The 144,179-nt window shown below is 44.3% G+C and overlaps 1 protein-coding gene and 1 pseudogene across 4 annotated transcripts; one reads left to right on the top strand and one right to left on the bottom strand.

The window, feature by feature from the left end:
* Nucleotides 1-29,853: 29,853 nt before the first annotated feature.
* On the bottom strand, nt 29,854-124,178 carry LOC147451133 (casein kinase II subunit beta-1-like). 4 transcript variants are annotated; one of them, XM_086520098.1, is made up of 7 exons: nt 124,038-124,138; nt 123,901-123,933; nt 123,485-123,777; nt 31,804-32,025; nt 30,660-30,769; nt 30,384-30,549; nt 29,854-30,294 (listed from the first exon to the last, which is right to left on the bottom strand). In XM_086520098.1, exons 3-7 carry the CDS (start codon nt 123,699-123,701, stop codon nt 30,158-30,160), a joined length of 852 nt encoding a protein of 283 aa, XP_086376224.1. In that variant the 5' UTR covers nt 123,702-123,777; nt 123,901-123,933; nt 124,038-124,138; the 3' UTR covers nt 29,854-30,157. The 4 variants fall into 4 exon arrangements, with proteins under 4 accessions (XP_086376224.1, XP_086376223.1, XP_086376225.1 ...); XM_086520097.1 differs by having other exon boundaries at nt 123,901-123,963; nt 124,038-124,129; XM_086520099.1 differs by having other exon boundaries at nt 123,870-123,963; nt 124,038-124,058.
* Nucleotides 115,192-120,048, top strand: LOC147451134 (uncharacterized; annotated as a pseudogene).
* Nucleotides 124,179-144,179: the final 20,001 nt, after the last annotated feature.

Below are 144,179 nucleotides of genomic sequence, written 5' to 3'. Positions count from 1 at the left end.
TCTCGACCGCTCATTGTATTGGTCTTGTCACCACCATTGAAAACAATTCGAACTGCATTCCAATTTGCTTGAGCTTCATCCGCCATGAAGCCAAAGAAATTAGCTTTGTCACACCCACACGATATCATTACATCAAACAAACATTGCTTTTCCATGTCTTCCTGTTTCATTTCACAAGTTGCAATAGTCAAAAGGTCCTGCATGCTGCAAACAAATCGTTTTAGAGAGAGTCAAAGGCAACCCACAAAGCTGTTAAGGTGCGCCATGTACCTTGGATCATAGACATGACAGGCCATATTCACCCATTCCTTAACACGTTTGGTGTGATCAAACTGGATCCATGCACGTTGAAGATCACCATCCTGATCTTGTCTCATTCGGTTCACTAGGTCCACACCGGATGCTGGACCAATTGTGGACATTTTGAAGACATAACATTTCTCCCCCTCCGTACCTTGACCAAGAAATCGGCTTCCATGGAAAAAGTCATATGTGCAGTCTCGCTTCAGCTTTAGGAGTGCATCAATGTCGAAAGATTCTTTGTCAACCCCTCTACGTAAAATAGATACTGACCTTCAAAGCCTAACAATTTTCAAAGTGTTTAAATAAAAAATAATTTAGCATAGAGTTTTGCATCAAAATAAGAATCTAGGAAATGCTCATACCAATTATCTTGCACCAATGGCCCCAACTCCTCAACGATTGCAAATAGCTGTTGCTCGCCTAAAATTCCTTCGTTGGTGTTGTTGCAAAGAAGTGTTGTACTTATAATTTCTTTTGCCAAACACATTTGAACCTTCGTGGCTCCTGCATGTGGGTCAACAGTCAACATCCTTTGCACCATCACCTTGGTGTTGTCCGTTAGTGTTTTGGATGTGCCGCTATGCACATTGTGTCAATGTGTGCCACGATGAATCATGACTCTAGTGGCAATCTCATCGGATGGCATGACATAGTATACTAAACAATCACATGTTGCAATACAGAAAGCAATTGCCTTACAAAAGTGGCATGTAAGGCTCTTATCTCCAATCTTACAATATTGTTCGGGTGCAATTGCCTTTTGTATGTACCCATTGAAATGACTTGTATTGGGAATATGATAATTAACCAAGCGAACACATTGTTCATTCATGCACGTGAGAGATCCTATTCAATGACTAAGACGCACTACACCTGGAAAAACGATATTGGACGTTTGTGGCTTCGACCACAAATGAGGATCATACTTAAGCTCCACTGCATCCATATGGTGCAACTTTCCCATGGTAGGTGGAAATTCTAGAACAAGATCACCAGTGTAAGACCTTGGAATCTCTGTAACTTGTTCCACTTGTTGTGTTTGCATTAAAAGCTTTGTCAATGTGCCCTTCTTTTCGGCATGTAAGAGTTTTTGTCTTGTACTCCTTTTGAAGCTATTTGAGAGCAAAACTCGAGGGGGGGTGCATAGATCTATTAACTCCTTTTAACCGAACTACACCGGTGCGGACTATCTACAATGGCAATGGGAGTCGTGCTAGGTGAGCCTGCATATTGTGTTTGATGGGATACATTGACTTTGTATTTATGTGAAAGCTGTTCATCCAGTACATAGATGAATTCACCCAAATTGTTGGGCGTCCTCTCAAGAGGCAAATTCATTTCAATATCACCAACTTCGATGATTGCATCTAAAGTTGTAAATTGCATTGGAGAAATTAATTCTAAAAGAAATGATTCAGATATTATAAATTTACCATTGTAAAAAGAATACGAAAACTCTTTACCCAGGAAAAATAAAGAGCAAGCCATAATAATATGCTAAACAAATAATTAAGCACAAATTGTTTATATACTCACGTCTAATAATATAGCCATTATAAATTTAAAATTAATATTATTTTATTATTTTAATAAATTAATGTAAAAAATACAAAATATTTAATTTAAAAAATATTTGTTTGTGACTATGTGACTGTGCGATTAGGTGAATTTAATTATTTATTTATTTTTTCAATGTTTATGTGTAAGGGAGATGTGTGAGTAGTCGGGTGTGCTAACGAGAGGGGGACAAGAAGCTATAAGTCGAAGGGTTGGGGAGGCAGGTAACAGGGACGTGCAAGCGATAGTACACACCACCCCCTCACCGCCATGCGGGCGGCGAGGAAGGGGGGATGTGTGAGTTAGCGCTACTGGGGGCGGAGGCGGGGTAAGGGGGGGGCGGGGCGGGGTGGGGTTTGCGGGCAAGGGCGCTATCGGGGGCGGAGGTGGGGACGGGGCCAAGGGCGCTATCGGGGCAGGGGCTCTACCGGTTTGCGGGCAGGGGCGCTACCAGGGCGGGGCGGGGCGAGGTTTTCCAGCGTTGGCCATGGGCGGCCACGCGCCCCAATGCGGGGGTGAGGGTCCGCCCCTGGCCAACGTGTGGCCAGCGACGACAGTCCACACACACACACTCGCATGCCAACGCGTGTGTGTGTGTGTGTGGGCACGCACACGTGGCAGTCCACGTGGACATGTAGGGCCACGCAGGCCTCCGCGTGGCCACGTGGACTTACCACGTGTATTGTCGTTAGCCGACGATACACATGGCGTGCCACGTAGCCTAGTGCACTGCCACATAGGCAGCGTGGCCTGCCATGTGTACTGCCGATGGTCGACAGTACACGTGGCATGCCACATACTAGCGGTAGTACACGTGGCAGGCCACATGGCGTGCGCGCTGCCTATGTGGCAGTACGCTTGGCCATGTGCCACGCCACGTGTACCGGCGGCTGTCGACGATACACGCGGCAAGTCCACGTGGCAGGAGGTGGCCTGCATGGCCGCTGCATGGCCATGTGGACTGCCACACGTGTGCGCTGCCTATGTGGCAGTATGCTTGGCCATGTGGCATGCCACGTGTATCGTCGGTTGTCGATGATACACGCGGCAAGTCCACGTGGCACGAGGCGTCCTGCATGGCCATGGCATGTGCACTACCTATGTGGCAGTACGCTTGGCCATGTGGCACGCCACGTGTACCGTCGGTTGTAGGCGATACTCGCGGCAAGTCCACGTGGCACGAGGCGGCCTGCATGGCCGCTGCATGGCCATGTGGACTACCACGCGTGTGTGTCCACACACACACACGTTGCAAGTCAACATCTGTGTGTGTGTGAACACACACGCAGACACGTGTGTGTGCACACACACATAAACACACACACGCACACGTTGGCTTGTGTGTGTACACATACACACACGCGTGCGTGCAACGTGTGTGTGTGTGCACACACACACGCCAGCGCGTATGTGCGTGTGTGTGCACACACATGCGTACACCCACGAATACGCACACACATGCGCGGATACGCACACACAGGCCAACACACACACACATGCACGGATACGCACACACAGACCAACACACACACGCACACCTTGACCCACCTCTCACACACACATGCGTGGACAAATTAATTAAATTAAAAAATTAAAATTAGTAAATAAAATTGAAAGCTTTATAAAGAGCATTGACACACTCTTTTCACTTCCTCATCTATTTTCTTCTATTGCACAGATCTTTCTCTGTCAAGTCTTCTTTTGGTCACTTGTCTTTCTCAAACTCTTACCTACAATTTCTCATAAATCATACTTATATCTATCTTCTTTAATTCTTTAGCGTAAGTATGAGAACAAGAAATCAATCCAAAAATATTGGTGTTGTGGATGAGGTTGATGTTACTACGTCGCAAGAAGTCCCTCCACGATGCACTCAAGATACCGAACAATCTCAAGCCTTGAGTTCTTTAGATCGCACTATGTCCATCGTAACTGGAGTGGATGGAACAACACAATCAAGTGGCGGACCCAGTCATCGTGTGGAAACAGCTACCGCAATTGAAGACGTAAGAGATGAAGCGTTTGGAAATGTGGTCGACGAGCACATTTCATTGGGCTGGGTGGATTCTCATAGAGCTCCATATGATGGAAAACTTTCACGCTTGCCTCTATGTCGACTTCTTTCAAACCCCGCCATCCGCACGCATGATGACCATGTTTGCAACTCTCCATTGCAAAAAAAAGCTACCAACCAACCATTGTTAGTCAAATGATTCTTGGGGAGGATCACAAGCAATTTTCTCATCGTGGTCACCCTTTGAGGGATCTTGCAATGTCATATGATTTGGATGAGGAGCTTCGTCAAATCCCCAAGCTTAGTCACATCGTCGAGAGGTACTTTGTGGTTTGGGATGGTAATCACAGATTGGAGGCATGGATGTGGTGGATGAACGAGAATGACATCCCAATTGAGAAGGCACCAAAGGTGGAGTGCGTTCTAGTTGATTTTCAATCCCATGAGACAGCGGAGTTTCTATTGGTTTTGGGAATGAAAAGGTAAGCCCAACTTTTTTTTTGTGAATGTAAATTCATCTTATTTTTTTGACAATGTAAATTACAATCGAGTGTTAAACAGGGCCATGAGGGTTTCAGTGCCTCACACAAATGCTCATGATATTTTCATGATGAAAAAGCTAGGGTTGGCGGACCCTACTTCACTTTTGCAAAAATTTCCCAAAAGAGCACATTTGGCAGCAGAAAGGACTTTGAATTTTAGGGGTCCAAACAAGTCAAAGTGGCTAAAATTGCCAATGTCTGTCCTTGCGCAACTCATTTGGAAGGTATGTTTTAAACCAATGCTAAATGAGAATATGTTTTGATTGCGAAATCTTATTATGTGTATTTTGATTGAGTCCTTGGCAAATGATAGGAAGAATTCGATGCTATGTATAGTAGTAAAACGGATGGGCTGCCATCAAAAGGGAGTTTTGACTACGAGTTGGCACCTGACGCATACGAGGAATGCATCAATCTAGCGCTATCTCAAACGGAGCAATATTTTACGCGCAAAGGGCTTGAGATAGCCACCATTGCAAATCCAAAGAATGGCAATGATTTTTTCCATATCATTTATAGGTTGGGGCAAGAAGACCACGAAAATGACACCCTCGAGAGTGGTAGAGGTTGTGGGTGCACGTATTAGCCCGAAAGAGTAAGTAAATGTCATTTAAATCATTCGATATATTTCTCTTTTTATTATGTAGCAATGAAAAATAAGTCTCGCTTTTCCTTTGCTAGGAAGTGCCGCTTGCTTGATTTGCTCCAAGGTGGTGATGCATCCTTAAAGGAGAATGGCATAGGGTTGACGGAGAAGGCCTGGATCCAGTGGCTTCAATATCACATGTATCGGTGGCAATTGGAAAGGTTAGATTTATTGATTATGTGCACCAGCTAGCAATTTGTTGATAATCTAACTTGTGACTTATTATTTGTTGCAGGAGAGTGCTTGAGATGGCCGAGAAAATGGAGGCCGAGAATCATAATGTTGCTATCCAACACGAGAAGGTTGAAGGTGATAGGAAATAAGACGTAGCTAAATAGATAATTGAGTAGATTACTTAATGGAGAGAGACAGATTTATATACACGAGATTATAGAGTAGAGAGAGAGAGAGAGAGAGAGAGTACACACGATATACGTGGTTCACCCAATGTGGGCTACGTCCACGGGAAAGCAGCCACTCAATGGCTTTAGCACTTCAAAACAAGAAGTAGTTTACAAAGGGATTATACCCTTAATGGAGCTCCCGCCTTGCTTCACTCTCACCACCTCACACTCACCTTGTTGCATCAACTTCACACTATGAAATGTGTGTAGAAATGGCCTCCTTTTATAGGCCAAAAGGGCTGCCCTCTCTTATGAGAGAAAGCCATGTGTAGCCGCCCTTGTGCGAATAAGTCCAAATCGGACCCTCCAATCTGCCCATGTGTGGCCGCCCTTGAGAAGACAAGTCCGCTTTTGAATTCGGCCACTGGCCATTGAATTCGGCCACCGGCCACCGGCCATTGACTTCCGACCACCGGCCAACCGACCGGTTGTTTTCCGACCACTTTCCGGCCGCCAGCCGGCCATAATATTCCGGCGAAAAAAGTCTCGGGGGCCTCGGGGGCGCCCCCGAGGCCTTTAGAGTTGCCCCTGATTCTTGTCTGTGAAAATTTTGGTTTCCGGTGAGTGATTTTCCTTCACGCACGATGGCTTCTCCTCATAATGGGGGCCTTACAAATGTGCGCTTTTACCACAGAAAATTACAAGGGTAAATCAGGCTCCATACTTAACAATCTCCCACTTGGAGACTGATCTCCAAACCAAGCCTGTGACTGCTTTCCATTTTGGCTTCTTATCCTTGAATGCCGATTGAAGATGAGCAAAAGCTCAACTTCTCCTTGTTGACCACCTTTGTAAACATGTCTGCAGGATTTTCACTTGTATGCACCTTTCCTAGATTTAGTTGTCCCTCTTCCAAAAGAGTGCGTATGAAGTGATATCTCACCTCAATGTGCTTTGTCCTTGAATGAAAATCTGAGTTCTTTGCAAGATGGATAGCGCTTTGGCTATCACTGTACAAGACACAATTGTCTTGTTTGAATCCAAGCTCTTCTAAGAATCTGTGAAGCCAAAGAATTTCTTTGCTTGCCTCCGTCATTGCTACATACTCTGCTTCCGTGGTAGAAAGTGAAACCACTTTCTGCAGCTTTGAAGCCCAGCTTACTGCTGTGCCTCCAACCGTGAACACATAGCCAGTAGTGCTCCTTCGAGTATCTTTGTCACCTGCCATATCTGCATCAGCATACCCTTCTAGAAAAATATCAGTTCCTCCAAAATACAAAGCATTTGTTGTTGTCCCTTTTAGATACCTAAGTATCCACTTCACAGCTTGCCAATGCTCTTTACCTGGGTTGTCCATGAACCTACTCACAACTCCCACTGCATGTGCAATGTTTGGCCTTGTCCAGACCATAGCATACATTAGAGAACATACCGCTGCAGCATATGGAACTTTAGACATATAGGCTATCTCCTCTTGTGTCTTTGGACACATATCCTTCGTTAGTTTAAAATGACCATCCAAAGGTGTAGAAACTGGTTTTGTATTTTGCATTGCAAACCTTTCTAGTACCTTCTTGATGTAATCTTCTTGAGATAGCTTTATTGTCTTCTTCGTCCTGTCCCTTGATATTTTCATACCAAGTATCCTCTTTGCAGCACCTAAATCTTTCATTGAAAAATATTTGGACAGCTCCTCTTTTAGGTCTTTGATGTCCTGCATGTTAGCACTTGCAATCAACATGTCATCAACATACAACATTAGGATGATGAATTTCCCATCGCCCAAATTCTCCGTGTAGACGCAGTGATCCGAGTTGCATCTTGTAAATCCATGATCCAACATCCATCGATCAAACTTCAAGTACCATTGTCTTGATGCTTGCTTTAAACCATACAAGCTCTTCTTTAATCTGCAAACCATTTTCTCCTTACCTTTTACTTCATACCCCTTTGGTTGAAGCATGTAGATTTCCTCCTCTAAGTCACCGTGAGGGAATGCCGTATTTACATCCATTTGCTCGAGATTTAGATCATGAGCAGCCACAAGGCTTAAGACACGCCTAATTGAGTTCATTTTTACAACAGGAGAAAATATTTCATTGAAGTCAATACCTTTCTTTTGAGAAAAACCTTTTACCACAAGCTTAGACTTGTACCTTTTCTTCCCACCTTCTTCTTCCTTTAGCTTGTACACCCATTTGTTTTGAAGTGCCCGCTTACCTTTAGGCAACTCAACCAGCTCCCATGTTTGGTTGCGATGTAGTGAGTCCATCTCCACTTGCATGCTCTTCGTCCATTGTTCTTTGGATTCATGTTGCATAGCTTCTTCGTATGATTCCGGCTCTCCAGAATCTGAGATCAAGAGATAGTTGAAGGAAGGAACAAACCTTTCTGGAGGTCTACTTGCTCTTGTAGATCTTCGGGGAATAGGTTGAGGCTCCTCATTTGGTTGACGTCGTTGCACATTGTCACCGTTTGCAGTCCTTGAGTCTTCACCGTCCTCAAGCTCCATGTACTCATCACCTGTTTCTTTTGTTTGTTTTCTTTCCAAGTAATCTTTGTACATATTTTGTTCGTTAGAAATTACATCCCTACTCCTTAAGATTTTACCATCTTCAGGATTCCATAGGCGATACCCAAAGTCTCCTTCTCCATAGCCAATGAAGAAACACTTTTTGGACTTTGCATCTAGCTTTGATCTTAGGCTTCTATGTATGTGCATGAAAGACTCACACCCAAACACTTTGAGAAATGCATAATTCACCGGTTTACCTGTCCATGCCTCTTCTAGAACTCCCCCATCCAATGCCGTTGAGGGTGACCGATTGATTAAGTACACAGACGTACTTATAGCTTCCGCCCAAAGCTCAAGCGGTAGGCGTGCATGTAGCCGCATGCTTCGTGCTCGTTCCATGATTGTCCTGTTCATCCTTTCCGAAATCCCATTTTGTTGAGGTGTCCTTGGGGTTGTCCTTTGCCTCCGAATGCCATTGCTAGCACAAAAGCTTTCAAAAGCTTGGCTGCAATATTCGCCTCCATTGTCGGATCTGAGGCATTTAACCTTGGTACCTGTTTCATTCTCCACAAAGGCTTTCCACCTTTGAAATATGGAAAATACATCGGATTTATTCTTCATGACATAAACCCATGTTTTTCTAGTTGCATCGTCTATGAATGTTACATAGTACAATGAGCCACCAAGTGATGGTGTACTTGCAGAACCCCAAACATCAGAATGAACCAACTCAAGTTTTTTATTTTTTCTTTCATTTCTTGATTTTTGAAATTTTACCCCCTTTTGTTTACCATAAACACAATCTTCACAGAACTCTAAGTCCACTTCTTTCAAACCTGCTAGAAGCTTCTTTGTTTGAAGGATTTGCATTCCTTTGGCACTCATATGCCCAAGTCGGTAGTGCCACACCGTACTGTCAACTTCTGTAGTTGCTGCACAAGCTGAAGGTTGCGTGCTAACAGTACACAAGTAAAGTGTACCGACTTTTTCACCCTTGGCAACCACCAAAGATCCCTTTGAGATCTTCCACCGTTTGTTTCCGAATGCGATGTTGTGACCTTTATCGTCCAATTGTCCTGTAGAGATCAAATTTTTGCGAAGAGAAGGAACATGCCTAACATCTTTAAGCTTCCATTCATTTCCGTTAGCAGTTTTGACAGAAACTGTACCTTTGCCGACAATCTCACAAGCTTCATCATCTCCCAAGTAAACATACCCAAAATTACCTTTGGTGTAGTCTTGGAAATGTTGCTTGTGTGGTGTCGCATGGAATGAAGCCCCAGAATCTACTATCCAGGAATTAGACACATTGTCTAATAAGAGAATTAGAGCATCTTGCTCTACTTTACCTGCCACATTGGCCATCGATGATGGCTTGTTGTCTTGAGACTCTGTCTCCTTCTTCTTCTTGGACCAACAATCCTTCTTGACGTGGCCCTTCTTGCCGCAGTTCCAACATTCAAGAACTGACTTTGTGCGTGACTTGCTCCGCCTTGAGCGATCACGACCCTTTTGGTTTTTGAACCTCTCCTTAGGCCTTCCTCTTGTTTCCACTGATAGTGCAGCACTTGATGATTCTCCTGTGCTTCTCCTTCGCATTTTCTCGCTTAGGAGAACACCCACAACATCATCAAACTTAAGAGTATTTGTGCCAGAGATAGAATTACTTACAGCCATCACAAGGCTATCCCAACTATCCGGTAGAGATGATAATATAAGGAGAGCTCGCACTTCGTCATCGAAATTGATTTTCACTGATCGAAGTTGACTTATGTTTGTGTTAAAGTCATTTAGGTGTTCTACAACTGAACCATTCTCTGTTATCTTTAGATTGAACAAGCGCTTCATAAGAAATACCTTATTGGATGCCGATGGTTTCTCGTAGAAGTCGTCAAGTGACTTCATCAAGTCCTCCGTGGTCTTCATCTCCGAAACATTGAAGGCCACCGTTGACGCCAAGCTTAACCGGATTGTTCCCAGTGCCTTTCGATCAAGGACAATCCATGCTTCATCTGCCATTGTTGCGGGCTTCTTCGCAAGACCGCCTAGTGGCAAATAGAGGTCCTTCTGGTAGAGATAGTCTTCAATCTGCATCTTCCAATGTTGGTAGTTTTTGCCGTTGAACTTCTCAATCTTGAGCTTCCCTTCCTCCGCCATAACTCCCACTCAATTCAAGGAATCCTTTCCTTGATATAATTTAGCTACGAGCAAACCTTGCTCTGATACCAGTTGTTAGGAAATAAGACGTAGCTAAATAGATAATTGAGTAGATTACTTAATGGAGAGAGACAGATTTATATACACGAGATTATAGAGTAGGGAGAGAGAGAGAGAGAGTACACACGATATACGTGGTACACCCAATGTGGGCTACGTCCACAGGAAAGCAGCCACTCAATGGCTTTAGTACTTCAAAACAAGAAGTAGTTTAAAAAGGGATTATACCCTTAATGGAGCTCCCGCCTTGCTTCACTCTCACCACCTCATACTCACCTTGTTGCATCAACTTCACACTATGAAATGTGTGTAGAAATGGCCTCCTTTTATAGGCCAAAAGGGATGCCCTCTCTTATGAGAGACAGCCATGTGTAGCCGCCCTTGTGCGAATAAGTCCAAATCGGACCCTCCAATCCGCCCATGTGTGGCCACCCTTGAGAAGACAAGTCTGCTTTTGAATTCGGCCACTGGCCATTGAATTCGGCCATCGGCCACCGGCCATTGACTTCCGACCACCGGCCACCGGCCATTGACTTCCGACTACCGGCCACCGGCCAACCGACCGGTTGTTTTCCGACCACTTTCCGACCGCCGTCCGGCCATAATATTCCGGCGAAAAATAATATTCTAGCGAAAAAAGTATCAGGGGCCTCCGTCCCCGAGGCCTTTAAAGTTGCCCCTGATTCTTGTCCGTGAAAATTTTGGTTTCCGGTGAGTGATTTTCCTTCACGCACGATGGCTTCTCCTCATAATGGGGGCCTTACAAATGTGCGCTTTTACCACAGAAAATTACAAGGGTAAATCAGGCTCCATACTTAACAGAAGGTAGGCATGGTTGCACGCTTGCTCACACATTACTGACATACATATGCAAGCACTTTGACAAGGCCTTCAAGAAGTGGAGTGCTCGGATCAAGTCCACACAGGATCCCAAGGAGCAACCCCACTTTGCTTGCGCGGCACGACGCTTGTTGTACAGGTTTGACATCTTTAATTGACAAATTAAGAATGTAGTAGGATACACTAATCTTGTTCTCGGTGGCTCAAAAAATTGTGGTATGTCTTGTAGATGGTGGAGAGATGCTCTTGTATTTTCCATTCCTGAGAACCCCAGTGATGCATGGTGCATGTCGGAGAGAGAGGAGACAGGCTTATATCGTGACGAGTGGATAGACGACTTGCAGCCAAAGGGAGCGTGGCTTAAGTGTCCTTGGTGGTTGGACTACCCGGACAAGAAGTACCCACCCAAAGAGGAAGTGCTATACATAGGTATCATTCTAAATAGTTCATGCAGCAATACAACATGGGCTTAATAACTGTTCTTTTTTAATTAATAGCGGAGCATACTGCGTCACGGAAGAAAGCGGTTGTGATAGAGGATGCTCTATCTCCAAACACATCAAAGAAACCGGACAAAAAGAAACATGCCTCAAAGAAAGACTCGCAAGCACCGTTGGCTGACCGGCAACGTGGGAAGAGAAAGAAGAGGGCTGTTGTTTCTAGTGATAATGAGAGCGAGCATGTGGTTGAGGAGTATTCTGTAGAAGTCAGTGATAGTGCTCATAGCCTTGGTACTATGAGCCACAGTGTACCGACACTATCCTTCTCTCCAAGACCAGTAGGGGGCATCCAGGAGTCCCCTCCATGTTCACCATCACATGGCAGGGCTACAGAGGACCTATCAGACATGGCCAGAGTTGTGGGAGATAACCATCCAAGTACGTGAAAATGGTTAATGTTGTGTTGTTCTCTTTAGCATTGCTTGAAAGATATATTTGATCTTATGTTGCTACATAAAGATATGCATGTAGAGTCACGCCACCTTGTAGTGCATGCTAGTGTCAAGGAGTTGGCAAAATCTATTCCAGACATGTTGTGCAATGACAGGTAAGCCAAGCTAATTTACAATCAAAGTTATGTCCACAATTTTAGTGCTAATAAAGATTGCATGCAGTTCTATGCAGTCACTACGTAGATTCTTGGGCTCTCTATGAGGAACAGGGCAGATGAGCCCCAGCTTGAGATTGGGTGGCGTACGTTTGATGTACATGGCCTTTCCCTTACACATTAGGCCACATGCAGCTAGCATGGGTGGGGTTCCGTTATGGAACCAATGGAATAGTGAGCTTGTGGATGCTACATTCCTTCTGGCAACCGAGTTTCTTTTGGTTGATGGCATACGGTTGTGGCAACATGTCGTGCAGAAAATCTGTCCATTGTCACTTTGAAGGCAGAGGGAGCTTGTTTCCAATTGTTGAGGATATTGTACATACAGCTGCCAGAGTCTAGTTGCACGACTGTTCAGGACTATTTAGAGGGGGTATGTTATTTTTTGTTTTGATATTGAATAGTAACTTCGATGTTTGCATTTCAAAATAATAATGTTTTATTGTTATTCATAGGTTGGTACTTTGTTGCTGGTCATTTTTTCACCCCCTAGAACTAGTGGGTGTCGGCTTCCGAGGTATGATCGAGCGGATAGAGAGATTGCAACAAATGTATGTGGCTTCTCTGCAGATGACCACATGTTGTGGGAGAAGCTACCAGGTTCAGATTTCACACAATGGATGCTTGATCGTATGGGCACGCCTTATCGTAGAGGTGTTGAGAGGAGTCCAGCGTTTGCCAAGTGGTAGAAACTTTTTGGAAGTTTTTCTTCATGTTCCTATAAAATAATAGGTATAACAAATCTAAAGATTACTTTTTTTTTGTAGATGGCTACTAGGTACCTTCACAGACATGGGAGATGCTGTGTTGGATTTTTTTGCAGGAGTGGGGACATTGGCAGCACAATGTTTACTACTACTACGCAAGCATTGCATCAGTTGTGAGAAGGATTGGGCAATTTTCAGTGCTTGTCTAGAGACATCTCAATGCCTACCTTCCGATTTAGTCTCGACATTGATGTTTCATAGGAGTGGCAGAGCTCAGGTAACTGAGCAACCGAAGCAGGTGACAAAGCAGCTTCATTCGCTGGAGCCACCATTCCCGACACCACTCAGCAGTCAGGGCAGGACAGTAGCAGCACCGTATCCCACTTGCACGGCCCCAGTTTTGGCATGTAGTGCAATTGGACCGTCTCCCAGTGCATTCATTGCCTCCACATCTGAGGCCCCGCCTGGAGTTGATCCATTGCCTCTTTCACTACCTACAGCACCCCCCCCCCCCCCCCCCCCCCACACACACACACACACACACACACATAGTTCGTACCCTCTGCCATTTGCAGGAGTTCCCCCACCATTTGGTGCACTGCCCCAGTTGGCACAACCTTTGTTTCCTCCCAGAGCATATGGCCCCCCACCGCCCTTCTTTCATCCACCTCACCCATGATGTATCCCACCCCATATGTATTTACTTTTGATGCAATGGAACACATAGATTTGGGGTTTGCGATATGAAATAGACCATAATTGTGTGTAAGGAACTTCTGTTTTTCTTATTAATAGTGTAGTGAATGCATCCATGGTGTTTTTGTTTGAATGTAAGTTGGCTGTGAAACAACAATCAAATTTTATTTAAAAAGAGAGAGAGAGAGAGAGAGAGAGAGAGAGAGAGAGATAGTGGAAACAAAAGAGAGAGGGAGAGAGAGAAAGAGAAAGAGAGAGAGAGAGAGAGATGGGTAGATTATCCCTTTTTTTGGGAATCCGCTCGTCCGATTCTTAAAAAACGCTCGCCAGAAATTGCTCGCCTAAAAATTGCACCCAAAAAAAAACTTTATCTTAGCATGCTTACATGTTATCCCGATCATTTGTATTAGAGTACTTGTGAGGTCCCCACCCCGCCATATCAAACAGCGGATCTGATGGTGAACCTGGTGGCCACTAGATCTATAGCGGAATCAAACAAAGTGGTTTAGGGTTCAGCTAGCGGACGATCTCTCATCACAAAGTAAGTCGAGCTCGAGCCTACTAGTAATGAGATCTAGCTCCACCTCACAGGGGAAGCGTACTTAAACCATCTAGCGATCCTAAGACCCACCTTCCAAGAGAAGAGAAACCTCGAGTGCCTTTTTCCCCATGTTTCAGAGGCACGTACACTTGAGACTTCGCCGCTCTAGGGGCAATGAGTAATATTATCGTCGATTTTTAACACTATGGGGACGGAGAGTTCCCGACCAATCGGGACCACCCTTCTCATAGGCATTGGCAACCTGAGCCAAGCCCCCACTTTCCACCCCTACACTCACACTTCCTTGTGTGTCCTAATTACTACCACAATGATTGTTCAACATAAACATTCCTTGATTACATTTTGAATCACAATGTTCGTTAAGACAGCCCTTCAATCAGTATTGCAAAGCGGCACCAAGACAGAGTTCTATTAAAAATTCTACTCAAACTTATTCATTAAAATTCCAATGTTCTGGAGGTACAACATCCCCCCTCCAGCGAGAGTTTACTCCTCCCTTTGTCGCCTAGCTACCCATACAACTAGGTATGTCCACCGCATAGAAAGCACGACATGGACATTCCCACCGCTTAACCAGCAGACGTGGGTTCCCACCGCTTAACCAGCAGTCGTGGGTATCCACCGCTTAACCAACAGTCGTGGATTCAAGAGCCCTTAACCAGGAACTCTGCCCCTTGTGATCAGGAGGGGGTTCATGACTAATTCAACATTGGAAATAGAATGAACATGCCGAGCTAAGTTTTCCCTAGCAGACATTCTTTCCTATTGCAAACAGTATATCCGTCAATCATTTCTTTCCTACTTTAGACTTTAATATACAAATGAATTCAATTGCCAAGGTTTCCGTCGGATTTCTCCAACATGTTTGGGGATATGTTCATTCCTAGCTAAATGTATACAATGTTAAATTAAACAACTTGAATGAAATTTTGACCTACCTCTTCCAATTCTTCGTCGATGGCCCGTGAGATGGCCAGTATTTGATCGTCCATGGGAGCTTTTCCCTTTCCATTGACATTGCTTGTTCCTACCTCGCGGTCGTGGGCTCCACCAAAGCGAGTCCTCTTAACCGGGGCCATTTTAAACTCACTACTTTAAATGATTAGCTTGGAGAAAAGAGCTAATGTCCGTGAGCGTCATAACAACCAGTTGATAGATTAGCAACATTAAATAATCCCTCCTATATGAGAGATTTAGATTATGGATGATATTTAATCCTATGGGAACCGGCCCTAAAGATAATCAGTCGGCTTAGATGATCAAGAATAATAGGATTTCACTAATGGAATTACCAGAGAGATGAATTAAGCACGATTAATCTCTTTCCTAGCAATTAGAGGGTGCAGAATCACCGCATGCATAGGTGTGCGAAAAACCACCTCTTAGAGACTTAATGACAGATTAATCTTATCTTAATTATATCTTAATGTATAAGAGAAATGAATCTAATTCAGCTACAATATTAATGAGTGATAAAAGAGAGTGATTCTCGTCAGTCTACACAATTACTGGCTTACTGTTTAATTACTATGCTACCTAGAGAGAGAAATTATATTAATCATGCACTAATCATTAATTAAAGATCATGGATGGCTGATAATTCAGCTATGGTGTGATGATTACATAATAGAATATGGTTAAGGAGAAATTAGAGAGTAATTATAGAGAATTACGACTAGGAATAAGCATAATAAACGAGGAATTTAGATGGTAATGAAAAGAATTTACAGAAGGCATTAATTAAATCGTGGTTACCGCGATTAAGGGCTGATAATCTTCTGGATTCTCTGATCTAATCGAGCTTCTTGAGGCGAGAATTCTACAGCACCTCCCTCCTTGCTTCTCCTTCAAAAGGTGTGTGTACCGGCAGCACCTCCCCAAGGTGTGTGTAGGTGTGTGTAGGTGTGTGTGTGTGTGTGTGTGTGTGTGTGTGTGTGTGTGCACTGGGTATGTGTGTGAGCATGTGTGTGTGTGTGTGTGTGTGTGTGTGTGTGTGTGTGTGTGTGTGTGTGTGTGTGTGTGTGTGTGTGTGTGTGTGTGTGTGTGTGTGTGTGTGTGTGCATGCCTTTAAATAGGCCTCCTCAAGCTGAAAATCGATCTGGGTTGCTATTTGCATCTGAAGGAGCACTCAGTCTCTGCATTGGCAAGTCCAGTTCCCCTACCCACCAAGTGTCAGGTTGGCTTGGTTAACTGACTCTGAGACTTAGTTACTGGCTTGGCAGCTTTCCCAGGACTCCCACAAGGACAAAGGGCACCCCCTAGCTGCTAAAGCTAGTCTGGAGTGGCCTGGAACCTGTTCCCACACAGCCCCCGGGCCCCCGGTGCCTCCTCGGACAATTTTATGAAAAATTGGTTTTAGGCTAAAACGGGTCATACGAGTCGGATTTTGATGCCGTAAATTGCTATAAGGAGCTCTAACTAAGACGTACTGGACCGAGTACCTACCATATTTAGCAGCCCTCCTTGGGGTTCGAAAATGCATTTTTTTCAAATTCGGGGTACGGATGCAGATTTTCGAGACGGTCAAAACTAGACGGGTCGGGTGACCAAAAACTTACTATATTTGGAAAATTTTCACAAAAACTATTTTAATTCACATTTCGAAGCTTTATAACATTCTAAACATCATGGCACGGACAGAATTCGGAAAACTGTTAAAAATAGTAACTTTTTTCCATTATGATCATTTCATGGTACAAGGGTGCTTTTTTTGGTTGGGGTCAGAGACCTTACAGTACTCTTTAGCCCTATCTCTCCATTCAGGGGTATATTTTCATAGCATTGAGTGATGTCTGCAATAAAGAGATGGAATATTTGTTTAGGGAAGTTGAGAGTGATCTCAATAAAGTTTTTAACTATCCAAAAGGGGTTATAGTGTATCTTGAGAAAGTTTGAACATATTTTTTGTTTAGTTGCGCATACGGATTCAAACTCTGAAAGTACAAGGTCAAGGCAAAGTGTGATATCTTTAGTAATGTCAGTAAATATCCCATTCCAAGCATCAGATATCCATCTGAATTTATGCTGATGATGTTTATAAGTGGAAAAAAGCACAAAAATCTTGATTGTCTTAAGAGAATACCCAAGACTAATACGATGCTTAGACATCCTATCAATAACCATACTAGGAGAATGGTTTAGCAATGTGAATTCCCTCCCAGATAGTTGAGACAAAATCTTTACAAAAAGTTCTATATTTATCACAAGCACATTCTGGGATAGTGTTGTGACGTAAAAAATCATTACTGTAGACAAGACTCTTGATAGGTTGCTGATACTTCCAGTCAATAAGCACATTATCAAGTATTTCATGATTTCCAAAAAGTACGTCAAAGCACTCACAGAATATTGTTTTGGGGTGAACCCAATCCAAAAGTCTAGTTTGGAAAAGACGATGTAAATAGATACTCCCTAGTAGAAGTCTTCTTTGTAAGATGCATCCTTCCACAAGGGCCAAAAGCAACCTGCATAGTATAGATGATTATAAGTAAATGAGGTGCCAGATGGTTCCTCTTCCCCTAATAAAGCTACGAGACTTTCCCATGTTATAATTGGAGGAAGTACTTGGGGTTACAAAAAGATGTGAAAGAGTTATTGGGGGTGGCTAAAGAGTGAGGTCTATTTAGTGAGGGGGAATCATCATCTTCAATATAATACTTGAGTAGACTAGTGATTATTTTGACACCTTTATAGTTGGCATACGTGGTCAAAAATAATTCCTTGGTTCATCAAATTTGAGCTCTTTAAAGATATCCAGCATTAGTCCATGAAAAATATTAAAAGCAATTTGAGCAACCACTAGTTTTTTAGCTTGTCCTCCCAACCAAGAACAGATGAGGGATAAATGAAAGTCCACTAGTTTCTCGTGGAAGAGTTGGTCAAGGTGGTTGAGGATATACAAGATAGCATGGTCAAACCACATGATGCTTGATTTGTATGAGGCTTTGGGGTCAAGAAATTTGCAGGCATGTTTTAGATAAGGCCAAAACACATTCCATATCGATTCAGTGTAGAAGTCAGGATTTCTTTTAGCAAACTCCATGTTCCCTTTTGTACGAATGTATAATCCTGCATTAGAGGAGCACTTAGAGTGGTCAATAAAGTTAAGGTTGAAGGGGGCTTTGATGAGTTCCCCTTTGTCTAGGAACTGTCCTCCTTTCAAGATTCTGAGTCTGCAATCAATTGTGGATGCTGGAAGATTAGCCAAATAAACCCAAGTTTCGTCAAGGATAGGTGCCAAAAAGACTTTGTTAGGTAGATCCCAGAACTAATGGTCCACACCAAAGGACTCAACTTCAATTTGTCTAGCTGGTAAAAAAGGAAAAACCTTGGATACTTTGGGTACCATTTTTAAAAGGTTAGAGTCATTGAGGGAGCACAGGCTTCTAGAGCAACACCATCTCTGCAGAAGATGCCACCTGTTTGAGGGATAGTTGGAGTAGCGGGGGTACTTATAAAAGTTGGGTTGAGGCCACATAATTTTTTGAGAAAGTTGGATAGCTTTGCTCCAAATGAAGAGAGCTGGGCTAACTCCTGTTGGTATTGTAAAGAAAGTATGGATAGCAGGGCTATATATTGGGTAATCATAGCTACCCCATCTTTGAATTCCTTTTTATCCGTAAGCTAAGGCCAAATCATAAATAAGTTGAGAACCATCCAAGCTGCTAATACATCTGAGGACAATGGAGGTTTCCACAAAGAGAGGTTCATAAGTTAATTCTAGGCCTGAGAAAGAGCAAGGGTTTTCAATAGATAGAACGGTCGGTTAACAAGAGATTACTTAGGTAACAATGCTTTTGGCATGTCGAGCCAGAAAAGGTCTAGTTCTAACGGACATGGCTATTACTGGAGGATGGTCCTTTAGGTAAAACCTAATTTGTTATAAAATCCTTGTATGCTTCTCCGAGTTGCAGATAACTCCCATGCAAGCAGTCAGTTTATAATGTTTGTGATCCTAAAAGTTAATAGAAAATTAACATTAGTAATGTAGGATGGACTTGCAACCCTTAAACCGGCAAAGCCAAAAAGACTATAATAGCCATGAGCAAGTATCCATAATTATAGTCTAAGAGGGACCACCTAACACCAGCCACCCTAAACAGGAATTATAGACAATGGGTCCAACTTAGCAATATAATTCGAGCAAATTCCTAAAGCCAGCGTCTTAGTTTTCCCAAAGAATTGGGAAAGCCTTATGTATAGGACATGTGTGCTACTACTTTACTTATATAATAAAACATAAATGAACTTTTTAGTTCAAAAGACAGCTAGCTTTAGACAAGTGACAGCAATGACTAATAAAAAAACAACTCAATCATAGAATTATTTTTGTACATTGCTATAAGAATGAGGTCTCATTCTAGTGTAGAAGTACAATAGCTGATCTAAAGTGTATGTTCCAAGAAGTGGTAAGCGCCTGGAATGCACCTGGAATGTCAAGGACAGACATTTGCTTCAAGCCAAAAAAAATTCCAAGAAAGGATAGAGTCCTCACTTGCATCCATTCAAACAAGACAACAAATACGTTAGCCTTGAATGCGTTTTACAGGTGTCTATGGACTATATCAATTGTTATACATGCCCAACTTATAGCTTTTTTAATTTAAGACAAATGTCTAAAGTGCTCATGTAATTCAAAGTTTTTTTATTCACTTTAATGTTTGTAAAAAAGTATTTTATCTTTGATTTATGGAAATAGTTATATATGGTTTCTATATAGCCCCAATTAATAAATATTATCATACATGTTATTTTGATCAGACGACAACCACCCCTTCTAATCCAAGTGTCTTAATACTCATATTGGCTCAAAAAAGTCAACCCTTCAATTACTTTGCAAAAATTGTCAAGTTATTTCCTTAATCAATCAACGAAATTCAAATCTTTTAAGTGAGGTAAAGACCTTTTATTGCTTTTATTTATAAAGTCATTTTAAAGTGACCTAATCTTTGGCATCAGATACCCATAAAAAATACTTTTGCATGGTCTAGTAATCAGACTTAGACTAAGTAAATCAAGCAAAATTTGAACTTTTTACAGCCCCCAATTGGGTCAGATTGGGTCAGAGGTGTCCCATGATACTTTGGATTGTATCAATAATTGTCATACCTAAAACGAAGAGATTTTACTTCATCCAATCTACTTAGCCATAAAACTTGGAGTGAAATCCCGACCTCCGGTGAGCCAAAAAAAGTGGCATCCTTATTTCGCAAGCAGCCCGACAATTAATTCAATAACAGATGGCATCAAAAGTGCGTAATCAACAGAGCGACATAAGCCATCAACCCCAAATCAAAGACCAAATATCTGACATCCCTTTGGGGCAAGGAGCACCATCACTCTTTACAAGTTTGTTGTCCCTGCAAATGCCAAGGGCATACAATACCAACCCTTGACCTCACTCCCCTTTTCACAGTATTAAACATAATACAAAAAAACAAAACGATCCAAGTTTTATATGCTAGTCTACTTGTTCATGGTAAAAATACCATTAATCCAAAACCTCCTATCAAAATTTTATGTCACCGATCAATATATCATACCAAGGAGTATTAAATATCAACACCTAGCAAACTTTAGGAGGTGCAGAATAATGTAAACAATGCAGTAGAAGAAACAAAAATCTATTATGACTTAGTACCAACCTGCAACGCCTCCTTATGTCCAACCATGTCCATAGCCACACAGTAAGCAGATGTTCAAGCCCTCAATAAAACTCTCTTTCTCATCATACACACACAAAATGCAAGAGCCAAGGCTAAGTGAGGGGCATAGAGCAACCCTCACCTAGTTTCTAAATACCCAGTAAGTAAATTCTTTGAGGAGCCACAATCTTGGCGAAGCTCCTTTGATTTGTTATCATCCCGATCCAGCAGCAGCCTCCATGGTTAATCCAGTAGTTGGGTGGGTGGTGGTGGTGGGGGGGGGGGGGGGGGGGGGGGGGGGGGGGGGGGGGGGGGGGGGGGGGGGGGCATAGTGAGTATGGTAATTGGTTAAGGGTAAACGAAGGGAGCGTGGGAGTGTGATGCCAGAGTAAACACGGCATAGAGTGGGGAGTGATGCGTGGCATAATTACCAAGTAAGGGCTAGAGTAAAAAGAGTCACCCTTCAATATGGGGGGGGTTCCTGTGTGGATTAAGCCCCAAAGACAAAAGCCTATTGAGGTAGTGTATCCCACGTAGGGTGGAAAAAACAAAAAAATTACCGTCTGATGTCAACGGGAGGCCTTGGAAATATTAAATGAGCAGTTGTGGTCTAATAGTCCTATCCGTAATTGTGTGTGTGTGTGTGTGTGTGTGTGTGTGTGTGTGTGTGTGTGTGTGTGTGTGTGTGTGTGTGTGTGTGTGTGTGTGTGTGTGTGTGTGTGTGTGTGTGAGTGAGTGATATTACAAATAGATCTCCCTCTTCTTAATAGTCCTCATCTCTACTCTAACCTATTGATTCCTTGCACATTCACTAATTCCTAATCCTAACTAACCATGATTGGAAGCATCTCACCATCAATGCCTCAACTCTACTCTAACCTATTGATTCCTTGCACATTCACTAATTCCTAATCCTAACTAACCATGATTGGAAGCAACTCACCATCAACGCCTCAATACACAAGCTAAATGCTAAGATTAATGCTACAATGTATAGGCTTTGAGAGTGATATATGCCTCATATTACCTAGCTTGTAGAGGTACCTTCCCTAGCAATGATGCCAAAATAAAATGGAAAATTCCTCAAATGTAGTGTAGCATAGCACAATATATTCTCTACCCAAACTTTAGATTGTCAAATCCACGGTTAGGAGACCAAAGATAGCTATGGCAAGTCTTCTCATGCATTCAACACAAATGGAATTGAGAGAATAGAGACAAAGATGAAGAAAATCCTCTTCATTAGCATCTCCTCAAGCATGGAAAGCTTGGGAAGTAGAAAATTACAAAGCCCTTGGTCCTCTGCCTTATCACTCGTCAAGTATGGAAAGCTTGGGAAGTGGAACATTACAAAGCCCTTGAAAATGGAGCTCCACCTCTTGTGCCCTTTTCCTCAACTTTAGCACTTGAAAAGAAAAGAAGGAAACCATAATGATTTAGCAAGAGTGACCTTTATAGTTGCATAGAATCCTCCCTTAGGGCTTTTTAAAAGAATTTTCAAAATGCAACCTTGGAGAGAGTAAGTGGCATAGTCATTCCTTATCAATCCCATCCCCCTTTCCCCTTCTTTTTCCTTTGATACAAACTGTGGGGAATGAAATAATTATCAATGATGATTGATTGCCACTCCACATTGATAATAAGATTATTTTCCTCCATTTATAAACCTCTATCTCTCCACATTGTCCAGCATGTTTTATTCCATTTATGGCTCATTATTTATGATTAGGCTGCTCAAAATGATCCTTTGCTTTGGCATTATTTCCTACTGAGACTGAAAAATTTTCAAAACTTTCATAGAAAGTAAGAATTGAGGGCAAAGAATTGAAGTGTGAATAAGTGGGGAAAATTTTCAAACAACAAGCCAATCTTCACACCAAGGGACAAAGCAAGGTGTAGAAAATCAAAAAAATGTCAAAAAATCTTCCAAACCAACAATTGTGAAAATTGTCGATGCATCTATACATATGGGTAAGAGGGTCTAAGATAAGATTTGAAAATGATCTACAAGACAAGAGGAGTCCAAGTTCAAGTCAAATCCCAACCTTCTAGCTATCAATCCATGCTTTGCAAACTATCAAGTCACAATGCTGCAAAAGACAACAAAAGGGGGTTTTAAAGGTCATTGCGTCATTGTGCCTATTCCAAACTTAGAGAGACACTTGGAGAAAACGGTGGAGGGGATTGTGGTATGCTTCATGGTTGCTTTTCTCATAAGGAAGGTCCCTATAAGCATTCTCCACATGTATCCAATCTTGGTCATAACATTTTTTGTGGCTAGGGGAACCATTTACTCTTCCCTCTCTTCACATTCACAAAGCAATGCTACCACCTTAGGAGGGCATGCGGTGAGATCTTTTGAGGTGGAATATATAGCCGACATGGATTTATAGGCTGGTCTCTACACTTTCTTACCAATTCCTAGGGTCACCCTCCTAGAAGATTCTAAGACAACTTTTTCTTGGGGTGATTAACAAAATTTCCCCAAAAATCAAATGTGAGCATTTCCTTTAATCTCTTGCAATGCCCATTGATTGGGGGAAAAGGCGAATGGAATTGTGAGGGGAGGATTTAGGGAGGATGCCAAGATTTGGAATACCTCGCCACGTCAAGACTTTTGGTAGAGAGAAAGGAAAATTTATAGAGATCCTTAAGAGGCAGATTTATAGTAAGTCCAAGTACCTCTTTCAGGCTGAAATTTGTTTTCTTTGAAGTGGCCATAGTGATGGGGAGGGCCAACTTCAGGGTGGGTTAACGAACATTATTGATGAAAAAAAAATCCAAGCAGATGGTCTCCATGGGATATAATAAGGTTGGGTCGCAAAGGTGCAAGACAAGGAACTGGTGGTTGGAGATTGAGCGGGTTTGTTGAGATGTCGGAGGGGGAATGAGAGGACAAGGGAGCTGGTTTGTACTTATCTGTTCAACCTTTATAGCCTCTTTCTACTACAAGTCCCCTTTCCCAAGCCATGTGGGATCTTAGTCCATTGCCCAAAGTAGCAAGAGGATAAGCAGATAGAGCCCAAGGTCATAGGAGATGATCCATGATAGCTTGATATTATGCATAAAATTTTACACATCACAAACTCTTTTGTCGAGCAAGAGACGATATTTTAGTTTTCACACATGCAAACACTTTTAATGGTTATTGCTAAGCTTTACACATCATGCACTTTCCACATAGGATGTATGACGTATTTTGTACACATGGCTTGACATGCTAAAGGTGCAACAAAGCCTACGACCAATAATACTCCCCTTGTGGGTTTGGTTGCACAATGGTTGTAGCACTCACACAAATTGCCTCCCCTCAAAACATACAAGGTGAGGTACACAATTGTCTCCCCTATCACAATCGGTGTAGTTGCACAAAACCTCCCCTTAAACACATACAGGTAGGTGGAGGAAGTCACAATCCTCACCTACACACACACTAACGATGAGGAGCACTCTCCTCGCCTACACAAAGAGGGGGACACACAAACTGAGGCTACACATATATTCACAAGGTTTTTGGTTGGTTGTTTGAGGGATTTTCACACCCGCAAAAATCTACAAATGGTTAGTGTACTTTACAATTGTCTTCGTTGCCATGAGTCTGATTGTTGTTGTTGTTCTTTGCTTGATTGTTTGTATTCTATGCTAGATGCTTTACTCGCTTATTAATATGTGGTACATCATATGAGATCAATGCCTTGATAATAGGCATGGCATACACCTTTCCCTTCCAATTAGGATGTATTTGGACCTCCGTTGAAGACTATATGCAAAGTAGCCCAATTTTCCCCATCCTCATCTTCCATGAAGGTCAGAAAGTCTACTGGCAGATAACCTTCTTGAATCAACATGTAACAGTGTTTGTATCCTACTTTTTGCGTCATAAACAGCTATCTCTATCAATCCATTCAAACTAAAAATTCATGAAAAATCTTAGCCACAATAAGTTTGCGGACACTCCCAAAACAAAGTGCTATGAAACATGAGAAAAGTACCTAAGAGCGTAGACAGAGGATGACATAGTTGCCCAACCATCTATTCTATGTGTGTGATCAAAATGTGTCCAAGCAATACTCAAATATCCAATATATTTGAGAGCTCTAACCCTCCCATTTTACGTCACTAGAACCAACAATAGCATCAACCCAAAATTTTCTATCCAAAAGCATCTGAAATCTCCTATGACCATTGCTTCTATCCACTTTCACTCAAGATACTTGCAACTATCCCTCATAGTCTTCCTACCATGGCTCTTGAAGTCCCTGCTTAAACTTACGTGTAAGTGATGACCTATGTGAATCATCATTCTAAGCATCTTTGAATCCGAGGGCAACATGTAGTACACTTTGCAAGAACAAGCAAAAACACAAAAAACTGTTTTGTGCATTCATTTTAAATCGATGTACACGAATGCTTTCAAGAGATAAATTTGTGGGCCGGAGGAAGAAGCCACTGAAGATAATATCTGTTGAGCGAGAGTTTTTATGTCAAAGCTCCACCTCCCTAGTATAAGCATGTTCCCAGTGTCGAACATATGGTTGATTGGTCCATCTCCATAACAAGACAAAGGAAGAGCGAGAAAGATTTGGTCACATAGATCTTGTTAAATCTGCTTTATAGATACCTCACAAGGATTTTGATCAAAACGTTGAACAAAGAATCTTTATGAATGTCCATTATGTCCACATATTGCATTCTTAAGCTTTTAGGTGGATTTTGCTAAGCTTTACTCATCATGCACTTTCCACATAGGATATTGACTAGAATTCACATGTCCCTCACATATGTTTTGCACACATGGCTTCACACATAAACTAATGACATGGAGAGAGGGTTCAGACATGTTAAAGGTGCAGCAAAGCCCACACTCAACAATCCAAGCACTCAAGGATGCTAGACCCTTCATAAAGTCCCCCCCCCGGCTATGAGTTCTATGTCAAGCAAGCAACAACAATGTGTTACATTAATGAGGATTAGCTCAACTGACACAATGCCACAATGATCAAAATGTTCTTTTTATATAAAGACGATAAAACATTCATGACAGATGTGCCAATCAACAAAACATGAGTATTACATCAAACCAACCTAAATGCACATCTTTAAAAGCGTTTTGGATTGCAATATTACTTTACTCAGATTGTCTTACAACCACTTGGAAAACTTCTACACCCTCGCAATGATCAATTTTGAGAATGTGCAAGGTACATTGAGATCATGGTTGAGAAGGACTATCCTTGGCACATGGCAACTAGATTGTGACCAAGATCTCCCATAGTTTCTAAAAGAATACATGGCCTACAACCACTTGGAAAACTTCTAAGAAGACAATACCCTAGCAATGATCAATTTTGAGAATGTCCAAGGTACATTGAGATCACCCAGACGATGGTTGAGAAGGACTATGCTTGGCACATGGCAACTCAACTGTGACCAAGTTTCTTAAAGAATACACAAACATTCAAAGATTAGGATCAACATAAAAAATTCAAATGGGAGAATCTTCATTGCTAAGAGATAAAGCTGGCACTACAATTACACATCTCGCATTTCAAGTTCAAGTACCCATAGGCTCGCTAAAAATTCAAATGGGAGAAGCTTCATCACTAAAAGATAAAGCTAGCACTACAATTGCACATCTCACATTTCAAGTTCGAGTGCCCATATGCTCAATAATTTAGAGAGGCTTTATGCAATCAAGTATACTTTGAGACGTCATAGAGACATGACCATAAGCTCGGATTTTACTCTATTGAGATATCCAACTCAATTCACGGTACACCTCAATCACTTCTTGCCACATTTATCATTGGCATGAGGTAACTGACACAAGGATCATTAGCAGGGTAGTAGAGCTAGACTTCATCAACATAGTCTACCTACCAAGAGTGATGACCCTTATCTTACAAGCTCACTCACTAGCGGCTTCACATTGATCATTATACATAATCTTTTTCATATGTAATTCCCTTCTTTTGCTTTGTAGACCATCTTATTACCTTGAGTCTGAAAAAGAAAAGCAAGTTATCAACCTTCATATCCATTGTATTTCCTCTTGGTTGTATGTGCATGCTTGCAAGAGCTTAAACTCTCTTCTCTCTCTCTCTCTCTCTCTCTCTCTCTCTCTCTCTCTCTCTCTCTCTCTCTCTCTCTGTGTGTGTGTGTGTGTGTGTGTGTGTGTGTGTGTGTGTGTGTGTGTGTGTGTGTGTGTGTGTGTGTGTGTCAGACAAGCTTGTGGCTAAAGAACTATGAGCGACAAGCTTGAAGGCAAGGGTTCTTCAATTCTCTCCCCTCCTGTGTTGGTACAACATCTACCCCCAAGCGTTGCGAGGGACGCCAACAACGATTTTGGATTTCAACGTCTATGCGATAATGTGATTCAAGATTTTGTGCACACCTTCTGATTACAATTTGGCAAACAAACATCCATTTTGGGCACATTTGGGCCTCATTTGTGTACAAGAACACTAAGATTTGGGGCTTTGCAAAGTTGCAATAAGATTTGTTGGTGCTCTATCTCTATGTAGATGCTATCCAAATGGATACAAAGGATGTGGAAGATAGGATTTTTCAAGAGGGAGTTATACATTGGTGGTAAAAAATTTCAAAGTTCTATTCTTCTAGTTTATACTCAAATTGTTAGATATTGTTTCTTCAGTAATATTTGGAAGGCCAAGAACGGTCATGTCTTTGATTGTAACCTCTCTGTTGCTAGCTTTTCAGAGATTGTACAAGAAAGCAAGGAGTCAATGTATGTAGTAAGTAAAAGGCATGACTCGGATGATTGGCTTCAGGCAACCCTCGCCATCCGGTCCAGCCCTACTGTGCAAAGGATTGGGATATTCGCAATAGTACGTTGTTAGGTATATGTACCCAGGCTCAAATGTATCGCTCTATCCCTCAAGGCTCCACCTGAGCTTGAGACTGTATAGTATTTCTATTGGTGACTTTATGATACAATCACTCACAATTGTAAGTTTTACGAAAAAAAAAAGATCTATTGATGCTGCAATTTCACAACCATATAAAAGTATGAAACATGGTATTGACTTTATGTAAGCAAATTATGGTCACATGTTGTGATCAATAGGTGCTATTTTGTCTACAAGTTTTGTAAATATTTTTTATTTTCTACAAACATGTCCAACCATGATGGAACCAACACAATTGTCTATGAGAAGCTACACAAGCAAAACTTCCATGCTTGGAAGTTTAGAATGACCAATTTGTGATGAGCAAAGGCAATATATTGGGAGTACATGTAAGGTGAACAAGAAGAAGCATCAACATTGCCCAAGGAGAATCCTACTCCCCAACAAGTGAAGGCACTTAAAAACTAGGGTCTATTGAAGAACAAGCCGCCGGTCTTGAAACGGTTATGACAGTGATACTCATCTAGACGTGCAAGAACCTTTTAGAAAAGGACTTCAAATAGAGTGTGGCAAGTTGACACACATTTTTCCGTACACTCGGGTGACCTAAGCTACTACTATCCAAATTTGAAGTGTCCCATGCTTCACTTAAAAAACATGGTACTTGAAAGGCAAAAAATAATTATACACTAGCTTCTGACATAGACATAAGTTTCATATCGTCACCGCTAGAGAAGGTTGGATGTCATTGTCAAAACATCTTTTACACGCGAGAAACCTAATCCAATGTTTAAGAGAACATTGGATATACTATTGCAAATCTTGATGGACTCTTGCAATTGCAACAAGATCACATGCATGAACATAGGCTTGATTCATATGAGGCAACACAATCATTCGGAAGAAAACAAGCTGCGAGCTTTTGGACCCAGGCTTAGATGTATCACTCTATCCCTCAAGGCTCCGCCTGAGCTTGAGACCATATTGAATTTCTATTGGTGACTTTATAATACAATCACTCACAATTGTGAGTTTTACAAAAAAAAGATTGTTGATGCTACAATTTCACAACTATATAGTAGTACGAAACATGATATCGACATTATGTAAGCATATTATGGTCACGTGTCCTGATAGATAGGTGCCATTTTGTCTACAAGTTTTGCAAGTATTTTTTATTTTCTACAAACATGTCCAACCATGATGGAACCAACACAATTGTCTATGAGAAGTTACACAAGAACTTCCATGCTTGGAAGTTTAGAATGACCTATTTGTGATGAGCAAAGGCTATTGGGAGTACATTTAAGGTGAACAAGAAGAAGCACCAACATTGCCCGAGGAGAATCCTACTCCCCAACAAGTGAAGGCATTTAAAAACTAGAACCGAGGAGAACGAAAGGTCATGTGTTGATTATCTATTTTTGTGTAGGACACCATGATTGGGCATTACAATAGCAAACGGAGAACAAGGGTCTATTGAAGAAAAAGCCACCGGCCTTGAAAAGGTTCCGACATAGTGGTACTCATCTAGACTTGCAAGAACCTTTTAGAAAAGGACTTCAAATAGGGAGTGGCAAGTTTGACACACATTTTTCCGAATACTCAGGTGACCTAAGCTACTACTATCCAAATTTGAAGTGTCCCACACTTAAAATGCATGGTAAAAAGGTAAAAATAATCATGCACTGCAACTTCTGGCATAAAATCGAGTTTCATATCGTCACCAATAGAGAAGGTTGGATGTCATCATCAAAACATGTTTTACACAGGAGAAACCTAATCCAATGTTTAAGAGAACATTGGATATATCATTGGATATATCTATTACAAATCTTGCTGGTGGACTTCTTGCAATTGCATCAAGATCACATGCCTGAACATAGGCTGGATTCAGATGAGGCAGCACAATCATTCGGAAGAAAACGGGCTGCAAGCTTTCGGACCCACCTCAAGACAGCCATACCCCCCCCCCCCCCCCCCCCCCCCCCCCCCCCCCCCCCCCCAGCCCCAGCCCCAGTTGCAGTTAACAAATTGTAGCCAATGAAAATTGCTCTGTTGGGAGTGGTTAATCAAGGTTAAACCACGGTAGTCCACGTTTTGCACTGAAAAAGCGCACACAGCTTTGCATCACCCTAAACCATAAACCCGGCGGTAGTAAAAATTGAGTTAAGAGAACCAAAATTGGCATGATAACAGGCTAGTGAGGTCAAGATTGACCACATGCCCCCCCCCCCCCCCAAAAAAAAAAAAAAAGCCACTAAAAAGAAAAAAGATTCACTTACAACAATTTTGGACATAAAAACACACTATATAATATACTGAAACATGTAGCCTCACAGCTATATTGATTTCAAATCACATTGCCTTTACAGAAATTGCCATTACTAAGAATCTGCAACCACGGAATTTAAGAAGCCTTTAAGGCACTTTACCCATACACCCATCTCCCTCTCACTGCCTCCTCCAACAACTCTTGCTTTTTCACGATCCAACCAGGATCAATGAAGGCGGATTGACGTCTGGTTCAAAGGGCATTATCCAGACCCCAATCTTAGTCCGGTCCTGATTTCCTTCATCCTCCATAACTATCCTTACCTTGCGCTCTTGTGAATCTTAAAGCCAAAAATCCTTGGAACATAGCCTACCGTCGGCTTCACTGGCTTCATGTAAGGATAGCTCATCAGAAAAAGATGAGGGAAAGTTGTCCCAAAGTAAGCACCATCAATGTCTATGGTGTGGTCAAGAATCAAACAGATTTCTTCAAACATAAACAATGCAGAAAACGGACTTATTACCAACATGAAGCCAAAAGGATACTGCCTTGATACTTGGATCGTGGGTAATACACATCCTCACATTTTGGGCAATAGATCTTTACTGTAGTGGTGCGTGGAATATCGGACTGCCCCACAGGTAAGCAAGGCTGACCAGCACAATAAACTCTCGGGCATCTACCGAAATCCATGTTTTTGTACTTTTCCAACTGGAATAGTAGCAGAATATCATTCAGTATCTTAAGGACGACCGACCACATATCATTTCAACTAATTTAACACCTCAATAGCAGATAAATAGCTTGAACAAAAGCCTTACCATTGCATTCAAGCCTTTGCTTGTCAGAATATAGCGCACATGGATTAACCCATACAGCATTTCTGCAGCCGATTCCACCATCTCATTCTGCTCATCAGTTAACATGTCAACTGCACCACAAAAAACATGGGAATGCTAAATGAAAACCCAAGCATATAAAGCGGCAAACAAGAAAACATAAAAAACATGTGCTGTACTACATCCATCTTATCCAAGTGGTCGCGGTCACTTGAGACCACTGCTCTTCTGAATGTAAAGATTGAAAAATAGCTTTATACCTTCAAGACAATCAGTTTCACTAATCACTGAAATGTGCAAGGAATTGGGTAGTGCTTTAAAAATTGATCCCACAGCTAGGCCTTGATCAACATTCATCGAAACAGCACGCTTCCAAGCACAGATGACATGGAACTCATCATTCATATGCTTGGTAAAATATCAGACTGATCCACTAAATCCACCTTTTAAAGGAAAATGCAAGTCATAGCCTCACGGCAACCATTCACATTGTATCGAATGAAAACATACACTATGGTACATAACACTAGACACTGTTATGTGTTCCCGCACACACCCCACTTGTGCATATACACATCAAAATACATCCGCTTAGGTAAATTGGGTTAAAGATCAAGCCTACTACCATGGTTATGCTTCCTTATCGAATCCTCTTGACACCCTTTCTTATCCGATCTGGATACAAATAGCACAAACGAAACCAGGCTACACCTTCATTCATCAATCATATTGGCAGCAATTGAAAAGCTCTTAAACAAGGAAGCATTGAGAACAACAGGAGTCTGCAATGCACAGGTCACCATCCATGAAATTCCCGGGCCTGAGGGTGAGTAGGGCTTTATGAAAAGCAAAGAGTAAAATAAGCTATGGAAAGAGCAGAACCTGCATCACTTTTCAAATCAGCACAGAGTGATTCTGGTTTTCTTTCTTTGTGTGTGTGTTTTTTTTTTTTTTTGGCCCCAGGGGGCAGGGGAACACAGCACAAGAAATTCATAAACCATACTAATAAAATTTCTTATCGGTAATAAAATCTTTCCCCTAAAAGCATCAAACAACCAATACCTTCCTCCTCTGAGACTTTATTAAAAATAAAACCAGAACTTCGATAAAAAGACGTAATACTCACCATTCGGAGACTCTGCATCCAGAATCAAATCCAGTGCATACTCATAATAAGGGACCTGGCTGCTTAGTCCACTTAAATTGAAATCATCCTGAATGTACTCGTCGTCCACCTCACAAAAGAACTCATTCCCTCTCAAACCGCAAAACCAAGAAACCCAAGAAGTGTCGTCACCATCTGATCCACTAACATCCGATTCTTCGCTGTCAGTCTCTGATTCTTCGCCTGTGAATACAATCACACAATATAAAGAGTGGAATTTTTAGCCTAAACCATGCTTTATAGATGAAACTACCATAAAACCCATCTATACAGCAATATTTATCCCTACTGTAGTACAAACTTGCTTAAGCTCCATGCAAAACAGGCACGTTTCTCCAGCTAAAACAAAATTATGTACATAAAGTGGCTCTTAGTACAACCATTCAATTTTGAACATATCCTCATGTTTTTGTTACTCGTTCTAGGTAAGATTATAAGCAGGAAGTGAATCAGAGTCACAGGCCGTGAGACATCCTCACTAGCTTGCTAGATGGAAAGTAATAAGACATAAAACTAGCAGCTGGAGGAGGACCCAATGTCAGGTGAAGAATGAATAAATAGGTGGCAGCCTTTGCACACTAAGGGCTTGTGCATGGGTACAACAACAGTAGGATCGAGGCTGCCAAAACACCTTCAGCTGGCACTCCGAGCTTACCCGCTGAGTGCATTCACGCACAAAGGCCAAATAGCAGACCCATTCTAACTCTCACTCCCCCCCCCCCCCCCCCCCCCCAAATGCAAGCCCTGATCCACACACACCACTCACCCATAGGCCAACTCCCACACACACCCCTCACACACACAAAGCAAAAGAGGGGGAGAGAAAAGAAAAGAAAGTAGAAAGCATTAGAGGCCAAATACGGCCTGTGAGACAGAGAGGCGTAAGTCATAGTTATCCGGAAAGGGAGATCGGAACCGGGAACGGGGAACGGCAATATGCATGAAATGTCATTCCCTTTTTCAAATACTCACGTCTGAAACACGGAACAGGAATCCGGAACGGAAAATTGAGATGGGAATGGAGAACGGAGACCTGAAAATGGTCATTCCCTGTAACTATGGCGTACGTGTGTACGTATTCTGGGTTTTAAAAAAACAAAAGGAGCGGAAGTTCGCACAGAGCTCCCTGCCTGCACACTACTGCCCACTCTTGCAGCACCACCACCCCTTTTCCGTCCTCCCCTCTTTCCAAAACCTCATGCGGTAGCCCCCTCTTCCCACGCATAGCCTTCAGCCCCCGTCAGATGTTTATTTTTCTGGCTCAAGTTTCCTACATTGAGGTCCCTCTAAGCACATGGGCTGCTTGCTATTCCTTTTGTATTTAGATACTTTTTAAATCTTCTTGAGAATACTGCATTGGTATTGTTTGAACTAGATGAAATCTTGTTTGGACCTGTTTAATCTTGTTTTAGTGCCGACTATGATTGTCTAATACTGGTTGCAATACTGGTTTTAAAGTTGTTTGATAAACCACTAAACAGCATAAGCTGTGGACTGGGGATTGTTTTTTGTACTTGGAACCTCTAAACCGGGCAAGTTGGGCATCATTTAATTGTAGATGCAACCCTCTTTGATCTGCGTAGGTTGTGCAATATGGGGATTGTTTGATTGTAACTGGAATTTAACTTTATTTGAGCAGACTGCGGTCTGAGGATCATCCAGATGGGCTAGTGTTTTGTGACTACATCTGTGCATTTGTGTGTCATTTGCATAGCCGTTTGTGAAGCATATGAATCTGGTGTATCAAAAGTTCCAACTTGGATGAGACAGATTGTAATGGACTTGGGACACACCAAGCCAAAGATCTACTGCAACACACTTGAGAAACTGCACAATAACTCAGCAAACTTGAAGAGAGAGAGAGAGAGAGAAATGAAATGTTATATTAACGTCTTCAAAAGGCCAAAGTGACCTATGAGACCAGAAAGTTACAATGTGGTGGATCTGATACAAAGTCAGAGTAACAAGATGACAAAATGACAAAATAAAATACTATGGAATCCTAGAGAGAGAGAGAGAGAGAGAGAGAGTCGACATGGCACAACGGAGTTCCGCACCTAGATGCACTGGCCCCAAAGACTGGCACCCCTTCTCGGTGTCACAAAGTGATGACATGGCATGCCCAACTGGAACTCAAGTGGACAAGAGAAACGGAATCCGAAGAACTGGCACCCCTTCTCAGTGTCACAAAGTGATGACGTGGCATGCCCAGCTGGAACTCAAGTGGACAAGAGAAACGGAATCCGAAGAACTAAGGAAGATCTGAACCCAAAGCGGACCGGCCGAGGGGCCTAAACCCTAAAAACCAAGAGCTTTTTTTGTCAACAGCTGATTTCCGTAAAATGCGTTGACATGCTGACGTGGCAGTCCGTACATGTGATGATGTGGCAAGACAATACGGAATTTCTGCGTTTTGCGCTGATGGTGCCACGTGGAAGGCTGTGCGGATTTCCGCTGGCTGCTTTTTACAGTTTCTAGCGCTAACTTTTGAGAGCATATGCTTTTGGGAAGAAGTTCTTTTGAACCTGATGCTTTTGGGGCTCTGCTTTTGGGCAACCCTTGTAAGTTTTAAAAAACCCTTGTGCCTCTCACTCTGCAAAGCGTCTAGACGCTCAGTCTAAGAGCAAAGGACCCTCGGGAGTTGTACTATTGCCACTCATAATAATAAAGAAATACCGAAAGGAGCGCCAGTCTTTGGCGCCATTGCTTGTGGCCACGGAACTCTCTCTCTCTCTCTCTCTCTCTCTCTCTCTCTCTCTCTCTCTCTCTCTCTCTCTATATATATATATATATATATATATATATATATATATATAATAAAGTTCAATGATTTTGAAGTTTCTGTTCATGTGTTGCTATTGATTTCTCGCTTAAGAGTGTCCAAGCCTGCCTGTTACAGTGGTATCAAAGCTCTCTCTAATAAAGTTCAGTGATTTTGAAGTTTCTGTTCATGTGTTGCTATTGATTTCTCGCTTAGAGTGTCCAAGCCTGTTACAATGGTATCAGAGCTCGAAAAGATTCTTCTTCTATGGAGGATCCAATCTCTTCTGCAGCACACACACGTCCTCAAGGAGATCTAACAAAGCAGTCAAGATTTTGTTTGTCAAAGAATCTCCACGTCCATGCCCCGAAGTTATTAGCCACTCCCACCCTTAGTCCATCGCACATCGGGCACGCTCTTCATCGCTCTGTTTTAAGGGGCATAAGCCATAAAGAACCTAAGAGCACACATGGGTTCTCACAAAGAATCTGACACAGATAACACCTCTCAATGGGAAGGCAAAGACAAGTTGAAACTCGACACGGTAACTAAAGAAAAAAATGAAGAACTAGGCGAATTTTCCATGAGGAAGTTTGCCAAAGCAGAGTACAAACGTCCACTACAGGTTGACACGTGTGTGAAAAGATTGATGAAATACTCCAGAGACCCGAGATTTGCGAAACACCTGAAGAATTACCCAATCGATGAAATTCGCTCGAGATGGCGCAAGTCCATTGATTATCCTCTCAAGTCGAGAAGAAAGCTAAACAGACAAACGAGCGCAGAAAAGCGGACACTGTACACGCAGAAAGAGTTGGACAGAGCTCTTGACAAGAAGATGAACCAAATAAAGAAAGGCTTGAAGCACTCTCGGAAGAAGAGAAAATCGGAGGATTTTCCCGGTTATTTGAGCCGGAAGTCGGCGGCAAGCAGATCCAAGAAGCGTGCTCGTTTCGAGGATGACCCAAATTTTTCATCGTCTTCAGAGAGTTCCGACAATCCGTTATTCTCTAGTTCCGCAAAGGATGTCGGTGGATTTCCCCAATTATTTGAGCCAAAAGTCGACTTTTGAGGGTAGGCAGATCCTAGAAGCGTGCTCGTTTTGAGGATGACTCAAATTTTTCTTTGTCTTCAAAGAATTCCGACATTTCTTTATCCTCTAGTTCCAGAGAGGATGAAAAAAGGCGGAAGCAGCGGAGAAAAAGCAAGGAAGCAAATTTTTGAAAAAGTCTAGAAGGCATGGGAAGGCCATCTAGCTATACAAAGGAGGGGAGCTCGTCCTCTTCTAACAGTGAACAGACAAGCAAGAAGACCAAGGAGTTCAAGGAAGGGGGTCATGCTGTCAGGTTTAGGACATTTTCAAGCTACCATGTGAAACGAAAGCGCCGAGTCACTTGGCTACACAGACCGCCTACAGACACGCGTCGAACGAACCACCCGACCATAGCCACCATTCGGCAGCTCCCCCGTGCTGGGGCCAACGTCCGAGGACGTAGGCGTGCACCTGTAAGACCGAGCGTCCCATAACACCTGGCCTGACCTCCTCGAGGTGACCTCGCGCACTCCTAACCTTGCAAGCTAACCACTGGCACTCTGCCAGTGGGGATCAATAACTACAAATGAAACCTTGGCCTCCCTTTTATAATAATGGCCGGCCACACTGGCCGAATTCACACTACGTCCGCCCGTACACTGGACGCCCATCCCGACGGCGTCTAGGCTAGATCCCCTCTCTTGTAAGCGGGACATAACATACTTCCCACCTTAAGAACCATTGATGTCCTCATCAATGAAGTGGGGATACTGAGCTTTCAAAGCTCTAACGGATTCCAAAGTAGCAAACCTTTCAGATTGACCCTTCCATTTAATTAAGTACTCGTCATAAGCCTTTTAGCGTGAATGACGGGTACGATGATCTATAACCGCCTCTTGTTCTCCAGGAATATACTTAGTTTGCATATCTTGTCATACATTTTCTTCGATAGGCACAACAACGTCAGCTTCACCTAATTTTTCTTTAAGGCGGCTGACATGAAACACCAAATGTACACTAACATCCGAAGGAAGAGCCACTTTACAGGCAACTTGGCCAATTTTCTTTGTGATCAAAAACAGACCACAATATCTAGCTGAAAGCTTATAATGCTTTCCCGTTCGCGTAGTCTTGGAATCCTTGGGTATCTTCGAATACTCCCATTGTCCCGCCTCTAGAGTCCTTGGAGATCTTTTTTTATTAGCATTAGTAGTGAGTCCCATAGTTACCAAGAACGGGAAAACGGAACGGGAACGCGGAACGGGAACGTGGAACAAAATTTCATTCCCTGTTACGGGTACTCACGTTTGAAACACGGAACAGGGATTCGGAACAGGAATTTGGAATGGGAACGGGGAACGGACACCTGAAAATGGCCATTCCCTGTTACTATGGTAGTGACTCAATCACGGGTCGTTCTTATACAATCCTTAGCCAATTCGAGTATTTCTTGCATATCATACAAGAAATCACGAGCTTGGCGTTCCTTGACTTTTCCTAAGCCAATAGCAATTTGGGGATTTAGGCTCAAATCCATACATCAGCAAGAATGGGCTAAATCCAGTAGCAGAATGCTTGCTACTATTATAGGCAAACTCTAATTGTGGAAGGTGGTGAGAGACATAGGCCCTCAACATCTCCTCTAACATCTGATTCATCCTCTCTTTGTCTATCAGACTCAAAATGGTCAGAAGACAACATACTCAGCTTCGTCTGAAGATGAGCAAACACATCTTGCCTGAACTTAGTATCTCGATCACTGACGGTATCCTCTGGTAGACCATACAGCTTGTAAAGCTGGTCGACAAATGAGACCGCCAACTCATGGCTTTTTACTGTCGACTTCGTTGGTATAAACTTCGCCATTTTTGTGAATCTATCGACCACAACCCAAATGGCATCATTGCCCCGACTAGTATTTGGCAAACCAACGATGAAGTCCATGGAAATACTTTGCCACTTGGAATCTGGGATTGATAAATTTGCGAAAGAATCCTGTTAAGCCTAAAAAGGAATTTACTTGGTGCACATTCTTCCAACTTTTCAAGGTCAACGCGAATTCCATCTCGAGTAATGGTGTGACCCAACTACAGAAGCTCTTTCTTAAAGAATTCACATTTAGAAGCCTTAGCATAAAGCTTCTCAGTTCTGCGTACCTCAAGAACAGCGCGTATATGCGCTAAATGCTCAGAAAAACTTCGGCTGTAGATCAAGATGTCATCAAGAAATACAACAACGAAGTTGCCTAAAAATGGTCTCAGCACATCATTCATCATCTGCTGAAACGTAGCTGGAGCATTAGTCAAACAAAAAGGCAAGACCAAAAACTCATAGTGACCATAACGTGTACGGAAACCCGTCTTGGGAACATCTTCCGTTTGATCCGTATATGATGATAGCCTGATCGCAGGTCTATCTTTGTAAAATACAACGCTTCATGGAGCCAATCTATCAGATCAACCATGCGCGGGAGCGGATACTTATTCTTGACAGTGAGTTTATTCAAGCCCTTGTAATCCACGTAAAAGAGCATAGTGTTATCCTTCTTTCGAGAAAGCAACACGGACGCTCCCCACAAGGATTTACTTGGCCGAACAAAACCTCTATCGAGATAATCTTTCAACTGCCGCTGAATCTCGTTCTGCTCGGTTTTACTAAACCGATAAGGTTGCTTTGGGAAGGGCTGACTACTTGTCACCAACTCAATGCTATGATCTACTCCTCTCGAAGGTGGCAAACCAGGAGGTAGATCATCAGGAAAAACATCCTTGAAATCAGTCATGATTTCTTAAATCAAATTGGATTCGTCGGAATCCCGAGGTTCAACAAAAGAACATAAAACATTTTTACGAAATTCAATGACAGAAGTACCAAGCACTAATGAATCAAACCAAGCAGGGGTACACATTGATAAAAGTCAATATCAGAAGATTGTGTATCTTTACTGGTATTGCAAAACCATTATTTACGAAGATCCGATTACAAAGCAACAAAGATACATGAGGCATGTCCTGTTTAACAAAAACAAGAGAGTGATGTACATAATCTATATACAATGAGTCTTGTTTATCATAAAACCATGGAATTCCTAAAATAATATCTGCTCTATGCAGGCGCATGATGTGGAAATCCAAGTTCTCTTTGTAATCAGCTAGCTCAAGCAACAAGTCTGGAACCATTTGATTCCATACATCCGTATCCTCGCCACGAGCCATCTTCACGCGATACTCATGGTCACTGTCCCGCGTCTACAGGCCCAGTTTCTGCCAGAGTTACCGGGGAACGGCCATTTTCATGCTTGGAACGCCGGACCGACATTCCGGCCGGTTGGAAGTGGAGGGAACGCCCCGCAACGGGCTGCCGTTCCGACAAGCTACCTGAAACCGCAATGGACGAGGGAACGGGACCGGGACGGATCCAGAACGGGTTGCAACGGACAAAATCGGCCAATGGTTACAAAACGGTCAAAAACAGGCATAAGTGAAAAAACGGCTCATACAGTTTCCTATATATTGAGCCACCCCCTCACCCTTTCCTTCACAAAGCTACAAAGCTCTCAACTTTCAAGCTCTCTCTTGCTCTCAAGTTGAATAAACTTCTCAAGGCTCTCTCTTTTGCTCTCAAGTTTCAAGCTTCAAAGTTCAACCTCCCCTCGGCGCTACGGTCTACTCATTGCTCAAGCTCTGAAGCCTCAAGCCTTCGAGGCTCTCAAGCTCTCTCTTACTCTCAAGCTCTCAAGCCTCAAGCCTCAAGCCTTCAAGGCTCTCAAGCTCTCTCTTGCTCTCAAGGCTTCAAGGCTCAAGCTCTCTCTCACTTGATCTCGACCCTCAACTTCTCAAGAAGTGAAGCCTCTCTCAAGCTCTCTATCGCAATTCTCAAGATTCTTCATCCATCACTCCATGGCCTCTTCTTCTCGTACAACCCACTCCGTTCATGCGGGCAACACTCAAAAGGCGAAGGGATGGTCGTGGTGGGATGAAGTGACCTCGAAAGGCACCTTGTCGGCGGTGGGAGGTTCTCATGCATGGGCATGCAAGATATGCTCTTACACGCGTAAAGGGGGGCATGACAAAGTGAGGGCACACTTTCTTGGAGTGCCGGGACATGAGGTGAAATTTTGCACCAACGTCACCATCGAGAAGAGGATGGAGCTTGAGGAAAAGGATCTACAATTCAACCATAAAGCCAAGCCCGCACGCAAAGGTATCGACCCAAAGACCCTCATTTTCCCTTCTTCCTCTCTACCCGGTTTAGGTGCCGGTGGATCTTCATCGGGTCCGATTCGCCGCCAAAGGACCCTTGCCACCTCTTGGGACCCAAAGAAGAAGGAAGAGGTGGATGCGTCCGTGGCCCGATTCTTCTATCACAACCATATCCCATTTGACGAGGTATGTTTTATGATTTATCAATCTTCTCTCTCATTTCTTCCATTATCCTCGTTTCCGTCTTTTTGATACTAACCTCTTCTATGTTTGATCGAAATAGACCGGAGTATTGGAAAGTTATGGTGCAACGGATAGGAGAGTATGGCACTGGCTATGTGCCGCCATCTTCAGAGGCTCTCCGAACCACTTTGCTCGATCGAGAAAAAGCTATCGTGGAGCAAGCAACACTCAATATTCAGCGTCTTTGGGCAAAACATGGTGTTTCCCTCATTGCCGACGGATGGAGCGATACAAGGAAGAGATCTATCCATGGTCTCGTCGCATACTCGAGTGGAGAGATGTACTTTGTGCACTCTCATGATGCCATCGAGAGTGGCAAGTCCACTGATGTCCTCTCTGCAGAGTGGACAGCGGCAATAGAAACAATCGGTGAGCAACACGTGGTGGCCTTTGTCACCAATGGGGAGGCATCAAATAGGGCAACAGCAACTATTATAGAGGGCCACTATCCGCATGTGACAATGTGCTTTTGCATGGCACACTGCTTGAACAACCTTCTAGAAGACATTGGCAAGCTAGACTGGATCGCTCTAGTCATTGCTAATGCAGTGAAGATGGTTACTTTCATCAACAAACACAACTTGGTTCAGAGTGAGTACCTCAAGAGGTCGGGCGGCAAAGAGCTTCTAAAGTATTCAGACACCCGCTTCGCATTCAACTTAAACAGGGCAGCAACAGCTATTATAGAGGGCCACTATTCGCATGTGACAGCTTTTGCATGGCACACTACTTGAACAACCTTCTGAAAGACATCGGCAAGCTAGACTGGATCGCTCCAGTCATTGTTGATGCAGTGAAGATTGTTACTTTCATCAACAATCACAATTTGGTTCGGAGTGAGTACCTCAAGAGGTCGGGCAGCAAAGTGTTTCTAAAGTATTCAGACACTCGCTTCGCATGCACCTTTCTTCTTGTAGGCAGGCTGTCTGAATGTCAAAATGCAGTCCGACAGGTCTTCATCAGTGATGAGTTCACCACCTCCCTCTATGCGAAGACAGTTGCAAGGATTTTGTGAAAGGATAAGGTAGAGGATCTTGAGTTCTGAAAGGAGCTCAAGAGTCTAGACGCACAGGTAAAACGGGTGGTTCATTTGCTTCGAGTTCTGGATGGCATGGATCCTTGCATTGGCAAGATTTATGAGACAATGGACTGCATGATCGAGAAGCTTGCACAGCTTGAGCCGAGAGTAGAGCGATATCAGGAGATCCATGCGCTTTGCAGCTCGAGGTGGAATTCATATGCCTCTCCTTTACACGGGACAGTGTACATGGTGGATCCAGAGTTCCAAGGTACAGGGCAAGAGACAGATAGAGAAGTCATGAACCAATTTACAGAGATCTTAAACAAGATGGTTCTAGACAGAGATGGGCGACGCATTGTCAGAGATCAATTGACACAGTATAGAGAGATGCGGGAGTCATTTGCAAGTCTAGACACTCAGATTGACGCAGGAAGATAGGTTCAATGCTATGGTGGGAGGACTATGCCTATGATGGCCCTGAGCTTCAGAGATTGGCGATCCGTATTCTCAGCTAGTCAGTAAGTAGCTCATGCTTGGAGCAATTGTGGAGTACCTTTAGCCACATTGCTTCCAAGAAAAGGAATCAGCTTGGAGTGGAGAAGGCTTATGATCTTGTCTTTGTCAGCGCAAATTTGAAAATGCTTTGCAAGAGTACAGACAAACAGACACATCCTTTTACACACTGGGAGATGGAGCAAGAGGCTCCTCAGGCAGGTGGAGATGCACATCCACCAACACCAGGTACTTCATTCGTGGCTGAGATCGAGCCGAGCCTAGAGCTCGATGATGAGGATGTGCATGATTTATAGCCGGCTACTACGAATTGGGAGGCCTCTCAGGCTAGTGGCTCTTGAGTCTTGAGTCTTGAGGCTCGAGAGTTGCGACTCTAGGACTTCCAAGTTCCATTATCCTTACCTTTTAGTATGGCTTCTTGAGCCTTGCCCTCTTTGACATTTGTAGCTACTAGCATCTTTATGGTAGTCACCTTCAGTCTTTTGGTATTGTGGTCACTGGTTTGGCCCCCTTGTAGTCTTGACTCTCATTATGGTATATGTCACCTTTGGTTCTTTTGTAGCGCCTTAGCGGGCCTTTTTAGCCACAATTAAGCAAAAAGTGTTATCTCTGACTTCTACTCTTGCAATTATTTGCGAGCTCTAATCTGTAATTACATATGTTATTGACACCTTTGAATGGGCATTGTGTTTGTTCAATGTTGTGTATGTACTATGTACTTTGAGCGCAGCACATCCCACTCAAGTCATAGTAAGGTTGAATGGTCTTCGAATCGTGTTTTTTATGGGTATTAGAGTCAAAGGACTCTACTACTACTTGTATTCAAACACATAACGCTAAAAATAGCATTATTTGGGTGTTTTTTTAGCCTCCCGTTCCGCGCCGTTCTTGTTCCGGACCCCTTCCCGTTACCCCGTTCCGCAGGGAGACCCGTCGCCATTCTCATTCCGCGTTCCGGGTAACTCTTGTTTCTGCACCAATGTTGCATCCACAAAATTGTGTGAGCTTCCATTGTCAAGGAGTACAATCACGTCGTGACCATTGATCTTCCCGGGAAAACGGAGAAGATCATGCTTATCAAACACTTTGGTGTTAAAAGTACAGCTAGTGCATGAACTGTGCGCTAAGTGATCGATTTCAACTTGAATGACATCAGAGTTACCTGAGATCTCGTGAATTTGAACCGAAGGACGACCCTACGGCTTCTTTGTCTTCTTCTTGAGGCAATCCTTGATTTGGTGACCTGTCCGGCCACATCCAAAGCAAGCCCCCTTCTTCACTGCATCAGCAACTGAAGCATTTTTGGCTTTCTTCTTCTGTTGAGAAGGTCTCGACGGTGATTTAGACCTTTGCTGAAATCGGGGTCGCTTCCTCCAAGCACCCTCATCGGATTGGTGGTCTGAAGTTCTTTTCTTCTCATAATTCGCTCCATCTATCAAATGGAACGTCCTGGCCTTTGCAACTACATCCTCGACGTCAGTCGGGGCTTTGTCCTTGATTAAGACCCAACGGCAATCCTCAAGTAATCCTAGCAGGTACTTGTGCATAGCATGCGTAGAATCCACCTTACAGAAGGTGAGTGCTTCCTTGAAAGTTGTCATGTACTTGTCAAAAGATAGAGTCTTCATCGAAAGACTCTGCAATTTGGTGTAAGCTTTCAAAGGATCCATTTTGGTGAAATCCTTCTTGAATTTCACACAAAAGTCAGCCCACGTCGTAGACTTCTCTGCCATATCATGCCATCACGTAAGCGCCTTACTGCGCAAATAAAGAGGAATCGTCTGAATCCTCCGTTTGTCATGCTCCCCATAGACGACAAAGTACGTGGTCTACTGGTGAAGCAAGTTTATTTACGGCCAGTTCCATGCATTCTTTCTCTTCTCCTGAGAAATTTGTGGTTTTGTACAGAATCATGGCAATTGGACCACCCTGTGAATGCCCAAAAGCAGCAACCTGCGTCAGTAGTTGCTGCAATGGGTTTCACCCTCAGAAATACGCCAGTCGTCGACTGAGCAGTATTTTCAAGAGCGGTAAGCCAAGCATTAAATCCTTGCACGGCCCCTCCGAGAGAGGTCAAGCGAATGTTCGTATGAACGTTCGCGTTTTCCAAAGCGGTAACACGCTGGTCGAAGCTTTGGAAGGTACCTGTAATCCATATATATAGAACATGCGTGAATGGAATCTGAATGTTACCTGGCGCGTCATCACGTTGCACGTCCGAGTTGGAGGAATCCATGACGAAGTCCGTGAAAAGCTGGAGGTTTCACGCAAATTTTTGCTGTGAAGAGCTCTACGCGTCGGCGTGAGCACCTGAAGGCAAGCATGCGATGGCAGGAGCACGGGTGTGCGAGCGAGTGAGAGAGAGGAGCGGTGGGAGAGAAGCAGAGGGCTGAAAATTGAGTTTTTCTGCAAAAACTCACACTCTGTAAGAGATTTTTTAATAGCTTGCAAGTTTCATACTTATCTTTATTTAAAAAAACTAAATGTGTCCCGGACATCCTTAATAAAATGGATCAATTGATTACAAAAACACTTGGTAGCGTGAGGAGACCAGCGCAAGGATTTTGCATTAAAAAAAATCAGCGAGTTACCTCTATGTACGGATGCGTGGAGAGAGAGGCGCAAAAGGGGAAACAATTACCGAGCGATACCAATTCCTCCACGTTGGAAAGCTAGCGCATCATCTATACAATCCTCTGTCTCTTCACTCTGCAGTTGGCCACCCCCAGGCAAGGAGAGAGGTAGCGCTCTCTCTCTCTCTCTCTCTCTCTCTCTCTCTCTCTCTCTCTCTCTCTCTCTCTCTTCCGTGCAAAGGAAGAGGTTACAAAGAAAGATAACTACATGCTAAATTTTAATCCAAAATCAGCAACAATGAGAAATTCACTAATATTCGTCAAAATCAACAATTTAATAAAAAACTTGCAATCTTCAGCATTCCCGCATGCTAAATCGCTGATTTTTGTCGAAAATCAACAAAAGAGTGCCAATTTTCATTTGCAAATGTAACAGACTTGGACACTCCAAGTCAAGAATCAACCGCGACAGCACCAAATAACCACTTCAAAACAATTCACAGATCACAATAGATTTGCACTGGCCCGGCGGAGTTCCGTGCCTAGAGATATTGGCCCCAAAGACTGGCGCCCCTTTCGGTATTTCTTTTTGTATTAATCAATCATCAAAGTACAAGAGAGCGGTTAGGGTTTCACTCTCAGACTCTGCGTCCAGATGCTCTGAGAAGTGAGGCCCTCACCACTAATTTAAAGGTTACAAGGGATACCCAAAAGCAGAGCCCCAAAAGCTTTTAAAATCAAAAGCATCAGTTCTCTCTCTCTTGAGAGTCTTTTCTCTTTTTTTTATAAAAAAAAGCAACAGCAAAATTCGCGTCGCTCATCATTTTCCAAAAAATAATAATAATAATATTCCGCCTCCGCGATTTTCGGAAATTAAGGTTCTGGCAGAAATTAGGGTTTGCAGGAATTTTAGGGTTTCTGGCAGAAATTAGGGTTTCTGCTGTCCGCCACATCATCACTTTGTGACATACCCCCCTCTTGAAAGCATTGTAATCGACCGCGATTACGCCTGCAAAACCGACAAAAGCCATAAACCGTCTTAGCAGACACTGACTGTTAGTACCTACGTACTAGGAACACACATCTAGCACATGTACAAAATCGACAGTCACATCACAGGACATCACCAGACATCACATGACATTCAACATTCATTCGGATCTTAGACCATGATTTATCGGCAATGTAGCTAGCAATCACATCTAGGTCCAATCGGGACCTCATCGATGTCCGATTGACTAACCCCTATTGCAACCATGTCTATTCGAGATCAATCAGACCAAAATGCTGCAGTCATTTCGGCTATCAGTTCCTGCACTCACAAGAAATCAAGAACAAATCAGTATCATAATCAAGAATTCCATTTCATAAAGTCATCCAGCAGAATACTGTCAGCTCTCAGTATCCCTGAAGCTCAAAGAGACATCAGTGACTTTAGTATCAAAATCGAGGCATCTGTTGACAAAGGAGTGGAGTGACTCCCCTCTTGTGCATCCCACTGCACCAGATCTTCGGCCAAGCTGAGTTTCTGGGTTCCGTTTGGAGTAGACTATGCTAAACCAAAACATCGAGGTAAAGTTTCACAATCCGAGGAGTATCTGCTAGGTCCTCCTCCTCCATCCACTTCGCATCAAATGCAGGAAAGTTCTTGAACTAAACCAAGAACCGCCTTCGGACTTTACCTTTCTTTGTATCATTATGTGCCAAAATCTGTTCAGGAACAAGGATCTCCTCGTTTTCTTCGACTTTGGGTTGCTCATCAGGCTCCCCATCATCAGGCACATCACCCTTAACAGGTTTCAAGAGACTCACATGCAATGCATTGTGAATCCTCCAAGTATCTGGCAGTTTCAATCGGAGGAGACATCATTTATCTTGTCAGTAATCTGGAAAGGTCCGTAGTATCACATACTAAGCTTTGGAAAAAGCCTCTCCTTTCCCTTTTTCTTTCTTAGGCGTGCCTTCTCAAAAGTAAGAGCACCCAATCATCCTCCTTCAGTTTCCAGTCGCGACGATGGCGATCCGCTGCCTTTTTCTGTCGTTCCTGAGACTTCTGTAATGTCTCGCGAACCTTGGCAAAAGCCATATCCAAATCTCGCGAATATTCATCCGCTTCAAATTTCTAATCTTTCGTGCTCAGGAAGGATGGAACCTTCGCAGCAGTTTCAACAATCTCACATGGCGTCTTCCCCGTCGAAGAGTGTATCGTGTTATTGTAGGCAAATTCCACCAAAGGTAAGTTCTTTTCCCATTGAGTCTTCTGATCCGAGATACAAGACTTCAATAAATCTAAAATCACTGAATTGGTAATCTCAAATTGCCCGTCAGTCTGCAAGTGGAACGATGACGAGAACTGCAACTGCGTGCCAATGTTCTCCCAAATTGCTTTCCAAAACAAACTCATAAATCTGGGGTCTCTGTCGGAGAGAATCGTCTCAGACGTGCCATGTAATCGGAAAATCATCGTGATCATTCTGTATTCTCGGGAGATCAAAAAAAAATGAAATCCATTTCAATATTTTCCCAAGGGCGGGTGGGTATGGGTAAAGGCTGTAACAATCCCTGTGCCTTATGCCTGTCAAACTTGACCTTCTGGCATACCAAGCAACTGCGCACAAACTCTTCCATATCCTTCTTCAGTCTCCGCCAAAAGAAATCTCTCTCTACCCCTTTCATGGTGGTAGCAATGCCGCGGTGACCCGTAAAAGGTGGACAGTGGTAATCAATCATAACCTTTTCCCTCAACGGCTGTGTAACACACAACATAGTCTTTTTCATCAAGTAGCCTTCCCGAAGGGAGTATCCAGCTACTGTCTCCCCAACCTGTATCCGTGTGAAAATATCTGCAAAATCTGTATCTGTGGCACACTGATCGACCATATCCTCGAAGCTCCTATGATGTATCGCGGAAATAGCCAGAACCAACGGTTTCCGAGACAAAGCATCTGCCACCACATTCTTCTGACCCTGCACATGGACAATTTGGAAGTGGAACTGTGACAAGATGTTCACCCACCGCATCTGCTTTTCCGAAAGCTGCTTCTGTGACAAGAAGTAGCGCAAACTCTGATGGTTTGTAAAGACAGTAAAATCCGCTCCGAGTAGGTAATGCCGCCACTGAGTAAGAGCGTGGATAACCGCCAAAAGCTCTTTCCCATAGATCTGTGTTGTCATCTCCGGCCTAGAGAACAAACGGCTCTCGTAAGCTATGACATGGCCTTCTTGCATCAAGACCGCACCCAGACTACGACCACAAGCATCACAAAATACTTCAAATGACTTCTGCAACTCCGCCAAAGTCAAATCTGGTCCTGTAGTGAATTTCTCTTTCAATGTCTGAAAGGCAGTCACCTCTGTGGGTCCCCACGAAAAAGGTACTCCTTTCTGTGTCAAGGTATGCAAAGGGGAAGCAACCTCTGCAAACTTTCGTATGAACCGCCTGTAGTACGAACACAGTCCCAAGAAGCTTCTAACTTCATGGACATTCCTCAAATCGGGCCAATCACAGATAGTCTCTATCTTGGCCGGGTCCATTTGCACTCCTGCTGTGCTGCTGACACAATGTGTCCCAAAAAGTATATCTCTGGTAGGAAAAATTCACTTTTCTTAGCATTAATCACTAATGTGTGATCTCGTAATGCCTGAAAGACTTAAAGCAGATGATCTCTGTGTTCTGCCTCATTCTTGGAGAAAACAATGATGTCGTCAAAGAAAGTGCCAAAAAAAAAAAAAAGCCTGTACTCTCGAAAAATCCTGTCCATCATCCGGTTAAATGTCGCAGGAGCATTGGTTAAGCCAAAAGGCATCACCAAAAACTCAAATAACCCAAAAGTCGTCCGAAAAGCTGTCTTGTAGACATTTGGTGCTATCTTGATCTGATGATATCCACTCTTCAAGTCAATCCTGCTAAAGCACGAGGATCCTTGTAACCTGTCGAGTATATCATCGATCCTAGGAATCCGAAATCTGTTCTTGATGGTGATTTCGTTGAGAGTGCTATAATCGATGCACATTCTCCAAGATCCATCTTTCTTCAAAACCAACAACATTGGAGAGCAATACGGTGAAGTACTAGGCTGGACAAGACCCTTTTCCAAGAGGTCTTTCATTGAGTTCATAATCTTTTCATTCTGTACTCGGCTCACAGGATAAGGTGGCCGATTCGGTGGCATGCTTCCAGATATCAGATCAATGGTATGAGCTTCAGGCCCTCTCAAAAGCAATCGGCATGAGCGTGGAGAAAAAAATCTTGGCGTTCTTTTCTTCACGTCAAAACATATTCAACTTTTATCCATCGTTCAGTTCTCCCAAAAGAATGAGTAAGAAAACTGAAGTTCTTCAAGTACAATCTCTAAGCCCTTCATTTATCAAAGTCGCTTTTTGGGCTCGGTAGTCAACCACGGCGTAGTTCTTGTGGTACCAAGGGATCCCGAGTAGAACGTCACTCGCGTGCCCTGAACACCCCTGTCATTGCAAACAAAGTTTGCCAATGCTCGGTGTAATGGCAACATCCCATCCGAGTGCCAGTCGAACTACCTCCGCTTGTGGCGTCAGTCTGTCGGGCGTAGTTCCAAATCGAGTCACCAATTCCAAGTGAAAAGAAGTTGGCCTTGGCTCCTTCAAAAGAGCTTCCTGATCCTTCACTTTGCCCCGAAAGCGGCAAAGTTTGTACTTTCATTCATTAGATTCGGTGCAGGTCCCGCGCCATGTGGTACCAGTTCTGCTTTTCTATCTGCCTTTTTCTGCCACATTCCTCAGCTGCTCTCGAACTCTCAGACCTGTCGTCGTCTTTATCATTCTGTTCTTTCTGTGCCTTATCAGGGCACTTTGCGGAAATATGTCCATGTTCCCCGCATCCAAAGCACTTCCCCTCTCTGATGAAGCAAGCTCTCTCCTCAGGAGTAAGCTTGGGTCGTGCATCCTTTTTTTTTCTCTGGATTGCTCTTTTTCATTCTACTTTGATTCCCAGAAGTCTGTTCGGCTCGTTGTGTCATGGCCCCATCTGTGGGGTAGGTCAAACTGCAAGAGTGAATGGCAAAGCCCCGCTTCGCATGACTCATCAACTCCTGAATAGAAGCTGACTTCTGTTCCAAGCAGTGATTTCGGATCTCTGTAGGTAGACCCAAGGTAAACCGCTCAATTTGTTCTCTGAACGAGATCTTCTTGAATGAAGAGGCGGATAGAAAAGAGCTCCAGAATCTTTCACAATAAGAATTCACTGTATCGCTCTTGGTCATCCGGAGATGGTTCCAAGCAGCTCGTATATCTAGCTCAAACTCTTGAGTCAACCAAGAAGAAATAAAAAGCCTCTTGAATTTCAGCCATGTAACTGGCACAGTCTTGCTTAATAGAAGCATGGACCACCAAGTACGAGCATTCCCCTTAAAGTAAGAGGCAGCTCTCCGAATCTTGGAGTGCTCTGAATAGCGTCCTCCCGCGAAAGCGATGTCAAACTGCTGTATAAAAGACAAAGCCTTTGAAGCATCAGAGTATCCCGAAAAAGTATCAAAGTTAAGTGCTTGGCCACCTTCCTTAAACTCTCGGACTTTCTTGCTTTTATCTTCGAGAAAGTCATACTGGTTGGCTTTGTAAAAATACCTCTTGTTTGCTTAAAAGTTTCCGTTGTCACAGTCTGAACTGTCCGTAGACGAGTCCTCTGTAGAACTGTGAGTCTCTGGGCGAGATTTAGCCTTCTTTGCCTTTCTCTTGCCCTTTCCAAAACGTTGCTTCTTGCTTCGCTTTTTACCTTTTCTGTCTTCTTCGCTCGAATCCGAGGAGCTAGAAGAACTGTCAGAAGAAGAAGAAGAAGAATTGGGTAGGTCTTCAAACTTGACGTGCTTCTTCAATTTCTTTGCCTTGTCAAATGTCGACCGACGACCCAAATATCCCAGGAAGTCAGTGCCTTTCTTCTGCTTTTTGCCGTGCTTTTTGGCTTTCTTTTGCGTGTCAAAAAGCTGAGCAATCCGTGCATCAACCACGTTCTCCAGTTCCTTCTCCGTATATTTCTTGGAGGCAGAAGGTTTCTTGAGAGCGGGTTTCCGGAGTGGTGTTGTGGTTCTCTGCCACTCCCTCTATACCTCTTCCAAAGAGATCTGGTTCATATATTTTGCCATCTTCGGATCCTTGGCAAAATTGAGCATCATCATTGTTGCATCGCTGATCAACTGGCGACGCTCTATCTCTCGCCGCTCCACCTAAGTAGGCCAAGGCGGGCCATACTCTCTGCCTGAATCTTCGTTGTGATCCCAGCCCGCATCTCCACATGCAGAGGGAGTCGACTGATCATTGCCTGAAGCCATAGGTGCCGCGGAAAAAAAAATTCGGGGATCGGATTTCCCGTAGAAGAGAAATCGGTCGTGCTCTGATACCACTGTAACAGACTTGGACACTCCAAGTCAAGAATCAACCGCGACAGCACCAAATAACCACTTCAAAACAATTCACAGATCACAATAGATTTGCACTGGCCGGGCGGAGTTCCGTGCCTAGAGATATTGGCCCCAAAGACTGGCGCCCCTTTCGGTATTTCTTTTTGTATTAATCAATCATCAAAGTACAAGAGAGCGGTTAGGGTTTCACTCTCAGACTCTGCGTCCAGATGCTCTGAGAAGTGAGGCCCTCACCACTAATTTAAAGGTTACAAGGGATGCCCAAAAGCAGAGCCCCAAAAGCTTTTAAAATCAAAAGCATCAGTTCTCTCTCTCTTGAGAGTCTTTTCTCTTTTTTTTATAAAAAAAAGCAACAGCAAAATTCGCGTCGCTCATCATTTTCCAAAAAAAAAAAAAAATTTAATATTCCGCCTCCGCGATTTTCGGAAATTAGGGTTTCTGGCAAAAATTAGGGTTTGCAAGAATTTTAGGGTTTCTGCTGTCCGCCACATCATCACTTTGTGACAGCAAACACGCGTACAAGAAGAAAAACAAGTAATTTCAATACTAAAAATTACGCAAAAATGAGGTTCCCCGACTCGAACCGATCCGTAGGTGTGCACACGGTCCTTCCTGCAGCCAAGTCGGCTCTAATACCATGAAATGAAAGCACGGAGTGGATCTCTTGGCTACACAGACTGCCTACAGACACGCGTCAAACGAACCACCCGACCATAGCCACCATCTGACAACTCCCGTGTGTTGGGGCCAGCGTCCAAGGACGTAGTCCTCGAGGTGACCTCGCGCACTCCTAGCTTGGCGGGCTAATCACTGGCACTCTGCCCAGTGGGGATCGATAACTACAAATGAGGCCTTGGCCTCCCTTTTATAATAATGGCCGGCCACACTGGCCGAGTTCACACTACACCCGCCCGCACTCTCCTGTAAGCGGAGCATAACACCATGACACCCATCAGGCCCTTGAGTTTGTACAGCACTTTGGCATCGCCTTCTCTGAGATCGGTTCATGAAACACTCCAAGGTGCGAAGGGCGACATCTTACTTGAAAGGAATTGCACAGACATGGTTGTCTACTCTGTTGTTACGTAGATAAGCATCTGCGACGTGGATAAAATCCAAGAAAATACTTGGATATCAAACGAATATAAAAGAGATGTCATCACGGCTTGGCATCACTTGAAAATGACTAAGAAATATACATTGGATGACCACTGCCATCAGTTTTTGGATACTTATTTATCACTATATTCGTTTCGGCAAATTACTTTGAGGGACCAGATTGAGCGGTTTTGCTCCGGTTTGCCAAAAGAGATTCAAGAATATTGTCTAGAATAGAAGTCTAACTCTATTCAGCGACTTGTGGGACATACTAAGCAAGGATTTGGGATGCATGCCGACTCATTGACTTATCCCATGGACAGGACAATATCCACCTCAATAGGGCAAGAGTCTTCCAATGAAGAGAATGAATCGAGGAAACCGGATGACACATCATCACAACATTCCGGAGCAATATGAGGATCATATGGTAGAGCATCCGAGGGTTCAGACGAACTAAGGGAACCTAATGCAAGGTCATCAGAGGATTCCGGAGAAGAAAGGGGAAATTATGAACCTAGTGAAAGAGCTTCTAGCAAAGGGTCTCATTCAGCACAATACATCACCTTATTGTTCGCCAGTGTTGTTGGTTTTAAAGAAAGATGGATCTTGGAGAATGTGCATTGACTACAAGGCTCCCAACAAAATCACCATCAAGAATAGGTTTCCAATATGCAAGATCGATGATATATTGGACATGCTGCAGAGTTCTACATGTTTCAGTGGAATCGACCTAAAAAGTGGCTATCATCAGATCACGATCGCTCTTGAAATTATGAACCTAGTGAAAGAGCTTCTAGCGAAGGGTCTCATTCAACACAATAAATCACCAGTATTGTTGGTTTTAGAGAAAGATGAATCTTGGAGAATGTGCATTGACTACAAGGCTCTCAACAAAATTACCATCAAGAATAGGTTTCCAATATGCAAGATCGATGATATAATGGACAGGCTGCAGAGCTCTACATGTTTCAGTGGAATCGACCTAAAAAGTGGCTATCATCAGATCAGCATCGCTCTTGAAAATGTATACAAGACTGCGTTCAAGGTGTCCTTTGGATTGTACAAGTATTCGGTAATGCCTTTCGGTCTCACAAATGCTCCTGCAACATTCATGATGGACAGGATTTTTAGAGAGTATAGGTCATTCACGGACACCTTTTTCAACGACATCATCGTATTCCCCAAGAATGAGGCAGAACACAAACACCATCTTTTACAAGTTTTCCACGGGCAACATAGACTGGTGGTTATGGGAAGAAGAGCGAGTTTTAATTACCAGAGATCCACTTTTTGGGACACATTGTTCTACGGAGGGTGTCAAAATGGACCCGGCCAAGGTTAAGACTATTCGAGATTGGCCAGATTTGAAGAATGTTCACGAGGCTTGAAGCTTTTTTGGTTTGTGCTCTTACTATCGACGGTTCATTCAAAAGTTTGCAGAGATTGCTTCTCCTTTACATGCTTCGACACAGAAAGGGGTTCCTTTCACATAGGGACAATCTGAGATTGCAACCTTCAAGACTCTCAAGGAGAAGTTGAAAACTGGCCCAATGTTGGTTTTGCCACACTTGCAAAAGCCATTTCAGTATATTGTGATGCATGTGGTCGCAGCCTGGGAGAAGTCTTACTGTAGGAGGGTCATGTTGTAGCTTACGAGAGCCGTATGTTTTCCATACCAGTTATGAAAAGGATCTTTTGGCAGTTATCTATGCTGCGACACTTTCTATTTGAAGTCGATTTGTTCACCAATCATAAGAGTTTACGGTATTTCTTGTCTCAGAAACAGCTTTTAGACAAGCAGATGCAATGGGCAAACATTTTGCCACAATTTCACTTTGAAATTCTGCATGCTCAGGGACAGAAGAATGTGGTGGTGGATGCACTATCTTGTAAGCCTTTGGTTTTGGCTATTTCGACGGTTCACCACAGCTTCGAGGATATGGTAGATCGATACGCCACAAATCCAGATTTTGCAAACATCTTTGACCGATTGCAGAGTGGGGAAGTGATTGTGGGCTATTCTCTCAACCAAGGCTATTTGATGCGGAAAAACTTGTTGCATGTTACACAAGCACTACAGAAAAAGGTTTTGACAGTGTCACTGTCCACCTTTTTCGGGCCATAGTGGCATAGAAACCATTTGAATGCTACTTTCAAGATGAAAGATTTAGCGTTGTTGCATCATGACTTGGACATACAGTTTAAGCAATGTGATGGTGGTATTGCTGTCACAAAGTGATGACGTGGCTGTCCGATTGCTAGGGTTTGGATGACATGAATGCCCGTCTGCAGAAACCCTAAAAACCTGCAAACCCTAATTCTGGAAACCCTAACTCTAAAACCTGCAAACCCTAATTCTGCTGCCAGAAACCCTAAAACCTGCAGAAACCCTAACTCGGGGCATGACACGTGGCATTGTACAGCAAATCCCCGAAATCGCGTCGGAATTTGCGGAGGCTGCTTTCTGCGGCAGATTTGCTTTTGTTCAACGCAAAGAGAGAGAGAGAGAGAGAGAGAGAGAGAGAGAGAGAGAGAGAGAGAGAGAGAGAGAGAGAAGTCCATTCCTTTATTTTTGAAAGCTCAAGAGAGAGCTTGTGAGAGAAAAGAGCTTTTGCTTTATTTTAAGTTTTTGGGGCTCTGCTTTTGGCATCCCTTGTAAACTAGATAAAATACGTGGTTTGGGCTACTGTTTTGAAGTGGTTATTTTGGTGCTGTCGCGGTTGATTCTTGACTTTACAATGGTATCAGAGCACGGGCGATTTCTCTTCTACGGGAAATCCGATCCCAAATTTTTTTCCGCGGCACCTATGGCTTCACGCAAGGATCAGTCGACTCCCTCTGCATCCGGAGATGCGGTAAGGGATCACAACGAAGATTCTGGCAGAGAGTATGGCCCGCCTCGGCCTACTCAGGCGGAGCAATGAGAGATGGAGCGTCATCAATAGATCGGTGATGCAACAAAGATGATGCTTGATTTTGCGAAGGATCCAAAATTGGCAAAATATATGAGCGAGACTTCTTTTCAGGAAGTGCACGAGCAATGGCAGAAAACCACAACACCACCCCCGAAACCTGCTCTCAAGAAACCTTCTGCTCACAAGAAATATTCAGAGAAGGAATTAGAAGAGGTGGTTGATGCACGGATTGCTCAGCTTTTTGACGCGAAGAACAAAGCTAAAAAGCACGGTAAAAAGCAAAAGAAAGGCACTGACTTCCCGGTTATTTGGGTCGTGAATCGACATTTGATAAGGCAAAGAAACAGAAGAAACGTGTTCTATTTGAAGGAGTACCCAGTTCTTCTTCTTATGTTCTTCTTCTTCTTCTTCTTCTGACAGTTCTTCTAGCTCTTTTGACTCAAGCGAAGAAGACAGAAAAGGCAAAAAGCGAAGCAAGAAACAACGCTTCGAAAAGGGCAAGAAAAAGGCAAAGAAGTCTAAATCTCGCCCAGTAAGTGACAGTTCTATTGAGGACTCGTCTACAGACAGTTCAGACTCTGACGACGACAACTTTTATGCGAACAAGAAGAATTTTTATAAAGCCAACCAATATGAGATAAAAGCAAGAAAGTCTGAGAGTTTAAGGAAGGTGGACAGTCAATTAAATTTGACAGTTTTTCAGGATATGAAGATGCTTCGAAGGCTTTGTCTTTTATACAACAGTTTGACATCGCTTTCGCGGGAGGACGCTACACAGAGCACTCCAAGATTCGGAGAGCTGCCTCTTATTTTAAGGGGAATGCTCGAACTTGGTGGTCCACGCTTCTTTTAAACAAGACTCCGCCAGTTAAATGGCATAAATTTAAGAAGCTTTTTATTTCTTCTTGGCTAACTCAAGAGTATGAACGCAATATACGAGCTGCTTGGAACCATCTTCGGATGACCAAGAGAGATACAGTGGACGCTTATTGCGAGAGATTCTGGAGCTCTTTTCTACCCGCCTCTTCGTTCAGAGAAGAGATTGAGCGGTTTACCTTGCATCTACCTACAAAGATCCGAGATCACTGCTTGGAACAGAAGTCAGCTTTTATTCAGGAGTTGATGAATCATGCGAAACGGGGTTTTGCCATTCACTCTGGCAGTCTGACCTACCCCACCGATGAGGTCATGACACAACGAGCCGAACAGACTTCAGCAAATGAAAGTAGAAAGAGAAAGAGCAACCCAGAAAAGAAGGATGCACGACCCAAGCTTACTCCTCAGGAGAGAGCTCGCTTCATCAGGGAGGGGAAGTGCTTTGTGTCACCAGCGTGTGACTACTATCTATCCTTTTTGTTGATTTCTTTCTTATTATCTATTTACTTTCACTTTTTGGAAACACCCCTCGGGAAATCTAACTGCCCTGCATTGCATAGCTAGTGTGGAACTGTCCAGAGGGAGTCCAAGCCTGAGGGCAAGAGAGCACTAAGGTTGGACAAGGACTATGGTTAGCCAAGTGGGGTCATTGACTAGCCAAAGTGGAATCCTTTGCTACAGAGGCTACATTTCAGTTCTGGATGTGGCCACAGTGTACAAAGAGGGTCGGATGACCTAGAAAGATACAATGGCAGCATCTCCTAAAATTTAGGGAACTGCTATTTTGGGACCTGAAAATGTCTTCGCGTCATTACGTGCAGTTTGACATGGGGATCATTTTGTTACTCTGTGGCCAAGTCAACAGAGGCTGCAGGTGAGATATTTTTAGACCCGAGGGTCTAAAGCGGGAAAATGCACAAATGAGTGACACTTGGCACTCTGAGGCCAGTTTACTACTTATAGAGAAGGCAAAAACGTGATTTATAGCTGGGAGGCTCATTTTGCAAGTCTCTGTCACAGGTTAAGAGCTATGGAGTGCTTGCTTTCCCTCTTATGCACAGTGCGGTGCCAGGAGTGATGCCCTGCACGCTACGCACTGCCCTCTCTCTCCCCTTTGGCAGTATGTTATGCCCCTCTAGTGGGCTTTTCATTTGACCAATGTACAGTTGTGTGGGTTCATGCGCGATTGCCGAGGCAAGAGCCTCTTGCACAGGTACTGGATTAGCTAGCGGCTAATCCCCCCCCAGGTACAGGTGAATTCGGAGAGGTTTCACGCCAGAAATCTCGTCCGATTCAAAGGGCAAGTAGCCCTACAAGTGCGGGAGCTCGAGGACTTGCTAGGGATGCGACCGGCACGCGAAACGGAGCCCGAAACAGTGAATTACAGCCTGCTGTGTATTTTTGCAGGTTTAGGGTTTTGGCCCTAAACGGACCCTAATACCCCCAGGAGGTTCGGGGATGCAAGGGGACCGCTGTACAGGTGATCTGGCGCATTTTCAGGGCTGAAAACAGAGAATTCAGCGTGCTGCAGATTCTCGCCAGGTTTTGCAAAGCGCCCGTATGCGTCGGGAAAGTCAGTCAATGCGTGGGAATACTGACCGTGAAGGGTTCTAGTACAGTTATGCTGCCGAAATCGGGCTGGAACAGTGGAAATTCAGCCGAGTTTGTGCGGGGCAGCTTGTAGGAACCACAGCGTTTATTCCCTCTTTTGAACAATAAAGAAATACCGAAAGGGGCGCCTAAGTTAGGGGCCAATCTGGTGTCCGTCTACTCATACAGGTGCAATCTAGCAGCCTGTATCCCTCTCCCCTTTGTTGTGTCTTGAAAGTACAGGTAAAATAGACGACTAATAATGGGTGAAAGCTAAATCAAGGTTTAAAGTAAAGTCTACCGCCCTTTTTGGATCGAACAGGCCGGTTTCATGGTTCCATCGACGGGATTAAATCACTTTTTCCCATAGAAGTGAGCCTTGGTCAGTTTTGGGCTTGAAGACACAGGGGATCATAGACGAGACACAGGGAATTGTAATTATGGCTGACAGACCAGATGATGTGACTGAAGAGGTTTCCTCTTCACAGGGTCAACAGACACATGAAGTGGGTGAGTCCTCAAGACCACCACAGACTGATGATGATATATTCAGGACCCAGTTGGCTACTGCTGTGGCTATGTTCACACAAGTAATGCAGAACCCGAGGTTTTTAGCCTTTCTGCAACCTCCGGTTCCGTCTCAGCAAGTTGGGTCACTGGATCATATTCAAAAGCCTGTTAAGGCTCGAACACAGGTGATTCATACCACACAGTCAATGGAAACACCTGTACACTTGACGGAGAACATGCAGTCTCCACAACGTATGCCTAAGGTGCAAGAACAGGTGGCTGAGATGCCAGTTTTTCAAGCTGTACCAGTTCAGCCCGCCACCTTTCAGCAGCCTATAGCTGGTTCTAATGGGCAGGGAAGCAACTTACAGGCTATGCAACAGGTCTTCCCACCACCTTCAGTACACCCTGGCTATTTTGGAGGTGGATCGGTATTCCAGAGCATGGCTGGTCATGCACCTGGAAATCAGTTTTATACGCCAGGAACAGTGTTTGCGGGTGCTCAAACGATGATGCCTAACCCCATGTACAGTGTCATGGGTATGCAACCAGGGTTTCAAAGCACTCAGGGACAATTTGGGATGCCACAAGCAAATTTTGGTATGGCTGGAATTACAAATCAGCAGCCAAATATGGCATTTCGAGGTCAAGTTAATAGCGGCCAAGGAACACAGATGAACCTTAATAGTGTTCCCATGTTTCAGTCACTTCCATATGACAATTTAACGCCGCTGGAGAGGCCAACTCCGTACAAAGAAGGTGGCAAAGGAGTGTCATTCACGACCTTTACAGGGTTTGATGACAGGAAGAAGGCTCTTTCATTCCTCCAGCAGTTTGACAAGGCCTATGCAGGGGGAAACTTTACAGAGGCTTCAAAGGTCCGCAAGGCAGCCACTTTCTTGACAGGGAATGCGGGACAATGGTGGACAACTTTATTGCTTCAAGGGCAAGCTCCGTCCACATGGATTTACTTCAAGCAGATTTTTGCAGCAGCATGGTTATCTGATGATTTCGAAGCAGATGTCATGACAGAATGGCACCAGCTTAATGCTGCCACTTGCAGAAATCTGGATGATTACAATCGGAAGTTTTGGAAAGCTCTACTTCCAGTAACTTCCTATAGGTTTGTGCCATTGACAGAACAGATTGAAAAATACTGTTGTGGCCTACCCAAAGGATTGAGAAAATACTGCACGAAGACAAAAGTCACTACTTTGACGCAGCTCATCGAGGTAGCAAACACTGGCAATGGTTTGCTCAAGGGAGAAGATTGTGAATTTAACACTGGCGTCAAGGCAGGATCAGGCAAGAAAAATTCAGCCAAGAAGCACGTTCCCAATGAGGCTCCTAAAGGGACTCAGGAGTCAGCCAACGCAGGGAAAGACAAAGCTACGGCTGAATCAGAAAAAGGACCAGCAAAGAAATGGAAAAGACGTTTTCCTCGCAAGTCAGAAGAGCAAAAGAAGGTCCTGAGGACAGAGAACAAATGCTTTATATGTGAGCAGCCTGGCCACATCGCTTACAACTGTCCTACAAAGAAAAGGCCAGCTGATTCTGAAGACAAGGAAGACAAGAAAGGAAAGAAGCCTATGGCTGGTCTAGTGCCAGATATGGTGGGCGACAAGCCAAATTCAGATGCAAGTGAGCTTTGCAGAGCATGGGGAAAGGTCAGGGATCAAACAGTGCTTATCTTCTTTGATCCAGGTGCCAAAGCCAACTTTATTTCCCCAGAATTGGCTTCAAAGTTGGGAATCAGACCTGAAGAGATGGGGTATACAGCAGAGGCAGGTTTGGCATGTCCTGGCCATACAGAGGCTGTGACACCCATCATTGGAAAGTTGCGTCTACATATCCAGTCCTATGTAGATGCTGAAGAATTTTACATCATGCCACTGGACGGATGTGATGTGTTGTTAGGTATTCCTTGGTTATTTCGTGTACAGGGAATCATGGATGCCTACAACAAAAAGATCACTGTACAGAGCAGGGGAAAGACTCACATTCTGGATGTAAAGCTTAAAGGGGAGTCTATTCCTACTGTATCAGCTTCTGCTATTACTTCTGTAATGAAAAAGCATCTTTCTGCGTACTTGGTTTTTGCACGTGAAGTGTCAGATTGTGATGAATCAAATTTATCTGTGCTAGATAAAGAAAGGTCAATGTTTTTACAACAGTATAGTGACTGTTTTTCCGATTCATTACCGTCTCAATTACCGCCAGAGAGACCCGAGGACCATGCGATAGATTTGGTGCCAGGCAGTAGCCCACCAAATAAGCCTCCGTACAGGGTGAGTGCGGCTCAGCAGAAAGAGATAATGGGCCAAGTACAGGAGCTGTTAGAAAAGGGGCTGATTCAGCCCAGTTCATCTCCATTCTGTTCTCCAGTGTTGTTGGTGCAGAAAAAAGATGGCTCATGGCGTATGTGCATCGACTACCGTGCACTGAACAAGAATACCATCAAGAATAGGTTTCCTATACCTAGAATTGATGATATTATGGACAAATTAGAAGGAGCAGCTATGTTTAGCAGGATAGATCTAAAGAGTGGGTACCATCAGATCTGCATTAGATCAGAGGATGTGCACAAGACTGCTTTTAGAACGACGTTTGGCCTTTACGAATTTTTAGTGATGCCCTTTGGTCTCACAAATGCTCCTGCTACGTTCAATAGGATGATGGACAGAATTTTCCGTCCACACCAGCAGTTTGTTGGTACATTCTTTGATGACATGATAGTCTACTCAAAGAATGAAGAGGAGCATAGGCATCACTTGGCCATTGTGTTCAAAGAGCTACGCAGTCATAGGTTGCTCATCAATGCAAAGAAAAGTAAGTTTTTTCTGGAAGAGATTCACTTTCTGGGACACATTGTCTCAAAGGATGGTGTCAGAATGGATCCTGCAAAAGTTGAAGCGATCAAGTCATGGCCAAATTTGAAGACGGTGCATGATGTCCGAAGCTTCTTGGGACTATGCTCCTATTACAGAAGGTTTATCCGAAATTTCGCTGAGATTGCTTCACCTTTACATGCTCTTCAAAAGAAGGCAGTCACCTTTAGATGGACACAAAAAGAGATTTCAGCTTTTAATCTCTTAAAGGAAAAGATGACTTCGGATCCAGTCATTGTGTTGCCAGATCTTAGGAAGTCATTTGTGGTCCAGTGTGATGCCTGCGGTAGTAGCATTGGTGCAGTGCTAATGCAAGATGGCAGGGTAGTAGCCTATGAGAGCAGAATTTTGCAAGGGCCAGAGATGACCATGCAGGTCTATGAGAAAGAGTTACTGGCTGTGATTCATGCGCTCTTAAGTTGGAAACACTACCTGCTAGGTGCAGATTTCGTTGTCCAAACGGATCATCAGACCTTGCGATACTTCTTGACACAGACAAAGTTATCTGAGAAGCATATGCGATGGGCAAATATCTTGTCCATGTTCCATTTTCAGATTGTGCATGTGGAAGGCAAGAAGAACGTTGTGGCTGATGCCTTGTCAAGAAAGCCACAAATTTCAGCTGTGTCGATTCCTTATCATCATGAACTTGATGATATGAGAGAACAGTATGCAAATGATGAAGATTTTGCAAGGGTCTTCGAGCAACTAATGGATGGACAACATCATGAACACTATCTTCTTAAAGATGGGTTCATGATGATGCATGGCAGATTGTGTGTCACAAAGCCATTGCGACACAAAGTTATGGAAGAGAGTCATGTCCCACCGTATGCAGGGCATCGTGGTATCGATGCTACAGTGAAAGCGGTTGAGACATTCTTCTATTGGCCTACATTGAGAAGGGATGTGGATGCCTTTGTGCGAGAATGCCTAATATGCCAAAAGGTCAAGTTTGACAGGCAAAAGGCACCAGGGTTATTGCAACCACTACCTATTCCAGATAAACCATGGGAAAGTATTGCTATGGATTTTATCTTTGATCTTCCAAGAACGCAGACAGGAAATGATGGTATTTGGACCATTATTTGCAGATTCAGCAAACAGGCTCATTTTATTCCTGTCAGGAAGAAGATAAAGCCAGATCAGATGGCACGCTTGTTTATGAGCAATATTTTCAAGTATCATGGCATGCCACAGTCGATTGTTAGCGACCGTGATCCACGCATGACAAGTTTGTTCTGGAGAGGTTTGTTTGAGAATATGGGCACCACGCTCAAATTCTCTTCGTCATTTCATCCTCAAACAGATGGGCAGTCGGAAGAGGCAAATTCTACTGTCCTAGATCTGCTCAAGTGCTATGTGTCAGAGCATAAAGGAAAGTGGGAGCAGTATTTGCCATTGGTGGAGTATGCATACAATAATACAGTGCATTCATCAACTGGCAAGGCACCCTTTGAGATAGTTGAAGGTGGCAAGAAAGTTCCTCCCATACTGCATACAAAGGACAAGATATTTGAAGCAGATAAGTATGTTCAGGACATGGATGAAATGTACAAGAAGGTCAAAGTGGCCTTAGAAAGGACTCAGGCAAAGCAAAAGAAAGCAGCTGATCGTCACCGTCGTGAAGTGGTATATTCACTTGGTGATTGGGTGCTTCTACGGTTTGAAAAGGCAAGGTTAAAGAAGATGAAGGGCAAGGAAAGACTGTTTCCAAAGCTCAGCATGCGTTACTATGGGCCTTTTCAAGTGTGCGACATAATCAGTGATGTTGCATATAGGCTGAAATTGCCTGACAGTTGGAAGATTCACAATGCGTTTCATGTGAGTCTTCTCAGACCCTATGTGGGTGATGTGCCAGAAGCTATTCCAGCTGAAGATCAGCCGGAAGTCGAGGAACTTGACGAGATCTTGCTCCCTGAACAGATTTTGGCACACAAAGAAAGGAAAGTGAAAGGCAAGGTTGCTAGGCGTTACTTGGTAAAGTTTAAAAACTATCCACCAATGGATGCTAAGTGGATGGAAGAAGGTGAACTTGCAGAGTCACCAACTGTGTTATCACTCTACCTGGAAGCCTTCGATTTGCAACCTACCTTGACCCCTTGAGTTTCAAAGCTACATGGATTGTCAGTGTGACAATGGCTTTTGAAACAAATGATGTACATGGTATTTAAAGTGAGCTCAAATCAAATACCTGTTACATGAATGTTAGAGCTGTACAGATTGTCAGTTTGGCAATTGCTCTTATGGAATGTCCAAAAGTTTGGTTAGTGCTATAGAAGTGAGTATTTCTTGTCAGTCTGTCAAGGATACAGTGATTGCTTCTATTGAAGAGTACATGTGTAACTGCATTCTTAAACTGTCGGTTTGGGTATGCTCGAAAGTGTTACGGGATCCAACGTGTACTATAAGACAGTGGCAAAATGTGCAGCTACCATTTTGTCATTGGAAAGTTAGTGACTCAAAGCAATGGCAGAGTGCGAAGCTACCACTATGTCATTGGGACGGGGTTCACACGCAGGCAATACATGAGTCAACAAGGTGTTGAATACACGAGGGTTGACAATGAGCATGTATGTGCCGTATATGTGTCGACAGGTGTTGCATACATCAGTGTTGACAGTAAGCATGTACGACATAGATGCAAACGAGGACGTTTGAGATTTCAAGAGGGGGGTATGTCACCAGCGTGTGACTACTATCTATCCTTTTTGTTGATTTCTTTCTTATTATCTATTTACTTTCACTTTTTGGAAACACCCCTCGGGAAATCTAACTGCCCTGCATTGCATAGCTAGTGTGGAACTGTCCAGAGGGAGTCCAAGCCTGAGGGCAAGAGAGCACTAAGGTTGGACAAGGACTATGGTTAGCCAAGTGGGGTCATTGACTAGCCAAAGTGGAATCCTTTGCTACAGAGGCTACATTTCAGTTCTGGATGTGGCCACAGTGTACAAAGAGGGTCGGATGACCTAGAAAGATACAATGGCAGCATCTCCTAAAATTTAGGGAACTGCTATTTTGGGACCTGAAAATGTCTTCGCGTCATTACGTGCAGTTTGACATGGGGATCATTTTGTTACTCTGTGGCCAAGTCAACAGAGGCTGCAGGTGAGATATTTTTAGACCCGAGGGTCTAAAGCGGGAAAATGCACAAATGAGTGACACTTGGCACTCTGAGGCCAGTTTACTACTTATAGAGAAGGCAAAAACGTGATTTATAGCTGGGAGGCTCATTTTGCAAGTCTCTGTCACAGGTTAAGAGCTATGGAGTGCTTGCTTTCCCTCTTATGCACAGTGCGGTGCCAGGAGTGATGCCCTGCACGCTACGCACTGCCCTCTCTCTCCCCTTTGGCAGTATGTTATGCCCCTCTAGTGGGCTTTTCATTTGACCAATGTACAGTTGTGTGGGTTCATGCGCGATTGCCGAGGCAAGAGCCTCTTGCACAGGTACTGGATTAGCTAGCGGCTAATCCCCCCCCAGGTACAGGTGAATTCGGAGAGGTTTCACGCCAGAAATCTCGTCCGATTCAAAGGGCAAGTAGCCCTACAAGTGCGGGAGCTCGAGGACTTGCTAGGGATGCGACCGGCACGCGAAACGGAGCCCGAAACAGTGAATTACAGCCTGCTGTGTATTTTTGCAGGTTTAGGGTTTTGGCCCTAAACGGACCCTAATACCCCCAGGAGGTTCGGGGATGCAAGGGGACCGCTGTACAGGTGATCTGGCGCATTTTCAGGGCTGAAAACAGAGAATTCAGCGTGCTGCAGATTCTCGCCAGGTTTTGCAAAGCGCCCGTATGCGTCGGGAAAGTCAGTCAATGCGTGGGAATACTGACCGTGAAGGGTTCTAGTACAGTTATGCTGCCGAAATCGGGCTGGAACAGTGGAAATTCAGCCGAGTTTGTGCGGGGCAGCTTGTAGGAACCACAGCGTTTATTCCCTCTTTTGAACAATAAAGAAATACCGAAAGGGGCGCCTAAGTTAGGGGCCAATCTGGTGTCCGTCTACTCATACAGGTGCAATCTAGCAGCCTGTATCCCTCTCCCCTTTGTTGTGTCTTGAAAGTACAGGTAAAATAGACGACTAATAATGGGTGAAAGCTAAATCAAGGTTTAAAGTAAAGTCTACCGCCCTTTTTGGATCGAACAGGCCGGTTTCACTTTGGATGCGGGGAACATGGACATATCTCCGCGAGGTGCCCTAAAAAAGCACAGAAAGAACAGAATGACAAGGACGACGAAAGGCCTGAGAGTTCGAGAGCAGCTGAGGAACGTGGAAGAAAAGGCAAGATGAAATCAGGACTGGTTCCAGATTGTGTGGCTACTGATCCCATCACCATGGACGAGAGTACAGAACTTTGTCGAGCTTGGGGCAAAGTGAAAGACCAAGAGGCCCTGATCTTCTTTGATGGAGAAGCCAAGGTCAACATCATTTCACAGGAATTGGCGGCGCGGCTCGAGATCACTCCCGATCGGATGGGACCACTTGTGGAGACTGTTCTGGCAGCACCCGGCAGGGACGTAGCCATTACACCTGTCATTGGCAAACTTCGGTTGCATTGTCAGGGGTATTTGGGACATGAGGACTTTTTCATAATGCCTTTGGAAGGTTGTGATGTTCTCTTGGAGATTCCCTGGTACCACAAGAACAACGCCGTGGTCGATTATCGGGCGAGGAAAGCGACATTGACTACAGATAAGAATACAACCATTGTACTTGACATTAAACTGAAGGGCGAGTCTGTCCCTATTGTCTCGGCTTCAGCCATTTCTAAATTAATGAAATCCAGTCTGTTTGTTTACTCGATCTTTACGTAAGAATTGAGTGATAAGGATAGGACAAATATGTCTAAACTTGGTAAAGAATGCCAAGATTTTCTCCACTCTCACGCCGATTGCTCCTCAGAGGGCACACCAGGCGAGTTACCACATGCTTGTCCTGAAGATCGTACCATTGATCTGATACCTGGAAGCACACCACCCAACCGGCCACCTTACCGTGTGAGCCGAGCACAGAACGAAGAGATTACGAACCAAGTGAAAGACCTCTTGGAAAAGGGTCTTGTCCAACCTAGTACTTCACCGTATTGCTCTCCAGTGTTGTTGGTTTTGAAGAAAGACGGATCATGGAGAATGTGCATCGATTATAGAGCTCTCAACAAAATCATCATCAAAAACACATTTCCGATTCCTAGGATCGATGACATACTTGACACATTACAGGCATCCTCGTGCTTTAGCAGGATTGATTTGAAGAGTGGATATCATCAGATCAGAATCGCGCCGAGAGACGTCTACAAGACAGCTTTTCGGACGACTTTTGGGTTATTCGAGTTTTTGGTGATGCCTTTTGGCTTAACCAATGCTCCTGTGACATTTAACCGGATGATGGACAGGATTTTTCGAGAGTACAGGCTATTTGTTGGCACGTTCTTTGACGATATCATTGTTTTCTCCAAGAATGAGGCAGAATATAGAGATCATCTGCTTCAGGACTTTCAGGCATTACGAGATCACAAGTTAGTGATTAATGCAAAGAAAAGTGAATTTTTCCTACCAGAGATACACTTTTTGGGACACATTGTCTCAACAGCGGGAGTGCAAATGAATCCAGCCAAGATAGAGACTATCCGTGATTGGCCCGATTTGAAGAATGTCCATGAAGTTAGAAGCTCCTTGGGACTGTGTTCGTACTACAGGCGGTTCATTCGAAAGTTTGCAGAGGTTGCTTCCCCTTTGCATATCTTGACACAGAAAGGAGTCCTTTTCTCGTGGGGACTCACAGAGGTGACTGCCTTTCAGACATTGAAAGAAAAATTGACTATGGGACCAGTTTTAACTTTGCCGGACTTGCAGAAGTCATTTGAAGCATATTGTGATACTTGTGGTCGTAGTCTGCATGCGGTCTTAATGCAAGAAGGCCATGTCATTGCTTACGAGAGCCGATTGTTCTCAAGGCCGGAAATGACAACACAAATTTATGAGAAAGAGCTTTTGGTGGTTATCCATGCTCTTACTCAGTGGCGGCATTACCTACTCGGAGCGGATTTTACTGTCTTTACAAACCATCAGAGTTTGCGCTACTTCTTGTCATAGAAGCAGCTTTCGGAAAAGCAGATGTGGTGGGCGAACATCTTGTCAAAGTTTCACTTCCAGATTGTCCATGTGCAAGGTCAGAAGAATGTGGTGGCACATGCTTTGTCTCGGAAGCCGTTGGTTTTGGCTATTTTCGCGATACATCATAGGAGCTTCGAGGATATGGTCGACCAGTATGCCACAGATACAGATTTTGCAGACGTCTTCACACGGATACGGGATGGGAGACAGTAGCGGGATATTCCATTCGGGATGGCTACTTGATGAGAAAAACCATGTTGTGCGTTACACAACCGTTGAGGGAAAAGGTTATAACTAAATGCCACCGTCCACCTTTTACGGGTCACAACGGCATTGCTACCACCATGAAGGACTCAAGAAGGATGTGGAAGAGTTTGTGCGCAGTTGCTTATCTGCCAGAAGGTCAAGTTTGACAAGCATAAAGCACAGGATTGTCACAGCCTTTACCCATACCCACCCGCCCCTGGGAAGTATTGCAATGGATTTCATTTTTGATCTCCCGAGAACACAGAGTGGTCACGATGATATCTGGGCTGTTATTGACAGATTTAGCAAAAAGGCTCATTTCATTCCAGTGAAGAAAACAAGCAAGCCGGATCACTTAGCGAGTCTGTTTGTGGCCCAGATTTTCAAATTACATGGCATGCCTGAGACGATTGTCTCCGACAGGGACCTGAGATTTACGAGTTTGTTTTGGAAGGCAATTTGGGAGAACATTGGCACGCGGTTGCAGTTCTCGTCATCGTTCCACCCGCAGACTGACGGACAAATCTGAGATTGCCAATTTAGTGGTTCTAGATTTATTGAAGTCTTATATCTCGGATCAGAAGACTCAATGGGAAAAGTACCTACCTTTGGTGGAGTTTGCTTACAATAACACGATACACTCTTCGACGGGGAAGGCGCCATTTGAGATTGTTGAAGGTGCTGCAAAGATTCCACCATTCCTAAGCACGAAAGATAAGATTTTTGAAGCAGATGAATATACGCGAGACTTAGACACGGCTTTTGCCAAGACTTAGACACGGCTTTTGCCAAGGTTCGCGAGGCTTTGCAGAAATCTCAAGAAAGACAGAAAAAGGCAGCGGATCGCCATCGTCGCGACTTGAAATTGAAGGAGGATGATTGGGTGCTCTTACGTTTTGAGAAGGCACGCCTGAGGAAGAAAAAGGGAAAGGAGACACTTTTTCCAAAGCTTAGTATGCGATACTACGAACCTTTCCAGATCTCTGAAAAGATAAATGATATCTCCTTCCGACTGAAACTGCCTGACACTTAGAGGATTCACAATGCATTTCATGTGAGTCTCTTGAAATCTTTCAAAGGTGATGTGTATGATGATGGGGAGCCTGATGAGCAACCCGAAGTGGAAGAAAACGAGGAGATCCTTGTTCCTGAACAGATTTTGGCACATAAGGATACGAAGAATAAAGGTAAAGTCCGAAGGCAGTTCTTGGTTAAGTTCAAGAACTATCCTGCATTGGATGCGAAGTGGATGGAGGAGGAGGACCTGGCAGATACTCCTCAGATTGTGAAACTTTACCTCGAGGCTTTTGGTTTAGCATAGTCTACTCCAAATGGAACCCAGAATTCAGCTTGGCCAGAGATCTGGTACCGTGGGATGCACAAGAGGGGAGTTACTCCGCTCCTTTGTCAATAGATGGCTCGATTTTGATACTAGAGTCACTGATGTCTCTTTGAGTTTCAGGGATACTAAGAGCTGACAGTATTCTGCTGTATGACTTTATGAAGTGGAATTCCTGAATATGATAACTGATTTGTTCTTGACTTCTTTTTAAGTGCAGGAACTGATAGACAAAATGACTGCAGCATTTTGGTCTACTTGATCTCAAATAGACATGGTTGCAATAGGGGTTAGTCAATCGGACATCGATGAGGTCCCGACTGGATCTAGATGCAATTGCTAGCTACATTGCTGATAAATCATGATCTAAGATCCGAATGAATGTTGAATGTCATGTGATGTCTAGTGATGCCCTGTGATGTCGTGCGATGTGACTGTCGATTGGTATATGTGCTAGATGTGTGTTCCTAGTACGTAGGTACTAACACTCAGTGTCTGCTAAGACAGTTTATGGCCTCTGTCTGTTTTGCAGGCGTAATCGAGGGCGATTACAATGCTTTCAAGAGGGGGGTATGTCACAAAGTGATGACGTGGCTACCGGATTGCTAGGGTTTGGATGACATGAATGCCTGTCTGCAGAAACCCTAAAAACTTGCAAGCCCTAATTATGGAAACCCTAACCCTAAAAATTTGCAAACCCTAATTTTGCTACCAAAAACCCTAACTCGGGGCATGGCACATGGCACTGTAGGCAGATCCCGGAAATCGCGCCGGAATTTGCGGAGGCTGTTTTCTACGGCGGTAGATTTGCTTTTGTTCAACGTAATTGCAGAGAGAGAGAGAGAGAGAGAGAGAGAGAGAGAGAGAGAGAGAACTCCATTGCTTTATTTTTGGAAGCTCAAGAGAGAGCTTGTGAGAGAAAAGAGCTTTTGCTTTATCTTAAGTTTTTGGGGCTCTGCTTTTGGCATCCCTTGTAAACAGATAAATACGTGGTTTGGGCTCACACTTGCAGAGCATCTGGACGCAGAGTCTGAGAGTGAGACCCAACCACTCTTGTACTTTGAACTTTGATTAATACAAAAAGAAATACCGAAAGGGCACCAGTCTTTGGGGCCAATATCTCTACGCACGAAACTCCGCCGGGCCAATGTAAATTTATTGTGAATTGTGAACTATTTTGAAGTGGTTATTTGGTGCTGTCGCGGTTGATTCTTGACTAGAGTGTCCAAGTCAGTTACAATTGCCTTGTGTCAAACAAGTTACATAGAGACATTACTGTGTAAGTTGCACTTGAGGATTGCAAACCTATTGCCACTCCCATGGAAACAGGTTTGAAATTGAGTCTTGTCACTGTTTACCAAACTGATGTTAGATGCCTTATTTATGTGTGCAACACAAGGCCGCATATTCAACTTGCAGTCTCACAGGTCATCAGATTTATGCATAGCCCAGGGTCTAAGCATTGGCAGGTTTTCAAGTGGATCTTTCGCTACTTGAGTGGCACTTTACATCTTGGGTTGTTTTATCCAAAAGGAGAATCATTGCCGCCAGATTTACATCCTTTTTTGGACTCAGATTGGGCTGGTTGTTATGACACGCGAGTGTCCACAAGTGGTTTTTGTTTCATGCTCGACAGTTCATACATATCATGGTTGAGCAAGAAGCAACCTACTGTGGCCACCTCCAATTGTGAGACTGAGTACATGGCAGTCTTCAAAGCTACGGTCTAATGTGTATGGCTCAGACGTCTTATGGCTGATTTGGGTGTTGGACAGGGCACCAACTTACAGTTCTTCGTCGAGTGGCCAGTTATTAAAGTTTACCAACTTATGGTACCTCATCCGATGGGCCCAGTTTATTAAAGATAAAGCAATCCAGATGATGACGTGGCGTTGCAGTATGGCCGGTCCGCAAAACACGTTGACATGACACTGTACGGACTGTTGCGAAATGCGTTGGCTGCTGACGTGGCAAATTGTACGGAATTTCTAAATTTCAGCTAGCTGCTTTTGAAGACCAGATGCTTTTGAGTTGTATGCTTTTCATGTAATGCTTTTGGATGGACCTAGGGCCTTTAAACACAAGGATGGCCTCTCTTCTCTGGCATCGTTGCGGGAGGCTGGAGCAGGCGCAAAGCAAAGCCACCTCCTGTGTACTGAGTTGAAGCAATATAAAGAAATACCGAAAGGGGCGCCATCATTTGCGGCGAGTGCTCTCTTGGGGTGGAACTCTACAACTCGGCGTCTCGTGTGCCGTGCATCTCTTTCAATTCGATTATTTTAGAGTACTTAAAGTCTGTTCCTTATGTTCTTTTCCGTTGCCTCTTGGTGCCTTCCCATTACAAAGAGGCTTTTTCCAAAGCTAAGTATGAAATACTATGGACCTTTCCAAATCCAAGAAAAGATAAGTGATGTCACGAGGCTATGGCAACCACTAACCTTAGTTGTTGGTTTATTTACCTTGAATTTTATTTACTTTTTGGAACCCGCAGTCGGAAAGGGCACGTCACCACGAGATGGTCGGGCCAATCGGCATTGGGATCCGAGCAGTAAAAGGGTGTCTAGGCTCAGTTCAGAGTCATTTAGGCCCCTCACTACACTTAATAAGTCGGTGGGTACTAGGAATTAGCTCAAAAGAGGCAAACTGGACAAATAGCGGCTCCAGATGCATTTTCCCAGTCCAGCATGAAGAGGGGGCGCCCAAAATGACAGAGGAGGCTGATTTTTACTCCATAAGTGAACAGAAGTGTGTGTGCGTAGTGGGAGTAGGTGATCACAGCTTTGATGGAAAGCTTGCCTTCTCCTCCCGTCTTATGTAGCGCGATGATTCCGCTCTCGCGCACCTCTCTTACCCTTTGAATATAGAATCGTAATGCCCCGCTCGAGGGCTTTCCATTTGTATGTACAGTTGTGTGGATACATGCCATAGTTACCAGGAACGGGGAAATCGGAATGGGAAAGGGAACAGGGAACGGCAACATGCCATTCCCTGTTTCGAATACTCACGTCTGAAACACGGAACGGGAATCCGAAACGGGAAATTGGGATGGGAACAGGGAAAGGAGACCTAAAAATGGCCATTCCCTGTTACTATGATACATGCACCTATTCCGAGGCTAGAGCCTCTTGTCCAAGTACTGGATTAGCTAATTGCTAATCCCCCGCAGGTACAAGTGAATACGGAGAGATTTCACGCGAGAAATCTCGTCCGATTCAAAGGCAAGTAGCCCTACACGTGCGGGAGTACGAGGGCTTGTTACAGATGCGACCGGCACACAAAACGGGGCCCAAAACAGTAAAATACAGCCTGCTGTGTATTTTTGCATGTTTAAGGTTTTGATCCTAATTGATCCCCAATACCCCCAGGAGCTACGGGGAAGTGATGCGATCACTATACGGATGATCTGGTGCATTTTCACAGCAGAAAATAGAGAATACAGCATGCTGCAGATTCTCACCAGGTTTGGGAAAGTGTCTGTATGAGCCAAGAGAGTCACCTTTGGCATGGGGATTTGTCTATGAAGCCTTCTACTGCGGTAATGCTACCGAAATCGGCCTAGACTAGACCATTTTCAGCACGGTAAAATCGGGACAGCCCATAGGAACTTGCAGGTTTTATCTCAAGTTTAATAAGAATAAAGAAATACCGAAAGGGGCGCCAATCTTTGGGGCCTGCAAGGTGTCATTGTCTGCTTGGGGGCACTCTAGCTACCAAGCTGTATTTTGTTTTGAAGTGTTGAATTTCAGTCACAAGCTTATTCGTGAAGCTCCTCTGTGTCGTAAAGTCAAGTAAAGTTTATCACGTACAGATCGGGTGAAAGCTAAAGTCTAGGCTGGTTTCAAGTGATGTATCCTTTCAACTAAAGTTACCAGATACTTGGAAGGTTCACAATGCATTTCATGCGAGTCTATTTAGTATTGAGACTGTTCAAAGGTGAAGTGCCAGTGGACAAGAAGTCAGAGGAGCAGCCCGAAGTGGAAGAGATAGAGGAGATTCTCATTCCAGAACAGGTCCTCGCTCACAAGGAAACGAAAGTGAAAGGTAAGCTAACACGTCGGTATTTAGTCGAGTTCAAGAACTACCCGGGTTTGGATGCCAAGTGGATGGAAGAGGACTACCTAGCACATCCTCCTCAAATATTAGATCTTTACCTTGAAGCTTTTCGACTAGCACCGACCATTCCAAGAGTTACCGATAAATCGGCAAGTTGAATTTGGTGCCGTGAGGACTACACAAGAGAGTTATTCCGCTCCTTTGTCATAGGTTACCTCAATGGAATAAAATCACTAATTTCTTTTGAGATTTGAGAAATGCTGACAGGCTGACAATATTCTGCTGGATGACTTTATGTAAAGAAGTACTTTGAGATGGAAATTTCTAAAATTAATCTATTACATGTGCTCTCTCATGTGTGTATTGTGTGAGTGCATGTTTGAACGACGAAACGATTGTAGCATTTCTGTCTTGTTTATCTGACGGGTGATGTGGATATGATGGTGACGAGATTTAGTAGATCAAGACATCCGTGAAAAGATCAACGCGTCTGGAAGTGATTGCTAAATAAGTTGCAATGATCATGATTCTCATCTAAGATCTCGACGGGATTGTGATGTGAATGTGACTTGCCATCTTCGTGCAAGTACTGGATCTATGTGGTCTAGTATGTAGAGTCAATGTCTACTGAATTAGTTTTTGTCCCATGTTTGTTTTGCAGGCATAATCGAGGGCGATTACAATTCTTTCAAGAGGGGGGTATGTCACAAAGTAATGACATGGCATGGCCTAAACCCTAGCAAACGAGGCAGAAGAAGTTTTACCAGCTTGCAGGTTCCTGTCGAGGGGCCCAAAGGGGTTAGGATTAAAAACCTAACCTGCCCAACTTATGGAACCCGATCAAGGGGCCTAAAACCTTATTAAACAAAGCGTGCACCCAAAATTGCGAAGACACAGATGATGTGGCAACGCTATACGAATTTTCGCATTTTTCATTGATTGCTAACATGGACTGTACGGACGCCCTCGTTTTACAAAATTGGCCAGCAACGCTAGCTTTTGGGTTTGGGAGCTTTTGGGGACCAATGCTTTTCATGTAACTGCTTTTGAATCGACCATGGGCCTTTCAAAGTGTGCCAAGGCCTCCTCTTCTGCAGATTTGCTTGGGGGCACTGCAAAGAGAGAGGACCGGCTGGAATTGTACTTCTTGAAGCATAATAATGAAGAAATACCCAGAAGGGGCACCAATCTTTGGAGCCAGTACTTCTGGACGTGGAACTCTGCCGTGTCGTGTCATCTCCCTCTCTCAGCTTTGCTCAGTCCGTTCAATTTCTCTCGCGTGTGTTGCATTAGATCTTGTGGCTTGGGGTGTCCAAGTCTATTATAATATCAACAGGGTTATCAAATGTCGGGATATGCCCTAGTCAAATAGAGTCATCCTTGGTCTTCTCACGAACAAAATGGTATTGTTTCTCTATATGCTTGGTCCGGGCATGAAACCTCGCAATGGCTATACAACTTTCATTGTCAAAGTACATTGTGGTCGTCTGTTGGGGAAATCCAATGTCCGAAAATAGCCTCCGTAACCACACTCACTCACATGTAGCAATGCAAACAGCCCTGTACTCTGCCTTTGTGGAAAATAAGGCAATTGCACGCAATAGCCTCCGTAACCACACTGACTCACATGTAGCACTACAAACAGCCCTGTACTATATCTCTGTGGAAGATAAGGCAATTGTAGGTTGTTTCTTACTACTCCATGAAATTGCTCTTGAGCCAAAAGAAAAGGTGTCACCTATAGTCGACCGTCGTCCATCTGGATTTCCACCCCAATCTGAATCACTCCATCCTCGTAAAATGGTCTTGGAGTTTGTACCTCCAGCTGCATAATGAATGCCACCGCTGAGTCCGAAGAGCCTGCTCCAAATGTGACTTGGCAGGTCTCTGCATAAAAGAGCTGAAAATTACCGGGAAACTGACATCAACCCGAGTGTTGCGAACCCAAATAAGAGAACCGACCACTTTTCGATATTTTGAAATATCCGCTACATCTGAGGGGTCATACTGTGAAAACTTCTGATTGGGATCCATAGAAGATGAGATAGGATTGCATTGAATCATACCAAATGCTTGTAACAACTCTTGGACATAGCGCCCGAGAGAGAAAGATGCCCCCCTCTGCTATATCTCCAACCCAAGAAAGTAGTGAAGCTAGCCGAGATGTTCCTTAGTCAAGGTCTCCATAGTACTACGGATGTGCTCAACATGGCTACCTGTGATCACAAGATCGTCCATATAGAGAATAACAAGAGTCACCAATCCTTCCTCACTGTGAATATACAAATTTGGGTCTGCAAAAGAACATCGAAAGTAGTGTCGTAGAAAGAAAGAATCGATGGGTTTCAAGCCATAGAAAGCCTTCAGCAACCTTCAAACCCTGTCACTGAAATCTAGATTCAAGAACCATGGAGGTTTCTCCATATACACCTCCTCCTCTAAGTCGCCATTGAGAAAAGCCGAAACTACATCCATCTGAAAAACGGACCACCCAAAAAAGGTAGCAAGGGTAAAAATTGTCCGAATGATCGTCATCCTTGCAGTCGATGCAAAGGTCTCGTCATAGTCCACACCTTGTTTCTGAGAGAAGCCCTTGGCAACGAGTCGTGCATTAACCATAAGATTTGTACTTGTCTTGTAGACCCATTTGACACCAATCACCTTGCGTGTCACGTGCACATCTAGCCCTATGTGTACGTGGACAAGCTACTTCATGACGAGGTTAAGTCCAGTTCAGTCATCCTAGCTTAGGAAGTGTTTTGACACTTTCGTGAATCTGTTCGCAGATCGTGCATATCCAGGCACTTAAGTAGATGCATATCCTCTGGTTGCACACAGCATGATGATCACATTACCATCAGAAAGAAGCATTTTTACAATGCACAGACCTATTTTCATTATTTTAGCCATTTTTCACTTATTATTAATAAGTGACTTTGTTGGGAAACTGGGTAGGGCAAATTGCCTAAGCAGATATATAAGAAAACCTAGCGCTAGCACTTTCTAGCAGAAGAGGCAACAGGGACCCGACATCCGATAGTGCACCTCCTCAACAAGACTCCCCGGCAGGCCAACCTAGCGTTTTCCAACCAGCAGACCAAAGACCAGCCTAGAGTTTTTCATCAAGATTCAGCCCTGGTGTTTTGTACTTGCAGATCAGCCTTGGCGACATCAAATCTTTGCAGACTCCCTAGCGTTTTTGTATCAAGAATCAGATCAGCCCAGAGTTTTTGCATTGCAGATTTACCTCAGCGTTTTGCAGATTCTCGACGACAGATTCAGCCCTAGCAGTAGCATTTTCAGTTTTCATCAGTCAGCATCCGCAGAATAGCCCCCAAACCCCGCATATCTCACCTTCCCGTAGCAGATCCTCGCCGCACGGTTAGATCAGCCAAGGTTGCAGATTCAGCCCGGAAAATGCAGATTTCAGCATCTGCGTTTTCAGTGCGTCGTCGTCACACCGTCGTCATCGCCGTCGTCACCAACATAGAGTCAGAATTCAGCAAATACAAGATTTGCAAATTTCAGCCCTTAGCGTTTTCAGATTTCAGCCCGTCTCGTCGTCGTCCTCATCGTCGGCAAGTCCATAGCATTGTAGAGATTTGTGCAATCAATAGTAGACCACTCTCGCCATAGAGAGTGGGGCCTTTGGAGGAGGGTTTGACAACATTCTGGTGTCGTATTCTTCTCTCTCTCTCTCTCTCAGTCTTAGCACCTTCATTCACAATGCTTGCCACTTTGTTTGTGATCATTTGCACTCTCTCACTAAAGGAACGGAAGGCTCTCCCCACCGTAAGTAAAAGGAACCTTGAGCACAGTTCGCAGCACTCATATTGAGCAAAGTTCAACATTCACTTTCGTTGCACCTTACATTGGTATCAGAGCTTTGGCAATGTTCTGTATCACTCAAGGAAAGAACCACGGAATTCTTTTTGCTTGTTGCGGTCGCATGTAACCCAAGTCCTCTTGGGCGCGTCAATTCCTAATCGTGTTTTTGAAGAGTGACAGGAAACCCAAGAAAGAAGGGCTTGTCGTGTGAGCGCAAGGCCACCAAGGGGTGCACCCGCGGGAAAGAGAAGAGCTCGGGTAAGAGAAGATCCTTCTCTAGCACAGATTGCAAGCTAAAGAAAGAACCTCAAGAACCTCAAGAACTCAAGGACTCAAGAACTCAAGAACCCAAGAACCACAAGAACCCAAGTTCCTCGTGAACTTAAGAACCCAAGACTTTAGTGTATGGTCATTACCCGAAGCGGAATGGATACTTCGCATGGAGGTGATGAGCATGGAAGTGGCGAAGAAGAATTTTCCCCACCAGGAGGTTTTTCCGACCCTCCCCCCTCTCCATCTACGCCAAGGATTGCACCAAATCCTATAGAGGCTTTGGTCAAGACGGTAATGGACATGATGATACGACAAAATAGACAACACGAAGCGTGGCACGAAGAAAGAATGGCAGCCATAGAGAGTGAGCTCGAGCAAGTACGCTTGGCGGCCGCAGAAAGAAAAACAGAATTGGATCGCGAGCAAGTTGTTCATTCTTCATCTCTCATTTCTAATGTGCAGGCGAAGATTGAAAAGAATCAAGAGAAGGAGACTCTCTCAGGCTTGTCTTCTCCAAAGCATGACACACATGATTTGCATGATAATGATAAGCATGATGATTTTTTTTTTCCGAGAAAAAGATCCTTCTATTAGTTAATGAAAACTGCCCATAGGGCTACATCCACCTCTGCAAGAGAGGGCTACAACAAGCATGATGGGGAGACTCTACCAATGAAAAAACAGCATATATACAATGGGGCTAAATCAAGAGATGGGAGGAGGGAAGAGCCACACAGGTGGACAGTAGTGCCATCTGAGCACCCCCTGGACCATGGTGTAGAAAGGCCCAGGGCGCCAGAGTCGAAGGAAAGCCTCGCGGCGCTCCCGCATGCAATCGGAGCTGTCCTGTAGTCCCTCAAGCTGTCCTCTGAGAGTATGGATCAGCTCTAGCCAAAAGTCACGAACAGTCTCTGCTGGTGGCACAGGGCGAGCCTCAAAGATGCGGAAACAACGGGCCCGCCAGATGAACCAAAGAGCTAGTCCGCTCATGAGCTCCCAACACTCCTCTCTCTCACTGCACCACTCCTGTGGAGTAAGGTCCGTAGCAGGCTGGAGTGTAGGTCGTCCCCCCTGTATCACTATCATCCTGCTGGTGGAAGATAGCTCAAACTGAAGTGTCGGGCCCGTGAGGGTGGACCAAGCCGCTGTCCCCCAAGTGTACTGTCGAGCCGTGGAGAGGACAGGCATCAGCCGAAGAACTCGTAGCCACACCTACTGGGCCGAGGGACAGTCCCAAAGACAGTGTCGCTGACTCTCCACCAACTGGTCACAGGCTGTACATGCGGCTGAGAGACCGCTATGCACAAGCCAGCTCCCTACTGCTGTGGCTCTGTGTGCAACCAACCACTAGAACAAAGTGACGCGCCTCGGCTGTCTGGAGTCCCACAGCCTCTGCCAAAAAGCTGCCAAGAACTCAACTGTGAGGCCCTCCTCCTGCCAATGACGTGCTGCAGTTGGGCGGGCCTCTCTGTGCTGCAAGTATATGATGTCCAAGCCGAACAGTGTACTGAAAGAAAGGGACTCCTTGGCGGTCTGCAAAAGAGAGGGGGTCCCTCCATAGCCACTCACCAGGATCCCACTGTATTCGTGCCAGTGGACAGCACTCCCAAGCCCATAGCCTCCAGTGTCCTGTCTCAAGAGCTGCCGGGTCAGGGTCTATGACGCAAGTCCTCCCACAGATGCCCACAACTCGGATCCTCTGGAAACAACACTCTGCTACCTGCGGGGCCTCGACTGCAACTCGCTGTAATCGTCCCCCACCATGAAGCTCGAAGAACAGGGCTGGGACAGTCTCTGAGCAAGCCCTGACTGAAATGAGAACCTCCAGTCGTGTGAAGGCTCCCATCCACCGGGGTGCTACTGGCTCGAGAGGCGTGAGCCACTCAGCTGGAACTGACTCTGAGATGTCCTGACACATGCTCTGAACCCCTCTCATGCCCTGTAGCTGGACAACCTGCACCTCCTCTGACAAACCTGTGAACTCTAGCCAATCACCTAGAGAGCGCGCTGGACCTGCTGCCATGGGACCCCAAGAAACATGAGGCCTACTCCCAACCAAGTGGCCTCTCTGAGTGCTAACCATGGGGTTCCAGAGGAGGGGCTGCCGTAGGCGCTCCTCCGTGCACGTCGGCTGTCTCTGCTCTAGGCCACGCCGTAATAGCTCCCAAGAACGAAGCAAACTCACAGTGAATCGGTCCTCCAGTCTCCTGCTCAAACCAACTCGACGCAACTCTGTAAAGATCCATCTGGTCGAAGGTTGCCAAGGGCCTCCTGACTGAGGCACCCTGGCACGAAGCCTCTGCAGCAAGAACTCCTTCCAGGGCTCCCCGCCTGAAAGAAGTCCTCTGACGACAAACTTCCCAAGATGGGCTCTGCTCTGCTGTGCTGGATCAATGATCCCAAGCCCTCCCTGAGAACAAGGAAGTGTGATGACCGACCACGCCACCTTGGCTCGGGCAATCTGAGTGTCGCGACCTGACCAAAGGAAGTTCCTAATCAGCCTCTCTACATGGCTGATGCAAGAACTCGAGAAGATCCAGCAAGAAGTGATGTACCACATAATCGCCAACAACACCTGGTTGGCAACTACTGCTCTACCAGCCAGCGAAAGTCGTGCTGAGCTCCAATGTAACAGCTTTCTCCTGATGGACAGGAGGAGAGGAGCAATCTGCTGCTCGGGGGACAAATCCAAACCAACCTGACAACCCAAGTACCGAACTGCAGTCCCTGGAGGAATCCACCTGAAACCCTCTCCTGGCATCCAAACTGGCACAGGATCACTACCAACCGAGAAAGCCATTGTCTTTCTCCAGTTGATCAATGCGCCCGATGCACAGCAGAAGGTCTCCAAAGCCTGCCCACATCTGTGTAAATTGGCCTCCTGGCCCTCTAAGTACAAGGCTGAGTCGTCGGCAAACTCAGCGTCCAGAAGCTCATCTCCCCGTATAGGGAGTGCTAAGCCCCTCAAACCTACCTGCTGTGACACCAAAAATCTGCTCATCGCCTCCGCATAGAATAGAAAGAGAAAGGGGGCAAGAGGACAACCCTGTCTGACCCATCGTGTGAGCATGAAGCGCTCACCTCTACCTCCTACCAAAAGCACCTGACTGTGGGTGTGCCTGTACAAAGCTGACACCCCTCTGATCCAAGCATCTGAGAAGCCCATCCCGCGAAGCGTGCCCTCTAGAAAGTCCCAGTCAACTCTGTCGTATGCCTTCTCAAAATCGAGAAGAAGAATCACAAGGTCCTCCCCACGGAGACGTGCCAGGGCAGAAGCCTCCCAGAAAGTGAAGATGTTGTCAAGGATACTGCGTTCCTTGACAAAACCTGTCTGAGTCCCATGTATAAGGCTCTCTAAAAGTGGTTGAATCCTCAAACTCAGAGCCTTGGCAAGAATTTTGTAGGCTGAGTTGAGGATGGTGATCGGGCGCCACTGTCGAATCTCATCCAAGGAGCCACCCTCCTTCGGAATGAGGTAAATCAGGCCCGCCCTCATGCTATCCGGCATCACTCCTGTGTGCAAAATGTACTGAAAGGCACTACAAAGATCTGGGCCAAGCAGGTCCCAGTACTCCAAGAAGAAGCTGGGAGTCAACCCATCCTCACCTAGACAGCTACCACGAGGGAGGGCCCTAAGAGCCGTGTACAGCTCCTCAAGCTGAAGAGGTAGCTCTAGCCTCTAGCGCATCTCCTCAGTCACAAGACAAGGCATCTACGCCCAAACCTGCTCCCTGCATGCATCCTGTCTCTGTGACTGGGGCTCAGTCGACAGTAGCTCACGGTAAAAGTCAGTAGCAACTGCACGCATATCCTCAGGCTCACAAACAACTGACCCATCGGGTCTCCTCAGCTAATTGACCTTGGCATGCGAGTGCCGAGGTCCCACTGTATCAAAAAAAGCACATGTCACTCTCTCACCTACTTGAGTCCACTGAGATGCCTATCGGTGAAAGGCAAACTCATGGCGCCTCTCCTCTGTGCAAGCAAGCTCCTGTCGAGCCTGCTGTAACTGCTCCTCCAACCATGGACTGTCTGGATGCTGCTCCTGCATCCTCTGTAGTGAAGCAATGCCTCGTCTGAGACGTTGCTCCCCCTCTCTCGCTGTAGCCCGTCGAGCCAAAGACTCCTGGAGAAAAAAGTGGCTAAGCTGAGCTAGGCCTAAGGCCACTTTGTCTACAGGTAGAGCCTGGTTGTCCATGCCCTCTGTCCAGAGAGCCTCTACCCTCTCTCTGAGTGCTGAGTCCAACAAGACCCGCTCTAGGATGCGAAGCAATGTGCTCCCACTCCTCTGCCTGTCTGCCACTATGAGGATCACTGGTTCATGGTCCGAGAAGGATGTCCCTGCCAGGATGCCCACTGATCCCCCCAAGTCACTGAAGTGGTCACTAGTGTAGAAGCGATCTATCCGTGATAGATTCACTCCTCCCACTCTGCGGTCCGACCTAGAGAAGGCAAGACTCTCTGGAGGCCTCACAAAGCCAGAGTGCTGCCATGTATTCGAGACCCTCAAAGTCATACACAACCTCTCCCAAGCTACTAACTCGACTCCATGTACAGTAGCATGGCTGCCTCCGATCCTGTCAGAGGGGTCCTCCAACATGTTGAAGTCCCCTCCTACACACCAATGGTCAACCTGTGGCAAAGACTCAACAATCTGTGACCAAAACTCTGCACGAGCACTTGCCACATTGGGCGCATAGATGTTCAGAAAGCCCACAAGGCCACCCTGAACCTGCAAAGTAATCCACTGAGCCCTGCCTGGCACAATAATCCCTCTGCCCACAATGGCCTGCTGCAATGAGTCCGCAATAGTCATACATACCCCACCCCGGATGCCTCCAGGTCCAAAAGCAGCTGACCAAAAGGTATCATAACGTCCCCGCAGAATCTGACCACATCGCCGAATGCGGCTCTCAGACAAATGGTGCTCCTGAAGCATAAGGAGATCAATCTCTCCTCCCACAAGGCAACGCTAAAGCTCCTAACGCAATCGGTCCCGCTGAAGCTGAAACTGGGACCCACCTAATCCCTGCACGTTCCACGAGACGATCCTCATGGGGAGCGAGAGAGAACAGATGCTGCCGCAGCAGCAAGACGGGCTATCTTCGAGGCAGGCTTGGATGGGGAGTAATCCGCATCCGAGCGTCCTCTAGATAGGCGAGCCTGTAGTGAGTGCCTGGCCCAAGCCCATGCAAAGCGAGCCGTGCGTAAAGCAACCTCCTCTGTCCAGGAGTCCTCATGAATGTATACATAGCAAGGCAAACACTGCGTATCAGCAAAAAAGTACACCACAATGTGCCTACATCCTGCTGAGTCTGGGGGTGTCACCGCAAACTTGGCCAGTGGCCACAAAGTTTGCTGCAAATCTGTAACTCCAAGTTCTCCCATGTGGTGAGAGAACTCGAGAACCTGTGTATGCAACCATCCCACCACTGAGTCTAGGGACCACTCTGTCTCGGTCCGACCACAGAGGGGAAAGGAGAAACCAACTGCCGAGTCCAAGGCCTCTGTCCCCCTAGCGGCGAGGAACAGAGCGTGGACCCTAAAGCAGGCTGCCTCGTGGTCTGCTGCGGAATTGCCGAGAAAGCGAGTGAATCCGTAATCGAAGAAATCCCAGCGGCGTCGGAGGTCAATGCTCGTCAGACCACGAGGGATAGCTGCAAGGGAAGATGTCTGAATCTGCAGAGGGGGCCGCAAGAAGGGCTGACACTCTCTCGCCAGGCGACTCGTGGCAAAGGCGCTGCCAAGAGATCTCCTAGCCGCCGGCGAGGGACCAGTCTCCTGAGGCGACTGTGGCACTGAAGCAGGAGGAGGGGGAGAAGGAGCTGGGGGAGGCGGAGGAGAAACGAAGCGGGGTGGGGCAACAAAGACAGGGGGGCGAGGTGGGGAGTGGGCGGGAGCAGAGGGCGGGGGAGGGGATGAGGGGAAATCTGAGGGTGGGGTGGCTGGCGAGGGTGAAGCGAAAGTGGAGGCTGGCGTAGGGGGCTCCTCCTGCTCAAGAGGACCAAAGCGGTTCCCCGTGGGAACCCACTGCTGCTGAGTAGGCACCTGAGGGCCACTCTGAGTGCCAGGCTGCCGCTGTGGCCCCTGGCGTCGATGGCCACGGGCCTGCTGCCATCCCTCCTCTGCTGGAGCCCCAGGCTCGGAGGGTGGCTCAGAATTTGTGCGCTGTGACGCTGGCTGTGGCTGCGGCCCAGCCTTGCAGGCTGGGGCTGGGGCTGAGGCTAAGGTGCAGGTCGTGGCCTCCTCCGTGGACAGGCCTTCGCTAGATGGCCCATCTGTCTGCAAATGAAGCACTAGTTCGGGAGACCCGAGTACTCCACACTCTGTCTAAACCAACCCCCACTCACCCGAGGCAGAAGGATGACCTTCGAGAGCGTGTGGGTATCTCTAACCAAAACTCGAACTGAAGGGATGCCAGCCGCCTTGGCAGCTACTGCTGCCGTACGAGGTGTCTCCAGGACAGTCCCGTTGGCAGAGCCAATACTGGAGAGAAGTGGAAGGTACTCCCTCCGTAAACCCAGAAAGCAGACTGAGATGGGGATGTCTGCCTCCTCTACTAGCACATCCGAAGTCGGGTCAAAACCATGTCGCCACTGTCGAAAGTGGGCACGTGATGCTCAGATGGCCAGTGGACTCATAGCTATGACCTTGGAGGCCATCTCGGAAGTCTCGAACTCGATCTGGTAGTACCCCCGTCCGAGGATCTGGACATCCAAAATCTTGCCCACCTCTGCGAGAAGGCGGGCCTGGAGAAGGTCTTGCAGCTCTCCTCTGCTAGGACGGGTGCCGAGAACCTTGCAGATGACAGAAGTCGCCTGCAAGCGCTCTACCTCTGCGGCAAGGTTCACTTGCTCTGTCGGAGAAAGAGCAAGTCGAATGGTGGGCTCAGCGGGGTTGGGCGAGGGGGCTTCGGATGAGTCCCTCTGTGGCGGAGCTGGAGCCTCCATCTGTGTCTACTGCTGAGGCGAAGAAGCGGTCGGTGAGGGCGTTTGCAACCGAGCACGCCGAGCACTGCTTGAAGTAACAGAGATGCAGAGCCAAGTGTAGGTCCTTCAAGATTGACGAAGACGGGGGGGGGGGGGGGGGGGGGGAAAAACGGCAGCAAAGCGAGGAAAAAAGGGCAGCGGGGGGGGGAAGGTGGCGTGAGAAGGGGGGCGCTGCGGGGAGGCAGCGCGAGGCGAGGCTGCAAGCGGGGGCAGGAGGGGCGGGCTGGAGTGGCTGGCGCAAGCGAGCGTGCGGGCAGGCAGGGCGGCAATGCGAGGGGCAGGCAGGGGGGGGGGAGCGATGGCGCAGAGGGGGAGGGGGGCGAGCAGCAGTAGCGAGCAGCGTCTGATAAGCATGATGATTTGCATGATCAAGATGTCATTATTCACGAGCATGATGATTTGCATGATCAAGATGTGATTATTTACGAGCATGATGACTTACAGGATAAAGATGTGATTGTTCACAAGGACGATGGTACGTGGACAAGCTACTTCATGACAAGGGTTCAGTCCAGTTCAGTCGACCTAGCTTAGGAAGTGTTCTGGAACTTTTGTGAGTCTGTTCGCAGACCATGCATGTCCAAGCACTTAGAGTAGATGCATATCCTCTAGTTGCACACAGCATGATCATCAGATTACCATCAGAAAGGAGCATTTTTACAGTGCACAGACCTAATTTCATTATTTTAGCCATTTTTCACTTATTATTAATAAGTGACTTTGTTGGAAACCTCGGTAGGGCAAATTGCCTAAGCAGATAAATAAGAAAATCTAGCGCTAGCACTTTCTGGCAATAGAGGCAACGGAGACCCCGCGCCCGACACTCCATGTCACAAACTGCTGACGTGTTAAATCCTAAAGAATGGAGCCAACTTGCAGATGCTGGCCGAGGGGCCTAAACCCTAAGAGAGCAAGTAATAGAAGAAGAAGTCCTACCAACTTATGGGGACTTGTAACAAACTTGGACACTCCAAGTCAAGAATCTACCACGACGGCACAAATAACCACTTCAAAACAGTTCACAGTTCACAATTGATTCGACACTTGCCCGGCGGAGTTCCGTGCCTAGAGATATTGGCCCAAAGACTGGCACCCCTTTCGGTATTTCTTTTTGTATTAATCTGTGTTCAACGTACAAGAGTGCGGGCAGGCGCTCACACTCAGACTCTGCGTCCAGATGCTCTGAGTTGTGAGTGGCCTACCCACTTATTTAAAGAATACAAGGGTTGCCAAAAGCAGAGCCCCAAAAGCTGAAAATCAAAAGCCCATAAATAAAGCAAAGGCTCTTTCTCTCCCTTGCTTATAAAATAAGCAAGCTCCAAAGAGTTGTCCAATCAAAAGCTTTTAAAATAGAGCAGAAGCTTTTTTCTCTCTCATTCTTCTATGCTTTTATAAAATTAAAGCAAAAGCTTCTCTCTCTCTCTCATCTCTTGCGTTGAGTAAAAGCAACAGCCAAAAGGCTGTCCAAAACTGCCGCTGCTTTAATTCCCAACGCTGGCGTCCGTGCACAGTGCCACGTGTCAGTGTGAGATGTGCCGTAAATCACGAAAGCTGCCACGTCAACAAATCTGCGCCGTTTCGGGAATTTCAATCATGTCAACATTTAGGGTTTCGGTTTCTGTAGAATTAGGGTTTCTAATTTTAGGGTTAGGGTTTCAACAAAATTAGGGTTTTTTATTTTAGGGTTAGGGTTTCTTGCAGAGCGGGCAGCCACGTGATCACTTTGTGACATACCCCCCTCTTGAAAGCATTGTAATCGCCCTCGATTACGCCTCCAAAACAGACAGAGGCCATAAACCGTCTTAGCAGACACTGACTGTTAGTACCTACGTACTAGGAACACACATCTAGCACATGTACCAATCGACAGTCACATCACACGACATCACAGGACATCACAGGACATTCAACATTCATTCGGATCTTAGACCATGATTTATCGGCAATGTAGCTAGCAATCGCATCTAGATCTACTCATGACCTCATCAATGCCCAATTGACTAATGCCTATTGCAACCATGTCTATTCGAGATCAATTAGACCAAAATGCTGCAGTCATTTTGTCTATCAGTTTCTGCACTTAAAACAAGTCAAGAACAAATCAATTTCATATTTTTCAAGAATTCCATTTCATAAAGTCATCCAGCAGAATACTATCAGCTCTCAGTTTCCTTGAAGCTCAAAGAGATATCAGTGACTCTAGTATTCAAAAATCGAGGCATCAGTTGACAAAGGAGCAGAGTAACTCTCCTCTTGTGCAAACCCACTGCACCAGATCTCTGGCCAAGCTGAATTCAAGGTTCCTTTTGGAGTAGACTATGCTAAACCAAAAGCTTCAAGGTAAAGATTCACATTCCTGCTAGCTCTTCCTCCTCCATTCGCTTTGCATCCAATGCAAAGTAGGTCTTGAATTTAACCAAGAACCGTCAGTTCGCTTTACCTTCTTTCTTTCTTTCTGTGCCAATTTCTGTTTTGGAACGAGTATCTGCTCGTTTTCGTCCAATTCGGGTTGCACATCTGGTTTCCCATCATCGGGCGCATCGCCTTCAAAAGGCTCCAAGAGACTCACATGAAAAACATTGTGTAAGGTGCAGCGGAATGAATGTTTGCGCTTTGCTCAAGATGAGTGCTCCGAACTGTGCTCAACGATCCTTTTGTTCTTATGGAAGGGAGAGCCTTCCGTTCTTAATGAGAGAATGCTATGATCACAAACAAAGTGAATGGACACTGTGCGTGCAAGTGTATGAGACTAAGAGATAGAGAGAGAAGAGAGATACGACACCAGAGACGTTGTAAAACCCTCCTCCGAAGGCCCGACTCTCGTCGGCGAGAGTGGTCTACTTATGATTGCACAAACTGGTACAAACTATATGCATGAGACTGATGCAAGTCTAGGCTATGTCGACGATGACGACGGGGATGACGACACCGACCTAAGGGCTGAAATCTGCAATCTTTTATCTGCTGTCCAAAAACGCTAATGGGCTGAAATCTGCAAATCTTCTATCTGTTGAATTCTGACTCTATGTTGATGACGATGTCGATGCGACGACGACGCGCTGAAAACGCAGATACTGAAACCTGCGTTTTCCGGGCTGAACTGTAAACCTTGCGGAAACTGACCGTGCGGCGAGGAACTGCTGCAAGAAGGTGAGATCTGCGAGGTTCGGGACTTTATCTGCGGGTGCTAACTGCTGAAAACTGAAAACGCTGATGTTCCTTGATGTTCCGTTGCGGTAAAGCTGCAAAACGCCGGGGCTGATCTGCAAACCAAAAACGCTAGGGCTGAAATTCTGTTGTTGTCGCCGATTGCTCTGCAATATGCAAAACGCTAGGCTGATCTGAGTTTCGGATGTCGCCGGAATCTGCAAAAGCAAATCGCTGGCTGATCTAGTGATGAAAACGGTAGGTCTTGGCTCTGCTCCAAAAACGCTAGGGGTTCTGCTCAGAAGGTGCTTGTTGAGCGTGGAGCTCCTGCTGCCTCTTCTGCCATTTAGTGCTAGTCTAGGTTTGCTTATATACAAACTTACTCAATTTGCCCTACCTACTTTCCAACAAAAGTCACTTAAAAATAATAAGTGAAAATGTCAAAAATAGGTAAAATAGGCTAAATGCACTGGAAAATTCCCCTAAAGGATTCTGATGGAATGCATATGATCATGCTGTGTGCAACCAGAGGATATGCATCTACACTAAGTGACTGGGCATGCACGGTCTACGAATAGACTCACAAAAGTGCCAGATCACTTCTAATCTAGACTGATTGGACTGACTGAACCCTGATCATGTTGTAGCTTGTCCACGGACACACAGGGTTGGATGGGTCACGTGACATCCCCGCCTTTTCAAAGTGAGGTACTGGTACCGAACTGTATGGCATCGAGGGAGATCGACAATAGCATCCGGAATCCTGAAAGGGACTCTTCGCTGGCCCACTCTGATGTGTGGGTCGTGCGTTACTTGAACTTCATAAAGGTCTGCAACGCCTGCTTCTTTGGGCCGCGCCGAAAGCGACACAAAGTCTTCTGAGGCTCCTTTGATGCGTCAACTTCGTCTAGAGTCATGCTTCTTTCTTCTTCAAGAATCGCCATGGTTGAAAATTCATGAAACCATTTCCAATACAAAACCATGAACATACCTATTCCATGTAAAGTGATTGGAAAAAATCTCGTCTTCCTCAAAGACTGTGCATGCAATGTAGATGAACAAAGAGACGGAGTGCCAAACGGTTCACCACACACACGCAAACAATGAGATCGAATCTTGTGTTTCTGGTCTAAATCAATCAACTGTGGCAAATCACAATGGACATGCCCATGCTTGATGCTCAATCTTTCTTGTGCTCTTTCTACGACTGTGTCATGCCAAGGAAGAGACATAAAATGTGACTTCCTTGAATGCATACTTTTCAGCTTTTCATGAACAATCCGCATACATTCGTGCTCATTCATGAGTGAAACGTGCTCAACGTACAATATGCCATGCTTGGGAAAAGGGATCACATAAAGACGCTGACTAAAATACAGGAAACGATCAAGAATGAAACACTCGAACAATGCGTGTGTATCAATCATGCGAACACATAATACTTCCTGTGAGGATTCTTTGGACCTAGGCTCGAGAGCCAAGATCCGTTCTTCCTGAAGGGGTGCTTTGGACCTAGGCTCGAGAGCCAAGATCGATACTTCATGATTGATCGAATCTGCAACGAGGTTAGCTTCGTTAGAAAAAGCATCAACTAACACATCATCATTCTTGTGAACAATCACATCGTTTTCATGCAACTCATCATGCTTGTGAGAAATCACATCTTGATCATCATGCAAATCATTGTCATTCAAATCATCATGCAAATTCTGTGTGTCATGCTTGGGAGAAGAAGAGACTGAGAGAGTCTCCTTTTCCTGATTCTCTTGTATTTGTGCCTGAACTTGACAAAAGAGTCGCAAGAACTCTTTCATATGTCCGTCGCTCTGTTCTTGTCTTGCTTTGGCTTCGCGATGTATGGCTGCCACTCTTTCTTCGTGTTCACGCTCTATTTCTGCTTTTCTTTCTACGTGTCTTGCTTCGCGTCCTAACTTCCTTTCCATAAACATCTTGTTCAACTCCTCCATAGGAGTTAGTGCAATTCTTGACGTAGATGGGGAAGGGGGAGGGTCGGAAAAACCTCCTGGTGAGGAAAATTCTTCTTCGCCTCTCTCATGCTCATCACTTCCAAGCGAAGTATCCATTCCGCTTCGAGTGATAACCATTCACTGAAGCCTTGGGTTCTTGTGGTCTTGGGTTCTTAAGTTCACGAGGAACTTGGGTTCTTGAGGGTCTTGGTTCTTGGGTTCTTGAGGGTCTTGGTTCTTGGGTTCTTGAGGGTCTTGAGGTTCTTGAGGTTCTTGAGGGTTTTCTTTCGCTTGCAATCTATGTTTGAGAAGGATCTTCTCTTCACCCGAGTTCTGCTCTTTTCCACGGGCGCACCCCTTGGCCGCCTTACGCTCACACCAAGCTTGCTTTTTTCCACCTCACGTCGATTGGCCGGCCGCTAAGTGCACGGTCCGCTCTCAATGAGTGAAAAGAGGCACAACAGGAGACTGGACAAGCCCTTCTTTCCTGGGATTCCTGTCACTCTTCAAAACACGATTAGGAATCGACACGCCCAAGCGAACTTGGGTTCGTGGGACCTCAACAAGCAAAAAAAATTCTTGTGATTCTTGTGGTTCTTTCCTTGAGTGATACAGAACACTGCCAAAGCTTTGATACCAATGTCAGGTGCAGCGGAATGAATGTTTGCGCTTTGCTCAAGATGAGTGCTCCGAACTGTGCTCAAGGTTCCTTTTGTTCTTATGGAAGGGAGAGCCTTCCGTTCTTAATGAGAGAATGCTATGATCACAAACAAAGTGAATGGACACTGTGCGTGCAAGTGTATGAGACTGAGAGATAGAGAGAGAAGAGAGATACGACACCAAAGACGTAAAACCCTCCTCCGAAGGCCCGACTCTCGTCGGCGAGAGTGGTCTACTTATGATTGCACAAACTGGTACAAACTGTATGCATGAGACTGATGCAAGTCTAGGCTATGTCGACAATGACGACGGGGATGACGACACCGACCTAAGGGTTGAAATCTGCAATCTTTTATCTGTTGTCCAAAAACGCTAATGGGCTGAAATCTGCAAATCTTCTATCTGCTGAATTCTGACTCTATGTCGATGACGATGTCGATGGCGACGATGCGACAACGACGCGCTGAAAACGCAGATACTGAAATCTGCATTTTCCGGGCTGAACTGTAAACCTTGCGGAAACTGACCGTGCGACGAGGAACTGCTGCAAGAAGGTGAGATCTGCGAGGTTCGGGACTTTATCTACGGATGCTAACTGCTGAAAACTGAAAACGCTGATGTTCCTTGATGTTCCGTTGCGGTAAAGCTGCAAAACGCCAGGGCTGATCTGCAAACCAAAACGCTAGGGCTGAAATTCTACTGTTGTTGTCGGTTGCTCTGCAATATGCAAAACGCTAAGCTGATCTGAGTTTCTGCTGTCGCCGGAATCTGCAAAAGCAAATCGCTGGCTGATCTGGTGATGAAAACGGTAGGTCTTGGCTCTGCTCCAAAAACGCTAGGTCCCTTAGGGCGGGTTCTGCTCAGAAGGTGCCTATTGAGCATGGAGCTCTTGCTGCCTCTTCTGCCATTTAGTGCTAGTCTAGGTTTGCTTATATACAAACTTACTCAATTTGCCCTACCTACTTTCCAACAAAAGTCACTTAAAAATAATAAGTGAAAATGTCAAAAATAGGTAAAATAGGCTAAGCATTGGAAAATTCCCCTAAAGGATTCTGATGGATTCTGATGGAATGCTTATGATCATGCTGTGTGCAACCAAAGGATATGCATCTACACTAAGTGACTGGGCATGCACGGTCTACGAATAGACTCACGAAAGTGCAGATCACTTCTAATCTAGACTGATTGGACTGATTGAACCCTGATCATGCTGTAGCTTGTCCACGGACACATAGGGTTGGATGTGTCACGTGACACATTGTGAATCTTCCAAGTCTTCTGGCAGCTTCACTCCAAAGGAGACATCATTTATTTTTTCGAAAAATCTGGAAAGGTCCACACTATCTCATGCTAAGCTTTCAAAGAAGTCGTTCCTTTCCCTTTTTTTCCTTCTCGGGCGTGCCTTCCCATAAAGTAAGAGCACCAAATCATTCTCCTTCAATTTCAAATCGCAACAATGGCGATCTGCTGCCTTTTTCTGTCTTTCCGGAAATTTCTGCAAAAGCCTTCCAGTCCAAGTCCCTCGTGAATTGGTCGCCTTCAAAGAAGAATCTTATCTTTCGTGCTAAGGGAGGGTGAAACCTTCGTAGCAAATTCAAGAATCTCAAATGGCACCTTCCCCATCAAAGAGTTAATCGTGTTTCACTGAATTAGCAATCTCTAATTGCCCGTCAGTCTGCGGGTGAAACGATGACGAGAATTGTAACCGCGTGCCTATGTTCTCCCAAATAGCCGTCCGAAACAAACTCGTGAACCTGGGGTCCTGTCGGAGACAATCGTTTCAGGCATGCCATGTAATCTGAAGACCTGGGCAATAAACAATCGTGCCCACGCTGTGTTCTCGGGAGATGAAATCCATTGCAATACTTTCCCAGTGCCGGGTGGGTATGGGTTAAAGACTGTAACAATCCCTGTACTTTATGCCTGTCAAACTTGACCTTCTAGCATACCAAGCAACTGCACACAATCTCGTCCACATCCTTCTTGAGTCTCGACCAAAAGAAGTATCTCTCTATCCCTTTCAAGGTGGTAGCAATGTATCGGTGACCCGCAAAAGGCGGACAGTGGCATTCAGTTAGAACCTTTTCCCTCAACGGGTGTGTAACGCACAACATGGTTTTCGTCATCAAGTAGCTATCCCGAATGGAATAGTCCGCTACCATCACCCCTTCCTGTATTCAACAGAATACATCTGCAAAATCTATATCTATGGCGTACTGACCGACCAATACCTCGAAGTTTCTATAATGTATCGCCGAAATAGCCAAAACCAACGGCTTTCAGGACAAAGTATTTGCCACGAATTTCTTTTGTCCCTACACATGGACAATCCGGAAGTAAACTGTGACAAGTTGTTTGCCCACCGCATCTGCTTTTCCGATAGCTGCTTCTGTGACACGAAGTAGCGTAAACTCTAATGGTCTGTAAAGACAGTAAAATCCGCTCCGATTAGGTAGTGCCTCCACTGAGTAAGAGCATGGATAACCGCCAAAAGCTCTTTCTCATAAATTTGTGCTGTCAATTCCGGCCTTTAGAACAATCGGCTCTCGTAAGCAATGACATGGCCTTCTTGCATTAAGACCGCCTCCAGACTACGACCACAAGCATCACAATATACTTCAAATGACTTCTGCAAGTCTGGCAAAGTCAAAACTGGTCTTGTAGTCAATTTCTCTTTCAATGTCTGAAAGGCAGTCACCTCTGTGGGTCCCCACAAGAAAGGGACTCCTTTCTGTGTCAAGATATGCAAAGGGGAAGCAACCTCTGCAAACTTTCGAATGAACCGCCTGTAGTACGAACACAATCCCAAGAAGCTTCCAACTTCCTGGACATTCTTCAAATCGAGCCAATCACGAATAGTCTCTATCCTGGCCGGATCCATTTGCACTCCAGCTCTGCTGAGACAATGTGTCCCAAAAAGTGTATCTCTAGTAGAAGTGCATTAATCACTAACTTGTGATCTCGTAATGCCTGAAAGACCTGAAGCAGATGATCTCTATGTTCTGCCGCATTCTTGGAGAAAACAATGATATCGTCAAAGAAAGTGCCAACAAATAGCCTGTACTCTCGAAAAATCCTGTCCATCATCTGGTTAAATGTCACCGGAGCATTGGTTAAGCCAAAAGGCATCACCAAAAAACTCAAATAACCCAAAAGTCATTTAAAAGGCTTCTTATAGACGTCTCTCAGTGCGATTCTGATCTAATGATATCCACTCTTCAGATCAACCCTGTTAGAGCACGAGGATCCCTGTAATCTGTCAAGTATATCATCGATCCTAGGAATCGGAAATCGGTTCTTGATGATGATTTTGTTGAGAGCTATATAATCGATGCACATTCTCCAAGATTCCTCTTTCTTCAAAACCAACGACACTGGACAGCAATACGGTGAAGTACTAGGCTGGACAAGACCCTTTTCCAAGAGGTCTTTCACTTGGTTCAAAATCTCTTCATTCTGTGCTCGGCTCACACGGTAAGGTGGCCGGTTCGGTGGTGTGCTTCTAGGAATCGGATCAATGGTATGATCTTCAGGACGAGCGGGTGGTAACTCACCTCGCAGGCCCTCTGAGAAGCAATCGGCACGAGAGTGGAGAAAATCTTGTTGTTCTTTTGTTCAGGTCAAAACAGATTCGATCTTCATCCATCGTTCAATTCTCTCTCAAAAAAAAGTAAGTAAAGAAACTGAAGTTCATCAAGTACAATCTCTGAGCCCTTCATTTGTCAAAGTCGCATTCTCGGCCCGGTAGTCAACCACAGCGTTGTTCTTGTGATACCAAGGGATTTCGAGTAGAACGTCACAACCTTCCAAGGAAATTATGTAAAAATCCGCGTGCCCTAAACACCCCTGTCATTGCAAACGAAGTTTGCCAATGCTCGGTGTAATGGCAACATCCCGTCCGGGTGCCACTCAAAACTACCTCCGTCTGTGGCCTCAGTCTGTCGGGCGTAATTCCAAATCAAGCCGCCAATTCAAGAAGTGGCTCCTTCAAAAGAGCTTCCTGATCTTTCCCTTTGCCCGGCAAAGTTTGTACTTTCATTCATTAAATTTGGTTCAGGCTCCACACAATGTGGTACCAGTTCTGCTTTTTATCAGCCTTTTCTGCCACGTCTCTCAGCTGCTTTAGAACTTTCTGGCCTTTCTTCATCCTGTTCATTCAGTGCCTTCTTAGGGCACTTCGCGGAGATATGCCCAGTTTCCCCGCATTCAAAGCACTTCCCCTCCTTTATGTAGAGAGCCCTCTCTTGAGCAATAAGCTTGGGTCATGCATACTTTTCTTTCTGTTCTGGGTTGCTCTTCTTTTTCTACTTCCATTTTTCGAAGTGTGTTCGGCTCTTTGCGTCATGATCTCACATGTGGGGTAGGTCAAACTGCCAGAGTGAATGGCAAAACCCTGTTTCGCATGACTCATCAACTCCTGAATGGAAGCTGACTTTTGTTCTAAGCAATGATCTCGGATCTCTGTAGGTAGACCCAAGGTAAACCGCTCAATCTGTTCCTTTGAACGAGATCTTCTTAAATGAAGAAGCGGGTAGAAAAGAGCTCCAAAATCTCTCACAATAAGCGTCCACTGTATCCTTCTTGGTCATCCGAAGATGATTCCAAGCAGTTCGTATATCACGTTCATACTCTGGAGTCAACCAAGAAGAAATAAAAAGCCTCTTGAATTTCAACCATTTAACTCGCCCAGTCTTGCTTAATAGAAGCGTGGACCACCAAGTTCGAGCATTCCCCTTAAAGTAAGAGGCAGCTCTTCGAATCTTAGAGTGCTCTGAGTAACGCCCTCCTGCGAAAGCGATGTCGAACTGCTGTACAAAAGACAAAGCCTTTGAAGCATCTCTATATCCAGAAAATGTGTCCAATTGAATCCACTGTCCACCTTCCTTAAACTCTCGGACTTTCTTGCTTTCGTCTTCGAAAAAGTCATACTCGTTGGCTTTGTAAAAATTCTTCTTCTTTGCATAAAAGTTGCTCTCATCAGAGTCAGAACTGTCTAAAGACGAGTCCTCTGTAGAACTGTCACTCACGGGGCGAGATTTAGGCTTCTTTGCCTTTTTCTTGCCCTTTCTGAAGCGTTGCTTTTTGCTTCGCTTTTTGCCTTTTCGGTCTTCTTCGCTCGAGTCAGATGAGCTAGAAGAACTATTAGAAGAAGAACTGGGTACTCCTTCAAATCGAACACGCTTCTCCTATTTTTTGGCCTTTTCAAAAGTAGACTAACAACCCAAATATCCCGGGAAGTCAGTGCCTTTCTTCTGCTTTTTGCCGTGCTTTTCGGCTTTGTTCTGCGCGTCAAAAAGCTGAGCAATTCTTGCATCAACCACCTCTTCTAATTCCTTCTCTGTATATTTCTTGTGAGCAGAAGGTTCCTTGAGAGCGGGTTCTGGGGGTGGTGGTGTGGTTTTCTGCCACTGCGTGTATGGTTTTCTGCCACTGCGTGTGCACCTCCTGGAAAGAAGTCTCGCTCATATATTTTGCAAACTTAGGGTCCTTCGCAAAATTGAGCATCATCTTTGTTGCATCGCCGATCAATCGACGACGCTCCATCTCTCGACGCTCCGCCTGAGTAGGCCAAGGTGGGCCATACTCCTTGCCGGAATCTTCGTTGTGATCCCTCCCCGCATCTCCGGATGCAGAGGGAGTCGACTGATCTTTGCCTCAAGCCATAGGTGCCGGGGGAAAAAAAATTGGGATCAAATTTTCCGCAGAAGAGAAATTGGCCGTGCTTTGATACCACTATAACAGACTTGGACACTCCAAGTCAAGAATCTACCACGATAGCACAAATAACCACTTCAAAACAATTCACAGTTCACAATTGATTCGACACTGGCCCGGCGGAGTTCCGTGCCTAGAGATATTGGCCCCAAAGACTGGCGCCCCTTTCGGTCTTTCTTTTTGTATTAATCTGTGTTCAAAGTACAAGAGTGCGGGCAGGCGCTCACACTCAGACTCTGCGTCCAGATGCTCTGAGTTGTGAGTGGCCTACTATAACCGGCCCATACAACGTAGAGGGCGGTACTATTTCAATTACCTGTTAACTTTACACAGAGCACTGAGAAGGGAAGAGAACACAGTTGCGTCCAGCGACTAGAATGTCACTGCGCACACGAGACCGACACCCTGTAGGCCCCAAAGATTGGCGCCCCTTTCGGTATTTCTTTATTCAAATTAAGGTAGACGATCCGACCACTTAGCACAAGCTTTCACAAAGCTGTCCAAACCTGGCGAGGGCTGAGAACGCAGGTTTTCGACCGGATTTCGACAACATAATGGCGCAAAAACCCCTGTAGGTCAAAAACACCTGTCTAGGACAGATTCCCTCGATATCTGGAAGCTTTCTGGTGAGCTGTCACAGAAATTCAGTGGGCTGTAATTCTCTGTTTTTCACTGCCGGCAGCCCAAAAGCCTGTACACGCATCCCAAGGCTCTCACGAGGCTCCCCCGATGTTCCCTTGCAGTTTAGGTGCGAAACCCTAAACCTGCACAAAAACACAGCAGGCTGTAATTCCCTGTTTCGGATCGTTTTTAGCAGAGCAAACACGCCTACGCGTGTCCCAAGGGCTCCCGCACGCAATGGGACAGTTCCCCTGTGAATTGGACGAGTTTTCACGCGAGAAAACTCTCCAAACTCGCAATCTTTCGTGATGGAACTGTGCGTACCTGTGGGGGATTAGCAATTAATCCGGTTCCTGTTCAAAAGGCTCTTGCCTTGGCAAACGCGCATAAACCCCCAGAACTGTACATAGGTCAAATGAGAAGCCCACTAGTGGGGCATAACATACTATACGTAGGGGAGAAAGAGAGCAGTATGTAGCGTGCGGGGCATCACTCCCGTCACCATACTGTGCATAGAGGGCAAGGTAAGCATTCCATAGCTTCTGTACCTGCTACAATCCACCTGAGGCTGAAAATGGCGCCCCCTTTGTTGATATGCAGCTCGTTTTTGCCTCCCAGAGTGGCAGAATCGCTCACAGGCTGACACGTCGCCCAGTTTCCGAGTTTGGGCTTTCCCTGCTAAAAATATCTCAACTGGTGCGTCAGTTGACTTGCCAGCAGAGCAATAAAATGTTCCCCTTGTCATTCTAGAGCTAATGACACGAACACATTTTCCGGTCAAAAATAGCAGTTCCCTAAATTTTAGGAGATGCTTCCATGGCGTCCCTATCGGTCTCCTGACCATCATTGAAGACTACCATTTGACCAACATCTACAATGTGGGTTAATTTACTTGCCCCTTTCAACTTATAAAGTTGCAGTGACTTGACGAGTGGCCCAAATTCCAGTTTGGCGCACACGAGCTTCCATACTCATCAGAATTCAGTGCTAACTGGCCCGGGCAGTCCCTATCTGACCGACCTAGATCCCCGATGTGAGAAACCCATTTGGCTGCAGCCGTTTCACACTGGCCATGCAATGTCCACTTGCACCTTTTCAAGGGTTTTGGGACAAACAAGTAAAAATAAAATAAATATATCTAATACTTATTTACGGAAGGCAACAGGAAAAATACACCTCCTGGTGACACCTACCCACTTATTTAAAGAGTACAAAGGTTGCCAAAAGCAGAGCCCCAAAAGCTGAAAATCAAAAGCCCATAAATAAAGCAAATGCTCTCTCTCTCTCTCTTGCTTATAAAATAAAGCAAGTTCCAAAAAGCTGTCCAATCAAAAGCTTTTAAAATAGAGCAGAAGCTTTTTTCTCTCTCATTCTTCTATGCTTTTATATAATAAAAGCAAAAGCTTCTCTCTCTCTCATCTCTTGCGTTGAGTAAAAGCAAAAGCCAAAAGGCTGTCCAAAACTGCCGCTGCTTTAATTCCCAGCGATGGCGTCCGTACACAGTGCACGTGTCAACGTGAGATGCGCCATAAATCACGGAAGCTGCCACGTCAACAAATCTGCGCCATTTCGGGAATTTCGGTCACGTCAGCATTTAGGGTTTCGGGTTTCTGCAAAATTAAGGTTTCTGATTTTAGGGTTAGTGTTTCAGCAAAATTAGGGTTTTTTATTTTAGGGTTAGAGTTTCCTGCAGAGCGGGCAGCCACGTCATCACTTTGTGACAGGACCTCGTCCGATAGGGCACCAGGGACATAAAGGAAGTATAATAAAGCAAGACATCGGGCACATCGGGCACGCTCCCGTCTTTACCGCTTATGTCTTACAGGGCATAAGCCATTAAGAACCAAAGACTTGGAATTTATGGATTCAGCAGAATATTTGCAGTTTTTGCTCAACGAACTCCACGACATTCTTTCGCGGCATCCTCAGCAGAATCTTCCAATGTTGCAAAGTTGTCAACATTTTTTGAACTACATGTTACCCCCTCTGATGCCCAGGTGGTACCTCCTCCTCCGGCACCAGAAAGTACGAGAGCTTCCAACTAGCAACCTTCTCAACCGTCTGTTCCGATCGGGGGAGTCTTCAAGAATATGGTGCAGCCATCTGACCCTGATCCAATGTAACCGCCATCTGACCCTACAGCAATTCAACAACATCTATGCTTTAAGGAACTATACAGAAGAATCCAAGATTTCTTGAGTAGCGGGATTTCTTAAAGATAATGCTATGCAATGGTGGAGTTCAATCGCGACACAACCGCATGCTCCAAGGACCTGGCAAGCTTTCAAGACAGTTTTTGCACGTAGTTACATGACTTCTATGTTTGAAGTCCGGATTTTGGCAGAGTGGGGCAACTTGAAAATGCTTGCCACTGAAACCATGGACGAATATAACAAAAGGTTTCTCGACGTGTACCTTCCGGTGTCCTTTAAATCTGTTCCCTTGGACCGATGAGATCATGACACAAAGAGCTGAACAGACTTCGACAAATGAAACTACAAAGAGAAAGAGCAACCCAGAAAAGAAGGATGCGCGACCCAAGCTTACTCCTCAGGAGCGGGCTCACTACATAAAGGAGGGGAAGTGCTTTGAATGCGGGGAAACTAGGCATATCTCCGCAAAGTGCCCTAGCAAGGCACCGAATGAACAAGATGAAGAAAGACCAGAAAGTTCTAAAGCAGCTAAGAGACGTGGCAGAAAAGGCAGATAAAAAGCAGAACTGGTACCACATCGCGTGGGGCCTGAACCGAATCAAATGAATGAGAGTACAAACTTTGTTGCTTTTGGGGCAAAGTGAAAGATCAGGAAGGTCTTTTGAAGGAGCCAAGGCCAACTTCTTGAATTGGCGGCTCGATTTGGAATTACGCTCGATAGGCTGAGGCCACAGGCGAAGGTAGTTCGAGTGGGCACCCGGACGGGATGTTGCCATTACACCAAGCATTGGCAAACTACTTTGCAATGATAGGGGTGTTTAGGGCACGAGCAGTTTTACGTTGCCTTCGGAGGTTGTGACGTTCTACTCAAAATCCCTTGGTACCACAACAACAACGCCGTGGGTGACTACCGGGCCGAGAAAGCGACTTTGACAAATGAAGGGCTCAGAGATTGTACTTGATAAACTTTAGTTTCTAACTCTTTTTTTTTGGGAGAGAACTGAACGATGGATAAAGGTTGAATATGTTTTGGATCTAAACAAAAGAACGCCAAGATTGTCTCCACACTCATGCCAATTGCTTTTCAGAGGGCCTGTCAGGCGAGTTACCACCCGCTCGTCCTAAGGATTATACTGATGCCAGGAAGCACACCACTGAACCGGCCACCTTACCATGTGAGCCGAGCCCAGAACGAAGAGGTTATGAACCAAGTGAAAGACCTCTTGGAAAAGGGTCTTGTCCAGCCTAGTACTTCACCGTTTTGCTCTCCAGTGTTGTTGGTTTTGAAGAAAGACGGATCTTGGAGAATGTGCATCGATTATAGAGCTCTCAACAAAATCACCATCAAGAATAGATTTTTGATTCCTAGGATCGATGACAGATTACAGGGATCCTCGTGTTTTAGCAGGATTGATTTCAAGAGTGGATATCATCAGATCCCAATCGCGTCGGAAGACGTCTACAAGACAACCTTTCGGATGACTTTTGGGTTATTTGAGTTTTTGGTGATGCCTTCTGGCTTAACCAATGCTCCTGCGACATTTAACCGGATGATGGACCGGACTTTTCGAGAGTACACGCTATTTGTTGGCACTTTCTTTGACACTATCATTGTTTTCTCCAAGGATGAGGCAGAACACGGAGATCATCTGCTTCAAGTCTTTCAGGCATTACGAGATCACAAGTTAGTGATTAATGCGAAGAAAAGTGAATTTTTTCTACCAGAGATACACTTTTTAGGACACATTGTGTCAGCACAGCAGGAGTGCAGATGGATCCGGCCAAGATAGGGACTATCCGTGATTGGCCCGATTTTTAGAATGTCCATGAAGTTAGAAGCTTCTTGGGATTGTGTTCGTACTATAGGCAGTTCATTCGAAAGTTTGCAAAGGTTGCTTCCCCTTTGGCTATCTTAACACAGATAGGAGTCTCTTGCTCGTGGGGACCCACATAGGTGACTGCCTTTCAGACTTTGAAAGAGAAATTGACTACGGGACCAGTTTTAACTTTGTCGGACGTGCAAAAGTCGTTTGTAGTATATTGTGATACTTGTGGTCGTAGTCTGGATGCGGTCTCAATGCAAGAAGGCCAATGTCATTGCCTATGAGAGCCGATTGTTCTCAAGGCCGAAATTGACAGCACAGATTTGTGAGAAAGAGCTTTTGGCGGCAATCCATGCTCTTATTCAGTGGCGACATTACCTACTCGGAGCCGGTCTTACAGTTTTCATAGCACGGCAGTAGCTATCGAAAAAAGCAGATGCGGTGGGCAAACATCTTGTCACGATTTACTTCCGGATTGTCCATGTGCAAGGACAGAAGAAATTGGTGGCGAATACTTTGTCCCGAAAGCTGTTGGTCCTGGCTATTTCCGCGATACATCATAGGAACTTCGAGGATATGGTCGGTCAATACGCCACAGAACAGATTTTGCAGATGTATTCAGTTGAATACAGAAAGGGGAGATAGTAGCGGATTATTCCATTCGGGATGGCTACTTGATAAAGAAAACCATGTTGTGCGTTACACAACCGTTGAAGGGAAAAGCTTCTAACCGAATGCCACTGTCCGCCTTTTACAGGTCGTCGATGCATTGCTACCACCTTGAGAGAGGTAGAGAGATACTTTTTTTTTGGCCGAGACTCAAGAAAGATGTGGACGAGTTTGTGCGTAGTTGCTTGATATGCGCGAAGGTCAAGTTTGACAGGCATAAAGCACAGGGATTGTTACAGCCTTTTACTCATACCCACCCGCCCTGGGAAAGTATTGCAATGGATTTCATCTCCCGAGAATACAGCGTGGGCACGATTGTTTATTGCCCAGGTCTTCATATTACATGGCATGCCTGAGATGATTGTCTCTGACAGGACGCCAGGTTCACGAGTTTGTTTTGGACGGCTATTTGGGAGAACATAGGCACGCGGTTGCAGTTCTCGTTCCACCCGCAGACTGACGGGCAATCAAAGATTGCTAATTCAGTGGTACTGGCTTTGTTGAAGTCTTCTTGGTTGGATCAGAAGACTACTTGGGAAAGGTTTTTACCTTTGGTGGAATATGCCTACAGAAACACGTCGCCTCTTTGATAGGGAAGATGCCATTTGAGATTTTTGAATTTGCTACGAAGGTTCTACCCTTCCTTACCGCGAAAGATAAGATTTTCTTTGAAGCCGACCAGTTCACGAGGGACTTGGCCCAGAAAGCTTTGCAGAAATTTCAGGAAAGACAGAAAAAGGCAGCAGATCGCCATTGTCGCGATTTGAAATTGAAGGAGAAGGATTGGGTGCTCTTACATTATGGGAAGGCACGACCGAGAAAGAAAATAAAGGGGAAAGGAGCGGCTTCTTTGTAAGCTTAGCATGACATAGTGTGCACCTTTACAGGTTTTCCGAAAAGATATCTCCTTTGAAATGAAGCTGCCAGAATACTTGGAGGATTCACAATGTTTTTCATGTGAGTCTCTTGAAGCCTTTTGAAGGCGATGTGTCTGATGATGAACAACCCGAAATGGACGAAAACGAGCATATACTCGTTCCAAAACAGACATTGGCACAGAAAGAAAGTAAGAAGGTAAAGCGAACTGACGGTTCTTGGTTAAATTCAAAACCTACTTCGCATTGGATGCGAAGCGAATGGAGGAGGAAGACCTAGCAGATATTCCTCGGAATGTGAATCTTTACCTTGAAGCTTTTGGTTTAGCATAGTCTGTTCCAAATGGGACCAAGAATTCAGCTTGGCCGGAGATCTGGTGAAGTGGGTTTGCACAAGAGGGGAGTTACTCCGCTCCTTTGTCAACAGATGCCTCGATTTCTGAATACTAGAGTCACTGATGTCTCTTTGAGCTTCAGGGATATTGAGAGCTGACAGTATTCTGCTGGATGACTTTATGAAATGAAATTCCGGAATATGAAACTGATTTGTTCTTGACTTGTTTTTAAGTGCAAGAACTGATAGACGAAATGACTGCAACATTTTGGTCTAATTGATCTCAATTAGACATGGTTGCAATAGGGGTTAGTCTCGGACATCGATGAGGTTCCGACTGGATCTAGATGCGATTGCTAGCTACATTGCCGATAAATCATGGTCTAAGATCCGAATGAATGTTGAATGTCATGTGATGTCCTGTGATGTCGAGTGATGTCCGGTGGTGTCATGTGATGTGACTGTCGATTGGTACATGTGCTAGATGTGTGTTCCTAGTACGTAGGTGTCTGCTAAGACGGTTTATGGCCTCTCCATTTTGCAGGCATAATCGAGGGCGATCACAATGCTTTCAAGAGGGGTTATGTCACAAAGTGATGACGTGGCTGCCAAAAACCCTAATTCTGATGAAACCCTAATCCTAAAATCAAAAACCCTAATTCTGTTGAAACCCTAACCCTAAAATCAAAAACCCTAATTCTGTTGAAACCCTACCCTGAAATGCTGAGTGGCTCGCTGCAGCATAAAACGCGGAAAGGCTGCCATGTGGAAGGCTGTACGGACCTTCGTGATTTGCGGCAGTAGCTAGACTTGCTTTTTCCACGCAAGTTGGGGGAGAGAGAGAGAGAGAGAGAGAGAGAGAGAGAGAGAGAGAGAGAGAGACTTTTTCTGCTTTATTTTTAAAAGCTAAATATGGACAGCTTTTTGGCACTTGCTTTACTTTTATAAGCAAGAGAGAGAGAAAGAGCCTTTGCTTTATGGGAAAGCTTTTGATTTTCTGCTTTTGGGGCTCTGCTTTTGGCATCCCTTGTAACTTTAGATATGTAAGCAGGCCTCTCACAACTCAGAGCATCTGGACGCAAAGTCTGAGTGTGAGCGCCTGCCCGCGCTCTTGTACTTTGAACTCAGATTAATACAAAAAGAAATACCAAAAGGGGCGCTAGTCTTTGGGGCCAATATCTCTAGGCACGGAACTCCGTCGGGCCAGTGTCGAATAAATTGTGAATTGTGAACTGTTTTGAAGTGGTTATTCGGTGTTTTCGTGGTAGATTCTTAACTTGGAGTGTCCAAGTCTGTTACAGGCAATATCAAGGTTTTGACGGCAGCCATGTACCTTGCCGGTGATGCCATTAATTGGTACCACGCATGGCAAGAGGCACAGTTGGCCGCGCAACCTAGAGGAAGCCGACGAAGACACGCCCCTTTCTTTCAATTGGGCCGACTTCCAAGACAAGCTTAAGGCGCGGTTTATGCCACCACAGCACCTCACACGATTGAAGGACGATTGGCACGGTCTCAAGCAAAATGGTATACCAGTTATGTCTTTCTCTAATCGTGTTTTGCAGCTCGGCACTCAATTACGCAAATCGGATGCGGAGCGCAAAGAGACATTCCTTTATGGATTGGACGAGTATATCAAGTATGATGTCGAGGTGCTCGATCCAATCGATCTCAACAAGGCGGTGGCGATTGCTCTCGCATAGGAGATGAAGCACAACAAGGGAAAGCCTAAGGAAAACAAGACTTCGGCAAGTACCTCTCAGAACCCTCAGAACGGTAAGAACAGTAACTCTTCTAACCAATCTTCCAATAGTCTCTCTGAAAAGAACTCTCAAAGTGAACCTAAGGGTAAAGCTAACACAATTGCTAAACCTAAGCTCACTCCATATGAAAAGGTAGAACAAGGAATTTTAGGAGGATACATCACATCGGAAGAGCAAAGCACTTATTCTAAGGAAGGTCATTGTTTTCATTGTCACATCAAGGGTCACATAAAAAGAACATGTCCTAAGCTTGAATCTAATGAATCTAAAGAACCACAGAACCCACTTCCTCTGTCAATGCAATAAATGAGAACACGAGTGTGACCCAAGTCTCTCATGGTCCTCCCATTGATGAGTCTCTCATTAAGTGTTACGGTCCTGTGAATGGTCAGTGTTTTGTCATATTGTTTGACCCAAACAGTATGCATGATTTGATTAGTGACTCTCTTGTCGAAAGAGCCCGCTTGGAGGTTCGCAAGACATCTCCTTTCGAGGTGTCTGGCTTCTCTCCAAGTAAAGACTCTCTCATCACGCAAGAGTGCCTTGATGTTTTGTTCACTGCTCAACAAGTATCCTTCCGCAGAAAATTTGTAGTCTCTCCTCTTTCAGGATGTGATATGCTTTTGGGCATTAGATGGTTTCGTGAACATAACCCTCTCATTGATTGGGCAGAAAATACGTTCATTCTCAATGCTAAAAGTGACTCTCCCCTTATCATTCGTGGAGAGCATGTTGTTCATTCTTCATCTCTCATTTCTAATGTGTGAGCGAAGATTGCAAAGAATCCGGAAACGGAGACTCTCTCAGTCTCTTCTTTTCCAAAGCATGACACCCATGATTTGCATAATAATGACAAGCATGATGATTTGCATGATCAAGATGTGATTTCTCGCAAGCATAATGATTTACAGGATAAAGACGTGATTGTTCACAAGGTTGATGGTTTAGTTGATACTTTGTCTAGTGCAGCTAATCTCATTGCAGATTCGGTTGATCACGAAGAACCGATCTTGGCTCTCCAGCCTAGGTCCACAAAACCCCCACAGGAAGTATCCTGTGTTCGAATGATTAGTCAACACGCATTGTTCGAGTGTCTCATTCGTTATGCTTACCTGTATTTTAGTCACCGTCCTTATGTGATCCCTTTTCATAGGCATTGTTCGATGAGCACGATTCACTCATGAATGAGCACGGATGTATGCGGAACTCTCATGAAAAGATGGAAATGTTTGAACCCAAGGCATTCACATTGCATGTCTCTTCCTTGGCATGACACAGTTTCAGAAAGAGCACAAGAAGGATCAAGCATCAAGCATCGGCATTATAATTCTGATTTACCATAGTTGATTGATTTAGATTAAAAAGACAAGATTCGACACCATTGTTTGCGTGTGTTTGATGAACGGTTTGGCACTCCGTCTCTATGTTCATCTACATTGCATGCACAATCTTTAGAGAAGACAAGAGTTTTTCCAGTCACTTTACATGGAATGGGAATGTTCATGTTTTTGTGTTGGATGTGGTTTCACGAATTTTCATCCTCGGAGATTCTTGAAGAAGGTAGACGCATACTGTAGACGAAGTAGAAGCATGGAAGAAGCCACAGAAGACTTTGTGTTGCTTTCGGCGCGGCCCAAAGAAGCAAGCATTGCAGACCTTTTTGAAGTTCAAGTATCGCGCGACCCACACATCAGAGTTGGCCGGCGAAGAGGCATTCCCAAGATTCATCCAGACGTTGTTGGCGATCTCCCTCGACGCCATACAATTCGGTACCAATACCTCACTTTGAAAAGGAGGGGATGTCACGTGACACATACAACCCTATGTGTCCGTGGACAAGCTACAGCATGACCAGGGTTCAGTTCAGTCAAGTCAGTCTAGAATAGGAAGTGATCGGGCACTTTTGTGAGTCTGTTCGCAGACCGTGCATGTCCAAATTTAGATTAGATGCATATCCTCTGGTTGCACACAGTATGATCATCAGCGTTCCCATCAGATTCCATCATGATCATTTTCCAGTGCATTAAATCTATTTTTCCTATTTTTGACATTTTTCACTTATTATTTTTAAGTGACTTTTGTTGGGAACTGGGTAGGGCAATTTGACTAAGATTATATATAACCAAACCTAGCGCTAGCACAATTTGGCGGACGAGCAAGGAAGTGCACAAGTAATAGAATTGCAGCATGCGTCTCCCTCTCTCTCTCAAGCAAGGACTCCCAAGAACCCTGGCGTTTTTCAGCTTTAAGACCATCGATTTCAGCACTAAGTCAACAGCGTTTGGACTACAGCATTCCCCAGCCTGCATGGTAGCGTTTTTGTAGCCAGCAAATCCAGAGATTTAAGGGAAGCGGTTCAGCGTTTTTCAACAACCAAGACCAGCAATACAGTCAGCAGAAACAGCGTTTTTCCCCACAGCCAATCCAGCATTTTGACATCAGCAAATCAGCGTTTTGGGGACAGCCAAATCCAGCGATTGCAACAGTAGAATTCAGCAGATAAGGAACCGCCCAGCAAATAGCATTTTCAGCCATCGTCGTCGCCGTCATCTCCAAGTTAGATCTACCTTGCATCATAGTCTCACGACTTGCATCAGCATCTTGTACCAGATTTGTGCAATCAATAGCATAGACCTCTCTCGCCATCGAGAGAGGGGCCCTTGGAGGAGGGTTTGACAACTTGCCTGGTGTCGTATTCTTCTCTCTCTATCTCTCAGTCTCAGCACCTTCATTCACAGTGTTTATCCACTTTGTTTGTGATCACTTGCACTCTCTCATTAAAGAACGGAAGGCTCTCCCTTCCCTAAGTAAAAGGAACCTTGAGCACAGTTCAAAGCACTCATCTTGAGCAAAGTTCAACATTCACTTCCCTTGCACCTTACATCGTTATTTTGAGAATATGGATGAAATGTATAAGAAGATCAAGCTTGCCGTGGAGAAGACTCGGGCAAAGTAGAAAAGGGTTGTTGATCGTCACCCTCGTGAATTGTTGTTTTCACTTGGTGATTGGGTACTTTTACGGTTTGAAAAGACAAGGTTAAAGAAGATGAAGGGTAAGGAAAGATTGTTTCCAAAGCTCAACATGGGTTACTATGGGCCTTTTCAAGTACTTGAGAAGATCAACGATGTTACTTCTAGGCTGAAATTGCCTGATACTTGGAAGATTCATAATGCGTTTCACGTGAGTCTTCTAAGACCCTTCGTGGGTGATGTGCCAGAACATAAGACAGATCCAGAAGTTGAGGAAAGAAAAGCTAAGGGAAAAGTTGCACGACGGTATTTGGTGAACTTCAAGAACTATCCACCTGAACTTTTGGAGTCACCAAATGTATTGCAGCTTTACCTTAGGCCTTTGGATTACACCCTAAGTATGCCCAAACTCAACGTGCTCAAAGGAGGCGGAATGATGGAGATAGCACATCAAATGTACACACGGATTCAACGCAATAGAAGTGGACATTATTCTACAAATGCTAAAGGCATTATGCTCACTTCTATCGTAGATGAAATGACAGAAGTATGAAGGTCTCATTAAGTCATTTATATCTATGTTTCATGACCTTTCCTGCGGATACATGTGATGATAAAAGGGTTCTAATCACACTAACTAAGTAATCAATGGCATGTATATCTGGCATGCAATTGAGGACGTTTGCGATTATAAGAGGAGGGTATGTCACGAGGCTGTGGCAACCATTAACCTTAGTTGTTGGCTACTTTCCCTTGATTTTTCTTTAATTTTTGGGACCCTCTTTTTGAAGTCACAAATGGCCGGACATTGTGTGGCCAGTGTGAAACAGCCCGACGACCGAGAGTTTCACCCGTAGTCAGAAAGGGCACGTCGCCGCGAGATGGTCAGGCCAATCGGCACTGGAATCCGAGCAGTAAAAGGGTGTCTAGGCTCAGTTCAAAGTCATTGGGCCCCTCGCTACACTTAATAAGTTGGTGGGTACTAGATATTAACTCAAAAGAGGCAAATTGGACACATGGCGGCTCAATAGCAACTTGCCAGGCTCATCCCAAGAGGGAGCGCTCATTTTGAGAGAGGGGAACTGATTTTTGGCTTCAGAGTGACTACAGTGTGTGTGTGTGTGTGTGTGTGTGTGTGTGTGTGTGTAGTGGGTGCAAGTGATCACAGTTTTATTGGAAAGCTTGCCTTCTCCCTTGCTTGTAGCACGATGATTTGCTCTCGTGCATTTCTCTCTCCCCTTTGCACATATGGTAATGCCCCACTAGTTGGGCTTCTCAAATGACCATGTACAGTTCTGGGTTTTTATGCGCGTTTGCTAATGCACGAGCCTTCTGAACAGGTATCAAATTAGCTGATTGCTAATCGCCCACAGGTACGCATAGTTCAATCGCGAAGGATAGCGAAAACGGAGAGTTTTCTCGCGTGAAAACTCGTCCGTTTCAAAGGGGAAATGTCCCATTGCATGCGGGAGCACCTGAGACACGCGTAAACGTGTTCGCCCCGCCCAAAACGATCCAAAACAGAAAATTACAGCCTGCTGTGTTTTTCTGCAGGTTTAGGGTTTCGCACCTAAACTGCAGGACATCGCCAAGAAACCTTCGCAAAGGCCTCGGGATGCTTAGACAGGGATTTGGGCACTTGACAATGTCAAAACAGGGAATTACAGCATACTGAAATCGACCTGCAGCTCGCAGGAAAGCTTCCAAACCGCAAGGAAAAGTGTCCTTGACGTGTACTTTGACCTATAGAGGTTTTTGCGCCTTATGCTGGCAAAATTGGGTCAAAAACCTGCAACTACAGCCATGGACAGGTTTGGACAGCTTGGTGAGAGTTAGGTGAAAGTGTTCGAATCGTTTATTTGGAATAAGAATAAAGAAGTACCAAAAGGGGCGCCAGTCTTTGGGGCCTACACAGTGTTGCTGTCCGCTTGGTAGCGCTCTAGCTGCCAAGTAGTATTTGTTTGAAGTGTTAATTCGAGTCACAGGTTTATTCGTGATTCGTGAAGTTCCTCTGTGTCGTAAAGTTCAAGAAAAGTTTTTCAAGTAAAGAATCGGGTGAAAGCTAAAGTCTACCGCCCTACGGGCCAGTTTCACAGAGCTTTACCAAGGGAAGGAGTCCACATAGGTCCACAAAGGTCGGTGTGAATCAAATCCAAAGATAATAGCTCGGTATGTAGAATGCTTCTAAATAGCATCTTGATGTTGCTTCCCACGAATGCAAGTAATGCATTTCCCGTGCTTACTCCCAGCATCTAGTATGCCTTTAAGCATCTGCTCACGAAAAGCAATGTAAGGTGCAACGGAAGTGAATGTTGAACTTTGCTCAAGATGAGTGCTCCGAACTGTGCTCAAGGTTCCTTTTACTTACGGAAGGGAGAACCTTCCGTTCCTTTAGTGAGAGAGTGCAAATGATCACAAACAAAGTGGATAAACAGTGTGAATGAAGGTGCTGAGACTGAGAGATAGAGAGAAAAGAATACGACACCAGAATGTTGTCAACCCTCCTCCGAAGGCCCCACTCTCTATGGCGAGAGCGGTCTACTTATGATTGCACAAATCTCTACAATGCTTGGACTTGTCGACGATGTTGACGACGATGAGGACGACGACAAGACGGACTGAAATCTGAAAATGCTAAGGGCTGAAATCTGCAAATCTTTATCTGCTGAATTCTTACTCTATGTCGGTGACGATGTCGATGGCAACGATGCGACGACGACGCGCTGAAAACGCAGCATCTGCATTTTCCGGGCTGAATCTGCAAACTTCGCGGGATCTGACCGTGCGGCGAGGATCTGCTGCAAGAAGGTGAGATATGCGAGGTTTGGGGGTTCTACTGCGGAAACTGACTGCTGAAAACTGAAAACGCTCAGTCTAGGGCTGATTCCGTCGCGAAAATCTGCAAAACCGCTGAGGTTGATCTGCAAACCAAAAACGCTAGGGCTGAAAATTGGTCCTACTGCAAAAACGTTGTGAATCTGCTGGTGCAAACGACTAACGCTAGTGCTAATTTGTCCTCTGTTGCTGCCGGCTGATCTGCAATGCAAAAACGCCAGGCTACTGGCCTTGTCCAAAAACGCTAGCTTTGCAGATGGCTGAAAACACTAGGTCTTGGGGGTCCTGCTGAGAAGGTGCCTATTGAACCGGAGTTCCTCCTGTAACAAACTACTGCCGTGTTAAAACCCTGAAGAAGGGGGCCAACTTGCAGATGTCTGCCGAGGGGCCTAAACCCTAAGATGAACAAGTAACAGAAGAAGAAGTCCTACCAGCTTATGGGGACCCTGTCCGATGGGGCCCCAAGTGACAAAGGATTAAAATAAAGCAGGACCCACACACACAAGAAAAAAAGCTGGCAGATTTTCGAAAATTGCGTTGGCATGATGACGTGGCAGGCTGTACGGATTTCCACGTTTTGCGTTGGCTGATGACATGGCAAGCTATACGGATTTTCGTAAATTACGATGGCAGCTTTTTGGCTTTGCTTCTGCTTTTGGGGCCTAGGGCCTTTAAATATGAGGTTAGGGCTCATTTTCTAGCATGCTTCTTGGAGAAGGTGCAGAATCTCGAGTACCGGCTTGTACTGTGTTGATGCAATATAAAGAAATACCGAAAGGGGCGCCAAGATTTAAGGCCAATACTCTCTGGGGTGGAATTCCGCCACTCCGTGCCGCGTGTCGTCTTTCTCTCTCTCAATTCAGTTATTATTGAAGTGCTAAAAGTCTGTTCACTCTGTTCTTTTCTATTGGCACGTGGTGCCCGTCTTGTGACACCTGCTGCCTCTTTTGTCAGAAAATGCTAGCGCTAGGTTTCTTATATACCAACTTATGAAATTTGCCCTACCTAGTTCCCAACAAAAGTCACTTAAAAATAATAAGTGAAAAATGTCAAAAATAGGGAAAATAGGTTCTATGCACTGGAAAATGGTGTTGATGGGTTCTGATGGAAATCTGATGATCATGCTGTGTGCAACCAGAGGATATGCATCTATTCTAAGTGCCTGGACATGCACGATCTGCGAACAGACTCACAAAACTGCCAGATCACTTCCTATTCTAGATTGACTGAACTGAACTGAACCCTGGTTATGTTGTAGCTTGTCCACCGATACATAGGGTTGGATGTGTCACGTTACATCCCCTCCTTTTCAAAGTGAGGTACTGGTACCAAACTGTATGGCGTCGAGGGAGATCGCCAACAATGTCTGGAATCCCGAGAAGCACTCTTCACCAGCCCACTCTGATGTGTGGGTCGTACGATACTTGAACTTCATAAAGGTCTGCAACGCTTGCTTCTTTGGGCAGCGCCGAAAGCGACACAAAGTCTTATGTGGCTCCTTCAATGCTTCAACTTCATCCATAGTCATGCATCTACCATCTTCAAGAATCTCTGAGGCTAAAAATTCCTGAAACCACTTCCAACACAAAAACATGAACATACCCATTCCATGTAAAGTGACTGGAAAGATACTACTCTTCTGTAGAGCATGTGCATGCAATGTAGATGAACATATAGACAAAGTGCCAAACCGTTCATCAAACACACGCAAACAATGGGGTCGAATCTTGACTTTTTGATCTAAATCAATCAACTGTGGCAAATCACAATGGAAATGCCGATGCTTGATGCTCAATCCTTCTTGTGCTCTTTCTACGACTGTGTCGTGCCAAGGAAGAGACATGGAACGTAACTTCCTTGAATGCATACTTTTCAACTTTTCATGAGAAATCTGCATACATACGTGCTCATTCATGAGTGAATCGTGTTCATCGTACAATATGCCATGCCTATGAAAAGGGATCACATAAGAACGGTGACTAAAATACAGGAAACGATCACAAATGAAACACTCGTACAATGCGTGCTGACTAATCGTACGACCACACACTACTTCTTGTGGGGGTTCTTTGGACCTAGGCTCGAGAGCCAAGATCGGTTCTTCGTGTTTGATTGAATCTTCGTGTGGGGGTGTTGTGGACCTTGACTCGAGAGTCAAGATCAGTTCTTCGTGATTGATCGAATCTGCAATGAGGTTAGCTTCACTAGAGAAAGTATCAACTAACACATCATCCTTGTGAACAATCACATCATCTTCAGGTAAATCATCATGCTTGTGAGAAATCACATCTTGATCATCAGGCAAATCATCACGTTTGTCATTGTCATTCAATTCATCATGCTTATCATCATGCAAATCCTGTGTGTCATGCTTTGGAGAAGAAGAGACTGAGAGAGTCTCCTTTTCCCGAATCTCTTGCATCTGTGCCAGCACTTGAGAAAAGAATTGAAACAAGGCATCTTTCCTTTCGTTGTGCTCATGCTCTATGGCTGCCGTTCTTTCTTCGGCCGCCAAGCGCGCTTGCTCACGCTCACGCTCAATAGCTGCCTTTCTTTCTTCGCGTTCTAACTTCCTTTCCATAAACAACTACTTCAACTCCTCCATAGGAGTTAGTGCAATCCTTGGCGTGCGGAAAATTCTTCTTCACCACCCTCATGCTCATCACCTCCATGCGAAGTATCCATGCCGCTTCGGGTGATGACCATCCACTGAAGTCTTGGGTTCTTAAGTTAACGAGGAACTTGGGTTCTTGTGAGTCTTGGATGCTTGGGTGTCTTGAGTCTTGAGGTTCTTGAGGGTCTGGAGGGTCTTGAGGTTCTTGAGGTTCTTCTTTAGCTTGCAATCTGTGTTAGAGAAGGATCTTCTCTTCACCCGAGTTCTGCTCTTTTCCGCAAGCACACCCCTTGGCGGCCTTGCGCTCACACCAAGATTGCTTTTTCCCACCTCACATCGATTGGCCGGTCGCTAAGTACACGGTCCGCTCTAAATGAGTGAAAAGAGACACAAGGGGAGACTGGACAAGCCCTTCTTTCTTGGGTTTCCTGTCACTCTTCAAAAACATGATTAGGAATCGACACGCCCAAGAGGACTTGGGTTACGTGCGACCTCAACAAGTTAGCATGCGTACTCATTGAAGCACATCCTTGAGCTTGAGAGGCTTCTCCTTCCAAATCATTGACCAATGCATCTACAAAAGCAGCTTTGTCTTCTCCCTCTGGCCTTGCATCTGCATGCAATCTTCTGACAATCTCTACAACATCGACTGGGGCCTCATCACATGGGCCTCCCACACCATGGCCAGCAATGCCCAAAATATATGCACGGATACGCAAAGGACCACCGTCCCATGAATGCCCACAAAAATTACATTTGCGAGTCCATTTTCCTTTTGGTAGGCACTTCACTTGTTGCACATATTGCCACTCGGGACGCTTGGTTCGGCCCATCTGCAAACTTGCAAAGAATCCGGCTTGGAAGATGGCGCAACGAGCTTGAGCCTTGAAGTGCTGAGGTGCTCTGTGTCTTGGCAAGAGAAGTTGAAGGCAGGAGAGAGTGAGACCCGAGGGCAGAGACTCGAGAGGATGGGCTGGCTACTGCCCAAATTTCACATCACACGCGTTCTGCGTCTCTGCAATGTTTGCATAGAGTATACAAACACATTTGCCTAAAGTTTATACGAGCGTGCGGCCAAAAAACTACAACCGAAATTTTTTCGTCCCAAAAATTTTGACACGCTGGCTGGAGGTACGAAAAAGCATTCCGTACTTGATCCGTACCTGTACGGCAATACGGCTGGCCAATCGGACGCGAACGGAAAAAACTATGTCTAGGAGGTAAATGGGCCAAAACCTAGATGGCCATGTCCTTTGAACTGATAAGCTTTCCCATATGAAGTATCTCCTGCTGAAGTTCCAGCATCTTGATGTAATCCCTCATGGTTGAGTGCTTTGCATTCAAGGTCCTCAATTGCACCTCTAAGGTTATCCACTTCATTGGAGACACTCGATCATATAGAGATGAAAGCCGATCCCAAATCAACTTCGCATTCTGCATCAATCGGGTCTGAGTGATGACAGATTGTGACAGGCTTCGACACTCCAAGAGTGAAATCAATAGCAACACACGAACAAACACTTCAAAATCACTGAGCTTTAGTAGAGTGAGAGAGAGAGAGAGAGAGTCGGCACGACCTGGCGTAGTTTCGTGCCCAAAGGTATTGGCCCCAAAGTCTAGCGCCCTTTCGGTGTTTCTTTATCATTAATCATTGCAAAGTACAACTCTCGAGGGACCTCTGTTCTCGACTCTATGTCGAGATGCTCTGCAAAGTGAGGCCGCAAGGGCTCTTTTAAACAATACAAGGGATGCCAAAAGCAGAGCCCCAAAAAGCAATCAATTAAAAAGCTTCAAGATCCAAAAGCATATGGTCCAAAAACTCACGCCAAAGGCTGGCAACGCAAATCGCAGAATTCCGTACAACTGCCACGTCATTAGTCAGTGCAATTTCCATATTTCTGTACGGCCTCCACGTCAGCATGTCAGTGGGATTTCCGGGCATCCATATAGTTGTCCAGTCAACGTTTTTCAATCTCCTGTCCCTTGAGCCCTATCAGCAGGTACCCATAAGTTGGAAAAACTTATAAAGTGACTTTGGTGTCCAGGTAGTGATGCCACGCCATCCGTTTGTAACATACCCCTCTTGAAAGAATTGTAATCACCCTCGATTACGCCTACAAAAACAAGGTTGGCACTAACTTGCCAACGGTGGCACTGCCTGAGAGAGAGAGAGAGAGAGAGAGAGAGAGAGAGAGAGAGAGAGAGAGAGAGAGATGCTTACACTTAGTCATAGAAACAGAGGAAAATGGTCCCATTTGTTGCATTGGAGTGTAGACACATACACACATACATACACGTAGGGGAGACATAGAGAGAGAGAGAGAGAGAGAGAGACATGTTTTTTGAGAAAGGCTTGGAGTTGCAAGAGGCATTTACACAATTTTTGACCGATTCAGAGTGAGAACGACATTGTACAGAGCAATTATCCTCTAAGCATACATGAAGAGTCACGAGAGATTCCTCATCTTTCCAATCCTTTGCATGAGTCTCCAATCAGACAAATTGCGAGGAGCAGACCTTGCCGATGAAGCAAGAGATGTCAAAGGCCCGAGAATTGTACTTGTGCAGAGGGTGAGGGTGCAGATCTCTAGGCTAATATCTTCCATCTGTATAGTATGCTTTGTACATGGGTTCTTATGGATGGAGTTGAGATGCATGAATGCAATTCTTGACAGTCTATGTTGTTGACCTGAGATACAAGCTCATTGTCGTCAGATGCAAGCTCCATATCGGCCATTTCATTGGCGGTTGCGGATGCTTGCGCGCACACCTCGATTGGAAGTGTCTTATCATGATCTACGTGGTAAGCTTACATGAGCATTTGCGTCAAGATCACATTGACAGAAAAGAGCCTTCTATGCCAAATTTCATAATGCATAGATTCGTTCCTGCTGGCCAAGAAATTGCAGTTATAGAGCAAGAAAGCTCATAGCTTTAATTGCAAGCAAAAATCGGACAGCTGCTACGTCTCCATTGCCATCAAGGTCTCAAAGACCGTTCGTCACACCTCGAAAGGTTCCACAACTACATGCCTAATGCATGCAAAACAACAAGAAGATGCCATGTCCTTGAAATCTTGTGGATTCTTTTGCCTGGGACTGAAGAGTGCACTCTTCTAGGCCCATCGCTCTGCAGTAACTGCAACAAGGAAGACAAGTTGGGAGGAGGAAAGCTCCATATCGGCCATTTCTTTGGCGGTTGCTGTTGCTTGTGCGCACACCTCGACTGGAAGTGTGTTATTATGCTCTGCATGGTAAGCTTACATGAGCATTTGCGTCAAGATCACATTGACAAAGAAGAGCCTTCTATGCCAAATTTCATAATGCATAGATTCCTTCCTGCTGCCCAAGAAATTGCATCTATGGAGCAAGAAATCTTCATAGCTTAATTTCAAGCAGATTTCAGGCAGCTACTATGTCTCCATCACCATCAAGGCCTCAAAGACTGTCCATCACACGTCGCATCAAAACAAGAGCTCTCTCATCCTCGAAAGATTTCACAAAACTACATGCCTAATGCATGCAAAAGCAGCAAGAAGATTCCATGTCCTTGAAATCTTGTGGATTCTTTCACCTAGGACTCAAGAGTGCACTCTTCTAAGCCCATCACTCTGCAGTAATAACTGGGTGTCACATCTAGTTGGCCATGCCAAAATAAAGGTGGCATTGTCATTGCATGACATACAAGTAGAGATATATAATATGCCCTGTTTTTGCCTGAACAACGTGGTCTTCCTTCTGGCGGGGAGCGACAAAGGCTATGGAAGCTGGGAGTCACTCTTACTCACCCTCTCGAGCAGGTGTTAAGTTTCACGAAACTCGTCGGAGACATAGCAGTGTCGAATCCAAACCTCTACAGCCAATTGGGGAAGTTGGGGAAGTTGGATGCAGCAGGTAATTTATACCAACAAATGGAATTAGTAGCCGATGCTAAGCTACATCTTGTTGGCATGGCGTCGAAAAGACAATTAGAAGACATTATGAAGGAAGATTCTTCTGAGTTATTTCCTGATGGAAATATAGCGCCATAAATCAAGAAGGAACTCTCAAAGTAGGCATGGGGGCCACACAACTTAACAAGTTCAGTTTCTAATGATCATGCTCAAAACCTTTACACACATGTTCGTGTGAATGCAGACATAACTGAAAGCCCTAACCAAGTCCACCGAGATGCAATGGAAGCAATAAGCTACCCTGAACAAGATCAGGCTTGGCAAGATGGGGATGTGGAACAAGACCAAGCTTGGCAAGAGAGCCATAGTAACAAGGATGGCGAATCTCCCTTTTTTGATTCTCTGTAAAATTCTACACATTTGGGTCGCATGCGCGTGCGCGTGCACACACACACACACACACACATAGTGATTTGCATACCTTGCACTTCTGCTTTGCAGAGATCGCGCGCTCTCGTCTCGTCTCTGCACTCCTCGCGCTGGCAAAGCTCCAAGTGCTATTTTTATTTGTGTAAAAAGCCTAAAAGAAAGCCTAAAAATTGTGTACAGCATCTGATAGGCATCACGCCTATATCACTACCTGCAAGCAGGCAGTGCCAACAAACATAAGCCATAAACCAGTTTAGCAGACACCGACTCTTAAGTACCGACGCACTAGACGACACAAATCTAGCACTTGCACAAAGAAGACATTCACATCACATTCAAATCATCTCACATAAAAATCCATCCAAATCTAGGACCAGGATTCCTTCCAACATGTTTAGCAATCGCATCTAGATCCACACCGGATGTCACTGATGTCGGATTAATTGATTCTTATGGCGATCATGTCCATAGATTCTCAAGACGAAATGTTGCAGTCATTTCGTCTTTCAAACCTGCACTCAAACATAATGCATCTTACTAGCTCTAAAATAATACTAGCCAATGGTATTCTCCCCGGATATCCCCCCCCACGTCTGCACGCCTCTCTCGTCGTCCCTCACCCTCCTCCTCTGTCGCCCTAGTTCTCAGACTCGCAATGGCAGCCATGCCTGGCAGAGGCTCTGCGTCAGCAGCATGAGAAAGAGAGCTAAATAATGAAAAAAACTATGTGCAGTGCTCCCCCACCCTGTACCATATCTCCTTCCATCCTGAGACACCTGCCCTGCACCCCTCTCCACCTCCCTCGTTGTATTCCCCGTCACCCACCTCGTCCTCTCTGAGCTGCCTCTCCTGCAGCCACTTCCCCTCTCCGTACGCTTGCCTCACCCCTCCACCTTCCTCGCCTAATCACTGCATGCCCCTATGTCCTCATACCTCTCAAAGCAAGTCTTGTTGCCGCCGTTTATCTCTGACAATTGGAATGTTGTTTGCAACGTAGAGACAGAGAGAGAATGTGTGGAGAGAGAGAGAGAGAGAGAGAGAGACTATTGCAGGCCATGCACTGGCCGCCCCCCTTCAAACAATATAGGATCTCCAAGGCAGGACTCTGAGTGAGGAACAACCCAAGGGGACATGACGGCTGAGAGAGAGAGAGAGAGAGAGGTAAGGCGGGTACACGAGGGAGAGAGGGAGAGATCGACGGCATGCCAAGCATGCATACAAAATTGCGTGGCGAGACGAGGGAGACCGAAAGAGAGAGAGAGAGAGAGAGAGAGAGAGAGAGAGAGAGAGAGAGCATCTTCAAGAAATTCCATCTATATTGGGCTTTTTTTTTAAATTGACCAAACATACTCCCATGAGTGAGCACAAAAATTAGATTCATTTTTAGGAATTCCCATGTCGAAGTACTTCTTTCATAAAGTCATCCAACACAATACTGTCAGCCCATCAATATCCCTGAAATCCAAAGGAAAATCAGTGACTTTATTCCATCTCGGTAATCTATGACAAAGGAGTAGAGTGACTCCCCTCTTGTGCAGTCCAGTCTGCACCAGATTCAACCGTGCTGATCCACGAGATCTCTCGGAATAGTCGAAGCTAGACCGAAACCTCAAGGTAAAGTTCCAATATCTGAGGAGTATCTGCTAGGTCCTTCTCCTCCATCCACTTCACATTCAATGGCGGATAGTTCTTGACTAAGAACCGTCGTTTACTTTACCTTTCTCTTTCCTATCCTTGTGGCCCGATATCTGTTCTAGAACGAGAATCTCCTCGCTCTCTTCTACTTCAGGTTGCTCCTCAAGCTCCCTGTCAACTGACACCTCACCCTTGAAAGGTTTCAAGAGACTCACACGAAAAGCATTGTGAATCTTCCAGGTTTTTGGCAACATCAGTCTGAAGGATACATCACTCATCTTCTCCTGAATCTGGAAAGGGCCATAGTACCGCATTTTTAGTTTTGAAGAAGCTGCTCCTTTCCCTTTCGTTTCCTAAGGCGTGCCTTCTCAAACCGTAAGAGCACCCAAATCATCCTCCTTCAACTGCAAGTCGCGTCGATGTCTATCAACTACCTTCTTATGTTGTGTTTGAAACTTCTCAAGAGCCTTGCTAACCTTGGCAAAAGCATTGTCCAAATCTCTCGTATACTGATCCACTTCAAAAATCTTATCCTGTGTCTCAGGATTTCTTCGATCTATCAGTTGATTGCCTTTTCCTTTCTCTCCTTGTGTCCTGAGACATGTGGGTAGCTTCGCTAGCTTCCACTGTTCATTGACACGTCAGTCTCAATCATCGGAACCCTGAGACGCACCCTCATCTGATTCCCTTTCTCCAAAATCCTCTGATGAACTTGCATATGGTTCCCTTAGTTCGTCGGAACCTCCGGATGTGCTACCATTTGATTCTCCAGAATCTTGCGATGAGTTGTCATCCGGTTCCCCTGAATCATTCTTTTCATTGGCAGACTCTTGCCCTCTTGAGGTGGATACTATTATGTCCATAGGATGAGTCAATGAGCCGGCATGCGTTCCAAATTGTGCCTTAGCATGTTGCATAAGTCTCTAAATAAAGTCAGACTTCTAGTTTAGACAATAGTCTCGAATCTCTTTTAGCAAACCAAAGCAAAACGCTCAATCTGGTCTTTCAAAGTACTATTCCAAAACGAAGACATTGGAAAATAAGTATCCCAAAGCCTCTGGCAGTAGTCATCCAATGTATCTTTCTCAATCATTGTCAAGTGATGCCAAGCCGTGATGACATCTCTTGCATATTCATTTGATATCCAAGTTGACATGAAAATTGTCTTGAACGTCGTAGGTGCTTCTCTACGTAACAACAGAGTAGACCACCATGTCTGTACAATTCCTTTCAAGTAAGATGCCGCCTTTCGCACCCTAGAGTGTTCTGTGAACCATCCTCTAAATAAGGCGACGTCAAACTGTTGTACAAACTCAAGAGCTCGATGAATGTCCTAGTAGCCTGAAAATGTCTCAAACCTGACAGACTCACTCCCTTCCTTGAACTCCTTCGTTTTCTTGTTTATCTGGTCACTGTCAAAAGAGGACGAGCTCTCCTCCTCTAAACTGCTAGATGGCCTTCCATGCCTTCTAGACTATTTTCAAAAATCTCCTTCAAAAAAATATTGTCCTTGGTGCCTAGAAATTGAGGAACCTTCTTAGCCCCCTGAATACTTCAAATGGCGCATTCCCCGTGTGTTGTTGTAGGCAAACTCCACCAAGGGCAAATAGTTTTCCCATTATGTCTTCTGATCCAAAATAGAAGACTTCAACAAATCCAAAACCATTGAATTGGCTATCTCAAATTGCCCATCTATCTGCGGGTGGAACGAGGACGAGAACTGCAATGGCGTGCCAATGTTCTCCCAGATTTCCTCCCAAAACGAATAAACTAGGGATCTCTGTCCGAAATAATGGACTCAAGCCATGTAACCAAAAAATCTGTGAAACAAAAAGTCTCACCAAATGATCAGGCTTGACCGTCTTCTTTACCGAAATGAAGTGGGCATGCTTGCTAAATTTGTCAATGACTGTGCAAATGCTATCTTATCCACTTTGAGTCTTGGGAAGATCAAAAAATAAAATCCATGGCAATGCTTTTCCAAGGACAGGAGGGTATGGGTAAAGGCTGTAGAAATCTTGGTGCCTTATGACTGTCAAACTTGACCTTTTGGCATACTAAGCAACTACCACCAAACTCGTCCACATCCTTTTTGAGCCTCGACCAATGAAAGTAACCGTCAACACCCTTCAAGGTGGTATCTATGCCGCGGTGGCCGGAAAAAGGTGGACAATGGCACTCTATCAAAACCTTTTCCCTCAAAGGTTGTAGCCGTCCCATATGTGCGAGCAACAGGTGGTGTCTGTGTTCTGCTTCATTCTTGGAGAAGACGATAATGTTGTCAAAGAAAGTGCCCACAAATGATCGGTACTCTCTGAAAATCCTATCCATCATGCGGTTGAATGTAGCCAGAGCATTCGTAAGACCAAAAGGCATCACCAAATATTCATACAAACCAAAAGTCGTCCTGAAATCTGTCTTGTAGACGTCTCCAGGAGCAATTCGGATTTGATGATAACCACTCTTCTTATCAATTCGCCTAGTAGAACCCTGAAGTTTGTCGAGCACATCATCAATCCTTGGAATGGGAAAATCTATTCTAATTCATTCTTTCTTCATGTTGGGCTCGGCTAGGTCAGTAAGATGGCCGGTTCGGTGGTGTGTTATCGAGAATCAAATCAATCGTGTGATCTTCAGGACGTGAAGGAGGCAAATTGCTTGGTAAGCCCTCAGAGCAACAATCATCTTGAGCTTGCGGAAAATCTTGTCGTTCCTTTTTCGAGGTCTAACATATTCAACCTTTAATCATCATTCAGTTCTTTCAAGAAAATTAGGTGAACAAAAAAAAAAGGATTTCATCAAGTAGGACAGACTCGCCATTCAGTTTACCATCAAGTACTATCTCTTTGCTCTTCTCATTCTTCAAGATGGCTTTCCCTGCCCTATAATCAACCACGGTATTGTTCTTGGAGAACCAAGGGATTTCTCGGAGGAAACCACACCCTTCCAAAGGCATGATGTAAAAGTCATCGTGCCCTAAATACCCCCGACAATGCAAACGTAGTTTGCCAATGACAAGTGTAATGGCAACATCCCATCCGGGTTCTGCTAGAACAACCTCGGCCTGTGGCCTCATTTCCTTGGACGTAATTCCAAATCGAGCCGCCAATTCGGTTGGAATTGGCCTTTGCTTCTCCATCAAAGAAGATAAGGTTTCTTGGCCTCGCACTTTGCCCATAATATGCAAAGTTCGGTATTTTTGTTCATCTGATCAAGGTGGGCAATCCCCACAAAATCTGGTACAACTCCTGCTTCCATATTTCCTTTTCTTCCGCGCTGGGCTGCTGCTCTGTAACTCTCTTGCTTATCTTCTGGTGATCCTTTGGTTCATCTTCTTTTCAAGAGTTCTGTCCAGCTCTTTCTGCGAGTATAGGTTCCGCTTGTCTACACTCGTCTGTCCTTTCAACTTTCCTCTTGACCTGAGAGGAGAATCAATGGCCTCACGCCATCTCACGTAAATCTCATCAATCAGGTAATACTTCACGTGTTTCGCAAATCTCATGTCTTTGGAGTACTTGATCCATCTTTTCACACGTATACCAACCTGCAGTTGACATTTGTACTCCGTTCTAACAAACTTTTCTGCCAAGAATTTGTCCAAATCTTCATTCTTTTCTTTAGTTTCCGCGCTAGGTTTTAACTTGTCTTTGCCTACCCACCATAGGTGTTTTCTCTGTCAGATTCTCTGTGAGAACCCATGAGTAAATTGGGGTTCTTTATGGCTTATGCCCTGTTAGACAGAGCGATCAAGACGAGAGCACGCCCGATGCGCGATGTATGAAGGGTGGGAGTGGCTAATAAGTCCGAGGTCGGGGCACGAAGATTCTTTCACAAAAAAAAACCAGGGGTGTTGCAAAAAGGATCGGATCCTCCATAAAAGAATCTTTCTAAGCTTTGATACCACTGTAACAAGCTTGGACACTCCAAGCGAGAAATCAATAGCAACACATGAACAGAAACTTCAAAATCACTGAACTTTAATAAAGAGAGAGAGAGAGAGAGAGTCAACTCGGTCTAATGGAGTTCCGTGCCCAGAGGTATTGGCCCAAAGTCTGGCACCCCTGTCGGTATTTCTTTATCCTTAATCATTGCAAAGTACAACTCCCGAGGGACCTCTGCTCTCAGACTCTGCGTCCAAATGCTCTGCACACTGAGGCCTCAAGGGCTCTTTTAAATAGTACCAAGGGATGCCAAAAGTAGAGCCCCAAAAGCAATCAGTTCAAAAGCTTCAAGTTCCAAAAGCATATGGTCCAAAAACTGGCACCAAAAGCTAGCAGCGCAAATCGTGGAATTCGTACCGCTGCCACGTCATCAATCAGCACGTTTTCCCGATTTCCGTACGACCTGCCACATTAGCATGTCAGCGCGATTTTGGGGCATCCATACAGCTATCCAACCAACGTTTTTTTTAATCTCTTGCGTCCCTTGCGCCCTATCAGTAGGTACCCATAAGCTGGAACAACTTATAAAGTGACTTTGGTGTCCAAATAGTGATGCCACGTCATGAGTTTGTGACACTGATAGTGTACTATTGAGAATTATGAAAGATTAGATTCGAGAATTGACGCACTCCCATTATTATCCAGTGAACAGCCAGACAGTTTTTGGAATTAGTATGAACCTGCTAAAAATTCAATAAAACTTATAGGCTGAAAATTATGCTTGCACTAACACAATCCAGGCGTCCCTAGATGCAACCTCAAGCACAAATTTCAAATGCAATGCAAACATAGACTCCTTTACAAAAAGTGTCTACTTTCCCAAAAACCACTAAAAAGCAACTCTCCTTGTCAGAAAGCAACTCCATCTCCTCAAAGCTACTCAAAACCCATCTTCATTCATGATTCAAGTGCTTCCATTTTACATGTAACTAATCCTCACTCCGGATTTCCTACTCAAACCGTGGAGTATTCCCTAACTAAAGCTCCCACCACCCATCATGTGACTAGGGAAATATCCATTGCTCGGTCTCTCATCCACCAAACTTACAAAGCAACTCCTTAGTGATGCTTTATGTCACCCATCACCTGACGCATCAGAATGGCTTACTCAATTTCGTAGATCTACAATTCCTAACTTAACGGTTATAATGTCCACAAATGTAAATGGTTCTAATTTCATTTAATTGAAATTTTCAAAAACTAAGAAATTAGCCAATTTAGCAACAGGATGGGTACATGATGTGAGGGACAGTCACTTTTAATTTGCGAGTAGGGCTGCCCAACCAACTTACCAAGCCTTTCACAACCCATAAGTTTAGGAGAAAAAAAATACAAGAGCAAGTGGAGCTTGCCAAAAGGACCAACTCCAAGCCTCAACAAAACTTCTCAAACAGCCATCTAAAATTGTTATGAATATGCCAACTACGGGGTTAAGGACCAAAATATGAATTAGTTGGCACATGAAATAGTGTGCATTCCTACTAATAGCATTCATAAAGAGTACTGATGGGATATGTAAAGTGAACCACAAGGTACATGCTTCGCAAGGTTCATTCTCACCTGAAAGTCTACTTTCAGTACTCTACCCCTTCTCTGATCAAAACTAAATTATTGTTTTTTCTGTCTAACAAAGCCTAGATCAGACACCACACTGAAAAAATCCCAAGCTGAAAGTTGGAAGAAATCAAAAAACTGCAATGCTCAGAGTCTATACTGTAAGGAGGTTGCCTTAAAATAGATCTTCTATGCAATGGTCAACAAAATCTCAGCAACGACTTATAACAGAATGTATTCAATTCTGGCAAAGTGGTAAAGAGAATAAACCACATACTAACAAGTAACGAAGTACAGAGCAACGCACTAAGTGATTTAGACTGCTGTCACATACACAAAATTGCGATTTTTTAATGAACTATTCACCAGTCATGAAAACTGAATATATAGAAGAAACACAAGCACTCTAAACCATTCGAATCCCCAAAAACAGAGCACCATTAAGAAGTCTAAATCTACCCCTGTCAACAGTGTGAGATTCCACAAAAATGAAGTCCAATATAATTTTTTAAAGCTAGAAAAAAATATCAGGGAGACCTTTGCGCTAATTAGATGTTAACAAGCATGATCATGGAAGCAAGCAGCTTACCATCGTCTGCATACTTGGTCTTGTCAAATGTAGGCCTTAAGTCAACAGAGCCTAGGCGTCTACCAGTTGATGCAGGCACCATAGAAACACGATCTTTTTCCCTTGCATTTCCCTTGGATGTCGAAGGAGATGTCCTCTCTAGAGTCTCCTCAATGCGCTTCTTAGCATCGATAGATTCACGGCTTCCACCACGCCCATCACCCCTATCTTTGTACATATCACCGGTCTTCACTTCACCGGAGTGAAGAGAACACACCTACAACAGAATCTGCAGCATCTCCTTCTCAAGGAGCCTACCTCGGAGGAAAAACAATAACAGCAAACAACATGTTATGTAAGGAAAGAAAACAAGTGGGTTCTGATGAGAAAATGTTAGATGTAGAACCCAAAAGCTTGCAGCAGATGATGCTTCTTACGTCTGAGCTGCCTGAAGCTTTTGACCGGTAGCCCTAAGAGGGAAATTCCGCTTAAGCAAAGCCCTTTTCAAGCCAGAGGATCGAGCTCAAAGGATAAAAATTTGAACCACAAAACGGACGACAGAGAGACTACATACCTTCGTTCAGTTGCTCGAAGCTCCGCCCACGCAGAGAAGCGAAAGGGGAGTGAGTTTCGAACCCTGGCGGGATGATTCCCACTCACTCTCTCCAAAGGAAAACGATAGATTTTAGACCGACGTTATTTCATCGTCTATTACCTTTCATGTTAAGAAAGGAAAACAAAAATATATATATATATCTACATATCCCCCGGTTGACACGTGGCAGAAGCTCCTTGCTGCAAATTAGACTTAATCATAGATTTGAACCAAGATAAAATTATTATAAGATCTTAAAAAATATCCTATCACATGCTATCATGCTTGTTTTCTGAGAACCACGAGTATGTATGTTCAATCTTCAGACAATCGAATAAAAAGCGAATCAATGCAATATGCCAATTTTTGAAATAGAAAGGAAAGCGGAATCGACACCTGTGGAAGAACGTGGAAGCATCTCGGCAAGTCGGCGCTCTAACCAACCTCGGACCGACTTCTCTCCCTCTCTTATGCGCTCGAGCCCCATCTCTCTCTCTCTCTCTCTCTCTCTCTCTCTCTCTCTCTCTCTCTCTCTCTCTCTCTCTCTCTCTCTCTCTCTCTCTTGCACGCGCGCGCGCAGTAGAGGACGCTTTGAAGGCATGTGTGTGTGTATGATCGGGGCAGTACTGAGGTGTACATGTTGGGAGGCGCAAGAGGGATGGGGGCTCCTACAGGCAGCGCGAGGAGAGGACGGGTGCAGACAGTAAAGCTCGAGGGAGAGCAGTGAGTGGTGGGTGAGGGTGGAGGAGAGAGAGCCTCGTTGTGAGTTGCAGCATGCGTTAAAGGCCAAAGCTGCTTGCGTGTATTTTGGCGTGAGAGGCTCTATCCGTCAGTAGGTGAAGGGGAGTGGGGAAGGAGGTGCAAACAGAGGGTATAACAGAGGTGCAAAGTGGTCTCTCTCTCTCTCTCTCTCTCTCTCTCTCTCTCTCTCTCTCTCTCTCTCTCTCTCTCCTGCAGAGGCATGCAGACGTGGAGGGGGTAGCTGACATGGAAGAGGGGGAGAGGGGGAGAAGAATATCCGGGGGGATCTTGGGAATAATAGGATTTTCTTTAAGTGAAGCCAGTATTTGGAGAAAGAACTCGAACTCATATCAAGTAGATCATTATCTTGATTTGAGAGCATTCAACAAACTCATCATCATTTGAGAGCTAGCAAAAAATTTCACCCCCACATCATTACCACTAAGAGAGAGAGAAAGAGAGAGAGAGACTCAGCTCCACGTGGATAACTTCATATGCAATGAAGCCAATTTTCTCTCTTATGCTTCCCATGTAAAAAGTACCTTGAAGCACAACCTTTTCTTATCAACCACCAAGTTTTCATGAAGAGAGACAATATAGAACATTCATGTTGAGTCCATTGGATGTTCCTACATATACAATGTTTGTCCAAGACTAGTTTCTATTCTCTTGATTGGCAAAACTCCCTCGACGATATGTCAAATGAAGTGGATATCAGTTTTAAGACCCGCATTATGGATTACCTACCTATTATTAGCAAAAATGACCCATAGTAGAAAGCTCTCCACGCAACAAAACTCTATACAAAGTCCCTCTTTCTTGATAAAAAGAGATTATGGACCAAGTCAATGATGTACTAGGAAAGGGATAATACCTTCTAGCTCTTGTCCTTTTTGTGTACAGACTATCATCCACGTAGAGACATCTACAAGTAGGTTTCAAGAGCTATGAGACAACAATCTCTACAAAAAGTGGTAGAAAGAGCAATTTATTTAAGAGCAAATACACTACTTAGGCCATAAGTATAGTATATGTATGGATCTCCTACACATGAAGAAGATACGAGAAGAGTTGTTGACAAAGTTTCTACCCTCTAGTGTCACCTCTAGTGGGAACCCTCTCTATGCTAGCATCTTGAGTTGTGACCTAAGCAATGAGGTCATTTGCACACCGATTTGGGCTACATAAGCCCATCTTTCGTACATCTCTCGTGTAGTTGATTTGTGTAGTATTATAGAGTTTATTATCTTTGAGTGAGCTTATTCCATCTTGTTCTTTTAGTATTCCAATATGGTATTAGAGCCTATGGTTCTTGCCCAAATCTTCTAAAGCCTCAATAGTGCTAATCTCACTCTTGATCGTGTTTGTTTTGCATCAAGAGCTTCTCTTATTATCAATAGTTAGTTTCCATTGAGTATGTCATTTATAAGCTACATGAGCCCTTAGCACTACTGGTTTAGCTTCTTTCATCAAAATTTTCATTATGGAATCTTCATTGGATTATGGAAGATGGTGTATTTATCGCATAACCTTTACCTCTTTTTAAAAGGGAATGAATTCTTTTAGAAAAGATAACAATATTCTCTCCTAGAGAATAACCTTAGATTTGTTTTATGAAACACTTTTGAAGTCCTATGATTTTGTAGATGTAATGTGAACTTCATAAGTCTCTCCATGTGCCATTAGTAGTAGCTTTTGCACCTACACTTGTGCTCACTAGCATCACCAGGGACAGGGACAGCAACCCATATTTCAACATTTGTAGCCCTTGGAACATTGTATTAAGAGGTCAATGACACCTTCATCATCGGAGTTTCGTCCCGTTCTTAACCTTATGGAGCATAACATCACCTTATTGTCGGAGTACAACCTACTAACAGTGCCCACAATTACGTCCTCGTCACCAAAGTCGGCTCTCGCCGGACTCTCCACTCGAGTCATCACGGACGACTCCGTCTTCCTCGACCCCTCTCTTTTTTAAAGGCCACAATCGTCAGACACTCTCGGAAACCTCTATATGGATGCACACCACAATAACGGAGAAGGCCTCAACAATAGCATGGATTCGCCCACCGATAAGAATACACCTAACCTCGACGACCCCTCTACCCCGGTAGATACCCCACCAGTCAACGACCCACCCAATAACAACGCACACTTCATGGAGAATACCCTATCACTAGAACACATCACGCTCGACCCCTACAAAATTATGGATGACGACTTCGAGCAACTTTCGAAGGAATATTTTGACTTCTCCCCCAACCCTCATCAAGCCGATCTTAGGGTAGAAGATTCACCCATTCGCCTAGACCCAAACCCCGACACGGAGCCCTTCCCTCCATACTCAAACCCTCCAAAGAAGACCCAGTCCAAATTTCATATTACCCTCTCCACCATCAAAACCACACCCTCTTTAACTAATATTTTGAATCCCTCCCTCTACCAACCTTCTTCAACCAAGGAGCTCCAACCACCCCCCTCTCGCCCAAACCCTTCCCTCACTCTCTTTCAAAACCCAAAGAGTTCGATGATATCATTAATCTCTCCCTGCTCGAATTTACCAAGCTACACTAAAAACTAGCCAAAGCCTCTACCTACACCGCACACCTAACGGAACTACACAAAAATAATGCCAATCCCAATAGCCTTAGCATGAAACCCCCTCGTTTGCAACTAGAAGATACCCAAGCTCAAGCCCTTCTTAACGCCAAGTTTACCGCCCTCACAATCCAATATCAACTAGATTGCACTTTTGCCCTCATCCAAGCACAAAAACTCCTTGTTCAAAACCTCCAAACAATAGTGGATAATTACCACCTTGAAGTAAAAAGCCGCCTCACCGACCTCGTCAACAAGCTTTCTTCTATTACTTTATCACTTTTAACCTTGGGAGATTGGCTCCAATACCTAACCAAATGGAAAGACACCTTCGTCCAACTCTTCCTCTCTCAAATGCAATCCCTTATAGTAAACTCCCATTTGGCCTCCACCAAAGAAGAAGAAGCGTTTAAAACTAGAAAGCGCACCATCTCCACCATGAAAGAAACTATCGCCCACCTCCTGAAGGAGCAAACCATCAAGGAGCTCATAGAACTAGAAGTTCGCAAACATTTCCGATCTCTCCCTCTCATTAAACCCTCTATCTCCACACCCATCACCACTAACACCCATCTCACAAAATCAATAAAAAACCATGCCCCAACCAAAGCTCCCTTTTCCCCCCCTAGAACCTCTCTCTCCTCATCGTCCCACCTTACACACCCTCCATCATCCCACATCAAAACCTTCAAAAAGACCCCCAAGGCCTACACAATCCCAACCCTCCTCAAAAAACAAGAACCACCCCACTCGCCTCCCCATTCCCCGCCCTCCAAAAAACCTTTCTTTTACTCCCCTCCTAATAAGCCTACAGCAAACCCAAAATACCCCCTCAATCGCATTCACAACCTCTTCACACCAATTATCTCTTCTTCCTCCAATCCTAAACAAAAACCTAAGCCTTTCCCCTTTAACAAACTAACCAAACCTCCCAATCATTCTCATGATGGCGATGGCAACGACAACAACGACAACACCAACCGCCATCGCAACAGCACCAACCGTGACGACGACAACTACAACAACCACAAGCGTACCTACAAAGATTTGGGAAAAGGAAAAGGGAGGAGGGATTAGGGCCTTCTTGTCCAACTTCTTGGTTACACTTGCTTTTCAGCAAGCCCCCCTCCTCCCTTATCTTTGGATAAACACTCAATGCTCTCTCCCTTTCATCTCTACCTCACCACCTTCTATGCTATCCTTTTTCAACGGAGCTCCCAACATCCCTCTTAGGAAACATTCCACAAATAGAGGAAGGAAGAGGCATAAATTTTGGCTTCCACTCATAAACCCGCACGCCTACAAACTTATAGTTTTTGGTAAGCTCTCTTCATGCACCTTGGTCAATAACCCTTGTTCTAACTTTGTTCATAATCTCACCTCCCGTCCCCTCTCTATCGACGAAAAGAAATGCTTAGATCTAGGACTTAAATACATCCCCCCTCCCCCTAACCCCCCCTGCGGAACTCATTATCAAAGCCCATGACTCCTTGGCAAGAAGATTACAACTCAAAATGTTTTTTCAATCTTCTACGTCCATCAAACCCCCCCTTTTCAAAACCCCTAACCCCTCTTGGATACCCCCCTCTTTAGATCCTACACTAGAGGGGATCACATCCCTTAACCTCATAAATTTGAAAGATACACTTGCACACTACAAAACTTCCCACTCAAAATTTCCCAAATTTGTCAAGCGTCCTCTTAAAACCCTTTCAACGGACTACACAATAGTCATTAAACCGGCGAATAAAAATCTAGGCCTTACCATCCTATCACGGGAATGGTATGAACAAGAAGCCCTTAGACAACTCAATGATCCCTCAACATACCAACCCCTAACCCCACCACCCCATAATTACCTCGCCTCCTTATTCCACTCCATCACCCTCAAATACACTCTCCTCACCCTAGATGAAGCCACCTTTATCCTCACACCACTCCATAAACCCTTCAAACCCTGTCCTATCCAATTTCTCCCTAAGTTACACAAACCTGTACTTGTAGCCCGTCCTATTTGCTCTTACCATGGGTACTTGTTTGAAAATGCTTCCAAATGGCTACACTTCCAACTTTATCATGTCCTCCTTTCACAAAAACAACACCTCAAAGACTCGCTATCCCTCATCATCGATCTCCACTCCAAGACCTTCCCCCCCCATTGTCTCCTTTTTACCTTCGATGTGACCTCCCTCTACCCCAGTATCGTATGACTGAGGGACTCATAGCCCTCAGAAGCACCATTACTAATTTCTTCGACACCCCAAAAACAGAGTTCATCATCTCACTTGCCACCCTTATTCTATCACACCATTATCTTTGCTTCAAAGATAAAGTATGGAAGCAAATTAAGGGCACCGCAATGGGTTCCAATTTTGCAGTGGTTTATGCTTGCCTTTTCCTCTGCCACCTAGAAAACCACTCTCTACTTATCTCTAGCCCGAACCTAACATATTACAAGAGATACATAGATGATGCCTTCGGGGTCTGAACGGGCACTCGTAAATCACTTACCAAAGCTCTCGCTTCTTACGCCTTCCCTTTACAAGAACATATAGTGATTTCACCCATCATATCCACTTTTGAAGCAACCATCCTAGATGTCCACTTCCACAAGGGACATACTTTCAATTTGTATGGTATCTTGGACTCCAATTGTTACCAAAAGCCTCTCAACTCTTACCAATATATACCTTGGATCTCTTGGCACCCTCTCCACCCAAAAATTAGCTTTTATCAGAACTTAGACGCTATCTTATCAGGGAAAGCAATCCTGATGGATTCTATCGTTTGAGAAACCTCTTCTTCCTAAGGCTCCTTCATAGAGGCTACCCAAGAAACTTCCTCCTTAAGGTCTTTGGATTGATCACTTACAAGGAACGAACCACTATCCTAACCAAAACCCCATCTTTAAAAAATCCTCCCCCTATCATCCTCAAACTCCCTTTTTCACCAGAAACTCATAGACTAAACCCTACCCTAATAATTGGTAAGCCTATCCATACGGCTTGCAGCCTCTCCCCCACCCTTGCTCATCTTGACCAACCCATCGTATGTTGGACCAATGGCCAAAACTTAGGCACTCTTCTAACTAAATCCAAAAACAAGATTTGAACCTAATTTTTCAAATGGATACTCTTTATACCCTACCCTAACTCTTACCGCTCGTTTTGCAGGTTGATTCTCAAAGCCCAAAGTTTATCAGCAACATAGACACCCCTTTCCCTTTTTTTGATCTTGCATTCCAAATTTTGTCCCTTTGAATTGTACTCCTAGAACACCATATTGGGAATCAAACTACTCTCCCTTGCTCCTTTAAACTCTCAAATCACCCGCCCCCCCCCCCCCCTAATGAGCATGTTACACCGATCTTGTACACTATACACCAGGTCTTGGTATCCAATTCATCACTTTTCTTCGTGTTATTTTTAAACCCCTTCCTACCCTCTATCCTCTCCTTTGCTGCTATTTAGTCCCCCTAAAATTTAACCCCTCCAATACTCTTTTTGCTAACCTCAATTTTGCTCCACCGATACCCTTTTTGAGAAATATAACCCCTTTCTTTTGGACTCGACACCCCCCCCCCCCTCTTTTTATGACCCATGTTTTGTTTAAAAAGATACCCTCTTTCACTTAAACCACCCCTCGGTAAACAGTCTATGAAAACTCCCCCCAGTAAAATTCAATCTCTTACTACTTACCCTTGGGAAACTCTACACCACTCTCTACCTCTAGTTAGGTAGGCAAACTCATAGCCCCTGCAAAGTACACCTCCCCCCCCCCCCCCCTCTCTTATATAAAGAGCATCCTCTTCCCCTCTATTCATAATTCTCCCTACTACTACCACTGATGAGCTCCTCAAAGGAGTGAAACGCGTTTGGTACCCCATAGCCCACCCCCACCTCCCTTCCTTTTGCTCCAGAACAAAGTGCCTCGCACGCTTAAATATAATTATAAATTAGTGCTTAAGTTTGTGGCTAAGTGCAATAGTTGCCCACCCTTGTGCTACATAAGTGGCATCATGTTTTCGAGACATTCTTTCACATCGAGCATCTCCCTCGTGACAACCTTGATATATGACATTTCTTCTTATCACATAAATTTTTGCACTTTATATGCTCTTAGTCATCTAGCATAGCCTTTGTGCTCATATTATTTTTTTATTCCTAAAGGCTATTTTTGAATTCCTTGTAGTCTCCTTCTCTTCATGTTCATATGTCTTCACAAAGCTCAATAACCACATAAGATTTTCTCAACCGCCAACTCTCAAACACTATGTAGCAAATAGAGAAAATTCCATGTAAAGATGTTGCAAACTCATCCCAAAGGATGAGTTATGAATTTGTAGGAACGAACGAGACATTAGTTCCACAATACCATGGCACTATAGATGCGGTATTAAGAATGAATAGTTGCACTAGGCTTGGGTCCTTGTTTGGGCTCACTTTTAGAATTGCAGGGCAAAGGAACTATTGAAGCAAACTTGCAAGGAAGTGAAGGAGAACATGATTCGGAATTTGAAGAAGCACTTGATGAAGCTATCTACCTTTTTATGCAACTCATGAATACTTTCAAATTCTTTTTTTATACTTGGGTTTTTCTAAACACTGCCATACACAATGTACGGTAAGACCACCCATTCAATATTTCTTTGCATATTCTCCATGCTCAAAATTGACCTATTGCCAGAATGGTATTACAAGAGCCCCTTTGATGATTAAAACTCATTTTCTAACATTCTGAATGCTCCAAGGAAGTTAGATAAAGTATAAGGCTTAAAACATGATGTTCTCTCTCGAAGCTAGAGAATCTGTAGATGACTAAATAGGAGCTTCAAATGTAATAGGAAAGGTGGTGCCAAACTTTATTTGAGCTAAATTTTTTGAAGAATATTCAAAAGAAATTAAGAATATATGTGCATATGTGATTACAAGTTAACATATTTTCTCTCTTTGAACTAGAGAGAAACATCTCTAAAGGCTTTATCTTAAATGATGGAATCAACAAACATGGCCAAACTTCAAACGTAACAGGAATGGTGGTGCCAAACCTTATTTGAGCTAAACATTTTGAAGAACATTCAAAAGAAATTAAGAATATCTGTGCATATGTGATTACAAGTTGATTTAAACATATTTTCTCTCTTTGAACTAGAGAGCAAACATCTCTAAAGGCTTTATTTAAATGATGGAATCAACAAGCATGGCCACGCCAATGCTTGGAGAGGTTAGTGGACTTTGGAGCAGTCAACATCACAAAATGGGAGATAATGTCATCCCACATAAGTACATGGCCATATAAATTCAATATATAAGTGCCATGGTACGCTACAAGAATCCCAAGGACACAATCAAGGACGATTTTGATTTCACAATAGAAATAATGTCATCAATTTTACATTTTATGATTTGATTTTCATGCTTTTTGAATGGTTTTTTCAAGAATTATGAGTATAAGGTATTTCAAAAGCCAGTTTCTTCATAAAACAAAAACTTATTTCGAGAGACCCAAAAGCGCTTCTGAAAAGGCAAGCATGCTTTTTGATATTTTTTTAAAGACGACAATTTTGCGATCAAAAAGCTATACTTAGATGTAAGTTAATTGCTTGCCTTTTAAAGGTTGACAAGTTTATGTGGTTTTTAGATGATTGTAGCACGTAGGCTAAGTTTGGTAAAGGAGATACGAGGAGGCTTTTAAGAGTAACCAAAAGCTATGAAAAGAGGCAAGAGAGGGCCTTTTTGCATGCGTATGGCTCTCTCCATTTGAGAAGCAGCTAGTCACATCTATTGGACATCTCTCTAATAAAACTGCCATAACTTCTACCTTGATTGTTAGAATTGTGCAACCAAGGACTCACTAGAAATCTCTTTGAGCTCTATGCAATTAAGTGAGTCTCTTGATCCAATCGTGGAAGTGATGGTGGAAATCTTCTTCTCAGCTCTGTGACATTGCTATCAGGGCACGTGTAGATGGCAACCCAATCTAAGAGACTCCAATCCAAGGCAAGAGACTCAAAAATGTCATAGCTTTCTCTCTTTCTCTCTTTCTCAAACAAGAGACAACCTAAGATTTGTCAAGTAAACCAGATAACATGGATAGCTCAAAGAACATGTATGACTTTCTCGCAATGAGATGAAAGAAGTCCTCTTAAGATTCCCAAGAGTCGTCATCAAGCAGGTAAAGATTTTCAAACCATGTATGCCATGAATATCTTTCCAAAAAGTGCATCCACTTCCTACATGAATGTTAATTTCAAGCAACATGAGGGCAAGAGAAACACCAAGAATACTCACAATGTGGAATCCAAAGAAAAGAACTACCATCACCATTTTGGGCATCTCATCATTGAGTCATTGCCAAAGAATTAAAAGTTGGGGAGACAATTCGAGCCATTAGTCTTCCTCTTCTTCCAAACAAGGGAGAGTCATTTAGGAGACATCTAATTCCACTTTTCCAATTGCAATTTAGCTCATTCATCCAAGAATGAGGTGGGCACGTTTTGTCTTTTTCATGGTTTTTTGTCAATCAAATTGATGTAGAGTATGCTCTTTAATGGCACGCATGGACTAAAGTTATTTTACTAGCACATCTCAATGCTCTACTTAGAACAGTAGATGTATATGCTACTAGTTTATCTCGTACATATGATTTATGTTGATCAAAGTTGAGTTACTATATCTATATGTACTCCAAGATAGGTCTTTCCTTCTCTCATACAAGGGTTTGTGTCACATGAATGATGATATAAAGGGTGGTGCTTAAATCTGATGTCTTTCCTTCTATAGGCCACTGCGGTATTGTAGCTCTATTTATTGCTATGGAGATAAGTTTTCGCCACCAATAATTAAGGATAAAACACATCCTTGAAGATAACTCTCAATATCGAAAGTGCCACAAAGATTAAACATGCTCAATAGAGAAAATAATGCTAATGAATGGTTCATCCAACAAGGCTTGTAAAACATATATGAGTGAGGACTGTCAAGGCGAGAAATGCATACATCACCATTCTGATGTTAAGTTAGCCAAGTGGCTAGAAAGAAAAAAAAATTAACTATAGGAAAGGATCAAATGATAAGCTTATAGACTCAAGTTGCCACTTGATTGGTTAAATATTATGCCTCTCGAGTAAGCCTATGACCTCCTCTTATGGAGCATTTGTTATGGAATATCTAAATTTGACCTCCTCTTATGGAGATGTTTGTTATGGAATATTTGAATTTGACTAGCTTAAGGACATCCTCAACTATCAAGGCTCCTTGACTATGGAGATAAGTTGCTATGAAAGGTAAGGAACTCTATACATATGTGTGTGTGTGGATTAAAAAATTTATCTTTTGATGACTTTTGCTAAGTACCAAACAAAATATTGTTATGGTGATGATTTTAATGTGTCAATGCTTTATCTTTCTTTCTTTTATGTATTCATTAGAGTTTGAAGGTTTTAACATTCATGCAAGAAGACACACTTTGCAGTGGACTATGTCCCTTAAGCAATATCCGTACAGATTGGGTACCAAACAAAAAGATCGATATGGTGACGATTTTAATGTGGCAATGCTTTATCTTTCTTTCTTTTATGTATTCAATAGAGTTTTAAGGTTTTAACATGCGTGCGAGAAGACATACTTTGCAGTGGACTATGTCCCTTAAGCACCCAATAGGCTAGCCATCTTCTATCAAAAGGTGTATACGCTAAATGTATGGAAGCATGCTTGCAGCACATTATGCCCTCAAGCACCGAATTTGTAGCCACCTACTCCAAAATGGTGTTGTTGCTCAAACAAGAATATACGAGCACCACAATTTTCCTTAAGATGACTCCTAGTCAGGACAACTATGGTGTAAGGCTAGGTAATGTCACCAAAAAATTTACTTTGTCAAGAGCCCCATCAAATTTCAATTATCAAAATTCATTTTCTAATATCCTACAATGTTTCAAGGAAGTTAGAATAAAGTTTGAGGCTTAAACATGATTTTCTCTCTCGTAGCTAGAGGATTTGTAATGCCTAAACCGAAGCTACAAATGTAATGGGAATGGTCATGTTAAACTCTCATTAAGTTAAATGTGTTATGGAACATTCAAACGCCATTGTGTGTGTGTGTGTGTGTGTGTGTGTGTGTGAGAGAGAGAGAGAGAGAGAGAGAGTTGATTTAAATATAATTTTCTATCTTTGATCTAGAGAGAACTTATCTTTAAACGCTTTATTTTAGGATATGAAATCACAAAGAATAGCCATCCCAATGCCTAGAGAGGCTAGGGGACTTTAAAACATTCATAAGAGATCTAAGTACCTCCAAGAGGTTAGTGACACATAGTCGAGGAGGATTGTAATTTCAAGAAGAAGGTAATGTTATCAATTATGTTTTTTTATGGTGTGGTTTTTTACAATTTTGAATACTTTTGATGAGAATTATGATCAAAGCGTAATTTAAATGTCATTTTCCTCATAAAAGTAAAAGTGCTTTCCAAAAAGTAGTGCTTTAAAAAGAGCAAGTAACTTTCTCAAATAGGGCAATCCTATGCTTAATAAGCTATCCTCATATGTGAATTTTGAGTACATTGAATGCTTGCTTTTTTTTATAGTGGACTAGTTTATATGGTTCTCAGATGATTGTAGCATGCAGGCCAACTTTGGTCAAAATCTCTAAAATCAGTGGAGAAAGGGTGGTGCTCTTACATGCAAATAGCTCTTCCCAATAAGAGCCTTAACTTTTACCTCGGTTGTCAGAACTGTGGAATCAAGGACTCAATATATAGAAACTTCTTTTTGAGCTCTATGCAATTATGTGAATATATCACTTTAATTGTCCAAGCAATAGTGTCAATCTTCCTCTCAATTTTGTGACATGATCTATTGGATATCTTCAAGGGGGAAGTTTTTTTTCCTCTTTTTGCAATGGATACAAATATAGGGACGATTATATCTAGCTTTAGTTGAAATTCATGTGACGTCAACCTTTCAACCAAAAGCACATGCCTATGAGCCAAATGGGCTCTTGAGTAACCTCTTAGAGATGTTTGGTATCATGTAGGTTTGAGGGGTATTTGAAAATCCCCTCCCATTGACATCCTATTTTGAATAAAATGACTCGTTTTTCTTCATAAACTTACAAGTTTTTTTTAAAATTTGATTAAAATAACCCCCCTTGTGGATGTAAAATTGTAGCTCTTCAAAATAGTTTTATGCCTCGTGATTCTTACATGGTATGCTATTTTAGGTAGGGCCCCGGGCCTCTCAGCCATACATGATGTTTCTCACTGTTGTCGACCTTCGTGAGAGGAAATCCATATGCCGAGCAAAAAAACCCGAGCGTGGCATTTTTTGAGCGAAAGTTGTGAAAATGTAACACAAAATGCTTACTTGAATAAGTTACTCGAGCTTACAAAATGAACAAAGTATACAAGGAAACCCTAGTGTATTAGAAATTGCAAGCAAACTGTCAATCCATAGAGGACCAAAAAATTGAGCTTATAAAGCCAATGCTACGCTAAAAATGCTTACTTGATTAAGTTATGTAAGCTAACACTCTAGTATAAAAGGTTGCCCTGGTGTAATGGCAATTGCACGCAATGCAACAAAACTATCAATCCATAAAGGATTGAAGATCTTACCGTGAAGCTGACCCTATGCCAAAACTCTAGCCCGACCTAGTCCTTGGAACAACTCTACTTTTTCTAGTGGAGCCTGATTCATAGATGATAGAGTTATAGATTCCAACTCAAGAACAAAAAGAGGACAAGGACAAGAGCCTTGAGCCAGTTACACCCTACGAGGTTCATTGTCTTGGCTCTCCATTCTCGTGAGCATGATGGAGCTCGAATGACACTTCCTATGTCATGTTGGACACAAAAGTTAATAGCCACACCGCCCTTGCTTGAAACCGTCCCGCGTCTACACGGGATTGTTTCAAGCAAGGGCTGAAGCCTTTGGAAGCATAGGAGAGATGAAAGACGCGCGACGGTTTCAAGCAAGGGCTTAAGCCTTTGGAATTGTGAGAGAGATGAAAGGACTTTTATTTTTAATGATGTAAACTACAGAGTGTCGGGTTTTGATGGCGCTATAGATTGAATGTTCGACAGTTTGGATTTTCCCAAGTCTCTCTCTTTTCATCCTCCTCTGTATATCTCTTATGTCATGAGATCCCTACGAAGCTAGTGGTTGTCTCTTTGCATGCCTACCAAAAGCCCTTGGCGCCATCTCTACACTTTTGCCTATCAAGCCCCACTGGTTACCCCTCTCCATGCCTACACAAGGCTCTCGCTGTCATCTATTTTGTTCTTGTCATGGTAGAAACATGAGAAAGCAATCCCACCTAGAGAATCTTAGAATTTTTTAAAGGTAGAATTAATATTGATGGGACACTCCATGAAATGGTCCTGCGCCAGCGTGGGACCGTTTCATGGAGTGTCCCATGATTATAGAGCACGAAGAGCGTCACCCAAATTGCGCTTACGTTCTTTTGATTTCGAGGCATGCGCCAAGAGAAATGGCAAAGATGGTTTGAATGAAGGAGCCTTTGGAGGACTGCGATGTTAAAGTGATAATAGCAACTCATGGAAACAACGATATGAGAAGCTATAGTCCGTTGTCATGTACGTGAGCTCCACCCTTCTCTCATAGGTCCCCTTCTTTGCAACGCGCTTTAGGTAGCCATGGCAACGCTCCAACTGCAAGAACGATTACATCGCTTGCTTGAAGCTCTTGATAGACCCATGAATCCCTGCCGTCAAGTCGATTTTTGCCGCATCTAAAATCATGTGATGTGTAGACTACCCTGTTCACGGAGTGTGTGGAGTCGTGCATGGATTACGTGGTAGCAACCCCATGGTCCGAGGAGGAGGAGAAGATCATACAAGTCGCGGTTTCTAGCATGGGCTTGCCACTCTACGTCATGGGGCTTTGAGTAGAGGCTGTCGTGTAAGAAGCACACACAGAGAGAGAGAGAGAGAGAGAGAGAGAGAGAGAGAGAGAGAGAGAGAGAGAGAGAGAGAGAGAGAGAGAGAGAGAGAGAGAGAGAGAGAGAGAGAGAGAGATGAAATGAATGAAATGCTAGATTAAACGTCTTCAAAAGGCAAAATGACTATGAGACCAAACTGATACAATCTTGTGGATCTAATCCAATGTTTTGATACAAAAATAATTTTAAAAATGAAGTAAAGTGAAAAACTAAAAAATCATTATCATCATCAATGCCTGCGGATGCTCGACATCGGGCGTTGTCCCAGAAAGTATTGCCGCAATAGAGCTGAAGAGCTTTGTTAATATCCATCTCTATAAATAGTTGTATCGGGCATCTCCCATGTCATGCTAGAATAGTCCTAATCCTCTGATGGACCTCCGTCAATGTCATGGTCGCTCTCATAGATGTGGGTGTCTAGCTCCCCCAAGCTCAGTGGATCTGTCAACTAATATACCTCTAGTATGGGTCGCCTATGAAGTCTGTTGTGAAGCATGCTCGTCGCATGCTCGCTTGGATGCCAAGCCTCCGCTCTAAAGAAGTCAGTGATCTCCCTTTGTGAACGTCTTCCACTTCCTAATCATTTGTTGTACACATAGAGAGAGAGAGAGAGAGAGAGAGAGAGAGAGAGAGAGAGAGAGAGACATATTAAACGAAATGAAACATTAACTTCTTCAAAAGGCTAAAATGACCTATGAGACCAATCCATTACAAATTGGTGAATCTGATACCATGTCTGGGTACAAGAAAGAGATACTAAAATGAATCTAGAAGTGCTACTAGCTAGAACTATGTCGGGTATGTGTGACCATTGATATAATGGGTGCCGGTCTCTCTCTGTGTGTGTGTGTGTGTGTGTGTGTGTGTGTGTGTGTTTCACTTGGATTTTGCTCGGTTTTTGTGTTCGCTCGATAAAGTTTGCTCAGTGCTTGGTAAGACTCATCTTTGTTACCTAAGAACATTTCAAAGAACATACTAGTTTCCCTTGTCCCTATTCTTTAAGTACTTATTCCCAATTTGGTGTCATCTTCTAGGTTACTTTCACCTATGAGTTGAAGGTTGGAATTTCAACCGGGTTTTTACCCTCTAGTGTCACCTCTAGTGGGAACCCTTTCTATGCTAGCATCCTACACCATGACATAAGTAGTGAGGTCATTTGCACACCCTCTTAGAATATCAATGTTCACTTATTCCATCTTGTGGGTTATTCTTTCTCTATTCTTTGAGCACTCCAATAAGAGTAGCATAAGCCTTAAAATCTGTGTGTTATTAGAAGATTTTAAAGAATCTCCTCATACTATAGAAGGATTGGGCCGGTGCATAATTTAGTATTTGTAGTTTGTGTAGCCCAGGTGTTAACTATGGTGAAACATAAGCAAAAAATCATGTTGTCAGCGAAACATCCGCATAGACAGAGACAAGACAAGAACTCCTTCTCCTTCATTGATTTATCAGAACAAGATTGCAACAGGTTTATCTAGGAAACTGAACATCATAACTTTCCAGATCGCATCAGACTCCCAAGACAACCAAACGGATATTCAGGTCAAAATAGACTTTAGACTTTCAACCTATAAGTAAGGGATGAAATAAGTAATGGGGGCTCGATATGCCTTTTACACAAACACTACCTGATGGCATGAAAATTTCACAAAATTTGGCCTCTGACTCCCACAATCCCTTGATCCTAAATAAAAAAACTTTGCTTCATGGACTACACCCCTGCAAATTCGGATTATATGCACTGAGTCTGACCAAAGCATTTGCTGTCTACATGACTGCCACCCACGACTGGAGTACTCTCCCTTGTGTTCATCACTAGTGACTCGGTCTTCTTCTCCACAATACCATTGGATTGCCCACTTCCATGCTTTCATGTAATGCCTTAGTGCTTAAAACCACTATTTGATCCACCAACATTGCATGTTTCTCCTCCATACTCGCAACTTGCTCCTTCAACATTTTGTTTTGAGCACGGAATTCCTTTGTGTGTCCAAAACTTCTTTTCTTTGGTGTGCATGAGAGCTAGAGAAAGAAGTTTTTGGCTTTCTAGAAGAAGCCTTAGAGGGGAGTTGGGTTAGGCATACTTTCAATGTTTTCAGTTATGATTGAGACTTACCTTATGTTATTTCGGTTATAAATTAGTAAATGGCTCTTTTTGTTTCACCTTTCATTTCACATTGACATGTCTTGAATTTTCTTGCATTGTATTGTTTTAGAATGTTAAAGTGAAGCTTCACCTTGCATAATTACACACACACACACACATACACACACACACATATTGATGAGTTCATTTTATTTCACATTTCATTTCACATCCTCACATGGATTGACTTCTCTTGCATTCCATAACTTAATTCTAGTCAATATTTGGGAAAGTCCCTTTTATTAAGTGCATGTTGGTCCAGTTTCCTCCTCACAAAGAAGAAAACAAGAATACTAGCAAAAATCTAAAATTTGCATGATTGTAGAACTATTTTCTCACATATTTCACTGGTTTTTCTTCCCTTTACCATGGTTTGCAACTGGCTAGTCTCGAATTTCACTTGGCTCAAGGTAATAAATCTTTATTTCTATACCAAGATTTTTTATTCTATCTATGATTGGGAAAAATGGTAGAGAATTCTCTCATAACTACCTTTGTCATAAATATATGATGTGCTATAGACTCATCGATGCAGAGTAATTTACACACTCTTGGCCAAAAATCACATAATTCATTCATGATTGCTTTGGGATTCAATGGTTCATATGGAATATGATTTAAGCCTTTACTAACCACTTCTTTAAGCAATGGATGTCTACATATCTCTTGGTTTGTAATTACGACATGGAAACCATAGTTATCAAAAGTTTTGAGAAATGGTTTGAATCTTTTTGAAGTGGAACAAATACATTCTACTAGTGGGAAAGAGAAGTTGCAAAAAGTTTCTTAGGGTTTGGTATTTCCATGTAAACCTAGTGTTTAATTCCTTAAATGTTTTCCCATCTTGTTTTTTAAATAGAGAAAATGTTTGGAAGTAGTGTGTGCTTGATGTGAATCTTTTTGACCTGTTTTTGCACAGACTAGAGTAGGAGGAGCTAGAAAGCTAAATCCTTTCCTAGTGAAATTGTTAAGTATGGAGCCTGATTTATTTTGTAATCTTCTGTGGTAAAAGTGCACATTTGTAAGGCCCCCATTATGAGGAGAAGCCATCTTGCGTGAAGGAAAATCACTCGCCGAAAACCAAAATTTTCACGGCCAAAAATCAGGGGCAACTTCAGGGGCCTCGAGGGCTTCCGCGCCCGATACTTTTTTTTCCTTCGCCGGAATATTATGGCCGGACGGCGGTCGGAAAGTGGTCAAAAAACAACTGGTCGGTTGGCCAGTGTGGCCGGTAGTCAATGGACGGTGGTCGAAAGTCAATGGCCGGTGGCCGAATTCAAAAGCGGATTTGTCTACACAAAGGCGGCCACACATGGACGGATTGGAGGGTCCGATTTGGACTTATTCACACAAGGGTGGCTATACATGGCTGCCTCTCATAAGAGAGGGCAGCCCTTTTGGCCTATAAAAGGAGGCCATTTCTACACACATTTCACAGTGTGAAGTTGTTGCAACAAGGTGGGTGTGAGGTGGTGAGAGTGAAGCAAGACGGCAGCTCCAAAAGGGTATAATCCCTTTGTAAACTACTTCTTGTTTTGAGATCAGTCTCCAAGTGGGAGATTGTTAAGTATGGAGCCTCATTTACCTTGTAATCTTCTGTGGTAAAAGTGCATATTTTTAAGGCTCCCATTATGAGGAGAAGCCATCGTGCGTGAAGGAAAATCACTCGTCGGAAACCAAAATTTTCACGGCAAAAAATCGGGGGCAACTTTAGGGGCCTTTTTTTTCTCCCTTCGTCGGAGTATTATGGCTGGCCGGCGGCCGGAAAGTGGTCGGAAAACAACCGGCCGGTTGGCCGGTGGCCGGTAGTCAATGGCCGGTGGCTGAATTCAAAAGCGGATTTGTCTACACAAAGGCGGCCACACATGGGCGGATTGGAGGGTCCGATTTGGACTTATTCACACAAGGGAGGCTACACATGGCTGCCTCTCATAAGAGAGGGCAGCTCTTTTGGCCTATAAAAGGAGGCCATTTCTACACACATTTCACAGTGCGAAGTTGTTGCAACAAGGTGGGTGTGAGGTGGTGAGAGTGAAGCAAGACGGGAGCTCCAAAGGGTATAATCCCTTTGTAAACTACTTCTTGTTTTGAGATCAATCTCCAAGTGGGAGATTGTTAAGTATGGAGCCTAATTTACCTTGTAATCTTCTGTGGTAAAAGTGCACATTTGTAAGGCCCCCATTATGAGGAGAAGCCATCGTGCGTGAAGGAAAATCACTCGCCGGAAACCAAAATTTTCACGGCAAAAGATCAGGGGCAACTTTAGGGGCCTTGGGGACGGAAGCCCCTGAGACTTTTTTTCTTCCTTCGCCGGAATATTATGGCCGGACGGCGGCCGGAAAGTGGTCGGAAAACGGTCTGTTGGCTGGTGGCCGGTAGTCAATGGCCAGTGGGGAAGTCAATGGCCGGTGGCCGAATTCAAACGCGGATTTGTCTACACAAAGGCGGCCACACATGGGAGGATTGGAGGGTCCGATTTGGACTTATTCACACAAGGACGACTACACATGGCTGCCTCTCATAAGAGAGGGCAGCCCTTTTGGCCTATAAAAGGAGGCCATTTCTACACACATTTCACAGTGTGAAGTTATTGCAACAAGGTGGGTGTGAGGTGGTGAGAGTGAAGCAAGGCGGAAGCTCCAAAAGGGTATAATCCCTTTGTAAACTACTTCTTGTTTTGAAGTACTAAAGCCATTCAGTGGTTGCATTCCCGTGGACGTAGCCCACATTGGGTGAATCACGTATATTGTGTGTACTCTCTCTCTCTCCTACTCTATAATCTCTTGTGTGTGTAAATCTGTCTCTCTCCATTAAGTAATCTACTCAATTATCTATTTAGCTACGTCTTATTTCCTAACAACTGATATCAGAGCAAGGTTTGCTCGTAGCTAAATTATCTCTAGGAAAGGATTCCTTGAATTGAGTGGGAGTTATGGCGGAGGAAGGGAAGCTCAAGATTGAGAAGTTCAATGGCAAAAACTACCAACATTGGAAGATGCAGATTGAAGACTATCTCTACCAGAAGGACCTCTATTTTCCACTAGGCGGTCTTGCAAAGAAGCCCGCAACGATGGCAGATGAAGCATGGATTGTCCTTGATCGAAAGGCACTGGGAACAATCCGGTTAAGCTTAGCGTCAACGGTGGCCTTCAATGTTTCGGAGATGAAGACCATGGAGGACTTGATGAAGTCACTTGACTACTTCTACGAGAAACCATCGGCATCCAATAAGGTATTTCTTATGAAGCGCTTGTTCAATCTAAAGATGGCAGAGAATGGTTCAGCTGCAGAAAACCTAAATGACTTTAACACAAACATAAGTCAACTTCGATCGGTGAAAATCAATCTCGATGACGAAGTGCGAGCTCTCCTTACACTATCATCTCTACCGGATAGTTGGGACAGCCTTGTGATGGCTGTAAGTAATTCTATCTTTGGCACAAATACTCTTAAGTTTGATGATGTTGTGGGTGTTCTCCTAAGCGAGGAAATTCGAAGGAGAAGCACAGGAGAATCATCAAGTGTTGCACTATCAATGGAAACAAGAGGAAGGCCTAAGGAGAGGTTTAAAAATCAAAAGGGTCGTGATCGCTCAAGGCGGAGCAAGTCACGCACAAAGTCAGTTCTTGAATGTTGGAACTGCGGCAAGAAGGGCCACGTCAAGAAGGATT

This window comes from Adiantum capillus-veneris, chromosome 9, assembly GCF_014529385.1.
Source record: "Adiantum capillus-veneris isolate H3 chromosome 9, ASM1452938v2, whole genome shotgun sequence".
In the NCBI taxonomy this organism is placed as follows: domain Eukaryota; kingdom Viridiplantae; phylum Streptophyta; class Polypodiopsida; order Polypodiales; family Pteridaceae; genus Adiantum; species Adiantum capillus-veneris.
The sequence above is the reverse complement of the archived record's forward strand: the minus strand, read 5'-3'. Positions and strand labels throughout refer to the sequence as shown.

Bases quoted from the DNA above. Each gene is read 5' to 3' on its own strand.
- LOC147451133 (XM_086520100.1), bottom strand. From the start codon at position 123,701: ATGTACAAAGATAGGGGTGATGGGCGTGGTGGAAGCCGTGAATCTATC. The intron at 30,550-30,659 runs GTAAGGCTTTTG...CTACTATTCCAG, and splicing joins GCAAAGGCTTGAATGCAATG to TTGGAAAAGTACAAAAACAT. The intron at 30,295-30,383 runs GTATCCTTTTGG...ACCACACCATAG, and splicing joins ACGATCCAAGTATCAAGGCA to ACATTGATGGTGCTTACTTT.